The sequence below is a fragment of the Seriola dumerili genome, unplaced genomic scaffold (genome assembly GCF_002260705.1).
Source record: "Seriola dumerili isolate Sdu_G_001 unplaced genomic scaffold, Sdu_1.0 BDQW01000088.1, whole genome shotgun sequence".
Taxonomy (NCBI): Eukaryota; Metazoa; Chordata; class Actinopteri; order Carangiformes; family Carangidae; genus Seriola; species Seriola dumerili.
The window spans coordinates 7,308,481-7,422,535 of record NW_019174343.1 but is presented as its reverse complement, the minus strand read 5'-3'; the positions used below and the strand labels follow the sequence as shown (position 1 = coordinate 7,422,535).

General features: G+C 40.5%; 8 protein-coding genes across 11 annotated transcripts; 7 read left to right on the top strand and 1 right to left on the bottom strand.

Moving 5' to 3' along the window:
* The first annotated feature begins 2,998 nt into the window (after positions 1 to 2,998).
* On the top strand, positions 2,999 to 13,772 carry mbd1 (methyl-CpG binding domain protein 1). The gene is made up of 16 exons (XM_022744793.1): positions 2,999 to 3,216; positions 3,864 to 4,004; positions 5,347 to 5,488; positions 5,569 to 5,855; positions 5,982 to 6,064; positions 6,186 to 6,229; positions 6,596 to 6,736; positions 6,834 to 6,917; positions 7,356 to 7,376; positions 7,460 to 7,552; positions 8,258 to 8,419; positions 8,515 to 8,694; positions 8,816 to 8,893; positions 8,986 to 9,066; positions 12,550 to 12,672; positions 12,773 to 13,772. The coding sequence occupies exons 1-16, from the start codon at positions 3,056 to 3,058 to the stop codon at positions 13,244 to 13,246; spliced, it is 2,295 nt and encodes a 764-aa protein (XP_022600514.1). The 5' UTR covers positions 2,999 to 3,055; the 3' UTR covers positions 13,247 to 13,772.
* Positions 13,773 to 22,912: 9,140 nt separating this feature from the next.
* On the top strand, positions 22,913 to 28,266 carry LOC111221892 (coiled-coil domain-containing protein 120-like). The gene is made up of 9 exons (XM_022745482.1): positions 22,913 to 22,961; positions 23,855 to 23,985; positions 24,767 to 24,868; positions 24,964 to 25,084; positions 25,224 to 25,283; positions 25,576 to 25,729; positions 25,856 to 25,957; positions 26,286 to 27,323; positions 28,166 to 28,266. The coding sequence occupies exons 1-9, from the start codon at positions 22,913 to 22,915 to the stop codon at positions 28,260 to 28,262; spliced, it is 1,854 nt and encodes a 617-aa protein (XP_022601203.1). The 3' UTR covers positions 28,263 to 28,266.
* A 4,791-nt stretch (positions 28,267 to 33,057) lies between these two features.
* Positions 33,058 to 38,947, top strand: LOC111221790 (SRSF protein kinase 2-like). The gene is made up of 13 exons (XM_022745354.1): positions 33,058 to 33,280; positions 33,358 to 33,466; positions 33,566 to 33,653; positions 33,868 to 33,955; positions 34,205 to 34,311; positions 34,463 to 34,628; positions 34,764 to 34,789; positions 36,132 to 36,498; positions 36,628 to 36,725; positions 37,762 to 37,869; positions 38,141 to 38,210; positions 38,293 to 38,385; positions 38,688 to 38,947. Exons 1-13 carry the CDS (start codon positions 33,058 to 33,060, stop codon positions 38,870 to 38,872), a joined length of 1,728 nt encoding a protein of 575 aa, XP_022601075.1. The 3' UTR covers positions 38,873 to 38,947.
* A 1,195-nt stretch (positions 38,948 to 40,142) lies between these two features.
* comt (catechol-O-methyltransferase) lies at positions 40,143 to 43,786 on the top strand. The gene is made up of 6 exons (XM_022745418.1): positions 40,143 to 40,260; positions 41,340 to 41,511; positions 42,740 to 42,857; positions 42,962 to 43,155; positions 43,234 to 43,365; positions 43,446 to 43,786. Coding segments are annotated over exons 1-6 (798 nt in total). The 5' UTR covers positions 40,143 to 40,258; the 3' UTR covers positions 43,626 to 43,786.
* Positions 43,787 to 46,076: 2,290 nt separating this feature from the next.
* On the top strand, positions 46,077 to 58,754 carry LOC111221763 (metabotropic glutamate receptor 6-like). The gene is made up of 10 exons (XM_022745312.1): positions 46,077 to 46,640; positions 50,246 to 50,462; positions 51,776 to 51,911; positions 52,069 to 52,223; positions 52,566 to 52,706; positions 52,804 to 53,004; positions 53,756 to 53,895; positions 55,211 to 55,834; positions 55,912 to 56,223; positions 58,439 to 58,754. The coding sequence occupies exons 1-10, from the start codon at positions 46,104 to 46,106 to the stop codon at positions 58,676 to 58,678; spliced, it is 2,703 nt and encodes a 900-aa protein (XP_022601033.1). The 5' UTR covers positions 46,077 to 46,103; the 3' UTR covers positions 58,679 to 58,754.
* Positions 58,755 to 59,179: 425 nt separating this feature from the next.
* traip (TRAF interacting protein) lies at positions 59,180 to 65,215 on the bottom strand. 2 transcript variants are annotated; one of them, XM_022745325.1, is made up of 16 exons: positions 65,061 to 65,215; positions 64,325 to 64,442; positions 64,184 to 64,241; positions 63,985 to 64,071; positions 63,776 to 63,815; positions 63,564 to 63,691; positions 63,374 to 63,468; positions 62,919 to 63,032; positions 62,690 to 62,777; positions 62,507 to 62,596; positions 62,333 to 62,421; positions 62,072 to 62,227; positions 61,895 to 61,940; positions 61,708 to 61,812; positions 61,570 to 61,620; positions 59,180 to 60,857 (listed from the first exon to the last, which is right to left on the bottom strand). In XM_022745325.1, the coding sequence occupies exons 2-16, from the start codon at positions 64,420 to 64,422 to the stop codon at positions 60,750 to 60,752; spliced, it is 1,353 nt and encodes a 450-aa protein (XP_022601046.1). In that variant the 5' UTR covers positions 64,423 to 64,442; positions 65,061 to 65,215; the 3' UTR covers positions 59,180 to 60,749. The 2 variants fall into 2 exon arrangements, with proteins under 2 accessions (XP_022601046.1, XP_022601045.1); XM_022745324.1 differs by lacking the exon at positions 65,061 to 65,215 and adding an exon at positions 64,686 to 64,812.
* A 454-nt stretch (positions 65,216 to 65,669) lies between these two features.
* On the top strand, positions 65,670 to 71,552 carry mon1a (MON1 homolog A, secretory trafficking associated). Of its 2 annotated transcripts, none has more exons than XM_022745322.1 (6): positions 65,670 to 65,797; positions 66,292 to 66,443; positions 68,484 to 68,867; positions 68,984 to 69,749; positions 69,968 to 70,115; positions 71,137 to 71,552. In XM_022745322.1, exons 2-6 carry the CDS (start codon positions 66,320 to 66,322, stop codon positions 71,275 to 71,277), a joined length of 1,563 nt encoding a protein of 520 aa, XP_022601043.1. In that variant the 5' UTR covers positions 65,670 to 65,797; positions 66,292 to 66,319; the 3' UTR covers positions 71,278 to 71,552. The 2 variants fall into 2 exon arrangements, with proteins under 2 accessions (XP_022601043.1, XP_022601042.1); XM_022745321.1 differs by having other exon boundaries at positions 66,264 to 66,443.
* A 1,694-nt stretch (positions 71,553 to 73,246) lies between these two features.
* On the top strand, positions 73,247 to 91,361 carry mst1r (macrophage stimulating 1 receptor). Of its 2 annotated transcripts, none has more exons than XM_022745018.1 (21): positions 73,247 to 73,435; positions 76,157 to 77,462; positions 80,520 to 80,696; positions 80,778 to 80,900; positions 81,961 to 82,131; positions 82,229 to 82,389; positions 83,593 to 83,728; positions 83,857 to 83,993; positions 84,312 to 84,491; positions 84,846 to 84,945; positions 85,034 to 85,252; positions 85,377 to 85,523; positions 86,540 to 86,693; positions 86,878 to 86,967; positions 87,090 to 87,302; positions 87,422 to 87,502; positions 87,747 to 87,928; positions 88,068 to 88,177; positions 88,304 to 88,469; positions 89,089 to 89,225; positions 90,156 to 91,361. In XM_022745018.1, the coding sequence occupies exons 2-21, from the start codon at positions 76,257 to 76,259 to the stop codon at positions 90,385 to 90,387; spliced, it is 4,122 nt and encodes a 1,373-aa protein (XP_022600739.1). In that variant the 5' UTR covers positions 73,247 to 73,435; positions 76,157 to 76,256; the 3' UTR covers positions 90,388 to 91,361. The 2 variants fall into 2 exon arrangements, with proteins under 2 accessions (XP_022600739.1, XP_022600738.1); XM_022745017.1 differs by having other exon boundaries at positions 87,087 to 87,302.
* The last annotated feature ends 22,694 nt before the right edge of the window (positions 91,362 to 114,055 follow it).

The following is a 114,055-nucleotide window of genomic DNA, read 5'->3' as shown; positions in this document are numbered from 1 at the left end:
AACAACAAAATAGATATTGTTGAAAATAATATCCAAAACAAAAAAGACTGAAATGTTGAAAAAATATAACATGAAAGTAATTTACAAATAGAGAGAGTTCAACCATTAAAATAAATAAAAATAAGGTACTGAGCAAGGAGCCAAAATAAATTATATTAATATGTATGGTTCTTCAATATGAATCCTGACTGGACAGATTTGAAAGAGGAGAAATCAATATTTATAGATTTGGAGCTCAGACAATCATGCAAGAATTCCCAAACATTTTGGATCGTGTGACAAGCATAAAACAGGTGCTGTCAGTGCCATGGACAGCACCTGTCTCCGTGGCTCGGGACCGTTCTGTTGTCACTACATTTACGTGAGGCTGCCGTGGAGAAACTACAATGGTGCGTCGATTTAAATGTTGCTACTGCAAGGAATTGTGGGACGGCATTATATCCTTTACTTTCGTAACGTATGGTCCAATGTTTTCCATGGAGATGAGATGGGAAGCACTAAAACACTTGTCCTCAGAAATTTAGAGAATTCCACCAGCTCTTATCATGGCAGCTACTTAGATACTTCCGGGTCATTTCACATTGCTAGCAACCTTCCTACGCAAAAAAAGACTTAATTAGACCAAAATTAACATTGTGCCAGATTTGAAGAAATTTCCTTTATTCCAGAGATAACGCATTTCAGACCATGGGACAGACGGACAGCGCAAAACATCCGGCAATACCGGCACTTAGGCATAAAAAGCGACACCAAATATGATCTAATTTGTTCATTGGGTTAATAATATTAAATATTTTTATTTATACAATATTACACAAAGACCAGTTAGACTGTTTTAACTACAATTAAAAGAATGCATGAATAAAACAACCTGTTTTTGTAAAATGTTTACAGATTTTCATTCAAACACTGATGTCTTTAAGTGCAAACACTCAATACTGTTTACACAAGGGGACAAACTTTACAGTATTAAAAACTGGGGTTTACAAGCTATGTTTTCTGTGGGGTCACTGAAGACAACACTTTCAAGACAACCTCAGGGTTTTCTCCCAGCATGGGAAAACACCCCAATCCTGGTGGTACGCTGATATATCTTTTCTTTCTAATGAGCGTGAACGCAGCACAGTTAAATGAGAAAGATGAGGATCAGAGAGGGTGAAAATAGGATGAGAGAAGTCACCCCCTTCACCGTCATACTCTGTTAATAAACTGGCCAAGTGTTCTTTATTTTAATTTTTATCTCCAGCCAAAATATTTGAAATGAGGAAACGATGTTATGTTGAACTGCTTGAAATGAGCGAGCAACGAATCAAATTTAAAAATGTGTAATTGTGTAGTTGTATAATGAAAATACCGTATTGCTGGCTGATATAGGCTAGCTATAAGTCAGCTAAAATGGCCTAACTGTTGTTCACGATGATTTGCAGTAATTATCTATAATAGAAGAAAATAAAAAGGTAGTTAAGTATATCTCAGAGTGCTTATTGTTGCACGGTCAGGTTTTCTTAAAATAAATTATCGTGGCTCCCTGAACTTACCTCTGCATTATAATTCTTCACTCACTTATATTAAAAGCAATAATTGTCAATGGGAAGTGTATGTTTAAGGCAATCTGCGTTCTGTGATGCTGCTAGTGGTCCTCTCTTCAGGTGGGTTCAAAGCCTACATCCATTGCCCTGGCGGATTTTTCTCTTTGCTGTCTCGCCTTCTTTTGTCCTTCCACCGTTTCCGTCAATGTTGCTTGGTAGCTAGCTAAGTTAGCTCTACCTCGTAAAGTGAAGTGGTGCATGTTGTGTCTAGAGTACCAAGCATCTGGGGAACATTACCTTTAAGGTGTGTGTGTGTGTGTGTTTGTTGGCCCACCTAACCGCAAACATTTTTAAAGCGATAGCAATACACAGCTCTCAACTTAGAGGAATCATTTTAGCATAGTGGCACTGCAACCATGGAATTGGGACGCTCTAGCTAGCAGTAGCTAACGCTACTCTCGTGTTCACTTTCAGTGCTTCCTCTCCAGCTGCCTTGAGTAAGTGGCTCTGATATTGCAGCACTGGTAGTGTGTGATGAAATGCGTTTTAAGACATAATTTGAATGACTATGAGAGAATCAGAGCACTAACAGTAGTAACAGCACTCACGACAGTTGAGGTTAGCTAGTGTCACTAACATTGCATTTGCCGGCTAACCTTTGCTACATTCTAAAGCTAGCTAATTAACAATTGACAAAAGGTAGGTATATTTTTATGGAAGCTAGCTAGCGTTTACCAGCTGACATAACGCCACACCCAGTCTGTTTAGTTAGTCTGTGTTATAAATACTGAACATTTGTTTTTCAAGTGATTGTCATCGTGTGTAACCAGTAGTTTGTAAAGCTAACGTTACAGTAACACAACATCGGGCTAGGCTAACTGAACTGTCATTCTGCACTGGACATATAGTGTGTTTAAGTGCTGTTCTTAAATAACACCCTTGTTTTCAGGTTCTGTCATGAAAACCTGAATAGCTGTCATCCACCCGTCTGCCCGGTTCATCCGTCAGCCCAAACCTCAAAGGCCAAGCTTCATTGGCAACATCCACGGACGGTCTGACTTTTCACCACTTTAAATGGGATGCAAGATCTGCTGTAGAGGATATCTTATTTGTCTCCAGGAAACCACTGTCGGCCCTTTTTACCCTGAACTGGTGCATCAATGAACGAGGAACCACTTGACAGCCCATTCCCTGGCAAAGAGCCTGTGGAGAAAGATGTGGGACACTGCACGGAGAAGCAGATCTGCAAAGAGGAAAACACCTCTGAGGCAGCACCAACACAGGAGCCCATGGCACCCTCAGACAGTCCTCATACTAAGGAAAACCCCAGCTCAAATCCTGTAGAGGAAACCCTAGGAGGGGCAAAGGAGGAGGAAGATGGGGAAGCAAAAGAGGAAGCAAAAGAGGAAGCAAAGGAGGAAGCAAAGGAAGAAGCAAAGGAGGTAGCGAAGGAAGAAGCAAAGGAAGAAGCGAAGGAGGAGGTGAAGGAGGAGGTGAAGGAGGAGGAAAAAGAGGAGGCGAAGGCTATGGGCGGTGATCCTCCTGTTGACTGGTTCGAGCCCCTTGAGGAGGATGATGATGCCAATAGTGTTGGTAGGAATGATGGAGAAGAAGAAAGCTTGGCAGGAGAAAGTGAAAGGAGTGAGAGTGTGGCAGGCAGCGAGAAGGCCTTCAAAAAGATCTATCAGTAGGTTGAATAATGTTTTCCCTCAATCTGTGGTCATGTAACAGTATTGCTATAATACTGTAATCTGATAATCAGCACCATTATGTTTTGATTAGATATAGTTGATGATGTTTTTATGACCATGTGCAAGCACAAGACCCAGTGGTTATTGCCTTTAACACGTTACGTCTACAGTACACATGTGGTATGATGCAGTATAAGTTCTCTGACTTGAATCAACAGGGAGTGTATTTAATTAAGGGGAATGGTTACAAGTTAAAGTACACTAGGAAGAGGGTTACAGTTGATAGCGTCCTGGTAAAAAATAGAGAACATATATATATATCACATGTGAATACATTGTTTTATTACGTTATCTTTCGTAAAGTAAGTCTATTCAGTGTCTGCCAAAGAAAAGTTATCTGTAACCTGCCATTTTTTTGAGGGCTCTTGCTGTTTGTTTCATTTTCCGTCGAAACAATCAGCTCATCTCAAACCTCTTGGCAACTTTGCCTCCAACTGTTGAAAGCAAATAAACACACAATGCAGTATAGCTTACATATAAGCAACATAACATTTTCTTGGATGGCTTCTTGTGCAGTCTGTTTTTCCCATTTGGTATAAAGATTTCTAACATCTATTATTCCCATGTCCTCTTTTAAATCCAGGCTTAATATTCCCCGCCGTAAGCGATCACATCCTGATGAGGGATGGGAAGAGTGGCCAACACTCGGAGAGGGTTGGAAACGCAAAGAAGTTGTTCGGCGCTCAGGGAGCAGTATTGGCCAGAAGGATGTATATTACCTAAGGTAAATAGTGCCTTATAGTATAAAGAAAAAATCTCACTGTACAGAGAGCATAAAATATTTTATCATAAACAGTGTCCATTTTATTATTTACACCTGTACAGTTTATTACAATCCGACAGAACTGTTCTGCCATAAAGTCAACTTTTATGATGCCAATAACATTCAGTTTTTGATGAGGCTTTAATTCAAATTATATGTTTTAGCACTGAGGTCATAGGGTGTGGTGGTGCTATACTGGACTGTATTATACTGAGAGGTGATTCTAATATTCTGCTCCCCTCATGTATATAAATAGAGAAGATAAACAAACAGAAACACCTCTCAAAATAATGCAGTCCAGTACACCACCACCTTAAACTATGAACGCAGTTGTGAACATTTAATCGAATTTACACATTTCTGACAATGTCAACAAAAAGCAAATATTATGCACTTTGTAAAGGTAGAATCTGTGGCAGAACTGTTGTATTGGATTGTAATAGATTGTACCAAATAATGTAGCCAGTAAGTGTTTATTTACTTGATGCTCAACAATGTTGGTGTTAGTGTTGAGATTAAGCTGATTTTAAGTACTTTCTGACACTGCTTTTACTATTTGCTATTTATACCTTTAGTAAGTCAGTCAGATAACCTTGTGTGTCAGGGCTGGGCAATATGACAAAAACAATCAATAAATTAACTGCTCATATTTATCTCAATTCATAAATGGATAATTTTAATACGTTAGGGATGAACTACTAAATATTTCCAGGCTCAATGATCGATGAAGAATTTGCTGCTCTTTTCCTCTTTTATATGGTGAATCGATGTGGGAACTTGTATTTGCTTGTGTTTTTTACATTTTATAGGCTGTCAATCAATCAATAAAAATCAAAAGATAAAACAACAATAAGGTTGTTGGTTACTCTCTAGGGATATTACAATACCAGATATTTGGTAGTTGGTACGAATACCAGTGAAATTCCACGATTCTTAAGCGCAGCAAAAAACATAAAACAACAGAGGTCGCGTTGTTTCCTGTACCTGCTGTCATTCCGTGTGTTGTTGTTATTGTTTACTGTGCCTGCCCTCTTCTTCCAGTTTGATGTCAGACTAGGACGCTGGTAGGGTTATTATACTGCCCTCATCAGTCTGAGAAGAAACATCTCCAGTACCTACGACATCTACAGTACCTTCAGTACTTACAGTACTCTAGAAAAACAAGTACCGTCACATTTTCAGAATACTGGCATCAACTTGGTACTGAAGTATCAGTTTTCATAACATCCGTACTAGTTGCAGCCCTGATAAATAAGTTTCTCGTCAAGCTCTTTGTAGTTGTAAATGTTTTTCTCCTTCACAGTCCACAAGGTGATCGAGTGAGAAGCAGAGTAGAGCTGGCTTCGGTGCTGGAGGGACTTCTTGACTTGACAACCTTTGAATACAAGTCAGGAAAGTTCTACGATGGCGAAGCACCACCCATAAGAATTCGAAACAGAGCAAAGGTATTGGCCTCTTTTATCACTTAAAACTTTAAAAATGTGTGTGTCTGGCAGTAAGTTTTCCTTACTTTCTCATCCATTAGAGAAAGATCCGGGAGCGTTCTTCCTCAGAGTCCAGCTTTGTAGAAAGAGGAGAGGGCGCCGACACGCCAGACTCTCACCACAGGCTCACCCCCAGCCTGGGCCCCAAAAACGTCAACCCCAACCAGACAGGCTTCTCCTCGCACAGTACAGTGGGAACACCAAACCAAGTCACTCGTGATGAGGATCCGCCAGTGGAAGATAAAATTAAACTTCCCCCTCCCTCATCATCCAAACCGCTCCCGCTCCCCTCCATAAATGGAGAAATTGGGTCAGAGGACAGCACTCTGTGAGTCCATTACTTCAGTTCATATTTCAATTATTTAACCATGTCATTAAAACTAGTGATGTAACTAACTTGACACTTGAGTACCTCCAATTAACCATAGGTTTATTTGATCATATTTCCCTGCAGGGTCTGTGCCAGATGTGGTATTTCCTTCACAGGCACATGGTATGACAAACAAAGGAAGAGGCCCTGTTGTCCTTCCTGTTGGGGTATGTCAGTGCATGCATTATACTATATAATGATTGTAATGCCAAACTAGTGTCAGAAATAAAAGACACACCTTTTACAGTTGTACTCATCGTATGCTGTTTTATTTATTTTGAATTCCAGCAGCCTCAAAGACAAAGGAGCATCCGATGATTCGTTTCAGAAAGGTAAAGCATTGTCTGTGAACTGGATGTTTACATGAACAGCTACATTTTAGCCACTTCAACAAGCCAAAACTTCAGCACATGGCCCACTGGAAAGTAATAATAGAGTAATAAAACCATGGATTCAGAATTCCAACAGTGTGTGAATGTGTTGTGTATAAAAGGACAACGACTGAACATTTTAATCACTTTCGGCTGTGAAACGTTTTTTTCATCCGGTGTGGAGAAAAGGTGCAGGACAAAACGAAAATTCATATTAAGACGACAAGTTTACTGTATGTTTTTTCCAGAATTATGCTGCTGATGGATGTTTTCAAATGAAAATATAAACAAAATCTGCCTTTTTATTCCTGTTCATGTCAACTGTAGTGGATACCTTGTGGGCAGTGTGTGGGATGCCACAACACAATGAATTGTGGCCAATGTGCCAACTGCAAGCATGGCCTGCAGAGCCCTGAGTCCCGGAAACGAATATGCCGCAAGCGCAGATGTGTATGTCCTATTCGCAAGGTAAGCTGCCAGGTACACAATAGTTATTGTTTACTTTGGTGGTTATTATTAATGTTACTTTTACATTCATGCCTTTTGTTTCTGTATGTCACATCAGGGCCCTGGAGGTGGAGGCTTCCTGCCACAGAGGCCTTATAATGACATTCCTGAAACCTATGATGACTCATGCATGAGTTTTCAAGTAAGAAAAGCTTGTGTACTTCATTCAGTTGTGCATGTTTACTGTGTTTGCTGGAGGTTCGGGGTAAATTCCCTGTTTATCATGTCACAACAACCTTTTTTTTCTGTGCCAAATTTAAAGCCAAGTTTCCACTGTTTGGTTAAGTTAACATGTAATTTGGTTATAATGTAACTCTATTTATAGAAGCACAAATCTGTCAAATAATATTTTATTTATTCACAGATTTACAGTCTGGGTCAGACTTGTTTCAGTTATTATTTTTAATTATTTGTTTAATTATTATTATTATTATTAATATTATTATCATTAAATACTCAAAAAAGTTTAAATATACTGTGTTGTGATTCCAGTGTTAACAGTGTAATCATGCACTGCGACTTTGACACTGAAAGATTCATTTAATTCATTTCAATTCTTAACACCTGTTTTATTTTACAGAGTGAAGTTACAGACTCACAGGTAACCTTTTGTAATGTGTAGTGCTCACTATTATTGCTGTAACTTTTCCCTTCACTCTCACTGATAATGTTTTTTGGATGCAGCTCCCGAGTCTCAAAAACAGCGACACAGAGAACTTCTCAGTGAATGTGGACGTGGATGATGAGGATGATATGTCAACTGATGATGACGATGATGTGAGTGTTTTTTTTTAAACCCACCTTCCCACAAACAGGAAGACATGATTATCTTAAGCGATACAGAATAAACCATAGTTTTGCAACAATGGTCCCCTGCGCCTCTTTGAATAGTGACTGGTGAAAGTTGACAATTTTTTCCTTCAAAAGGAACATAACTGTGGCCAGGCTGAATTCATGTCAATTTCTGTGAATCCAACACTTTTCATGGTGGGAACCAGTGATCAGAACATTCACAGACTTGGCTAAATATACAGTTTTAGTTTTGGAAGAATAACCTACATTGACCATTCACAACAGTGGCAAACTGATTTTTCCAAGGCTGGGTCTTTGGGTTTTGACATAGTTAACAGATGAATAGGTTTTAAGAATGGGTGTGTGTGGTGCACTGGCCAAGTTTCCATCCAGTTGTAGTGCAAATTTTACCGAAAATCTGCAAAAGAAAAAAAAAAAAAGAATTGATGTTTCCATCCACTGCTGTCTCATAATATTACGATTATTATGTGAACTCAGGAATTATTTTAGTTTGTCAGTTTCTCCATGGTGATGTGGTTTGTCAAAAGAATATCTTTCATGTCAGCTGTTATCAGCATCAAATTTTCCTTTCTCTTGCTATTTAGTTGACAAAATTATGCAATTATGGCTCATTTGTTTCATAATACTTTTTATATCTGTGCTAAGTTCTCTAATGATTCTTGTTTACAGTGGCATAAGAAGCGGAAGCGTCGCTCCTGCGGAGAATGTAAAGCCTGTCTCTGCAGGAAAGACTGTGGCACGTGTGATTTCTGTATAGACAAACCCAAGTTCGGAGGCAGCAACAAAAAGAGGCAGAAGTGTCGTCTGCGGCAGTGTCAGAGACAGGCAATGGTGAGACCACACCAATTTTTTTATGAATTAGTTGTTTCTTTTAGTAATGATGCAACAACGTTGGATTTAAATGCTTCTGTGCCTGCATTTGACAGAGACACTTACTACCCTCTCAGATGGGACAAGGAGAATATGGGCCAGATGGCCCAGTGCTGCCGGGCAGGCCTCGACCTCACTACACATACAGTCGCAAGTCAGGTTTAAAGAAAAACAAAGCACCGCACGTTGGCTTGGACTTTACCGACAATGAAGATGATGACTGTAACTTACAAGCAGTGAGTGCACAAAGCCTTTGTTGATTAAATCTTGAAGTGAATGTTTTTTAAAGAAATTTGAGTCCTCCTGCAGACAAAACATTTGATAAAAGGTTCATTTTCTCATGTTTTGCTGTTGTAGATGAGTTGGAGCTCAGAGCCAGCCAGTGGTAGCAAACACAATGAAGTGAATGTGAGAACCCACCAATCATCTATGCAGGTTTGAAGATAGATTCTTATCTGCACATTTTTGGCAGCTAAAGCTAATCTCCAAACCAAACAGAATGTCAACTTCATTTTGTCTATCGGCAGTTGAATTATTCAAATTTCGGACAGAGGAATGGACTGCCTGACAGAGTCCCTCACATCGGCAACCATAACAACTGTCAGCTAGTAAGTTTACATTCTTCCTCTTCTCTTGTTTTGGTAATAATGCATCTTTTTCTCTGCATTAGGAAGAAAAAAAATGCGTTATATTTGTAATTGGTAGTAGTGTGTCTTGTGATGTCCCACAGCTCTGATGTAGATATTTGCACTTTCTGGCTGGCTGTAGACCTGACTGATCATGAGCCATCATGGCCGTCTGTTTACACTTCCCCTCACAAATGCTTCTGGCCCGTTGTCCATTTCCGTATATTTCTGTTGTCATGCTGTTCTTTGGCCTGTGGCTCTGGCTCTGCTCAGTGATTCCAGGCCTGGATCCAAACCCTGTTTGACCAGTTTTTTAAAACTGTTTGGTCATGCCATCTGCATCTCTAACTCTTCCATTCAGGGTTGATTAATCTTTTTGTGTCAGGTGTGCTTGTGTAGATTTCTGTTGTCTTGCCTCATGTTGGAGTGGCATGTGATGGCACACAAGTAAAATTTTTAGGACATTTTTGTCTTTATTGGACAGTTTGACAGTGCAGATACAGACAGGAAACATGAAGTGAGAAAGAGAGGGGTATGACATGTGACAATGGCCCATGGGGATGTTGCAGTTATATGGCATGCGTCTTTACCAGTTGGCACCAGGCCACTCACAAAAGTTAATTTGATATCCTTGTAATGGAGGCATATCGCTGCCAAGTTGTTTGCTCTTTCTACTTGTCACCCCTCTCTTCTTGGCCGTCCTTCAGTTTGTTCTTGTGGTCACTTGTTTTGCCTTTCACTTGATCGCATGAAAATATCTGATGCTCCAAGACACATTACCAACACTGGAGCAGTCAGTCACTGTGTTATTTGAGACTCACCAGTATAAACTAATAGTAGGAACTAGGGCAGATGTAATTTGATCATTTTTTGATCAGATCTTTCTTTTTTCCCAGTAAACTCTAATCTAAGAAGAAAAAGATGTTCTGCACTGTCTGATAGTATCATGAACAGATGGGTGACACATTAAAGGAAAAACGTGAATAAATGAGTGGAGAAACGCAAATGCTCCAACACGGATGCACTACATGGTACAATTAAGCAATTTACATGTAGCAGGAATAAAAATGCTGAGCAGCCTCAGTTGACTGTGATTTTGTATGAAGAGGAAAAGATCTAAGTGACTTTGAAAGAGGGTTCATTGTTGGGGCACAGATGGCAGCAGCTTCAGTCAAAAAGATGCTCAGCTGGCTGAACAGTGACTAAAGTGACATCTGCATTTAGATTTATGAGAAGACATCAGTAAACAAGGTCAGAAATTGTGGTCGACAGCACATTTGATCAGCATGACGTTCATGCATTAGTTTGATATGTAAGGAAAAACAGGAGCAGCTCTTCCTCAGGAGACTGAGAACGTCAAGACGTGATCAGACTGTGTCAGCAAGAACAGTCATAGAGAGGGATATTATAGTGTTTCAGTGCATAAACCCCTCATCACAGAGATAAATGCACATGAGAGTTCAGTGGTGTAAAAACCAGAGACAATGGTCTACAGAGATGTGGGGAAAAGTGATATGGTCAGATGAGTCATCTTTCATCGCATTCTTCACAAGTTGGCGAGAGCATGTGTGGTGTACACCAGGAGAACAGTACGGGCCTCAATGGTTGACCACTACAGTGAGGGGATCTGGTGGCTCTGTTATGGTGTTGGGAGGCATTTTGCTGGGATGGTTTGGGTCCACCTGTCCCCTCAGAGCGAAGGGTCAATGCAAATTAATACAATGCTTTTCTGAGTGATCACACTTCATCACTTCATCCTGTGATGAAACATTTCCATCCTGATGGGAGTGGTCTCTTCCAGGATGACAATGCCTCCATCCACAGGGCACGAGGTGTCACTGAATGGTTTGATGAGTATGAAAATGATGTGAATCATATGCTATGGCAGTCACAATCACCGAGTTCAGAGACTTAGAGAATCAATGCTAACGAGAATGAAGCCATTCTGGCGACACGTGGTGGCCCAACATCTTACTCAGACACTTGATTTTGGTTTTTCCTTTCACATATCATATCATATCATGTGTTATAAGAGGTTAAATGGTTCTTGTCGCATGCTCCACTGCTTCTTGCAAATACAAAACTCCAATGTTTGTTATTTAGTATTGTGTGCAAGTAAAGGCTGTGGATTTTAAACAGTAGAAAATATTCTTTGTTTTACTGCAAATACTGATGGTGAAAAAATTCTGCTAGTCTCTAGTATTTGCATCAAATACAATGTTTTGAATGCTCATGAAACAGAAATATAAAGTCACTTGGTTTGGTGATTTTAAACAGCAAAAAAAATAAATCCCATGCTAAATCCTAAAAAATCCAGTCTTGAACCCACTTCAGGCTGATGAGACTCCAACTTACTTTCTGCTCAGCAGCCAGCAAATCAGCTAGCAAATCATCTTGATCTTCTCTGCTCTTCATTTGCCATGTCTGCAACCTATTGTCTATATGAACAAAAATATAAATGCAATATATACTGTGACAAGACCCTGAGACCCATTGTCGTGCCATTCATCTGCCGCCATTGCCTCATGTTGTAGGGTGATGTGCACAATTCCTGGGAGTTTAAAACATTGCAGTTCTTGCATGGCCTACGTAGTCACCAGACATGTCATCCATTGAGCATATTTGGGATTCTCTGGATCTGCGTGTACAACAGCATGTTCCAATTCCTGCCAATATCCAGCAACGTCACGGAGCCATTGAAGAGGAGCTGTCCAAAATCTTACGGGGCCACAATCAACAAAGTGATCAACTCTGTGCAAAGGAGATGTGTTGCACTGCATGAGGCAAATGGTGGTTACAGCATATGTTAACTTGTTTTCTGATCCACAACCCTCCTCCCAAACAAATGCACATCTGTAGCCCAAGCCATGTGAAATTCATAGTTTAGTGCCTAATAAATATCTTTTTTCAAAATAAAACTGCACATTTTAAAGTGGCCTTTTATTATGACCAGCCCAAGGCACACCTGTGCAGTAATCATGCTGTGTAATCAGCATCTTGATATGCCACACCTGTCAGGTGGATGATTAATTATGGCAAAGGAGAAATGCTCACTAACTGTCTTTGCAAAGACAATATGAGAGAAAGAACGAAGCCTTTTGTGTGCTTAGAAAAGGTTTAAGATCTTTAATTTCAACTCATGAAAAATCAAAGTAAAAATAACAGAGTTGTATATATATTTCTGTTAAGTGTACATTATCCACATAAACAATATTTTTTCATGCAAGACATCAAACGAACATCAGCTCACTACAGCTGCACAGGTGTACAGCTTGCATGTATTCCACTCAGTGGAGGTGCGGGTACATCCTAGTGTAAAAGGCTGGGTTGTTATTAGAGATTTATATTTATTCCAAGATTTCATGGAAGGTTCATGATCTATCACAAATCATTTTAAATTCTACATTTGACTGACAGGAGTTGTAGTTAAAGGTTTAGCTCATGATTTCACCCTCATCGATCCAGGAGCAGCTAAGCAGATGGGATGCAGAGAGATTGCACGCAAGCAGAGATGGTCAAAAGCATGTTGAAGAAGAAGAAGAAGAAGAAGAGGAAGAGGAAGAGGAAGAGGAAGAGGAGTTGCCCATGGTAAGAATCCTTCTGAGAGTTTTCTCATCAGTTCTGTGGTTAACAACAGGGAATGTAAAAACATTTTGTGTACTTGTTTTCATACTGTTGTTGTCTACAGATCACACAGATCTTCAGTTTGGCTGATAACCCAGCAGGAAGTGGTGCCGATGTAGAAAACCAGCTAATGAAATTACTACACTCTTTGCGCTCCTCTGTATTGCCAATCCTATGGTATGCCATAATGGTGGAGGGCCCGCAGCTGCAGCTCATCCAGTGTTCGAAGCAGTCCAGCATGACCGACACCATGGTGCTGATCGACCCAGGCTTCTGCTATCAGGTCACCGTCCAAAAGCAGCCGCTGCTCCCCACCCACTCACTTTACGACAACTACCCACAACATTTAACCTCTGTAACTGAGGTGGTCAATCTGCTTTTGGGCCTGGAGAAATACGTCGTGTGCCAGGGTCTGCCCCCCAAAGAGCCATTACTTAACAGAGACCCAATCATACTGGAGCGGGCATCAACATGTGATTTCTTGGTTAAGAAGAATGTGAGCATCTGTATTAACTGCAGAGCACTGCAAGGACTTTAACTCCAGCACAGACAGAAGGAAATCTCTGACCACGTTGGAAACCATAGATTTTCTGGTGCAACTTCGTGCCATTTATTTCTTTTGGTTCCGTTATAGGTTTTTTTCCATCAGTTATTGTTTTAGGAAGTAACATATATGACATTCTGCAGCTTTACCTCTGGACTCTAATAGTAAGATTTGATGAATCGAAGAATCACCAAAGGCATTCCAGGAGCTGTGACATTACAAACCAGGAGTGGTTCTACCGTTGTTGGTTGGTTATGTCAGAGCTTGGGTTGAGTAACGGTATGTAGAGCTGAAATCCATGTGTGAGCCAGGAATATACAGTATATTCCTCACCCCCTTCCATTATAATTAATTGAGTGGTAGTTAAATCCCAAATTTTTTCTTTCAGCCCAAAAATAGACCAGAAATTCGAAGTAATCAACCCACCTTATCTTTTCACCAGCAACACTGGCCATCACAATGTTGTCTTGCTACCCATGTACTGTGAACCATATTTAATTAAATCGAAAAGCAGACTCAAGTTTTTTTTGGACAAAATAAGTTATTTTTGCATCTTGCCCGCATTTTCCATTTTATAGTAAATTATATGATCAATACATGACTTGCACTTGCTTTATCAGTATTCGCTTTACTTTAAGCATTTTGGTGATTTTCTTTTCTGGGCACTTCTGGTACTACCTTAATGTTTAAACCTACATTGTTGATTCTATAAGTATATTCAGACAAAAAGGAGATGCTGAAATATGCCTTGTATACTATACTCTGATTTAATTGGACAGATTACAGTGTGTATATAAACACATCCACCCCCTCCTGTGAACCACCTGTGAAGTTTTTCATCATTTGGTTCCAAAGGTCACACAATATGATTTAACATATTTACAACAAAGATACTGAAAAGTACCAATTGAGAAGGCTACAAGAGCGTTTTCAGTGCACTCAATATCCTGTGAGGCATAAAGGTCAGCCATGATGACCCACATGGCTCCATGGCTGAGACTGTGTTCAGACAACAACTGTTGCTTCAACAGTTGCAGCTTTATGTTAAGAGGCAAAGAGAAAGCCACTGTTAAAAAACACTCAGGACATCTGAGGTGGTGGTCGCCAGAAGACATCTAGAAGACTGAAAGTAAGTCAATGAAGGTTCTGTGGTCTGATGGGCTCCTGAAGCCCAGACATCACTTCTTTCAAACTTTTACTGCTCCCCACATAACCTGACATAACCTTCTTTGCAAAGAATAATAAGTACCTCCACATAGTGCTGACTTGACAGGGGTTAAGCTTTTTTGTAGTTTGTGTTATATACAGTATTTGTAATCATGTAGATTGAATTGATATCAGAGTATTTTTCAGATTTAACTTGTCAAAAGCCTAATTGTGTCCAATCTCACCCTATGTTTTGAAAATAAACAAAAAGAATTTTTTTTTTAAGGCACTGCATTTACAAGAAACATTTCAAAATGAATACATCTGTCTTAGACTAATTCTAAGCAGAAACCTGAGAAAAAGGTCACAGTCGTCATAATATTTCGGCGGTGGAAGCTGCTTTTGCACCTAGCAAGACATATACTGGTTTTGACTGGCAGTTACAACATCTGAAATTTGCTTAAACATATTTTCCAAAATTATATCATTTGTTGTGGACCAAAGTCATTGCGTGTCTCTCCATTTCTGGTCTTGAGTAGTATGATGGTAGCTCATGTTGCATTTCAAGTTTTTTGCAGAATTTTGTTGAAATTGTGTAATAATTCAATTCCCCATTGACTATTAATAATGTGAAAGGTTATGCATTCTTAACATATATCAGATTTATTTTTGTTATCTTGGTTTCCTCAAGTAACTGTGCAGATTTTTAAATGTCTGGGATCTGTTGATAATTCTTTTTAAAACTATTGTTATTTAGTCTTTGAATTAAAACATGTTTAAATAAATGAAACAGATAGTTTATTTCCTTGTCTTTGTCTTTTTGAAGGCAGGGTGCAAATAAACTGTTGTCGCTGACTCCCTTTTCATTATGTTTATCAAATAGGTCTGATGGACTTTCTACATCTGAGACATCCTGAGAAGACCTGTGGTCCATCATGACCTGAGTGAGCAGAAGCTTCTCTGGTGCCCTCAGTGTAGTTGCTTTTCAGCAGCTTGTTGTGTAGCCATAAACATCAGTCATGCATAGATGTTCTAAACAAAAGGGATAGCTCCCTTTCAGTCCAAGAAGGGTTTGTTTTTTTTTGTTTTTTTAATCTTTTATTTATTTGGTAAGAAAATGAAAATTGTTATCATGTTAACTTTCATTTTGTGATTTATTTTCTGTGATTTGGACTGTACAATATTGTTTAATAAGGCTTACAAGCATGTACAAGTAACAGAAAGTTATTTTCAATAGCATGTTTTAATTATTCTCAAATACTACTGTATTTCAACTAATTTAGTATATATATACACACATCTGGATGTACAAGGACAAAGCACTTTAATCCACATTTCTGTACATGTTGCTGTTAGCATGAAAGCTAATTTGAGCTGTTTTGTACTGTTTTTATACATATGTATGATAGTTTTAGCTTTTCCTGCACCTATACTAAATATCTAACTATTTTAAATTGTCTTAAAAGAATAATTGTGAATAATTGTGTAGCTAACTCTCAGGGGAAAGACCGCTTGAGTGTTACACGCATCAATGCATGCTAATATTTTTTTTTTTCTTACTACTCAGCGTCATTGAGCGCGTGCCTATGGAGCGACGGGACAACAATATTTGTATGACTGGATCAAGTATTGCACACTGAAGGCATGTAACATCTGGGAGGGGCAGGACTGCTGTGACAGCGTTGAGTTGGTTGGCTGTCTGGGTAAAACAGAAGGTTTTCATCCGGTGCAGAAGGGAAACCTTTCTTCTCTCAGAGCAGGTCTGCTGAGATGCGCAGGGCTCCGACGCAGCGGAGGTCGCGAGGCTGCTGGTGAATTACAATTGGGATGCGAAGCCACCATGAACCAGAGGCTTTTTTCGTGTATTACGAATTACTGCTCATTTTATTGATTAAGGCTGTATTCTTGGGATGATTTCATCCTGTGGTCCGACGCAGGAATGATTATTTTTTTCGGCTTGGTTGTGCTACACAGGACCGCGGAGACCTCCGAAGGCATCGGTCATGCTCTCTGGTAAGAGGGGATTCTGCTCCAAGATGTCCTTCTAATCCTGAATGGGCGTATTAATGAACAGCCGTGGACACAACCTATATTCTCTGTAAAAATAGCTTGGCCTATATAGGAACTCAGTAAGGTGTTATTTGCTACTGTGTTTATTATTTTTATTGACGCGCATTCACCTAAACGTAAAAACCGAGTTTGTCATGGTGTCAGTCAGTGACACACCTGCGATGTGTTATTGCTTCCGTTAATTAGTCCAGTGTGTTTCATGATCAGCCGGTGCTGCCGTCTGCAACGACTATGCAGATAGAGGATGGCTGCTGTTGCTGCCTCAGAAGCCGGGCTTAATGTGGGAACACATGCTTTATGCTTTCCACTCTGAGTTAAATAACACGGCTGTAAATTTTAATGCAAGGACCGTACAAAATGAAATCCATCATGTGCCCTCCATTTGTGCTTGTGTTGCTTTCCAGCGCCTGTAAACAAGAACACACTGTTTGTGCGGCACGTTCATTAAAAGGCAGGAAATGCCAGGGTTGCAACTGTATCTGCGTGAATTCAACGGGCTACGTTAAAGGAGTAAAAATCTGTGTCATGCTTCTTGGGAATACACAACTTCTCCCTGTTGCTGTAATGTTGTGGAGCAAAATAGGCAGAAGCATGCTGTTACTGCTGCCTGCTGGGCCTTATTGATTTCACTGTTCTCATTTATAAATACTGCTTGTTCTCATGCAGCAGTGCTAAGCCCTATTATTAACAGATTCCTGAACAAGGATGTCTGTCTGGATGTGAAAAAAAACCCCATCCAAATGGGTTGTGTGGGTCAGTCAGTGCCTTCAGGGTGATTCACTGCTAATCCACCTTTTGGTCTATCTGGGAAACACCTCTCTGTTTTCAGAGGAGGATTTTCCTTTTTTGCTGTCCAGCATTTCAGAAAGTGCTGATTGTTCCTATTTTGGGGTTCTTGTATTTACAGGGGCTTTGAATTCATGGACCATTAGGCCATTTGCAAAGAGGTTTGGTTTTGCTGTTTTATTGCAGAGGAAGTCAAGACACCATTCATGCTCGGTTTCATCTTGATCAGGGGGTCTTTGACACATGTTGGTGTTTGTTTTCACTCCTCTCTCTTCACTGTTGTTTTCAAATTGTTATCATGACACTCTACTTTTCTGTAAGGAACTCCCTGTGGTTTTCATACTGCTTTGAATGTTATACTTCAATCAAACACTGAAATTGGACCCTGACCCAGATTGGATCAAATATAATAGTATTCTTCTGCCACTGTGTTATGTCAAGGTGACACTGCTCCTTTTATGATACCCTGAAGGCATGGACTGACATGATTTGAGCATCTGGTTCAGTCGTAGCTGACTGACAAGCGTGTGTTTAGAGGGCAGTGTGAAAAATCACACACCTCTCACCAAACCCTTTCACCTGGACATTTGCACGGATTTAAAATGATAATGCGCTTTTGGCTTCATCTAAAGTGTCTTGGTGTTTAGTGTGTGAGCTCGGGGAATCAAGTCCCAGACCTTATCAAGTGTTGAAAATATACCGGAGCAGTAGTGACATGGACAGGAGAGAGAATTTACTCAAATTTCCCCCAGTTATAAAGAACTTTAAGCGCTTAGAAAAATCAGACCAGACTGTAGTGCATGTATAGTAATGAATGTAACTGCACGGCTGTGGCTGCACATCATAAGCAGCTCTGCAATCCCTTCAAAATCAACAAAGCGGATTACAGCCACAGTGGAACATGAAAACAACTCTGGAATACATACAGAAATCCCTCCAGGTGTTACAGAGCAGAGGGAAAATGTATAGGAATAATCCCTTCGGACATTAGAGCCACATTCCTTTCTTTATTACTCCCCCCACTTCAGCTTAGCAGAATCCAGGTGGATAGCAATCACCAAGATTGCTTTGTTTCACCCGTGGTACTTGTTTCAAACGTGCAAAGGTGAGCGTCAAGGCCAGGGAGGAGAAATGGTGAGCCACATGATTGGTCAGTCCGAGCTAAGCTGTCCTGCTGTGTGCTGATAAGCGTGTTATAAATCACTATTTCATGGATATAGAGAGCACATGAAGACATCATATTAGAGGATGGGGGTCACCTGACCTTCCATAAGCCCTCCACAATTCCTTGGTTGGGGTTGGTCAGGTGGAGGTAGTCCAGTGGTAAATCCTCTTCATGGCGCCTGTAACTGATGCTGACTGATCTCTTTTTCACATGAAACCTGAATTAGATGCCTTGATTTTTTTTTTTTTTTTTTATTTCTTTCAGATGAAAACATCTGGATGTTTACATTTCTATTCCTGATCCTCATCATCACCTCTTACCAATGGGTGTGTAACATCCTTGGAGTTTGAATGGCAGGGAGAATGTGGAGATGAAGGACAGGTTGCTGTTCTCTTACAAATAAACAAAGCAAGGTTCAGAGGAAGTGTTATCATGGCATGTCACTGAAGCCATTGTGAGAGCCCAGTATTAAAGCTACACTGTCTGTCGTACTACTGGCCTAGTTGTGACTCACGTAGGGACCTTCCTGCTTGTCTTAACAGGAGCTGTATAGTTGTAACCCTGCTCTGGTTACCATGTGTAAGTTCACAACAGCAGCAGCTGTGTCAACACTAACAGTCAACATGCGGGCTGCCAGCCTCACCTGTCCAGGGTGAGCTGGAGGTGCTATTTCAGCTGCTCTTTTACGTCTCAGCTGCTCCGTGTTGCCTGTTGAAAGAGAGTAACAAACATATTGTGCATCCATTGCCATTTTCAACGGAAAAGAGGTTGGCGCCGAAGCGTTTCCTGTAACATATTAAGAAACACTGAGCTGTAAGTCATGAATATATCTTTTATATAAATGCTGTTGACAACAGAAGCCTGTTCCTGGGACTCTTGGGCCAGATAAAAGCTGACAGCACGGAGAGTGAATCTCTTTAAGAGCCGGGAGCCATCCTGTTTATCAAGGGATGAGAAAACTGGATATAAAACTGTTGCCTGTAGAAATTTAGCTTTGCAATGAATGTTGCGTTCTAATATGTATGACTTCGAAGCTGAAGAGAGAGCCGTGCACTTCCTTGTGTGGACACGGTAGGATAGGACCTACAGGCTTCAGTGTTTAGCCTGCCGGACTTGAATATTAAACTCCTCTCTGATTTGCATTCGTGTGATGCACGCTGCACAGGGGCAGCTCACTCTCATTGCACAGCTCATGTTTTAATCAGCATGGCTCCCTCAGTGCTATCTATACCACCATCCAGAGCCTGCGCCTCATTCCCCCCTACACATGCTATGTCAACATGTGTTTGATGATTGTGTTGCGTTCATACTTCTCGTATTCATATCTCCTCTGATCCTTCCTTTGATGCCGTTCTTTGTGACTCTCTGTTTTTATCTGGTTTTTCATTGTCCCGCCATCTCTCCCGCAGGCCTCTTTCTGGAATGTGATGCAGTCTTGTGTTGTTGTACCTGTACCTGAGCACACATCTGCACACCAGATGTTTACTAGGTTAGTGTGTGACTTCTTGCTGCAGCTGATTGAGTCTCACTCTTCCTCCTTGTCATTCACTAAAGCGATTTTTGAGTTTGTGGTAATTTGAGAGAGCCTTATTTGGGATATATTTGGTGCCCCACTCTTACTACTGCAGTGTTTTTGTTCTGCTCTTTGCAGAGACCTCTTATCAGATTGAAGCTCATGTTGAGATGTCTCTCTTTTTCTCTTCTTCTGAACTTCTTTCTTTGAGTCATTTTTCTTTCTACAGGTGGTACCATTTCTGTTTCCATGTAGCTCTTATAACTGTTGCTGTTGGCTGTCTACTAAATTCATTTTCTGTTAATTCCAAACAAATAGCAAAAAGCTATTGTTGAACATTTTTCACAGATAGACCTAACAGAGTACAAGTAGCAAATGTAAAAGCTTTCATGACCTGGATTCACTGTAGCTTACACTAGACTAAACCTTTAATGCATCTAATGTCACATTGTAACCTACAATGTGACATTTGCTAAACAGTGGGCAATTATGGGATAATGGCAAATGCTAGAACATAGGATCAAGTGCAGCACACTCTGGCTGTGTCATGGCTACAATTTAGCACACTGTACACACACAAGCACAGATAGTAGTCCAGGTACAGTAGTCAGGACGTGCTAAATGTACTAAACTTACTGTTTTTTTGGAGAGTGGATGTGTGTCGACTCTGGAAATAGGACAGTAGCGTATCCTGACACTGCGTTGCATTTAGATGCCACTGGTGTGTGTTGCCCTGTAGAGAGGTACAGAGAGGAGAGTCATTAAAGTTCATTCAGAGCTAGTAAAGTCAGTGTCATAGTAATATCTACTTGTTAACATTTGCTAACATTAGCACCATTAGCTACAAGGCAGGCTGTGACGGTAAAACCACTGAGTGTATTGAAGTGAACAAAAGTGGGTTTTATGGTTAATGAATTTCAATGTTCATTGGTAAGAGGATGCAATTCAATCATTGCATCGCTTTAAATTACTCTGTTATATCAGTTATACCACTAAAAATGAAGCATAGTTAACCCAGAGGACTGACGTCAAGGGATTGTTATTTTTGTAAAGAGATGTAGGGTATATTTTAGAAACTGAAAAGGATAGCACCAAGTGTCCAAGGAAATGTTTTGGTTGCTGGACAAAGCCATTCTTAAGAGGTGTGGCAGTGTTTTGGCTGCAGCATTCAGCTGCCCGGCGACGGTCCAGATGAATATGTCTCTGTTGTCTCCACTTGACTGCATCTCTCTGTGAGTTTACTACTCCGCTGTTCAACGGAGCACAGAATGACACTGCCTGTACTTTCCCAGGTGCAATTCCTCCTCCATATATTAGATTAAGTTCAAATCTGATCACCATGGACTCATGGTTTTGTGTAACAGGATTCATGTGATGAGCTTTTGTCTGACCAGCGGTCGTAACTCTGCCACTTGTTTGTGTGAAAGGCTCCTACTTGTCTGTCAATGGGAGGTCAAGCACGCTGGGGGTTTTCACACGTACAGGAGCAAACAGCAGTTACTGGTTCAGCTCCAGGACAGGAGCCAACGCAAACTCAGTAGAAGTATTTCAAGTATGCCTTCACACAAAGTGAGCCTCATTCTTTATGTTGTGTGAGTGAGGAAAACAGAACTCTCTGTCTTACTGACTCCAAAAAAGCAAAAAGCTGGTCAGTTGTGAGCAGAGCTTTGAGACAGCTGCTCAGACTAACTGATAGATAAATGTTTCTGTTTGAAAGATGGGATGCTGGCAGAGGCAGTCTTTGGATGGGTAATTTTGATTCAGCCCTTGAGGCCTTCCATCTAGATTTGTGGGTTGAACGGAGTCGTTTTATGATTTACTCGACTGGCAAGGAGACAGCAAGATGCTTGTTTATGGCAGCGATTTGTGAGCAGCGTTGAGTGAGAGGCTTTTGGCAGAAAACGCTGTCGCTATTTTTGGATGTCAAGTCTCTATTGGGTATTAGGGTAGAGGCTTTGTTTGTAATGAACCTCCATTATGTGGGGGAAAAGTGCACATGAAACATTGCTCACTTGGTACAGCTGGGGGAAGGCAGTGTTTCTTGTCTACGGTTGTGAAAAGATAGTGTTAGTGTCAGTTTTCAGCAACAGTTAGATTTTTTTCTTCTCTTCAATCAAATATGTAAAAGCTATAACATAGTGAAAGCCCTATACAAAATAAATTTCGTGTAAAACCCTAAAATGTTTATGACAGCAGCAAAGAGAAAACTCCATTGTATATTGCATTTGTTCCTCGCCTCTGTTATTTATTCCATCGCTTTGCTTCTGGCTGTGTTCCTCATGCTCCCTCTCTTTTTTGTAGTCGTAGCTGTTGAGCTATTGAGACATAAAACACACAGGGCTCAGGTTTCTCCCACTCCGTTTCTCCCCATACATTATTAATGTTACTTATCCTGTCTCACTTTTTGTTCCCTTTCCAAAGTAATTGGTTGCTAATTGCATCTGAGAGCTAATTTTAGACCATTACTCACTTTTAAAATGCCTTACGGTGCAAGTTAAGTTGTGATGAGACTTTTGTTGAACTTTTGATATTTTAAATTTGTAGTATAAAAATGGCAGTGCATATTTTAAATACAGTTTTGTATATGGTCAAATCCGTGTTCATAGTGCTTTTAATTACAGTGGACTCACACTATTTGTTTCTGAGTTAGTATTTTTATTTTTATTTTTTTTTTATCTTTTCAAGGATTCAGCTCTAGATACTTGAGCAGAGGTGCAGTGGCTCCCCCTGATGGTACCTGGCGTAATCTGATCTAGGAGACACCCATGCCCATCTACTGCTGACTTGCAAGAAATGCACCAACTGACTCTCCACCTCAAGACAACATATGGCTGATACTGCAAGGTTAGCGAGAAAGAAACACCTGAAGCCTGAATATAGTTTGCTGATGCATCTCAGCTGCAGGTGAACCCCGTTTCTGTTTCACCAGGTGAGGACGTGGTTGGGAGTGTGAGTTGTAAAGTCCCCAGAATTACATCACATGGAGGTCAAAGGACATCTGATCACATCCATGGGTTTGGGGGCTCCCGGTGAGTCATAACGACTTCTCACAGTGTCGTGACGCACACTTTCATGTCTGGACAAGCCTGAAAAGGTCTGGCAAATATATCAGCTTGTGTTTTTTCTGACAGTTCAACAGAAAGAAAGCAAAAGTGTTTTTCTCCAAGGAAGAGCCAGCTGAAAAAACAGCTGTATGTGTGAAGGGCTTTTGTTCACGTACTGTCACCACAGCTGTCAGATAATCTTATCAGAGCACTGAGTTACTGTGAACACACATCACGTTGTTAGAAACAGATACTTTAAAATGCAACACTGGAAACATTAGCAAAAGATTTAATTCTTAAACTGTTTTTAGACTGTTTTAAACAGTAACGTTTCTTAACTTTCTTGATTCCTTCACATCTAAATTCCAGTGATTTGGCCTAAAATATCCAGTCTCCAGCTGTTAAAGGAGAAGTCTGGCATTTTTCTACAAGTTTCTCATGGTAAACAAACCCCATATTGACAACAATGTGTTAGTCCGTCTCTCAAAACCTTCTGACTTCCCGACCCTGTCAGTGGTTGTTAGTGAAGATGTGAATCTTTAAAGACGGGTCACAAATCCAAAGTTTCATTTTTTATTGATTTTTTTTTTTAAATGCTTAATTATTTTCCAGAACAACTGGGTGCTTCTGTTCTTAGTGAACTTTACTCAAACACAAGTTGTGCGTTTGTTTGTTAGCTTTGGACTGACTCAACATAGTTCAATGTACCACCAACATGCCACCCAGTGCAACGTCATGGCTCATAGATGTGTTTTAATAGGCTTTAGACAACAAATGACATGAGATGTGTTGAAAGAAAAAAAAAATGGAATATTTCCAGCCATATCCTTTGATTCCTCTGTCTCTGTCTGGTGTGTGATATGTTCTGTGATGTGTAGATGTTCAAGGCAGCCAGGACAACAAGCTGCAGGCTGAGAGGATCGCAGCTTTGCAAGAGAGGAAGCAGGCCCTGGAGGCTCTCCTCAACACCAGAGTGGGAGAGCTCAAACAAGTCTGTTTGCAGGAAGCGGTGAGTGGCTCTCACTTCAATTCTGAAACATTCTGTGTTTAAATGATAACTGCATTATTATTATTATTATTATTATTACTGTGTTATTACTGTGACTGTGTTAAATACAGTATATCTTTATATTGTGAAAAAATAAGAAATAAGAAAAATCTCAAATCCTAGATGCAACTGGCAACTTGGTGAGAATCAGTCGTGTGTTTTTTTTCTCATATAAAATGGGCTGCATATTAATATTTGCTCGATTGCTCCGGAAAGCTCGTCCGCACATGTTAATGAAGCGACAGCCGCCTCAGCTTTTCATTAACAGCTGTTTAACACTGTTTTCAGCTGGATGTATGGTGCCTCGCTCTGTCTCTGTATGTTTTATTCTTGGATTCACAAGTTGTCTGCTCTGTTCTTGTAATTTGATATGTAATCATGCACAAGTATTAATATATGAACACGATGTAGACGTGCCTTGTGTGCATTGGTATTTGTACTGTATAAATCTCCCAGCAATTTTCCTGCTCTAGCTCAGGACCCTGGCAGATGAATGAGCTTACAGCTGTGCACAGGATTATCTTGTGTTGATGTCTGCTCTGTTGTCAGTGTATCTATATTTGAATTTCACTTCTCAACTGCAGGTGTTATCCTGTTTCTGTATTTTTGACATATCCATTTCAAGGGTTTTATTGAGTCTTAGGGTAATTTATGAAGTGGTGGCACTTTATGTGACACTTTGGAGCTCATAGGCCAGTGAGAAGGATTTTAGTAACTGGAGGTTAATAAATGTCCTCTACAGGAGCTGACTGGGAAGTTGCCACGTGCTTTCCCCCTGGAGACGGGAGAAAAACCCCCACTTGTGCAGCGCAGGGCTGGCTTGGCGCCCAACACCAAGGCAGAGGTAAGTCAACACCTTGAATATCAATTGTGTTTACGCAGCAGCTGTATTGCTGTGTGTACTTGTGGTCTGACGCGGCCGATTGTCCCTGGCTGCAGGATGAGGCTGCCCAAAGAAAGCAGATGAAAGCCATCTTCACCGGTGCTCTGTACAGACACTCAGAATCGGATCGAAATGTCCCAAATAGCAAGAGGACAGTGCATCGGGGGTGTCACACAGGTATAATGACACAGCACTCACACAACTGAGATAAGTGAATGAAAACAAAGCCACCTTTTGTACATTTGCATTTATGTTTACCAAAGATATCAGATGTCCCGCTGCATTGTCTGTGACCTGGATGTTTGTTGTCTTTCAGAGGACACTGTCATGTCGGAGAGTACAAGCTCCATGTCAGATTCAACTTCCCATGACAATGGTGAGTGAACCGTGTACAAACTGTCTGTCTCTCTCTGCCTCTGGTGGATACTCTACTGTATATCCATATTCATAATGAGCTTAACTGAAACAACAGCCTGTAGGAACAGCTGAATGTATCTGCCAGTGTTTTCACATGCAAAATACATCGCTCACACTTAGTGGGTGGGGCGCTCATTTTCACTTCTGGTGTTAAGACACCAAATAATCACATTTCAGTTGTAAAACCAAAATAGCACCCTTGATTTGTTGTCATTAAAAGATAGTTTCTTTGTTTTTCTTTCTCCCAAAAGAGTCTTCTCCCAGCGTGGCCGCTGACCAGCGCTCTCTGTCGCAGCCCCGTCTCACTGTGGGCAGCCCTGACCACAGGATCAGCAGGAAACTGTCTCCAGTAGAGATTTACTACGAGATGAGGACACGCCGCAACTCTGTCACAAGCTCTGTGAGGTACTTATCTTAAAGTGAGCCGATGCTGCAGACTGTGCAGTCTGCTTGATCTGTCTGGGAGTGTACATATTATTGTGTACACATGCTCATAAATGCATCCATGTCCTCTTGTTGCGCCTCTCACAGCCCAACTCACTCGCTACCAAGAAGTGCGTCTAACGTTGAAGGTAGAAGTGTTCCAGCGACTCCTCTCCTGGCCCGAACTGCTCCAATCAGCGTTCATGTCCGGTAATGCACGGCTGCTTTTGTGTGATGCAGCAGAACTACAGCTCCCTCCCTCTGTGATAGCTGTGTGGTTGGAAAACGCTTAATGACTTAGTTTAACGCAGAAATAGAGTCAGGGTTGTAAAAACGATTAGTGTCATATTTAGCTACCAGCAAGGGCTCAAGCTTATCGTTTGGTCTTTGAGCATAAAAATATGTCCCTTCTTAAAGGATTTTCTGTGAAATGCAGTTACACGGTTTTGATTAAAATTGCCTTCACTCACTCTTTATCCATAGTGCTCAGAGTCCTCTCCTAATGTAAGCTGTTGTTGTGCTCTTGTCTCTGCCTTAGGTCAGATGCATCGGGCGGTAATGGGTTGAAGCAGTGGTCTGGCAGCCTGGATGTCCCGTATATGATTCCATTGGCCCCTGAGGGCTCATCCTCTGACCGCCGAGGCTGCCCGTACAGCTCCCGAGCCAGACGCAGTAACAGCTCTGAGGCCCTGTTGGATAGATCGAGTCTCCCTGATGATCCAGCAACCAGAAACGGGATGCCCCCCAGAGGAGGGCCCTACAAGAGCTCAGAGACGCTGACTGATGGAAAGCTGCGACACATTCACCTGGGCAGCCCTGAGAGACATGTGGACGGCTCTGTGGAACAGGCCAAAATGCGTCTGTCCATGGGCGGCAGAGGAGCTGGGGGAGGCTACAATGAGCTATTAATGGACTATATCTGGGGGAAACAGCAGAGGATGCAAGTGCAGCACCACCTGTACCAGTCCACAGGGAGGATCTGGCAGGACATGACCTCTCCTCGATCCTCCACAGCGGTGGCGCCGCCCCATGCCAACGGCTTTTCTCATTCCCAGGTGCATCTCCCCAGCGCTGCACCTCCTTACAGCCCCATGGTCCTCCGAGGGTCCCAAGCCGAGCTGCGCAGGGTCAAAGTCACCAGAACCAAATCTTGTGGACCCTTTATTCCTTTGCAGCAACATCCCCAGGATGCAATCCTATTATCAGCATACGAGTCTCCCCTTCCTGCCACTGGCACCACCACATCCTCCATCCCCAACCTGCACCCCTACCAGACTGAGCTGTCTGGCCCCTCCTTCAGTCGCAGACCCCCACAGTTCTCTCTTCCGACCCCAGAAGACTCAACCAGAAGCCTGCATAAAGCCCTGGCTCTGGAGGGACTGAGGGACTGGTACCTGAGGAATGCCCTCGGCTATCCACCTGCTGCCTCTAAGGGCCACGAGGCAGGGATCTCTCGCCTTTCACATCCCCACCCGCTGGTGCACCAGGCCCAGTCTGTACAAGGTGAAGCAGCCAACCTCCACAGGCCTCAGATACCCCAGTCAGCCAGCTTCCACGGTCTCCCACTGCATGGAAGGTCAGTACTTATGTTTTTTTTGTTTTTTTTTTTTTGTTTTTTTTTTACATTTATTATTTTAATTATATCTTAGCACTCTGTCTCTTGTACATGGTCTGTCTGTCTATTGGGAATCCTCACAGTGTTGTGAGCTACAGTAGAAGCTCGAGGAATTGAACTCTTTCTCTCATTATTGTTCATTGTTTTGTATTCGACAAATTGCACTGCACACAAGGAAGAAGAAACATACTATGACTTTAAGAGGGACATTTTGATTGTACTACACATACCAACATGCATGTTTGCAAATACAGTCACTGAATCAGTTTGTACTATTGAGATTTGCCTAATCATGTTTCTCCATGGAAGCTGGCAGCAGGTCTTCCAGCAGAGGATGGTGCAATTACCCTGTCACCCTGTCCCCAAACAAACAATCCATCTGTCATCCTGTGATGTTTACAGTTGTGGGTGTTTTATTTTTGTTTCTTTTTTGCATGGTCAGTGCTATCTCATGCCAGCATCCACACTTGGTTGTTTCCTGATCAAAAACACTCTCCTTCAGATACAACTCAGACCTCCATGAATTGCCTACAATGACCCATGAGGGACGAGAGTCATGTTTACACATACAAATGGCAACATGCATTAATGGGCCGCTTAATTATGATAGTATTTTTTCTTTCTTCCTTAATTTCATAGGGATTTTATGAAGTTTGGAGGGCGCCCCTCTCTAAGCTCCCTCATATTCTGACCATGATTCATACTTTTTATTTCATGAAGGTGTACTCTCTGTGGTTTTATGCTTCACTGCATGCCTCTTGTTTGTGGAGTGCTGTATTGATTTGTTTTGCCTCCCCCAACAGGTCGATGGAGTTCTCTCTGTATCAGGAGACTCCTCATCCACAGATGCAAGAGGTGACCCCAAAGGAACCCAGCGCAGACCCAGGCACCCTAGTCTGATGCAGCAGAACACACACATACACACACACACACACACACACACACACTCACACACACACACACACACACACACACTCACACACACACACACACACACACACACTCACACACACACACACACACACACACACAGTCACACTCTTACACAGACAAATTGATACAATGTGACCTCAATTGCAAAGCAAAACACGGCAACCTCAGCAGAAAGAGACTGGAATAAATGACAAACTGTAGCTGTGCAGTGTGAAAAAGCCTTGGCAAGTTCCCCGTGTTATAACTGATTCCACCAGTATGAAATTCAAACCCAGTGCTCTCATGTGGATGTGCACTGGTGTTGACTTACGGAGTATGTAACAACAACATGGTCATGCTGTATATCGATATTTCTGGTCCAACACGAGCAGTGAAGTCCTTCCTAATAACCCCGAAAAAGTCTCCCAAGATATACTTTTTTACAGAATATATACAACTCTAAATCACTATTTTGTATCTTCTGAGATATAAAGAACAGTTATACTAAAGAGGTAATTTATTGCTCATTAATCGCGTGATATACAAAGATGTTATATGAGCTCATGTCATTTGAAAAGTATTAATACATGCTGATGAATGTGTGTTTGTAAACTATATAAAACGCAAAAACAAGCTTCAGTCCTCATCTGCCATTAATTTCACAACCATTTGTATTTTTCATGTTTGATAAATGAAACAGGCCATGAACTGTAGCGTACTGGTGTAGCAGGACGGGAGTGCCTAAATGTTTTAATATCAAAACTAAACCTTGGTTAGAAAACTTTAAAGTGCTTTCTAATAATCTGAAATGCTAGCATTAAACCTCGGTGAGCTTAGTCCAATCAAAAACTGAAATCAGTTCACGATGTCACTAAATTAGGATATTTGGAATGATGTCATATATATTGTGATTTTTCTTGGTTTTGTTTTCTAGATTCAGCTCTGTGCTGGCTGATAAATGTAGCTTTCTCTGTGCTGACCTTGCCAGAATAATTAGACTAGTTTTAGGAAAAACCTGAGGGCTGTTATGAGACCTACTGTATGGCAGTAGCACATGACTGTATGACAATAATTTACACATATCAAATCATTTTTTTTCTGCATTTAGTTGTGGAGGATTTGAGTGTCATACAGAGCACTTTATGAACATCTTAAGCCTTAATTCCCTATGAAATTGTCACCATGACAGATGACAGGCAGTAGGAAGGTTCAGACAGGGTTTACAACCGGGCAAAGTAAAGTGAGTTTTGTCAAAATCTGCTGAAGGTCTATCTGAATGTTAGTCTGTATATAGCGTGGATTGTACTGATGAGTTTCAAGCTGATATTTTACTCCCATACTAACATTGTAATTTTTAAAACTAACCTGATAAAAAAGTATTTAATCACGATAACCTCCCCCAGTCGTTCCACCCCCAAGTGAGCACTATATAATTGGTTGTAGGAAGGGAGGTTGATGGTGTGAAGAGAATAGGGCTGCTGCAGTAATGACTGATGGTGTGAGCAGGTCTCATACCAGAAAATTTGTTTATGAGAATTGATGCTGGCTGATTTTTGTATTTGTAATGATTTCGACTCATTTCATGTGTTTGGTTTTTTGTGTTGTTAAAAAAAAAAAAACAACCTTTTTAAACATTTTTTTAAAAATCAGAATAGTTATGCACCATCATACATTTCTAAGTTGTTGTAACCAGAGTCTTGGTAGCATTATGCATTGTAAACATGAGAAAAATCAGATCGAGAAATAAACTCTTCAATGAAACTAAAAATATTTGTCTTGGTGTAAACAGAACTCAACATATTTTTTAAGTATTTTTTTTTCATTAATGTAATTGACCTTTGGCCATCTTAGGACTCATTTGAATGTAATTCTTTACGTGTGTCATAAGTGCTGTTTTTTACTCTGTTACAAGCTGTAGCACACCATGAAATGTTACCTGGTTTCTTCTGCTGTCTGATGTTCACATCCTCTCAGTATCCAGCTTCATAGAGCTTCTTTCAGCTGGTTAAAACCTGAAATCAAAGACCAAACTGCTGTGCACTGGGGGTCGTAAATGTATTTTTCATATAATGTACTCTGTAAGTTTAAAATAAATAATATAAATTTAGCTCTAAAGCAAATTTATTCAAACTATACTATATTTATGAACCTATAACATTTTGTAGCTATCTACTGTAGCTCTATCTCATCAGTGCAGGAATTGGTAATGTGTGTTAAAACCATTTCATTCAGCAGTGTGACGTGTTTATATTTGATTATTCAGATTTTTTTTAATTTTTTTTTTAGATATTTAAGTGCAGCTGTTTTCTCTTTCACTCCTCTCTTTATAACTAGGCCTATGAAATATAGGCTAAATAGGCCTGCCCTATACTGTATGTATGAGATTGTGCATTCATTCTACTTAATAAAGTGTCATGTTGAAAACAAAACATAGAATGTGTCAGACATATCTGTTTATTGTAAGACAAAAGGCCCTTTTCACAGCAGGCATTTTGACCTGTCAGGACAGGAGAAGCACAGGAGTAAATTTTACTGTTAATGATGGCTCTGTTCCTTTCCTATTAGTCAGCCATGTCAGTGAGCCAGCACACACACAGTTGCAGAGCCCTGAAACTATTTAAACTTAGTGAAGGAGCATTTTTTACATCTCTGTTGTCCTATCCTGTCATATCTCTACTGTCTGTAAGAAATACATAAAAATGCTAAAAAAAAAAAAAAATACGTAAATACGGAGGTAAAAGCATGCTTTGTAATGTTACCAAACTACCAAACAAAATGAGTGCTGTTGTCCATACAGTCCTGTCTAATCAGAAAAACTGAAAACACCTGTGTTGGTGGACCATGGGTGTGAAGGGGCTTCAAGATCATTTTTATGGTTTAGTCCTTACAGTAGTCCATAAATGGAAAACTGGTCTAATTAATAATCTCAGACGCACTTTTAAATAATTTTAAATCTATGAATTTGAAATGTTGCTACACAAGAGTAAGTTAATATTGTCATTCTGTGTATAGTATTTTTTTTTTCAATCTGTAGCATTGCCATAGTAACCTGTAGTGTTTCTGCACTATTACAATACGTTGAGTGAAATTTACAGTAGTTATATTACATGCTATTATGTTTGTACGTATTTTTCTTGGTAAGTGCAGGGTGTGCATTGCTTCTAAATGCAGTAATTGGATTAGGAAAATCAAGGATAAAGTAAATAGATAAATAGATAAGAAAAACACCTCCTCGCCACCTCTGGAAATAGAACTGGTCGCCACATGGTGAAAAATGTTGTCAGAAACATACCGTGCAGAAGCAGCAGCAGCAGCAGCAGCCGCAGCCTGCTATTCCTGGACCTGACTGTCTCACACACACACACGGAGCAGAGGAGCACAGCAGGGGGCTCTAATCCTCGTGCCATGATTTTTTTTGCACGTTACAAATATTAAAACGGGATATATCACTCAAAGGGGTAAGTAGTTGTTGAGTGTTTAGCACGTGCGAATGAGGCTCATTGTATTTTTGTACTCGTGTCATGTCAAGACCAGCAACAGGTACTGAACTTTTTTTTTTGTCCTCCATTAGTCCAAACGAGACTTCCGGCAAAACCCATCAAAATAATAGCACGTATGACTCGGTGTAACTGCGAGAGTAAAACGAGATACAAGTCAATTACATGGAGTATGCAAAATACATTTTTTAAAACAAGAAATATAATTGTTAAAAGACAATGCGGAACAAAGTTTAGCTAGCTGTAGAGCTGTGTCATAAACAGTATACAAACACGCTGTCCAAACAGCTGTCAGTAGTAAATCCAAAGCTACATTGAAGGAGCTATAGAGGGAACAAGGACTTTTTTCCCCTGCAAAGGACTAATCCATGCAATGTTGTCCGTTAAAAGTCAACACATTTGTTCCAAAAATATTGTTTACGTTGTAAAATGTTACTTCACTCAATTTTAAATATCCAGAAAAAATTGGCATCAATCAACTCAAACTGGCAACATGACCATTAGCGTGTAAAACTAAAATAATTCAAACTAATACGCTAACAGCTAAACTGTTAGTGCACAGTGGTTAAAGTGCATATTGTTTGCACTCTGCAAACTCTCAGGTTTTATCTAGCGAACAAATACCTATGTACGGCTGGAATTTTATTTTGAAGTACTTGTCTTTTTTTTATTTAATGTCATATCACTTGATCTCTTGTAGAAATCAGTACATCTTGCCAGTTCCATTATATAAAGTGTACAACCACACAAAAGTAAGCCTACCTTACCACTTATTGAGTACAGACAGAGCTGTCTGGAAAGACTGTAATTTCTAATAGTTTTACTGCCTTAACAAAATAATTGCCAGACATACAGACATAAAGAATATCTAGCCATATATCCCTTGAAATGATGAAATGATGAATTAATTTGAATTGCCAGCCGTTCATGTTTACAACTGTAGTGCCCACACTATGACAGTTTGTGTGGTTTCAGGATGAGTTCAGTTGCAGCTGGGTTAGTGTCAGAAGCTATTTACGTTGACATGCCATTCATCCAGCTAAAAATAAACATACACATTCACTGGCCCCTTTGAAATGTCATTGCAAACAACCCACTGCAATCAGCACAAGCTAGCAGCTAGAGACACACAGCCAGAAAGAACTCTTGTTTCAGACATGTAGGCATGAAGACTTCCTTCCATTTTTAAGTGTCCAAATACATTTTTGTTGCAGCTTTCTCCCTGAGTGCTGCTGTCACCTGGGCCCATCTGAGCTGTGCCCAAACTCAGCAGGCTCCAGTTAAACATGTCGTCATCATATGCTGCTGCTATATCAGCCCTTCTTTCAACCAGCTCTTCTACTTCACCCGTCAAACCCAATCTTGACCCCTCCCCGGGCACAACAGGGAGTCCTAAACCTTCCCTCAAGCCCAACAAACCCCCCCCTGCAGTAAAGATACAGGCTCATTCACCTGAGCCTCTGGGAACCTATGAGGAGCAACAGGAGAATCCTGCAGACTATGGCATAGGTAGGCGGCACCGATGCCAAACACCAACATGCTGTCTGAGATCTTTTCTTTGATGCAGGTGGCACATTTTGTTGCAGGTGGTTATTACCTTGTTGAGATTGGAGAGATTTTTGTTGACCGTTACCAAGTGGTCAAAAAGTTGGGATGGGGTCACTTCTCTACTGTGTGGCTGTGCTGGGATATGGAGTAAGTACAGATTTGGCCTTTTGACTTTTCATAATAACATAATAACATAATATATCATAAACATAGTAGTAGCTAACTACCATAATTGTTTGCATGCAGGAAAAGGCGTTTTGTGGCTCTGAAGGTGGTGAAGAGTGCTCAAACATTCACAGAGACGGCACTGGATGAGATCAAACTTCTGAAATGTGTCAGTGTGACCACACAGCTTTTCTACTTAATAATAATAAGTCATTTTAGCGTATTCTTACAATACACATTATAGTATACAATTGGACACAACCTGCATCTCTGACTGTGGCTTATATTATATTCATTAAATCATGACAAGTGCTAAGTCATGGTGTCATTCGATCACACTGCAAATGTCTTTAGCATCTTTATGTGTGATATCTGATCATCAGGTAAGGGACAGCGACTCCAAAGATCCTAAACGAGAGAGAATCGTGCACCTCATCGATGACTTCAGGACCTCCGGAGCAAATGGAGAGCGTATCCTTTACAGAGAGGAAATTGTTAAACGACATGATGTCCCTATGCTTTACCTTTTGGTGCAGGTATGACTTTTCTATCAAGTTGTTTTTAAATCCTTCTGTTCACAAGTGTGCCTGCATAGAGACAGACAGACCTAACAAAATGGTGGAACTTAAAATATTTGGATCATCTCAGTGGGTTTTTAGATTTCTCCAAATACCTGAGAGGCTCTGATGGTTTGAAACAAGGCCCTTAATTGCTCTCCAGATGTGTGCATGGTTCTCGAGGTGCTTGGCCACCAGCTGCTGCGGTGGATCATCAAATCTAACTACACTGGCCTCCCCCTGCCCTGCGTTAAGAGCATCCTCAGACAGGTACTGTGCAACCTTTTATTCCATCTTCAATCAGCCTCCCTGTCTTTCACCACTGACTGAGCTCTTTTTGTGAACAGATTATCTTCTATTTTTGCTGCTCAATTGACATGAGGTGCAATGACAGTGACTCAATTTTCATTCTTTATCACAGGTTCTGCAGGGTTTAGATTACTTGCACACTAAATGCAAGATTATCCACACAGACATCAAGCCAGAAAACATCCTGCTGAGAGTGGACGAGGTTTATATTCAGAAACTGGCGGCCAACACCAAGCTGTGGCAGCTGCCCCTGTCCTCTGCTATCACCAGCTCCTCAGGTTAGGGATGCTCTGTTAGTAATCAAAAAAATGCTATACTGATCCTCTGTACAATATGTCTAGGTTGAATTTTATTTCTGTATTTTTAACACTATGTGCTTCTTTTCCTTTGATGATGTTTTTACTTTCTGCCAGTAAACGGAGGCTCCAGAGAAAAGCAGGTTCGTAACCTGAAAATATGCTCTTTTCTTTATTATTTAATTCTTTTATTATGACATTAGTATTTCTTTTAAAACCACATTGTGATCTGTGCCTTCCTGCTATGACTTCTCAAGAGTTGGTCCAACTTTTTGGGGAAGCTGACTGGAGTTTTCCATACTCTTGGGGAGTGGGTAAGATTGATGTTGTGTTGGGTTTTTGCACATTAACTTCTTAATTGCATCTTGACTACATCCGAAGCCTGGAACACACCAGAGGACATGTAGGGAAGTGAAAAGGCGGGGCACTAGTCATTTAACAACTACCTCTGGGGGACATCACAGTAGGCGACCAATACCGTCACTTTGCCGTACTTTTTTTTACCCTATCACACTATGACATCAAAGAGACAGCTGAAATCCCTGAAGAATATTGTACATTTCACAGCATAAACTTAATATACTGTATTTACATGAAGCAACTTGTCTGGCTCATTAGAGTCAAGACAAATAACGAGCGGAAACAAGGAGTACTTACATATTTTTATTGGACAGCTCCTGTATTCACTAATAGACAAGTATCTATAAGTATCACTATTGGAGTCCAGAGATATATTGAAATAATGGAATGGCCTCTGACCATATTTGGCATGTTTCCATATTCTCTCATTACTCATGCTTTTGTTGAATTTCCGCTCAAACTTGCTTTCTCTTGCGTCATTATTATGTCAACAACAGGCTCCTGTAGCTCAAGTGGGTGGAACAGGGTGCGTCAGACGGGACACAAGCTCAGATTTTGATGTCCTTCTAACCATGTCCACTATAGTTTCAACATAGCCACTTGTTTGCATCCTACTGCTTTACAACATGTAGAGGAACAGATTCAAAATTCATTGTTAAGATATTAATACATGGAATTCATGCAAAACTCTGTAGGCTTATAGTAACTACAGACCATATGAATAGAAAACACCTGTGTAGGGAAAAAAACAATGACAATTTAGTGAGTGAATCAATGGCTCAAACACGCCATGATTTCATTCTGTAGCTCTATGTAAGATATCTTGTAAAAGAAGCCGATGAACGGTCATAGAGTACATGCTTCTTAAACATATATATGTGTGTTCAGTATATGAATATGATGAATGTGCATGCACTGCTGTCTGCCACAGTGTCTTTTTTTGATACTACCACCGCAGATATATTCAAGCCAAACTCAAAGTAGCTTTATTTTGCATGATTTGCTGCACTTTCAAAACAGGCATGAAGTTGTTGTGATGATTCACTGAACATTTTTTTTGAATTCATTTTTTTCAGTCCATGTTCTCTTTCTGAATTTTTCCTCACAACTGACTGCTTCCTGCAGTCCAGCAAGGTCTCCAGGAGCTCAATTAACCGACTGACGAGGAGAGACAGGAGTCGACGCGGACAGGAGAACACAGCTGACCACAAACAAAGAGACAAACCTCATGTGTCGTTTTCTGATGTCACTCCTCCCTCTAGCACCCATAGCTCCACCGGTCACTCTAAACTCACAGGTCCTAACCTCACGTTAAGGAGGCAGACTCTGCTGTTGGAGGACGGACTGGACTCAGCTCCACACAGTCACAGAGACTCCATCTGCTCATGGCCATACCTCAACACAGATGCTCCTGTCTCTGGCTCTAGATCAGTGTTATTACATCAGACTGCGGACAATGAGCCGCCTCCACCTTCATCATCATCACCCTCTGGTTAGTCTCATAACATTCGTGTTGTTTTTCTTTCCCCCGCTAAACTATGGTGTCTGTGACTATGACGTATGAAGTTTATTCTGCAGTGGAATGATCCTCTTAGGTGTCAAATGTTTCATTGTATTTCAGGTATCAGTGACTCAGATGTAATTTTGGACCTACTGAAACCACAGAATGCTGATAAAATCCTCATCAAGATTGCTGACCTGGGCAATGCCTGCTGGGTGGTGAGTTGGTTAAAATGAAATAGTTTCATCCACCCAGTAATCCCATATCTCCTCCATGGCTTCATAATCCTCCATTATTCATTCATTTTTTAGGTCACAATGTATTATGAACCAGATCTAGTGAAGATTTGATGAAATTTCTTGGAGGCGTTTTGAAAAAAGTGTCAAGCAAAAAAATCTGCTTTTACACCTCAGTTGTCAGATCAATGAAACAAACTGCAAACTGTTTTATAAATGGCCACATGTCTAGTTTATAAAACACTGCCAGCCCATTATTTTTACAGAACACAGTGTGACAGGTGCTTTCTGTGGAGCACAGTATGACAGCCATATTTACCATGCCCTCCAGTGAAAAACACAGCTGCCATATGTTTCCAGTAAGATGAAACTGTGTGGGCAGATTTGAAACGTAGCTTGAGAGAGACGTACACTATTATCTTGTGCATTTCAGTGCAACCCAGTGAAACAGCACTGGGTTGTTGTTGTTATGTTTCTCATTTCAGTCAGGAAAAGAGACAATGGGGTTATTTTAAAAAAAACACCTTTAGCCAAGCTAGCAGCATGGCTCTATGGATGCTAATGTCCACCACTTTGGTCCAGAGACTGAAATATCTGACAACTATTGGATGGATTGCCATGCACTTTGACACACATCAATGTCCCCCTCAGGATGAATTGTAACCACTTTGGTGATCCTCTTGCTTTTCACCTAACCCCACCTTAACATCAAAGTTTCACTTGTCCAGGACTCTGGCTTAAGATCCAACACCTCAGTCTCAGCTGTGCTACTTGTCTTTTGTGCTAATTATGTTTACATGCTAACCTACTAAACAAGCATGCTGACTATGATTAACATTATAGCTTCTTATCATCACCATATTAGAATTGTTACTGTTAGCATGTCAGCATATTAGCATTTAGCTTAATGCACAGCATTTCTTCAAGTACAGTCTCAAATAGCTGTTAGCATGTATTAAGTTGAATAAGTTACAGTTAATTTTTTAAAACATTAAAATCTCATCTCTCCTGTTGTTAGCACAAACACTTCACTGAAGACATCCAGACGTGTCAGTACCGCTCTGTGGAGGTCCTGATCGGTGCTGAGTACGACACACCAGCTGACATCTGGAGCACCGCCTGCATGGTGAGACAAACACCTGCACAGATGTGTTTTTTCTTTAATTGTTCTCCATCTCATATTATGCCTCTGTGCCTGCAGAAGATATAATAATGTTTTCGGGTTGTTCGTCCGACTGTCTGTCCCATTCTCATGAAGAATATATCTCAGGAACGCCTTGAGGAAATTTCTTTCTTCACTTGGATTCAAGGATGAACTGATTAGAATTTTGATGGTCAAAGGTCACTGTGACCTTAGATTTGACATCAGCATCTTTGTTCCTTTGTGTGCTCTTTAGGCTTTTGAGCTTGCCACTGGGGACTATCTGTTCGACCCCCAATCAGGAGCCAGCTTCTCCCGAGAGGAAGGTTTGTTTTGGTCACTGCATCCCTTTTGTCCTTGATTAAACTAAATGTGCTCATAATACAGCATCTTTCTGTGTCTCTTCAGATCACATTGCCCACATCATTGAGCTGCTGGGACCCCTCCCATCTCAGTTTGCCCTCTCAGGGAGAAATTCCAAACAATACTTCAACCGTAAAGGTAAAGTGTACAAAATTGTTCAAAATAACATTATGCGCTTCATACTATGAAATTTCCTGCATCTGATATTTGCACTCAGACACTTTTCCAATACTCAGAATATAGTTGGAACATTTTATATTATATTGTATAAATGTTAAAAAATGATTTTAGAGTTTAGTTTCCTGATTCTTCATATTATGGTGGAGCCGTCACACTTTGTGGTAGATGGTGTTTGAGATAAATTACAAACTTTATATTAACAATTTATTTGCAAAAAGAAGACAAAGGTGTTGTATCAGTCTACTTTTTACCTTGTCCAGGACAACTGCGACACATCTCGAAGCTCGAGCCATGGAGCTTGTTTGAAATCCTACAAGATAAGTACGAGTGGCCGCAGGAGGAAGCCGCCCAGTTCAGCTCTTTCCTCTTGACCATGTTGGAGCTGCTGCCGGAGAAAAGAGCCACGGCTGCCCAGTGTCTGAAACACCCTTGGATTGCCTCCTAGACAGCCTGGCCCTGTATCGTTCAGAGCCCAGTGGAATAGCTCTCTGTTCAGGAGCAGACTCAGACATATTGCATGTGACATAGGACTTGGGTCAGCTGTGGGAGTAGTCTGGTGCTGGCATCATGAGCACAGCTTTCATAAATATTTATTAGCCTGACTAAGAGCCTTTTCACAGTTTGGATGTTCGGTCTTTAAATGGCCATCACATCTAATTCAGGCACAGCAACGACCAAAGAGAAGTTTTGTCTTACTGCAAAAGTGCCTTTTAACATGATGATGGAGTTCTTGAGTGTCATTATGCTGACATAACATTGTTATTATTCAGGAGTTATTATGAGACAGGTATAGTGGCTTCAGAAATGATTCAGGCCCGTCCACTTTTTGCACTTTACTGTGTTGTAGACTTAATTGTAAATGGATAAAATTGCCAATTTTGCCCATCGATCTTCACTCACTAACACAGAGTTCCTTGGACTTGTTCTGTGCCCTTCTAAACTATAACCACTCAATTCAGTTTATCTAGTTGTGAATTGTCAAGTGGACTCCAGTCAAGTTCTAGACCTATCTCAAGAAAAATGAAAGCAAGCAGGAGGTGATGAGAAATGAGAGGTGTCAGTTTTTGGTTTTTAAATTCTTGAAATTTTCTCACTTTCACAATGTGGATTATTGAGTATGAATTGACAGGCAAAATGGCAATCTTATCAATGTAATATTAAATCTACAACACAATGAGTGTGCAAACAGTGAAAGGGTCTGAATACTTTCTGAAGCCTCTGTAAATCAAGATCCCTTTGAAGAAATGTTTATTGAAATACACGGAAAAAGTTGCAGCAAACCAGTCAGAAGCATGAGATGGATTTATTCAAAGAGAACTCAGTGTCCGAAATGTCAACTTGAAAGATTACCTTGATGACTCACCTCAGAAAAACGCACTTTATATGTTGGTTTATGAAGAACAAACTCTGACAGGAACCTCATTTTAGGTGAAAATGTAATCAAAATGGAAATGAGATAGAATTTTGAAATTATTCACTAAAGTATCAGGTTAAACATCCAGACATGATTATCGGTGGTTGCGGCAGCACTGAAAGTTAACCCTAATAAATCATTAAATGCCATCAGGAATTACTCCCTCCTTTTTTACAATCCCTGAGTGAGTGAGCGAGTGTGTGTATGTGTAATGTGTTGACTGTTAAGATCTGGTGTGTTGTGCATTCCTTGCATGCTCACATTCAGCAGGGCTCTGAGAGGGGGTTGGAAGGAAGAAGAGGGAGGAGTTAGTCTCGTGTAAAGGCAAGCATATGTCCGGATGTTAGAAAACTCACAGATTTTCTTCTAGCAACTAGAGGAGTTGAGAAGAGGACAGGGAGCGGTGCCTGCCCGCACATGTAAGTCTTATTTTCTATTAGATTTTAATGAGAGACCTTTTAAGGATGCATGGGATGGTTTTTCTTTTTATGCCTAACAAGTGTTTGTTCCTGTGTTGCTCAAGGGAGGCGGATCAGTCTGAGTATAATTCCTGTTTTGGACTGATGAGTGCGTGCACTCATAGCACTGGGGGAAATTGGGGGAGAACAAAGATTAGATATACTGCCAAACTGGCATTACTGCAATACTCACCAGTCATGCCATTTTCACAGTTTTCTCATAACCTTTTCATGATGTGGGTTGTATGCATGCCATCTAACTTTGTACTACACAATTGTGTCTCTAAACACTGATCAAAGTGTTTATCAAGCCATGCCAAGACATTCTGTATTTTAGTTTCTGAATGTCTTGCTGTATGTCTGGAGTAAGCCAAAGTAAAGGTTAAAGTCCCAGTGTTCTGCCTTTTGTGACACAGCTCTTAACCCCCAACCAGTTGCCATGCAACTCAAACTCCAAATCAAAAGGAATTACCTCAACCACCACTGGTCTTTCACAGTTGCATTATTAGTGCAAGGTAGAGTCGTTTCCAGCCATTCTCTTCACTGCTTTCCCACAGATGGACTCTGGCTGTGCTTTTCTCCTCCTTTTCTCCTCTGTTCCCCCCACTTCATCTGTGCTTGAGAAGTCTAAACAGATTAATTGCATCTGAGAGTGGGAAAGCTGCTCACAAAGCACCGTGCAGTGTGTTTACCAGTGTTTATTGCAGTTGATATTAAATGATATCCTACAGTGATATCATCACTTTAAGACGTGTTTGGATGTGCGGCGGGGACCTGGCAGCAGCAGCAGCAGCAGCAGCAGCAGCTGATAACGAAAACAGGAGCAGTATCAGTATTGTACACTGCATAGTAAACACCCATCTCATTAGCCTGACACAAAGGGAGAGGTAGAGTGAGAGGCGATATGAGAGCTTTCATTTATCTCATGCAAATGTGTTGTTATTGCACTTTGCCTGTGCTTCATTTATCACAGCCTTTCTTCATAACACAGCACCGTATCACCATGCTGAACTGATGTTTGTGCTCTGTCTTGGTTGTAGGATGTGGCTGACTCTTATTTACAGTTGCATCGGTGGAGCAGCTCTTCTGTATGCCTTGTACAGATGGGTGATCCCCGCCGCTGTGCAATATCATGGAGGATTGGCGCTGATTTGGCATGATGTCATTGTGGAGCGGATGCTGGACACACTGACCCAGTCAACTCGTCCTCAGGTGCGCCTTCACTATAAAAAAAACGCACCTCTCACAAGAGCAGCCCAAACACACTAATGAATAATGATTATGTGACAGAAAATAATGCTTCGCAAATAAAAAAGAAGAGGCCACATACACAAAGGTTAAATGTCAACCAAAGTATTTGAAAAATTTAAATTTTGGCCTGATGATGGCACCATATGAAGAGTTGAGGGATTACCATAGTGATTACAACTCACCCTGAGAGTGAGAAGAAGTCAGGGTGTCACCAAAGTTAGAGAGCTTCCTCCTCTGGGGACCATGGATAAGAGAATAAGATTCATGACAATCCGTCCAATAGTTGATGAGATATTTCAGGTTGAACCAAATGTGACTGTGTAAAATAATATGTGACCAAATAAAAATTGTACTTTAACTGAGAAAGAAAATTAAACATTAAATCTGGCCTGTCTGAAATCATGATGTTGCTCCACAGTGAAGACATTGTTAAGCTTTAATAGCATTTTCACACAGTGATGTAAGAATTCCTAAACTGTAACAAGTCAGGTGCAGGTCAGGACTAGATTTAACATGCAACAATAAACCTTTCACATGTGTAACTAACAACATTAATAATAATTTTCTAAGTACCCCACTGTTCTACTATTGTACATGCTGGCTCACTGGGCTACAGTAACTGTTAATCTAATTAGTTACACCTGTGATTTTCCTAACAAACCGGAAGCTTTAACATATTGGTGGGAAAAAAAACAATCTATTCTCATGAACACTCAGGTTAAATCTTGTATCCTATATCTGTGAGTTAACAGCATTAAGGTATGCATGGAGGCAAAGGTCAAACCAGAATTAACGGATGGAAAAGATGAAAAAACCTTTAGATTTTTCTTTCACAATCAAACTAATTTATTGTTTTATAGCTTCAGTGGTGTGACAGACCAAACAAAAATACAAAAAAATAATGTGATGTGGTCAAAAATTGTGGAAAACATGTTTGATGTGACTGTAAATCTTAAAGGGATATTGAGGGAAAGGTTCAAGCATTCTTCTTCTCAGTAAAGACAGAGACTACAGATATGATAGTAATTTATGATGAGAAGATGATCAGACCCTAAAGCCTCCTTCTGTAACTGCCTCATAGGCAACCCAAACGTTATCAAGCAGTAATGATTGAATTATTAACGATAAATGATCGGTGACATTGATTATAATGTTGTAAAACGGCACTGTTTCTTCACCCTCTCCTCAGCGGCTCCTGAATGCAGTACAGAAGAAGGCCACTAGAGGAGACCCTCGCAGCGTGGTCAAAGCCATCGATGACTTCTGCAGACACAAGGAGTGGGCCATGAATGTGGGGGATGAGAAGGGTATTGATTTGTCATTCTTCGTCTATTTCCTTTCATGTGTGAACTCATTACCTTACATGACCCAGCTGTATGTCTTAGTGCCTGCTTGTTCTGTTTTGCCGCAGGCTGCATTCTTGACTCTGTGGTGTCTGAGATAAACCCAGCCACTGTGTTGGAGCTGGGAACCTACTGTGGCTACTCCACGGTGCGGATCGCCCGCCTGCTTCCCCCTCACGCCAAACTCATCACTCTTGAATTTAACCCTGACTTTGCTGCAATTGCCCGTCAGGTCATTGCGTGGGCAGGACTAGAGGAAAAGGTAAAGCCTGATGTCTCTGAAAAACAATGATTTACAGTGTGTGTACATGTCAGAAGATGGTGTCCTTCTTCTTTCAAGGTCCAGTTAGTCGAAGGTGCATCTGGTGACTGGATCCCCAAGATGAAGGAGCAGTTCGGGATTACAACATTTGACCTGGTTTTCCTGGATCACTGGAAGGATCGCTACCTCCCTGACACAAAATTGATGGAGGCAAGTTGTGTTGTGCTTACTTTGTACTGATCAAACTCTTGATTGTTCTGCCCTGACACTCACTTTGCTTTTATAATCAGGAGTGTGGCCTGCTCAGGAAAGGCAGCGTCCTGCTGGCCGACAACGTCATCTGCCCTGGAACTCCTGACTACCTGGAGTACATCCGCAGCAGCCCGCGATACGAGAGCCGGTACTTCAAATCTCACCTGGAGTACACCAAAGTGGAGGATGGCTTGGAGAAGTCTGTCTTCAAAGGGTAGTTTTTAACAAATAGAGTCATGTTTTACCCAGGTACTAATAAACCTCAGACCTCTGTTGTCTTGGGTTCACTGAGCAGACTTAAAATCAGGAGTTAAATCTTTCTAACATGTCATAGAGAGTGTTAACTTGAAATAAAAAGGAAACGTGAGGGGAAAACAAACCATTTGTGTTGTGTGCTTTATTTTTCATAGAGCCAAAAGATGGAAGTTGATGCACTCTTTGAGATGTCTATATACAGTGGTACAGTAGGTGGTGGTAGTGATTCTGTATTTGAGCTCCTAATTGACAGATGATGAGCTGCAAACTGATCCGGGGGGCTTCTTTTCCCAGAGCATCAACTGAAATCAATAATAAATCTAATCCGGCAGCACTCTGTGGTGCACAAACCTATTTTCTGCTCTGATATTCTCCACCATTGTGCCAGCGTTGACAGGTGTGTGTGTGTGTGTGTGTGTGTGTGTGTGTGTGTGTGTGTGAAAGAGTAGAGTGAGTGTGTGTGAGGGTATGAATCAAATCGCTGCTCATCTAATCTCTCAAAGTGACAGAGTTCCATCATACCGGGATGGGGAGGGGAGGAATGGGAGGGGAGGGGAGGGGCTCTGCATTTGGTTCAGCCGTATGAAAAAAAAAAAAAAAAAAAAATATGGGCTAGTCCACCTACTGCTTTCTTCACAGACGCCTGCATGATAATCCCAATCTGTGGCCATTAGTGCACTGAGAGAGCGAGAGAGGCGAGGGTTCAACAGAGAGAAAGGGAGAGAGAGGGAGAGAGAGTTAGAGAGAGAGAGTGAGGGGGGGGGGAGTGCCTGGACAGAGATGCACACACAGGAAAAAGAATGAGAGAGAGAGGGAGAGAGCTTTTAAGGGATTTGGCAGTGATTTGTAGAATCTCACTGCTGTAATGTTGCGCTTTTCCTCCACTTTTCCCCGACTCTGCCATGATACTACACCCTAAAGCCTCAAAAGTCAGTGTTTTCCTTTTGTCTTTATGAATCACAACTACTTCTTTTTCAACCATTGTTTTTAGTGTGTTCTGGTTATTTTTGAGAGTGCACAGCGCCTGTCTGAGATGATAGAGGATTTACTTTTGGTGAAGAGAGGAGAGCCTTGCCTCTAGATACATAATCACATTTTGGACCATGGACGGAGGCCTGTGTGGACGAGCTCATGTGACGGATAAAATCGAGACTGGTCGATGAAGAATGGGCAGGTAAGAAGCGCCTTTACATGTCGAAATTCCTCTCCTTGCAGGTTGTCTGTGATTGTATTTTCAATGAGAAAAATGATCTGCAACAGCTGGGAGTTATGCAGCTTAGAATTTCTGCAGATTCGTATTATCATTTTATAGATTTTAAGAATATTTTCAACAAATTTCCATGGATTAAACTTTACAAGTGCAGTGCAGGAAAATAGAAAGATGTTGCATCATAAATATGAGTTAAAGTATGGATATAGTATTTAAAATTTAAAATAAAAGAAATATTTAAGAAGGCAAACTAATATTATTAGATTTAATTCATTTTAGGCATTCGGATTCAATACTTACAGTTTGAAGTTCCCTCTTAATAAATATGTGCTTGCGTCCAAATTCTGCCTGGAAATGTTAAATATACTTGCACTCTTGATAATGACATTTTTACATTTGGTTGAGCTCAGTTGATTACTGTGGATTTTGTCAATGATCCTCATGCAGATATAATTAACCTGCTCCAGCTTTTGGAGCATGAAATCCTGCAAAGGTTCAGTTGATGTTTTCTGTTTTGCAAAATTTATAGTGTTTTCCATAATTGGCTCTCAGCTCTCTTTGATAAAAGCTTCCAGTATTCACTCTGTGTCATCCTGCAGGCTGCCTAAAATCTTCTCCTCAGCCACAGCTTTTTTAAAGTGTGCATATATGTATAGCTTTATATTTAGTCTTTTCTTATGGTTTCTTGCTTCTGCTTTGATTCACCACAATAGATAGATAGTTTTAAAAAGAAACCCACTGCATCTGTACACTCTGTTACCTATGGGAATTATTCTCAAGTCAATACGACTTCACCAGCTCCACAGACCCATTGGCAGGTCTACTATTACAATATCATGTTATGCATGGAGGCAAAGGTCAAACCAGAATAAACCTTTTAAAGGATGGAAGAGATGCAAAGACTTTTAGATTTTTCTTTCACGATCAAACTAATTTATTGTTTTATACCTTCAGTGGTGTGGCAGACCAAACAAAAATACAAAAATGAAATGTGATGTGGTCAAAAATTGTGGAAAACATGTTTTATCTGACTTTAAAACTTAAACTTAAAGGGATATTGAAGGAAAGGTTCAAGCATTCTTCTTCTCAGTAAAGACAGAGACTACAGATATGATAGTAATTTATGATGAGAAGATGATCAGACCCTAAAGCCTCCTTCTGTAACTGTCCCATAGGTGTCAAAGGTAGAGGGAGTGGCCTGGTGCTGTCAGTACCTCTGCTGGTCATCATCATGACATCAGAGGTCCCATCATCCCATCAGTGCTCCTGGCTCGGTTCACTATCCGGATACAGAACATGGTCTGGGCTGCTGTGGGTGCTTCTGGTGGGTATCAGCCCGGGCTCATGGGCCCAGCAGGGCACCCAGCCCCAGTCCATCAAAATCGAGGGCGACATCACCCTGGGCGGGTTGTTCCCGGTGCACTCTCGAGGACCTGCCGGGGTGCCCTGCGGGGAGATCAAGAGAGAAAAGGGGATCCACCGACTGGAGGCCATGCTGTATGCCTTGGACCAGATCAACAGTGACCCAGACCTGCTGCCTAACATCACTCTGGGGGCCCGGATCCTGGACACCTGCTCCAGAGACACCTACGCCCTGGAGCAGTCGCTCACTTTTGTCCAGGCCCTCATCCAGAAGGACAACTCAGATGTTCGCTGCTCAAATGGAGAGCCTCCCATCATCCCCAAACCAGAGAGGGTGGTCGGGGTGATCGGGGCATCTGGCAGCTCGGTGTCCATCATGGTGGCCAATGTGCTCAGACTGTTCGCGGTGAGCTTTCTTTCATTAACTCTCTTCATTAAACACTGAAAGGGCAAAATATTTGGGACAGTTCCTCTTTTCAGTAAAGTAAGCTGATGAGGTGAAAGCTATTATCCCCTCACTGCTTTCTCTTTTTTAATCTATCCACAAAGGAGGAAAGAGGAACATGTGTAGAGCTGTGGTTCCCAACCTGGGGATCGGGATCACTCAGTGGGCCCTAAGATAATTCTGAGAAGTCCCAAAGATGATAAAAGGGATAGTAACTTAAAAACAAACAAACAAACAAACAAACCAACAAAAAAAAACTAATTACGTTAATGTTTTCTGACTTTTATTTTCTTTGAAATACTGCTTTCACATCGTCAGAGCTCAGAATTTAAAAAGGAAGAATCACTTTTTGGTTAATATCTGAACACGTCCACACTAAGGCCACACAGTAACATCTGATTAGCTGACAAAAAAGACTAGGAATCACTGAGCAAGAGAAAGATCTACAAGCTGACTGTCAACTGAGACTGTGCCAAAGTGGGTGGGGCTATCAATAATATGTCCTTAATATTTTGTATGTTCAGTGTGTCATCACATTTTAGTGGTATCAGAAAGAATGCACACATTTAAAATTGATTTATGGCTCAAAATAGAAAAACTTCTATTTTTTTTCACTGAATTCTGTCTGAAATCTGTTTGTTTCTACTGTTAAATTAGCTCACTACAGATCTAGATACAATGCACAGGTCCACACGTGCCTTATTCATTTTACTGTAAGTCCACTCTTAAATGATGAATGGGGACATTGATCATCATTACATTTTATTATTTATTATCTATTTCTGCAGCATGAACTTGGTTACGTTTAGTTGCAGTTCAGTTATTGATTTTACAAACCATATTTAATAACATCATTTCACTCTTGTTGGATACTTGGATTGATAATATTGGACATAACATTATATTGCTGCTGTACTGACACATTCAACCTGATATGATTTCGAAACAAGTCATTTAAAAAGACTATGAATAGTTTGGATGAGCTCTTGTATTGATGGAAGGCACACTTCACGGGATTGTGAGTCCATTGTCATGAAGGCTAATCCATGTGATGCGTTCGGTGTACAGTTATTTTTTAAACAGATGATTTACCTTTAATAATTGATTACACTGCTTACAGCGATGAAGGGACATCGAGGCTGTGTAAATCCCACATTATGCCATGTTCTCATCGACTTACCGACATAGCCTGCCAGAAATCTAGAAATGTCTAAAAATAAACACCAGCCTGAGTCAAAGTGGCCAAATTTGTTTTAAGTAAATATTTTATTTCTACTTGCCTGGACGTCACTTGTTGCAGCATTCTGTATATGAGGATGTTGAGTTGAGAGCCAAGGAGGGGCAGCTTGTATACAGGGCAGATGTTAACTACAGAATTATAGATCCCAACCTCCACTAAGCCCCTCTCAGCAGCTCAGGACCCTGGGCTGAAAATAGAGCATCAGGGCAGCAGGATGACATTGGTTCTAGGATAACAGCAAGTTGTGGCCGGTGTGGAGTAGATTTAGCTAAATGGTGTGTTTCCTCCTACTGCCCATATGTGCTGCTCTCCGGACTGCGGATGCTTCTAGACCGTCCGTTCACTATACATTGAACATCTGCTCTTAGCCAGAGCAGGAGATGTTTCAGCATCTTTCACTGACACTGTTATTACTTCGCTTTTGCAGTTATTGACCAATACCTCAAGGTTACTTTATTTAGTCAATAGTTTATCTCTAAAGCAATTTATTTGCTTTAGTTTTTATCTTTATTTTTCCACATATGAGCTTGTTCAGTAACAAGACTCATCCAGTTCCTTTTTTCTACAAAGCTTGCAGTGTTGAAATTATTAATTAATCAATTAGTTGATTGACAGATTATTAGTCAAGCTTCTTAAATGTGAGAATTTGCTGCTTTTCTGAAGAAGGCTGTCGGGAATTATAATGGAAATTTTGTAGTATTGTTTTCTCTTTTTTTTTTTTTTTTAATTTTATAGCCTAAGCCATTAATGGATTAATCAAAAAGGTACTCAATAGATTAACTGAGCGTGAAAATAGTCGTTAATAATTGCAGCCTAATGATCCCTTTAATTTTGTATCATCCAATATTTCAATGCACTGTTCATAATTCCAATTAACTGCAACTGCAGACTGTACAGTTGAACCTCATTTTCTCAAACCTTAATCACTTGAGTTTGCAATAATGTAATAAGAATATATTAATCATGAAATAACTGATGTGTTAATTCAGCTTTCCTGAACCTCTTTGAATGCATGAACATTTGATCATATTCTAGTGACTCATTTTTGAGGATCATAAAAAAAATACATGCATCTAAAATCTCTTTATCTTGTGCACTAGCAGAAGTCTATTCAGTGCTTAGTATGTTAGTATGCAAGTTTATATCAGTGCTAATCTACATTCACATTTTCTTGGCTTGACTCCATGAGCGATTCCAATCATTTACTGAATGTGAGAAGATTTCAGCAGGAGTGGACGGCAACAGGATACTTCCTGTGTTACTGATACGGCTCATTGATTTTAGTGAAGTGATTTGGTGCAGATGTTTCTGTGGGATTAATTTGGAGAGGATTACGTGTTGTCTTGTTCATTACAAAATTTGTATGCAAACATTTGAACAACTTTGCTGACACAGACTCCTCTGGACACTGATGGCACATATCTCCCAGTGGACTTGTTGGTTTACATACAGCTGTAGAAGACCTCTGGTGGTTTGGAGAAAGTTCACTCCTGGTTGAAGACGTGCCCTGTAACATGGAGGATGTCCAGTAAATTTGATCTTGATGGGGTTAACACAGAGCAGCAAATTTAAGCTGCATGTGGCAATCAGAATTAAATATATTGTATGGCTTACAGCTGAGAAATGCTAACCTTTTTCTAGTCTCTTGATCTCTGTCTCTCCCTCTGTGCTTAACGTAATTTGACTAAAACCCCTATAATCCTTCCAGATAATCTGTGAAATGGTTCTCTCGCTCCTCTCTCCTTCTCCCTTCACTACCCCTTGTGTCTACCTTTTTCTCCTCGTCCCTTCCAGAGGGCCCAACGTTAAGCCACGCTGGGGGACCGGCATTAGCAGGGTCAGGGTTGAGATTGGCGACATAAACTGTGTCATTAAAGAAGTAGCACACCAGTAAATTAATCTTCTCATCCATTTTTTTCCCAAACAAATGCTTTTACAGCTGTGGTTCCTACCATCTGTATTTCACTGTGGCGTCGGCTATATCCTCAGCACAAACCAGCTCTGGGCAGATCACACTGTGAAGTTGCCTCAATTCTGAGAATTACCGAGGACACGGGCTGTTCAAGAGATGAACTCTCTCTATGATAGTCCAATTTTGGGATTTTAATGCACTACAACTTGTCAGTATTAATGTGGTAGGCCTCCATTAGACACTGCTAAGGTTTTGTCTGTGAGTAAGTGGTGCATCATCCTCTGACATGGTTCACTGCCTCCTCTTGTCATTCCTTTTACCTTTGGATTAACTATTGGCCTAATAATCAGCGCTGTTCATGTTTTCCACTTGACCCGACTCTTTCGTCACCACTGACCCATCCCTGTGTCTCAGATCCCACAGATCAGCTACGCCTCCACTGCCCCGGAGCTGAGCGACAACAGTCGCTACGAGTTCTTCTCCCGTGTGGTGCCTCCTGATTCCTACCAGGCCCAGGCCATGGTGGACATTGTCAAAGCCATGGGCTGGAACTATGTCTCCACGCTGGCCTCCGAGGGCAACTATGGAGAGAGCGGCGTTGATGCCTTCCTCCAGATATCCAGAGAAGCAGGTGTGTGCCTGGCTGTGTGGATGTGAATTCACTGCTCAGACAATGAGGGATTACTCATACCAAACCATGTTGTCCTCGCTCATTAAAAGACAGAAATAGGACGGAAAAATCCTTTAATACACAAGGACTAACAGGGCAAAGAGAAGTCAGCACATCATATGGGTTTAAAAGCTCAAATGATGTGATGTGGGTTCAGTCCTCATACTATCAAAATTTCCTACACACACTGTACATCAATTACTGACAATGCAAGACAGTTCACTACTGTACCAGCATGTTGTTAGTCACTGTGGTGATGTGGTTCGGTCCCCCTCTTTGGTCCAGGCTGAAATATCGCAACAACTATTGGATGTATTACCATGAGGTTCTGTACATTCATGGTCCATATCTCAATGTGTCCATTGAAATGAGCATTTAGCCCAAAGCATCACGAGCTGGGTTTCCATTGTAGTTTTGTGCAACACAAAGGAGATTTTTCTTTGAAAACACAAATTGTGAGTGGTCTGTGTTTCCATTGACTGATGTAATGTGAATAAAGCTGATTTTTTTTCTCTGAACACTGAACATTGGTGACAGCGGCATCTGCCTCTCGGTTGGAACTGGCTCTCTGGGGCATGATACAACAGGCACCAAAACTTGAATGCGAAAAAAATGTTTCCATTTCAATTCTGTAAAATATTGTTTTGTTGAATTGTCTGATAAGCCACCTCATGCGAGTGTGACCATTTTTTTGCGAAAATTGGGAGTTTTTGTGTTTTTAAGTTGTGCAATTTCAAATTTCAGTGCATTAAGCAGGTTAATGGAAATGCACCTACTGTATCATAGTGCAACCTCACAAAGCTGCCAGCGTGGAAGTAGACTCTTAGATTCGTATTAATATTTATTATACCTGGTTCATGGAATTTTTTTGTAATTTTAACATGTTTTGTGGCTTAACTCTGGTGATCTACATCGACACTAACACGACTAAGACTCTACATGCTGGCACAGCGGCACTTTGATCAAAATGCTAACATTTATCTAACATGCTAACATGGTCATAATAACAATGCTGTTGTTAGGAAGATATAATGTCAAACATGTTCATCTTAGTTTAGCATGTTAGCATGTGGAACATGAATATCTAAGTTTATGTAATAGCATCATATTGCTAATCACCCTTTTGGTAATCTATAGCATATATTTTCAGGTTTCAGTTATGATACTGATTATTAGAAGTATTATATACAGCACATAGTTAATTTGTTTTGCAGTAAGGGAAGAAAGCAGGTATATACTGTAATGCCAACATATGTCCAATGTTTCTGACACAGGAGGGCTGTGTATTGCCCAGTCCATAAAGATTCCCAGAGAGCCCAAACCAGGGGAGTTTGAGAAAATCATCAAGAGACTCATGGAAACCTCTAATGCTCGTGGGGTCATCATCTTTGCCAATGAGGACGACATCAAGTGAGTCAAACTCTGCTCCACACCTCCCTGGACAGAGGAAAACAGACAAACTTTTTTATATTTAATTGTCAAGTCTGCTGTTTGACAATCCCACTTGACCACCAGCAGAGGAGTGAAGTAGAAAATGTGTGATTAACTATATTCTGACCTCTTCCAGGCGGGTGTTGCAGACTGCCAAAAAGGCCAACCTGACAGGGCACTTCCTGTTTGTTGGCTCCGACAGCTGGGGTGCCAAAAACTCCCCGATTCAAGACCAGGAGGACGTGGCTGAGGGCGCTGTCACCATCCTCCCAAAAAGAGCCTCTATTGATGGTAGGGCAATTTATAAAATCAGATTAGTCCATCTAACTCAGACCAGCTGGATGCAATAGGAATATCTACAATAGCCTGGGACATGTGACGTTGACAGATGAGTCTAATACCAATGACGGAAATAAAGGAAATGAATGATTGATAAGTCTGATAGTGATATTTCCACTCTGCCACTAAAGATTGAGTAAACTGAGTCATAGCCATATTTCATTGTGCAAAAATGAGATTTTTTTTCAGCACAGTATGTTTATTGATAGTCCACCATATCAGTCAGAGTGCTGTTATTTCAAAGAATGTGACATTTCCATGAAACATGAAACTCTGGTTTGTGAAACAATTCAGGGTTTGACCAATACTTCACTTCGAGATCTCTGGAAAACAACAGGAGAAACATGTGGTTTGCAGAATTCTGGGAGGACGACTTCAAGTGCAAACTAACTCGCCCTGGTATAAAATATGAAGCTGGTAGAAGAAAATGTACAGGTATGATACAGTTTACCATATGGGGAAGACCTCGAAAATTTCAAATATTTTCTGTGTGAGCAGTTTTGCCTTGTGTGACACTTTTGTCATCTGTCAGGGGATGAAAGAATCAGTCGAGACTCTCAGTATGAACAGGAGGGCAAGGTGCAGTTTGTGATTGACGCTGTGTACGCCATGGCCCACGCCTTACACAGCATGCACCTGGACCTCTGTGCTGGCTACATGGGTGTTTGTGAGAAGATGGACCCTGTCGAAGGACGAATGCTCCTACAATACATTCGTTCTGTCAACTTCAATGGTGAGCTTCCAACATTCAATCTGTGATTTTTCTCATGTAATGTGATGATTTAGATCGAACTAGGTGAGAAACCCTCCGCTACAGGAGATCTGTGCTGGCAAAACCTTTGCTTATTCACTGCTGCTCTTCAGAGGGTTTGAAAAGCAGCAAACTTAGAAAAGAAAAACAGTGGAGGGGAGGTTAGCTTGAAGACAGGAGCCTGGAGATGTTTCTGCAAATGTACCTAGCTACAGAACACAACACATTTCTTCAAAGCACGTCCCGTCCCTAGGGCTGCCTCCTTGCTCTTCCCTTTACACAATGCTCTGGCTTTTCATCCTCTCCCTTCATAAAAAAGTAAGTCTGAAAAAAGGAAAAATAGTGTTCTATGAAAGCATCCTATTTACTGTTCTCCTCTTGCTGGATGACCTTGGCTTCTATGGAAGATTTCCTGATTGAGCGCCTGCAGGGACCTGAGGGCGCCTGAGAGGAACATCACGTTAGGGCAACAGAGCAGAGTGCACTGAAAGACTGTACGCGTGGAGGAAAGCCTTCACTAAAGAGCATCCTGCACTCAGTTTTCACATGATTGCACAAGACTGGAGAAAGTAAACACAAGCTGTTTTCAACAGTGTGTGGGTGTTTTCCTTGCCACAAAAGATGGGGTTGCATATCTCCAGCTTAGAGAGCTTGAATTACTTGTCTACTCTGACTCACTGTATTGCTTTATTGATAGTGCCCATGTCATTAAAACTCTGTCTCTATCAAACAGGCAGCGCAGGAACTGGAGTGATGTTCAATGAGAATGGAGATGCTCCTGGTCGGTATGACATCTTCCAGTACCAACTGTCCAATGTCAGCAACCCTGGCTACAAGCTTATCGGCCAATGGACAAACCACCTCCGACTCAATGTAAATACTTGTTTTTGGTCTATTTGAGTGAAACATGAACTTCACTTGGAATTTTGAAAAAAGTGACTTTCTTGCACATAGTTAAATGAGATTGGTACCACTCTCATCTTAGTATAAAGACTGGAAACAGGAGGAAACAGCTTGGCTCTGTCCAAAGGTAAGAAAATCTGCCTTCCAGCACCTTTGAAGCTCAGTAATTCAAGTGATAGTTTGGGTAATCTGATGTGGGGTTGTGTGATGTACTTATCTATTGTCAGTGTGTTACCTTCAGTCGATTCGGATCGGCGCGCTGTCAGTTTAGAGAAGCAGCCGGGAGCACCGGCACAAAAGCTTAGTGATATACTGCTGTGGACATAGCCAACCGCAAAAAACGTGTTTTAGTCACTTTAAAAAAATACCCATAGAAAAAAAAAGCCAATACCAGTTGAAGAAAACAGTTGAGAAAATGTGGTTCAAAGTGGTGAAAATATTTTTTAAAAATTGTTTGCACTTTAACTAATATTGGCTTTTTCAGTGGGGATTTTTCTTAAAAGTGGCTAAAACACGTTTTTTGTGGCTGGCTCCGTCCACATCACTCAGCTTCTGTGCCAGTACTCCCGCCTGCTTCTCCAAACTGGCCACGTGCCAATCAATAATACACTGACTAGACTAGATAACTACCTCTAGATAAGTACCTCATACAACCCCACGTCAATTAACCTGAATCACTTTAACATGTTATATCTTGCGTATTAATGTGTACAAAAACCAAAGTGTAAAAAAGTCATATTTTGAGGATTATGTGCCAGACTATATCTTGGCCAGTCACAGCATCTTCTTGGAATTAGCGAGAGGAAGACTAACATTAACCTTGTTTCCAGCCTTAATGTTAAAACCAGCTAAGATGGCTCTTGCTACATAGTAAGCATATGGACACGATCATAGTATTGATCCTCTTCGCTAACTCTTGGTAAGAAAACAAGAAAGTGTACATTTTTACACCTTGGTTTTTGTATGCATTAAACAAACATAGTATGACATGTTAATCAATGAGTTTTAGAGCTGTTAGCAGGCAGATTTTGTTGCCTTTGGCGAAAGCCAGGTCAGATTGATCTTGAGAGTGGTATCAATATGCTCAGCTAACTCTCGACAAGAAGACAAATGTGTATCTCCCAAAATGTCAATCTATGCCTGTAAATCATTGATTTACTATGTTCCTTCTCACAGATTGTGGTTCATCTAATGGCAGCAGTTTTTACCCTTTTAAAGAGTCTTAGCTTATGCTGTACTTCAAGTAAAATAAGATAATGCTTGTGCGTTTGTATGTCCACCTTAGCCTGAGGAGATGCAGTGGTCAGGTGGTGACCGAAAAATCCCAGAGTCAGTGTGCAGTTTCCCCTGCGAGTCTGGTGAGAGGAAGAAGATGGTGAAGGGAGTTCCCTGCTGCTGGCACTGTGAGCTCTGTGACGGCTACCAGTATCTTCTGGACGAGTTCAGCTGTGACATGTGCCCCTTTGACATGAGGCCCTTAAAGAACCGCACGGGCTGCCGACCCACGCCCATCATCAAGTTAGAGTGGAGCTCTCCATGGGCCATCATCCCCGTCTTCCTGGCCATCCTTGGGATCCTGGCCACCACCGGAGTCATCGCCACCTTCATCCGCTTCAACGACACCCCCATTGTCCGGGCCTCCGGCAGAGAGCTCAGCTACGTGCTGCTGACAGGCATCTTTCTTATCTACCTCATCACCTTCCTCATGATAGCTGAGCCCAGTGTGGCTGTCTGCGCCTTCCGCAGGTTACTGCTGGGGCTCGGTATGTGCATCAGCTATTCTGCCATGCTCACCAAGACCAACCGAATCTACCGCATCTTCGAACAGGGCAAGAAGTCGGTCACGCCCCCAAAATTCATCAGTCCTACCTCTCAGCTGATTATCACCTTTATACTCATCTCAGTGCAGGTAAGTGTGCATATCTGTCCATCACATAGATCGTCACCTAGATCCTTTGTAGCACTGTAACCCTGCTTTCTCCGCAGTTACTCGGGGTGTTCATCTGGTTTGGTGTGATGCCCCCTCACACCATCATCGACTACGAGGAGCAGAAGCCTCCAAACCCAGAGTTTGCTCGTGGAGTCCTCAAGTGTGACATGTCCGACCTGTCCCTCATCTTATGCCTGAGCTACAGTATTGTTCTGATGATCACCTGCACGGTTTATGCCATCAAGAGCAGAGGAGTTCCTGAGACCTTCAATGAGGCGAAGCCCATTGGCTTCACCATGTACACGACCTGCATCATCTGGCTGGCCTTCGTACCCATCTTCTTTGGCACAGCGCAGTCGACTGAGAAGGTGGGGAATTTTACCTTTTCACAGGCTTCACTGGTTCTGCTACTGGGATCGTCTTTCAGAGTCTTTAAAACGACTCTGAGTGACAATCTCAGGTTAACTTACTTGATTGTTCAGACCTGGACCTGAAAGAGCTCAAAATAATGGGAGGTTCAAACACCTACACTTCCATGAAAACTGGGCAAACTCTTTCTGCTGATGAAGGCCATGTGACAATCACGCTGGACCCTGAGTTGACATTGTTTTGTGCTGGGCTGCAACTAACGATTATTATCATTCTTGATTAATCTGCCAATTATTGTCTCAATAATCTTTTTGTTCAGTCTGTAAAATGTTGACCACTGTCTCTCACAATTGCCTTAAGTTCAAGTGACGTCCTCATGTTGCTTATTCTGTCACTGCAGCAGACTCAGATATTCAGTTTACTCTACATTAGAAAAATCAAACAGATTATTTAAATATGAAAAAAATATGCAGATTAATTTTCTGTCAATTACTAAATTGGTTTTATCATGGTATTAACTAATATTAAAACTGGCCACTAAAAAGAGGGATACATAAAAACATATTTATCAACTAATTTAATTTGAAGACGAAAAAAAAAACTTATGGAACAAATGTGTCCAATAATAAATAAATCAAAAATATATTGAATATGTTGAGGCACTTGACAGTGCTGTTTTTAAAAGAGAAATAATGAGTTGAATTCACAAGTAAAATAATTGTTCAGTTTTTGAAACACTGGACATTTTGGTTTATCCTCTGTGTACTGTATGAGTGACTCTGGAGTTGTGTTGTTCAAACCTTACCTTACTCCTTACCTACATTACTGCTATGGGATATAACATGTATGTTAGTAATTAAATTTTGCATTCAATAATGATTTAATGTGATTAAATCCGTGTGTTTGTAGAGGTGTTTGTCACAACATTCATTTTGTTTTAAATGAGATGAATCAAATTATGCAATACAGAATCAGATACACTAATAGTAAGAGAGTAAATGAATCCCTCAGTTTGAGTTTGTTACCTGTCATATCATATTTGCTTCCTGCTGTACTCAGGACATCCTGCCTCCACTGTAGTTGGACTTTAATTTAGCTTGTGGGCTATTTTTTCTGCCATCACAAAGTACGAGACTGTTGGGGCGAATATTTAAGAAATAGAGATACGCTTTGACTAATAGAGAGCCGTATTATGAATCAGCCAGGCTGAAACAATTAAAGCCCGAGGTACTTTCAAAGTCTTTTCACCTCCTCCGAATGGAAAAGAAGTGAATTAAGAAAAGGGAGCGAAGAAAAAGAAAGGAGGTCAGATGAGCCGAGGGACAGTAAGGACCCCTCGTAGACCAATTCAGCCATCCCATTCAATTAATCATCACTTAGAAAAAGAGCTAAATATAGACTCTAACTTTTGTCTGGCTCACGAAAATAGTGGCTTGTATCTTCCCATCCTCCCATCATGTGTAGGACCACGTGTAGGAGGAGGTGATTTACCTGCTCCGCGTCTGTATTTACATATGGGGGAACCATTGACTTGATACCAAGCCAGTTTCTCTGCTCGCCTCGGGCCAAGCACATAAATACAATCCACTTAACTTCTAAGTCACCACAGCTCCTTATAGAAAATGGAGACGTCTCTGAGAGGGACCGATAAAAAGCAAGATGATAAAAGGAATTGTTTTATATGGACACCAGCCTGGGAGATGGCAGGATGTGCTGCTGCTGTGGATAGTGTACAATTTATGACTTATTCATGGCACAAATATATCTTATTTATGGCACGTATGGCTTGACTTATTTATGACCTGTACAGTTTGCTTGAATAATGAGTTCATAATTTATTGTGAGGCAGATCTCAGAAGAAGTCACTTCTCATTATTACTGTTGGATTTGCAATAGTAGGAAGAGCAGTGAAGAGTAGACGTGGTCAAAGCCCATAAATAGATCCTCCTTTCCTGACTACATATACCAGGTCATAAATCATTCATCAGGGGAAAAACACTGCCTCCTGTGCTTTGAGATGAAAACCGTAAAGACTGCGTTGTGACAACCTATGAGATTAAATATAGTGCATTTTATTTAACCTGTGCATGGCGATAAAATCAATTAACTGCACACTGATGGATGGAAATTTGCTGAAATGAATCAATAGTCCAGTAGTAAAAACCACAGCCGTGTGTAAAGCAATTCCTCTGACCTGCCGTGTCTCTGTTGCAGATGTTCATCCAGACCACCACCCTGACAGTGTCCATGAGCCTGAGCGCCACCGTGTCCCTGGGCATGCTCTACATCCCCAAAGTGTACGTCATCATCTTCCACCCGGAGCAGAACGTCCAGAAGAGAAAGCGCAGCTTCAAAGCCGTGGTGCAGGCAGCCACTGTGACCACGCAACTGTCCCAGAAGTCCAGCGACAAGCAGAATGGAGAGTCCAAGATCGAGCCGGACAGATCACAGTGAAACGACACAAAACGCGTCCATGTTTCATCACATCACGTTGACAAGCTCACAATGATCTGGTTGATGATGAGTGAAAAATCTGCGTTTACTCTTGTTGTTGGCTGGATTTGTTTTTCTTCTTCTCCCCCTTCACTATGGATTTGAACACCAGCAAAGACGTTCCTGGTTTCTTTTCACACTTATTTAGATTTCTCAGAACTGCTAAACCTGGAATGAAGCACAGAAATGCTCACCCTTAAAATGAACAACTTTTTAGTACACTTAAACAAGGAGTGGAAGGATGCTGAGCCATCCTGAATGGAATGCAAGTAATTTTTTTTTTGTTTTTTGTAACAACCACCACATATACACCTCAGACTGACGAAGAGGCATTGTTAGTTTTAACTCTCCCTGGGAAATGCTGTTTAGGAAAAAATAAGTTAAGCTTAAATGGCGACCTTTGCCCTACAGGAAGATGTACATGTATGTGGAATCCCTCGGGATCGATGAAACGTTGTTGTTTACTGGCTCCAAAAGCACTGCATGGATTGTGTGTTTTATGTGTACATGAATGTTTTGAAATATTGTTTGTATGGGGTATCGTGACTTTTGCCTCCGATTGCACTGAAGGGAAGTAGCTTTTAAAATGCACCACCACCATGTCCTGTTACTATTTCTGATAAACTCTTCTGGGAATGTAGAATTGATCACTTAACTGTAAGCACTCGCAGCAGAATCATTCAATATCCACTCTCTAATACAACAAAGCTTTTTTATTTAAATTAGTGTTATGAATACAATCATTATGGTACAAACTGATTTTCACTGTGGAAACTGGAAATTCACAGGTAAAAACAGGATACAAGTGATTGTGAACAGGCAATTAATTTTTTTCTGGTACTTATATTTTTCCACAGTGGAAAACAATGTTTGGCATTTCCCCATATTGTTTGTCAAACTATCAAGCAAGTGTGCTTGAAGGCCAGTTTGTATGGCAGCAAGCCAAAAGTCACAGACGAGCCGCTGTTACGTTCATGCATGGGAACCTCGTCAGAAAGTTTCACTGCATCAGTTGTATTTGATCTTGTGCTATGAAAGCTTCTCTATCACAACAAATTCTCATTTCTGCAAACATTATCTGATATTTAGCCTGAGGTAACTCCCAAAATTAACAAGTGCAGTGTACTTTTTGTTACTTGATCACAATGTACAACTCAGGTTTTACTGAAGGTGTTTTGACCAATGTCTTTCTTGAGGATTACCTTCTGTACTGGCGCAGCCTTTTAAAGTACAAATGGATTCAGCGGTCACCACGTGCAGTGCATCTCCCTTCACAGTGCAGGATGGCTGTGAGATTCATGTCCTCATGTGAGAAAAGAGTTTGCACTGCCCTCTGCAGGAGAGCACACCTCAGTGAAATGTTTGTGAATAAAAGCACAGTCAAGAGGGAATTGTTTGTAGACCCCACACAAACCTTAATAAAAGAAAATATTGTTTATTATTTGAGTTGGTTTTACATCTGGCAGGACCATTAAAACTAAAAATATCTACATCTTATCTACATGTTGGTGTTCATGAAGACCGGTTTTAAATATGTGTGAAAAATAACTGACTATTTTTCCAAGAATAGAAAATAAATGCGTCTGTGACAATGAAGGACATAATACAGAGCAGTGTCATTTGAAGGGTCTGCAAATAAGTCGATAAGACACCCACATAAAAACTATAAGAAAATACTCCAAAGCAAATGCTGGGTGAGACACAGTCTCCACATACAAATTCACAACACACACACACACACACACACACACACACACACACACACAAACAAACAAACAAACACACACAATGTTAAAATGTGCAGCAGGTTTGAGGATGTCACCAAAGCTCCAACTGCCAAGCTCAGCATCAGCTGTCAGGTGTTTGGTCAGTTACTGCTTCTAAATGAAGTTATATCAAAAAGTCCTGTTTGGTGCCGAGTGGCAGAACCGCTGCCAGGCTGGTTCTCTGTGCCGCAGTAGCACCAACATGTCACGTCACATGCAGCATCCTGACCTCTGACTCCTCTTCCGGGGGCAGGAGAGGTTGAACTTCACTCGAGGAAGCTGTCCAGAGTGAGGCGAGTTGCAATCTTGGGTGGAGGTCTGGTTACCTTCTTCCTTTTTGCTTTCATCAGTGGGCGAATCTCCGATAAAGGAGACTGGAGTGCTTGGTTATGGAATGATGCAGTCAAGTTTACACTGATGTTATTTTCACTTCTGTCCTTCACTGTTTCCATTACTATCCTCTGGGACCTAAAAATGTCTAAAACTAATATCCAAATGCATTTTTGTTTAAAGCTACATTATTTTTGTGACAAGTTTTGTGAAGTTCACAAAGTTAAAAATATTGACATATCAATTTATAGAGTTGTTATGGGACAGAGCAACATAAACATTCATTTTAAACTATGTTTCTTGCTACCTGACAAACGTACTCTAAATCCACTATTCATTTATCTTTAAACCCCATTTTGACCTTCACCAACTCCAGAGAGAATATTTAACTTTAGCTGCTAAATTTACCACCAGGTTCACCAGCTATTTGCTACCTGTGGCTGTTCTTCTAAAGCTTCTAAAAATGAGATAAGATAAGAGCACAGTTGAGAGCCAAAAACCAAAACAATACAGTAAAAGATGCTCATTCTTAGTGCAGCTTTAAATTGTGCTGAATGATAGGTTCGAACGTCCTCAGGCTTATGTACAATGCTGTTTCAGTCCACCATAAAGACACTTTTTAATATTCTACTAAAAGTATGTCCTAACTTAGTACAGATGGGTATTAAACACTACCCCATTAAAAAACTATTATCAAAGATAAAAGTACTTCAAATAAAGAAACATAAATATTCCACATCGCAGACAAAAGGATACAGGTTGGAAGAATTTAGTCCGTCCTCCTAATCCATCATAACCAGTTCTCACCTGAAACGAGTAACATTTTCTTTCATCACACCACTGAAGGACAACTGGTATAATAAAACCTGCAGCAGATGCTTGTGCAGTACATACAGCTCCAGGCTTCCTCTGAGGGTCCAACATGCTACCAAAAGTCTTCTTTCTGAAGAGAAGGGAGTTCCTCATAAATGGATCCATGGATCCATCCTCATCTTGAGCCTGAGGTATAAAAAAATATATATATTTAATGATACACACACCAGATTTAGAAATTGACCATTAGTGACTTTCAAAACCCTACCTTGGATAAAGATGAACTCTTCACATTGTGTTTGGACATGGACATTCTGAAAAATAAAGCATTTTACATACAAATGTACTATACAACCCCACAATATAAAAGACACACTATGTTATTAACAAGTGCCTCACATGTCACCAACCTAAGCTTCTCACACACGAATGACATAAAACTTACGCCGGAGGGTCAACACGCATCTTCTTGGATGGGACCTGGGTCGGTCTCTTGGCCACATCATCCGGTGTAGTGATGTCATAGGTCATATTTAGGTCAATGTCCTGGCTATCTGCAGGCTGGTGGAGGCGAGGCTGCTTCAGCTCCAATGGGGCTGGGCTGACAAGTGAGAAGATAAACGTCATCAGTAAATCGCACGGCTTATGTTTTCATGAAAATCTATTGCGTGAGGAGATTTCAGTCCAATGGCTCGGTGAAACACACCTTTCGAACACGAGCCGACTGAGGGTTTCGTTTGTCCGTGTCGGCGTGCTCAGAGTCTTCTGAAGGAACTCCACTTTCTTCTTCAGACTCTGTTGAAAGATGTGCATGTAGGCATTATAACAAATGATTTCTATTATCATAAAATATGAAGGAAATTCGGTGGAACGTGCTTACAGAGATTTCTTTGTCAGCATTGGCCAGATCATTCTGCAGAGACTTCATGTCCTCTTTGGTCTGATTCACCTCCACTGAGGCTTTTTGTAACTGCAAATGACACACACACGACACACAAAAACTTTAGAAATCTAGAGTTTTCTTATTTATTACTCATTCCACTGGATGCAGATTAGTCACTACCTTGTTGTTTGAGGAGAGCACTTCTCTCTTCAGCTTCTCACACATGTCATTCGTAGACTTCAGGCTACCTTTTAGATTATCATACTCTCTGAAAGAAGGAGGGGAGAAGATGAATGTAGAGTCATTGATGACAGGGAAACTGCATTCATTAGGACTGAAGCTCGAAATGATGGAGTGAGAAAATGAGCTGTCGTTTCGTCACGCCATCAACAGAAATTGGGCTCCTTACTTTTTGAGAGAAATGCAGTAAATGGAGAGCTGCTCCACTGCCGCCTGACTGACACCCATATCTGTGATCATGGACTCCACCTCTGCTCTCTGACCCTGTAACAACACGTCCAGGCTGGGGACAAACCAGCAGTGTCAGTACACAGTATGAGTATGACTTTCTCTTACAATGAAAGAAGACACAGTACTATGCAGATCTTGCTAGCTGAGAGAAATTACAAATTCTGTCCTTGCTTGTGTATCCAAATTACTAATAGCGATTTTTTTTCCAAACCACTCCCCACTCCAAATTCAACTTAAATTAAGCTCGTAGGCATATCCAAAAATACTATCATACTTTACAATAGAGGTATTTAAGACCATCTAAAACATTTTTGACACTTGCAGCATAGTCAATGTTGTGATTATTAAAATGTGGCCCTAGAGACCTAAATATATTTATGTGACTGCAGATACCTTTCAAAAGTTTTCATTTTGATCCTGAGTCTCCGGGCCTCCTCCTTGGCAGCATGAACATCATTCTGTTGTGTCTCCAAGTATGTCATCTGTTTCTGTGAGGATCAAAGACTTTAAAAATAAATAATTACAAAGACAGTATGAGTCTTTATAGACAATGGGTTTATGCAATGAAGGACAGTCAGCATACCCTGAGAGCAGAGCAGAGCATCTCCTTTTCCATAATCTCTTTCCGCACGCTGTCCAGGTCTCTCTTTTGCTTGTCGACAGTCTCCCTCAAACTGTCCACCACTTTCTGTTTGTCCCGCCAGTCTCGCTCTACAAATTGAGCAGGTGGATATTTAACTAATGCTGCCTAATTTCAACAATCAAGCACCATCATAGTTCAACATAGTTTCTTACCTTTGGAGCTTAAAAGCACCTTCATTCGATCAAGCTCATTCTAGGGAAGTGAGAAACACAGCCAGAGAAAAAACACTATGACACCAAGTCCAGATGATGTAATGGCAAGAAGGACTATCTTTGTCTTGGGCACTTTTTCTTAAACAATTTTGCACTAAAAAGCTGAAAACAGACAGTGATATATTGTGTAGCTGTTGTAAGTTTGGTACCTGCAAGCTTTCCGGGTCCGCTGTGGCCTCCTCCTCCTCTCCACCAATGTCAAAGTACAGCTTGCAGATAATGTGTCTGGTGCTGACCTACACACAGAGCACAACAGTACTTAGGTCCATGTCTTTCCACTACATGACAAGTAGGTTCAGTCTGGGCTAGAGGAAGTTTGGTGATGTTTGGAAAAGTAAGTTACTGTACCTGTTTCCTACACTGTGGACAGGTTTTTGTGGGGGCCGTCTGAAACCACTGGAGAAGACTGAGAGCAGAGAAGGGGAATGATTATAAAACGTGTCAGAAATATGAGTGTTTATGAAGTCTTGACTTTCTATATTAGGTTACCATTCATAGTGGAAAGTGTGTCCGCAGTGGATGGCAGCAACATCTTTCGAGTGATCGAAGAAATCGGAGCAAATTGTACAGTATGCACGGATAGGCATCTTGATGTCCCAAGGATCACCTGTAACGAATACAGAAACTCGTATTAAATAAACTACCTACTTACCGCATAAACACTGTTCTACGCTATCTAACCATACATGTGTTTGTAACGTTACATAAACGTGCTTGGCTACAGCGGTAAAACGGTAAATAACACGTTAGTGGCCCGTAACATTCAGCTATGCTGGTTAGCTAAATGTAATGCTAACATTAGCCTTATCACCAGTTGCCATACCTGGACCTCTACTCTGGTCATACTTACCAAACGAAGACGTTAAGTTACTGCGCAGTCCTTTGTCATAAAGTGAAACATCCCTGATATCTGTAATATTTCATTTTGACCTAGTTAATGTGATATTCTGGGAAATAACCTCGCTAGCTAACATAAACTCGCTAACTTGTTTCCCGGCTGTATGTTCAAACACAAGCCCCGCCCCTGACGCTGCGTTCAAGTGCAGCCACGATACCGCTTGACAGGTTTGTAATTATAAACACTTCCTTGTATTTAAAAATTACACTTTAAGGGATTTTGATGGTACATGTTTTTCAAAAGGGAAACAAAGACTTTTAATTAAAACTAATCACTGTGGACCAGAGTTATCTATCCTCTTAACCTCTTTTATTAAGTGTGCCCTACCTTCAGCCTTGTTAAGATGCTCTCCCTTTGCTGCTCCCTTAAGGTGTCCTCACTCTGCCCACTTCTGGGTGCACTGCTTAAAGGTGTCATCCTTTAAACACTCTAAAGCTGTTTTCTGGAAGAGAACTTCATATCCCAGTTCCTACTTCCGCAGCCGAACAGGGCATAATGCTGCGTTCACTACGATGGTAAACTCAGAAAACTTCTGAGTGGGAACGTCCGAGTTCGGAAACCTGGCGTTCACATGACCAACTCGGTCAACAATAGATGCCCGCAATAACAATAACCAATCATGTTAATATCATGAAGCTCGAGTAGACTAGTGGGCTAATATCAATTATTACAACGGCCTTTGCAAAAACTTAACTTCGATAATTTGTTAAGAATGTAGATATATCACATACTATAGTAAATGACTTGTTAAGTGTAATTAATTAGCATTTGTAACTGTCGCACCAGTCAGTTGTAGTTCTTATCACCTCAAGTCAGATAAATTGGGGACCTGAATTTCTGAACGAGCATCCGAGAAAAAAATCAATCCTGTTCTTGAGTTCAAATACCGGTATTTTTTTTCCTAGTCGGAGCCTGTATTTTCCAACTTCCCGACGTGTCTTGAATGCAGCATTATGTTGACTAGCAAGAAGAAGTACTCCTGTCTTGTCTCTGCTAGTTAGCTAGCTGCAGTAACTGTGACAATCGAGTTGTGGAGCACAATGAGACAACTCCAGAAATGAAAGGTAATCATCTTGAAATAATTTAAGGAGAGCTCTGTGTCAGGATAAAGGCGGTTAATGCAGACATAACTAGCTTCAGATGCTGTTGATTGTCTGCTAAAGTTAGCAATGAAAGTAGCCTTTGAAGTTCTGCATAGATGTCAGACGTGTCTCTGAGACTGGGGGGTGTGGAAAAAGAAAAGAGATACGATTTTATTTTTTAAAAATGGAGGAGATAGGCATGGAAAAGAAATGTAACACTCTCAGGAGGCTCTTATTTTGTTTTCTGATTTAGTTTCACAACAGCCACTGCATGTAGCAACAAGACTGAGACGGCATTAGCCCTGAAGCTTGTCTGAAAATAAAAGGGGTTAAAGTTAGACCATAAAATCTGAATAATGGTGGTCATGCCACAGTAATAGTACATCACAACCAGCGTGATCTTTAATCATAGCGTCAGTCATGAAGCTGTTAACCTTTGGCCCCATAGCTCTCTGTCTGTATGTCTGTCCTCTCAGGTGTGTGTCCCTGCCCTCAGTAGCAGTGATGGACGGAGAAGCCCAAAGGGCGGCTGTGTCATGGGAGAATGGCACTCTGGCTCCTGTGGACCGCCTTCGCTCCGAAAGGGCAGACAGCCCCACACCAGGTCTGGTGGAAGGAACTGAACCAGGTGAGGCTGGTCCACACTCAGCACTATCTGCAGATAGTCAGTGTAACTTTCCAAAGCACAAATGTACTAAAATTGTGTTGTATGTGAGCTCTCACTTCCAGGCAGATTCCCCCTATAGTTCTGGTACCAAGTAAATCCCAGTAATTAACAGCTAACAATGGGATTTTTACCAGCATTTGTTCCTTCTCATATTTCAAAGACTGTAGGTGTGTGTGGACATTCACGGCTTTAGATAAGTGGGTGAATGAATTAATGTAATTTAATTTAAGTGTCATTCTATTTTGTGGCCCATCCCTCATGGGACTAAATTTAAAAAAAACATCAAACATGCTTACAGTACACAGGGATAACGTTTACAGTACACGAGTCAAACGTTGTCCATGTGAACTGATCATGCATCAGTCCATGGATAAGAGCCACTGTCACGAATCCGTGTCATTGATACAGAACTGAACTTTCGGTTACTTCCTCATTTTGGATCTGATGGCACTACACAGCAAAATGTAGGTTCTAAGATTGCAGCTTGGATCAACCATTTAAAAAAAAAAAATAGAAACAAAAAATCTTTGCAGTGGCCAATGCCTGAAATAATATAGATTTTCAATGGATTCATAATTGTACCATGACAAGAGCATGCTTAAAGCACCAGAGTAACACTATTCTGTAACTTCCCTCATAGGTGAAAAGTGTTCCACAAGTAGACATCCTGTGGTCCAGTAGTTGCTAGGCAACACATGGGTACAATAACCAGAATGACTTGTTTTTATTTTGTGAAGAAACTGTTTTTGAATTAAGAAGTTCTCCATTTTGTGTGTGTGTGTGTGTGTGAGAGAGTGAGAGAGCGCGTGAGAGATGGTATGAATACACACATCCTGTCTGTCTAAAGAGGTGTTCACAATAATTTAATCACAATAATGTGCCTTCTGTATTCTCCATGTCACTCAAACAGCCATTTTGTTGTTGCTGTCAAACTTGGATTTTATGAATTGACAGGGAACACTCATTTAATAGACTAGACTGTAATAATAGTATTTTCTAAGTTTATGTGATTAAAAACTTAACACATTAGGAATATCTTGCCACACCAAACAGCATAGGAAGGAAACGCTGCCATATTCTCTCACATGAACTGTAATAATACAGACATCTGCTGCACGCCTGCAGCAGCTTATATCTGTCTCATCCAGCTTTAACAAATCCAACTCTGACTGGAGAAATGATGTAACTTTGTCCGGATTTGCTCTTTCCAGTCCAGAGATAAACAGGATGTTTTTGCAGTGTTATCTGACTGACTCATTACCACACTTGTGCTATTCTTCTTCTACTTTCTCTCTTTTAAATTAAATAAGCTATGACCAGAGGTTGTTAATTTGTGACTGCTCTGAATGGAATGAATAGAATAGAATTACCAGACCAAATCAAACATTTTTTTGGTTTTAAAGTATAAAATCATATCTTGCACGACGAGACTTGGCATAATACAAGAATCCAAATCATCTTCCATCTTTTTCAGCCAGCTTTTTTGGCTGACAGTCGCTCAGTTCCAGACTGTGTCACCCACTGCATGGAAGACAGTCCTGGATGGTTCCCACTGAAAAGCTCAGGGAAGTGTATGAGTGGTGATCTCAGTGGAGGCGGGGTGATTTACCAGATGTGCATTTGCCAAACCAACCAGATTGTGTTCACACAAGTCTTTTCTCTTGTGAAAGGAAAAATATTGTTTACAAAGTTTACATTTGTGTTGCTTGTTGAAGTTTGTTGTTGATGAGTGTGAAGAAGACATCGCACTTAAAAACAGACTCGTTTTCATGCACTATTTTTTACTTTTACGAGCTTCCCTGAGCTTTTGTTTGACACTGTCTCCCGTGCAGTGGATGAGACAGTCCTGAGTGTTGCTATGCCAACAGATTCAAAACCAAAAAAAACAAACAACAAAAAAAACTGCCTCCAACAGGTTGTTATTGTTTTATGAACTTACTTATTCATTCCTTACACATCCATGCATCATACTGACAAACCATCTGACCATCATTAATGCAGGTGCCGGTCAGAAGAGTGCCATGTTCGTCCATGCGCAGTCTTTTGAGGATCTGACTGCAGAGACTGAAGAAGTGGCTCAGAGGGACGCTGAACTGGACAAGTCAGAAGGAGAGTGTACAGACGAGCTCAAGGTTCTGGTGGGCGAGAAAACCATAGAGGAGCAACGCAACAGCATTTCATCGGAGACCAGGTCTAAGGAGGAGGATGTGTCCAGCGAGGCGTGGAGGAGCCACAGAAAACATGTGTTTGTGCTGAGCGAGGCTGGAAAGCCCATCTACACCCGCTATGGCACAGAGGAGGCTCTGTCCAGCACCATGGGGGTGATGATGGCCCTCGTGTCCTTCGTAGAGGCCGAGAAGAACATCATCCGCTCCATCCATGCAGGTCAGAATATACTTTGAATCTGACATTGGTTTCCTAAGTAAAAATATATGGGTCAAAAGTGCATTTAATGAAATCTGTTGAATCCATGTAACCTCTGTGAACATGTTTTGCATCAGATGGCTGTAAAGTGGTTTTCCTCACTAAGAGCCCTCTGGTCCTGGTGGGCGTGTCTCGGACCTGTCAGTCAGACAAGGAGCTGCTGCGGGAGCTGCAGTACATCTACTATCAGATCGTCAGCTTGCTCACGCTCACTCAGCTCAACCACATCTTCCAACACAAGCAGAACTACGACCTGCGCCGCCTTCTGGCCGGCTCCGAGTATCTCACCGACAACCTGCTGCATCGGCTGGACCGAGACCCAGGCCTGCTCCTCAGCGCTGTCACCTGCCTGCCTCTGGCCAGCTCCTCCAGGGATGTGGTCTCATCAAGCCTGCAGGCCGCTAAAGCCAAAAACCTGGTGTTCTCCATCCTGCTGGCGGGGGACCGGCTTGTTACCCTGGTGAGAAAAAAGGACCAGTTCCTGCACCACATAGACTTGCACCTAGTCTTCAACCTCGTCGGCTCCTCTTCGTCCTTCCGAGAGGGTGAAGGCTGGACGCCGATCTGCCTGCCAAAGTTTAACACTGCGGGATTTTTCCACGCTCACATTTCTTACCTGGAGCCTGCGTCCGAGCTCTGCCTCATCCTGGTCTCAACAGACAGAGAGGACTTTTTTAACATGTCCGACTGCAAGCAACGGTTCCTGGAGAGGCTGAGTAAGCGCAGTGCCTACCAGGCTCTGAAAGAGGCGCTTAAATGTCCCAGTTACTCTGTGGCGCAGGTCGGCATCCCAGAGCTCAGGCACTTCCTGTACAAATCAAAGAGCTCGGGGTTGTACACCAGGTGAGTGGGATGTCTGCTGAAAGATTTTAACAGTTACACTAGTGTTGGAATTTATTTAATAGTCTTTTTACATCAAGAAATAAACCAACAGTGGCAATAAGAATGACCACACAAACACACGTTGACATTATTTTCTTTAACTTCTGGCCTCTGTTTGAGTCTTTATCAGTGCAAATCTTCAGGTGTTGAACAAGATGCTCTTCTTTCTCTCCCTCCAGTCCAGAGTTTCCTGCGGTGTACCAGTCTGACGAGGAGCAGGAGAGGCTGATGGGTTTGTACCAGGACCTTCACAGCTGCTTGCACCATCCAACCAGACCTCTCCGTTCCTTCTACCGCTGTGGTGAAACTGAAAACCTGCTGGCGTGGGTAAGCGTTATGAGATGTGATGCTTTTGTAGTCTTTTAAAGTGTTTTACAATTTCTCATTTTTCATAATAGAATCTCAGTTTTTTCAAAACTCGTTAACACAAACTGCCATGTACCTAATTTTCTTTCAAATCTCGCATGGCACATGACACGAGATCAGGAAGTACGATGTTTATCAGAGCATCTCACCATCTTCATCACTGAATTTTTAATCATTGATACACGTTGAAATAAAATGGCCATAATCAATAAAAGCTGTCAAAACGAAATCACTTCTCATCCAAACTGTGTACAGTCGTCAGGTTGTTAATATTATGCAAACAGCAGTAGGATATATATTTTATTATAATTATGATATATATTTTATGCAGAAATCAGCAATTGAAATGATGTAGAATAAGAATTATGTTTTTTTTATAATGAAATCCTTCAATCATGTGAACAGATGAAAGTGATTGTGACTGTACTTTACTGTATAAAGTTTCTTTTTATTCAAGACTTCAGACATTAGATATTTCAACCTCTTGTTTGTTTATTAATCTAAAATCTTGTAAAGCAATCCTGTTATGCAGGAGAGCGTAAAATATGAAACCACACCCACCTCAGTATTGTGCAGCATTTTGACTATAATCAAGAGGAAGGAAACTGCATTTCCCCCTTTTTTTCATCCCTTGTTCTTCAGCAGTGATGGTGAAAGGATTTCCATTCATGTTGCAATATTACACACGAGGTTAATGTTGTTATAGTAAGGAGAAATATTTACAAAACATGCTGCATTGATTCAGTGAATGTCGGTTAACACTTAGTGTTAAGCATTGAAACTTAAGAGGTGGCCGTTTTCTGAGGACAAAACGTGTGACATTGAGTGATTTGCATGTAAAGATAACATTTTGTGTTTTAAAGGTAAGCTTGAAGCAGTTTGGCACTTTTGCACATTGAAACTGAGCCAAAGCAAAATACTGCAGTATGACTTTGAAGTGCCTCATGATGCCACTCGTCTCGCTCTCCCTTCTCTCCTGCAGGTGACAAGCGGCTTCGAGCTCTACCTCTGCTTCAGTCCACTGGCGACCAAGGCCTTGGCGGTCTCTGCTGTCAACAAACTGCTGAAGTGGATCAGGAAGGAGGAGGATCGTCTCTTCATCCTGAGTCCTCTCACATACTGAGCCCTCGCTGCTGGCTGACCGGCCTCCTGGAACAAAAAGAGTTATCCCTGAACTGAACGCCGCCTGGCCCGGTGCTGTACCAGCTTCTGTGGATGAAGCAGTCGTCAGTTCAGTGTCCACATACTGTATGATTGTCAAAGCTATGCATTTCTTGCTAATGGGTTCCTCTGATCTAATTCACAGATTTGTGATGAAGTAGATTGTGCAATGACGTTAAATTAAAGCTGTATTTTAGCTGGCTAGATTTAAAAAAAAAAAAAAAAAAAAATGATTTGGATAACAGCAACAGATGGAAGCAGCATCAGCACCAATACACAAACATAACACAAACACTTGGTGTCTGTTTGCTGCTGAGGTTGTTTCATAAATAATTGTTTTACTGTATTTACCTATTATGCCTCTCAGATTAAGAAAAATGCTGTCTTTTTTTTTATGCTATCAACTCTTTAAAAAACTCTTAACAATCAAGAATAAAATTTTAATTTAAAACTGGAAACTTGCAGAACAATGTATTATTATAAGACTTATGTCAAAACATGGCTAACACTCCTGTTGTGTTTTCACTTTACATGATGACCAAGAACTGCACAAACCATCGTCATTTTACCTCTATGCACTTTCTTTATGCAAACGGCACTCTAAGAAATGTGATCATGAGTCTATATAACATGTTTACTGCTGTCAATTTTTGTGTCAACATGTATTGTTCATGTCAGTATCATGGAAGTCTATTCATGTACTAGTGTCTATTAGCATTTTCCTTAGATATTCCATTTACCATAATATGCAAACTAATACCAAGGAAAGTGTTGTATCATTTGTTTTTTATACCTGTGTATAGTCGTAAAGGTTCATTATGTCTCATGGGCTTTGCTTAAGGAATCTAATGTTGCCACATCTGCCTCCACGAATCATGCCTTAACTAATGATCATTGTGCAACTCAAAAATGATTATATATAAATAAATGATTAGTAATAAAAAAGACTCTGTATCATGCTTGATTCTAACATTAGTCAGAGTCAGTATTTATTATTGACTTTTATCCCCTACAGAAATGTAATATATGACATAAATCCCTATATCAAAAGTGATGGTGCCATATATGTCACCTATAAGGGGTTATATATTATTATCACATATACATCCTCTGGATTTATTAAGATATAAGTTTAGAATATATATGAAATACCCATAGTAAAATATTGTTGCAATTATAATAATGGTATATGTGTATATATATATATATATATATATATAAAATATATTTATGATGACTTATGGTATAACATGTTGTGACCATATATATATACTGTATATAATATCAACATATACTGACAGGGTGGAGATATATTTACATAATATATATCTATAAGCATAATACATAAAAATACATATTTGTGTGGGCTAAACATATGTCAATATAAAGAAATTGTTCCAAGTTCTAATAGTTTCATATATAATTTTTACATACAGTACATGTTTTTTTTTATTTTATATGTACATAGATGTCATATATGGAAATTCAATAAACGGGATTGCTGTCTGATTTAAAATATTTTGGTTGTAACTGTAAAATCTATTTAAAGGTTGTTTCTTTTCAGTGTAATTCATGAGTAGCCTACCATCATATTTGTGGAGACACCAGTAGCTTCACATGCGGGTCTGTTGCCTAAACAATTCGTTCACTGTACACTCGCATGATAAAAATAGTGCAAACACTACCTGGAACACTACCTATTGTACAGAAGGTAAGTTTCAATTGTCTGCCAAAAATGAAAACAACGCGCAATGTAGACATTAATCAGCTGTAAATTCACATAGTTCCTGCAACAGTTTTTGGCAACGCGCGTCACCATGAAAGGTGCGTAAACAAACACAATGTGGGTTAATTGGTTTTACCGCTGTCTCCGTCAGCCTGAAGCGGTGAGGGGAGGAGCGAGCTGTGGCACCGCCGAGGCAGAGGACACCGGTTTACACTGGGAGCTGAAGTTAGATCCGAAACCGACACAGTTCAGGCTTTAACTTGAAGCAGAAATTAACCTAATCGTGTCACCTGGAATCTCTCCGAGGACAGATCAGCCATCCCTGCTCTGCTCTGGAGTCAGATACGGAGCAGAGGTGGCAGTGGTTTCTTCCCCGAGGAGCACAGCTGTACAGGTAAGACCTTCATAACATTCACAGCTGCATGTGCCACGGATATGTTTCAAAAGATTACAGCTGAACTAGACTCCTTGCAGTGCTGAACCTTTCAGGAGCTCAACACAAAATCACACAATGCTACTGTATCGGGAAATTAAAATGTCATAAAGTGCAGTTAATTAAGTTTAATGTGTTGTTATGTACTATTGATAGAATTTAAATCAATCTCAGTGTTTTTAGTAAGAGGTTTAATTATAATATATGGTGATGAAACTGTGGTTAACTATGAGTGGTATATGTTTGATGATTTGTGAGAAAGGTGTGTTAATATAAGGACTTAATCTAACCATTCAAGTTTTGTGCAGTTGGTGGAGTCAGATAACATCTTACATGTGGACTGGAACCAGTGTGTGCTGGCACCGTTCCCCTGAAGTTAAAGCAGACTGCCAGAATATGTAACAGGAGCATAAATCTATATATATGATTTAAAGAAATGTACGGCCACACAACACAAATGATTTAGGTCTTGAACGATGTTCAACCACTTGGATTAATCTCAGAAGAATAAAGTCAGATATCACAATTAAGGTGTTTCATAATAAAGCACATTTAGACCTAATATCACTGCACATTGGAGGGTTCTAGTGGTTCTGTAGTGGTTTGGGATGCATTTCCTGCCACTGAATCAATGCATGTGTCCCTGGGGTCCAATATGTTTTCCTTATTGACTGTTTGCACAGCATCCTGCATATTTAAATCCCTCTGGATAACTGTGCACTAATTAATGAAAGAGGGGCTCTCTCTCTTTCGCTAATTAACTGCTGTCAAAGTGCCTGTGAGCAAGCACTGATCCAATAAAGCAGCCAGTCCAAAGTGTGCATCCCTCTCACAAAATGAGAAAGGTGAATTCTTATTGATGCCAAGATAAAATACACAAGCCAGAAAAGAGAAGATAATATGGATATGAGTGTAAATGCAACACACTGATTGTGAATTCTGTAGGATATTATGTTGCCAAACGTCTGGTTTGATATTTGTCCTGATAACAGAACCGAGGAGGCAGGTGTTCTAGTATCACTGCACCTTCAAGTCATCTCTGAGGGAATACACTAAGTAAAAACCTGGACGCTGACCAGCCTGTAAATAGCACAATAGCACAATGAATGGAAACTCAATTTCAGCCATTTGGTTTATTAACCATGAACATGAACAAAGTCAATCAGTGCCATTACTATGTGTACCCATGTCCTTTAGCCTTAACCTCAGCTTCACGTGGAGCCGCAAATGTTAAAATGTAACACAACATCTATGAATTATTGATGTAAAGACACCAGACTCTTGACTTCAAACGTTTCCATATGACAGAGCGATGATAAGTTCTGTTTTCTTGAAAGACTTTTGGTCAGAAAGAAACTTTCCCTGCTGTTGAATCAAATAAGCAGAGCCACATCACAGTTGATGAAATTCAGATGAGAATTTTCTTCTTCACCTGAGACTTAAAAAGGTTCACGTCGTCTTATGACCATCAGTCCGTGCACATCTTTCCCCCTGAAAGGCACGTAGTGGTTGTGACAGGAATGCAAAGTAGAGAGGCCAGGGGTTCCTGAATATAGCCTAACTGGGATGTGTCCAGTTAATGATCCACCAAACACACGTCTGTTCTGGGTGAGGACAAGGCTCCGAGTTTGAAACGTGGTTCCATGTTGTTCAGAGATTGATCAGGATGAGCTGTGGAAAAATTTTTATTTTTATTTGATTAATTTGTGTTGAACCACAGCCATTAACTTTGTTTGTTATTATTAGTTCTCTTGCACAAAAGAAGATGACTCAATATTTAGAGGAAAGAAGATGGGATGGGAGATTAACCAGAACAAACATTACCAGACAGATATGAATGACTTGAGCAGGAAGTTGCAATAAGAATAGTTTTATCCACTGTCTACTGTGTTGAGCGCCACGAGCATAGAACCCTATTTGATTATGTAAACACTTCCTCTCTGTGTTTGTAGTGAGTCAGAGGAAGCTTTTATCTTTACAACCACTTACTTTTATCATCATGTGACGCAACCAAGATGATGTCTGTCACTTCAGATCTATTAGGATTCAAAACGGAACGTGACTAAGCAGACTGATATTTTTAATTTTCTTAGGTAGCATCATTTCCATAAAACAATATGCTTTCTGTTAAGAGCCACTGTCGAGAATTTTTCGAGGCATTTAAAAAAAGTCCCTCAACTCTAGCCTTTTCCAGAGTTTTCAGCTGCATCTCACAGTCATGGCTGGATTAACGTCACAAGGGGCCCTGGGGAAAAATCTGCTGTTGGGCCCCTACTGGCCCCCGCTGTACATGACAGTTTCGAAATCAACCAGTACTGTCTAGTGATGAAATTATAATTTTTTTTCATTATTAATTATTATTTTTTTAAGCAACTATGCCAATAATTCACCGGTGCCAGCTTCTTGAATGGACATTTTTGCTTGTTTCCTATGTTTTTCTATGATAATAAACTCAACATTTTGGATTTTTGACTCTTAGTCAGATAAAAAAGACCATTTAAATATGCTTGATCTTCTGGGAATAATGATGGGCTTTTTTATTGAAATTTTATACACTGAAAATCAATCAGTTATTAAATAATTTGACAAAATTGCTTTCAAGTTTCAAAGTGAACTTTGGAATGATGATAATTTCTTAATGACTGAATAACTTACTATATTCTGTCATTTCCCTTCATTCAGGTATCATTGGCTGTTGTTAAAGATGGTTTGGTCCTGACATCAAACCTGGAGGTAACCCCACGTTGTCTGTGTTGTTGCCCCCCCTTGCAACCTTGTGGAGATGGTCCACTGGACCACACAGTGGGGGACATGTGTCTGGTTCCAGACTCTGCTGGCCTTTGCTTTGGCCAACTGTCCCTCACTGGCCCCGAGTCCTGTCAACTACTCTGTGGTTTACACCATGCCCTTCTTCCAGGCCCAGGGCCCCATCCAGAACATTGTGAACAACTCGTACTACCAGGAAGTGTATGTAGCCTCTCAGAATGTGATTGAAGCTGTGAACAGAAGCCTGGAGAAGGTGTGGGAGCTCCGCACTGGGCCGGTGGGAAGCCCAGAGTGTCAGATATGTAATTTGTGTGACGTTGACAAGGATCCTAACTTCCTGGAGGACACAAACAACCAGATCTTATTGTTGGATACTCTCTTTATGTATTTATATTCATGTGGAAGTTCTCAGTATGGTGTATGCTATTTCCACCAACTGAACGCAAATGGAGAGCCGCCTTCTCTCTCCAAGTGTTTGTTCAGAAAGGACTCCAACTCTGCTGCCTACTGTCCCGACTGCGTGGCCAGCCCTCTGGGAACCAAAGTCACCATGGTTGAAGAGGGTCAAACTGTCTACTTCTTTGTTGCCACCACTGTAAATGATAGTGTAACCCAGCGTTACGGCAGGAAGTCGTTATCAGTTCGACGACCGCTGGCCACTGAAGATGGTTTCTATAGTGATGTACGTGGCCTAACCGTCCTTCCCGGCCTGCGGAGGACGTATCATATTGAATATGTCTACAGCTTTTTCACTCAGGAGTTTGTGTACTTCCTCTCAGTTCAGAGAGAGAGCCCCGATCAGGAATCATCTCCATTTCAGACTCGTCTAGGCCGTCTCCCGCGGAATGAATGGGAGATGAAGAGGTATCGTGAAGTGATCCTAGAGTGTCGGTTTGAACCAAAACGCCGGAGGAGGAATGTAGCCAGTGAACCCTATAAAGATGTGGTGTACAACGTGGTCCAGGCAGCTCATTTTGGCAAGGCAGGCAGGGAGCTGGCAGAGGAGTTAGGGGCAGAGGAGGAGGATGACATCCTCTACGGGGTTTTTGCAGTTACAGATGACAGTGGGGTCACAGAGCATGACTCTGCCCTGTGCGCCTTCCCAATGGACAACGTGAACAAAGCAATCGTTGATGGGGTGGATGACTGCTGTGAGTCTGGACCAGAACAGCTCTCCAGAGGACTCTGCCATTTCCAGCCCTGTGAGAGCTGTCCACATGAGGTGAGCTGATCAGTCCACTAGCACACAGCAATCACAGGTGATCAACATGGTCTCAGCTCTACTTTTATTTACTTTAGTATAAAGAGTCCCAGTTTTCTTTGAGATACTGTTGAAAGAGAGGTGAGAAACAAAAGTAAATCCAGTTGTTTGACTGACTTCATGAAAAACTGGTGAGAGTGAAAGTATGCCGCTGTCAGACTGACTCACTTAAATAGAAAGCATCAAAGGTATTTTCCTGGCACCCAATCATGTGCATAAATATTTGCTGACTCGGCATGAAGGTATTTCGATCGGGCCTGTTAAAATGTTACCGTGTGAAAGCGCGTCCGAGCGTGTTTTCTTAACGTGCATAAACATGGAGGAGATAATAAACACAGACCGCTGAGACCTTGTTGTGGCCGATGAAATTAATTGATACCATCAACTGCTTATGAACAGAGAAAGAAGTACAAATGAGTAAGAAGTACTTACAGTTCTTCCCTGGATGAATGGCCTAGGTAAAGATAATAATAATTTCAAATAGTATACTTTAGTCATGTGTTTTCTTGTGATTATTATGGAGAAATATCAGTTTATGAAATCATGTAAACCCCTAAATGAGGCAAAGCGTTGCTCACAGCACTGGCAGGGTCAGAATGACAGTGTAGTGGACAGAGCCAAACATGACTAATGAAATGAAACACAGAAAAAAAGTAAAAGGATCTGTATTTAGCACAGAGTTAACTCCAGCTGCATGTGGTTATTGTGTGACTCACTGTTTTCCAAGATAAATCTGTCTGTGGATTGTTGTGTAAGATAAAAAAGTCACAGGGAAACCACTGTCATCAGAGATATGAATTAAACTTGCCCTTGAGAGTTTATTGGTACCTTACAACCTACGTCCTGCATGAAAACCTCTCCTGTGGCTTTTTGGGAGATATTGGTTTCTTGCTAAGACATAGACGAGAGGATGGATCCCACTCTCACGGCTGTGAAAATAATATGAAGCTGGGGCCATGAGAAGATTAGCTTAGCTTAGCATGAAGACTGGAAACAAGTAAAACAGCCTGGCTCTGCCCAACCAACAACCAATGAAGATGGATTAACAAATGAAGATATAATATGTTTATCAGCGACCTTTAGAAGTGTTGGTAGATGGATTTTGTACCTTTGGACAGAGCAAGCTGTTTCCCCGTTTCCCATCTTTTTTTGTAAGGCTAAGCTAGCTTCTTGCTGGCTCTAGCCTCATATTTAGCATGCAGAGAAGAGAGTGGTAAAGCAAATAATTTCCCCAAATGTCAAACTATTGAAGTGAAGTAAAGTTCAAAGCTCATTTGCATCTTAGCTTGCAGGGGAATGCACCTATAATCACTTGCACCTGCATCTAGTGCCCACTAATTGTAAAATATGAGAAAACAGGGATTGAAATTGTGTTTTGGATGGAAAAATAGATATGGAGAAGTCAGCTTACACACTCATTATTCAGAAAAATTGGACAGCGGCCAGTTGGATGAATTTCTCAGGTCAGACAGGGAGAAGTTTTCCTCATGTTTACTCAGCATGCTTTTCATGCCATATTATGCATTCAGTTGGTTTCTTGGGTTAATTCTGCTTTTTATTTTTATTTCCATATCCCATATATAATTCTCATAACATTCTTTTTTTATGTCAGTCACTGTTCGCTGTGAATGTTTGGCAGTGGGGAGTCTGTGGTAAGAGTTTGCACGTCATGTGGAAAGTATGATGCTCAAAATTCCCAGAATTGCAAAGCATGAAGTTGTTGAATGTTGAAGTTACAGCTATGATTTGATTGATTGGACTTTGTTTGCTTGAACCTTCAGAAAATAGAGTAAGAAAATATATGTTGTGATTAAGACATGATACTATGTGGTCAGGTTAGGGCAAGAAAAAGCTAGTTTTGATTTGTTACACTTACAGCTGATGATGTTTGGGACTAGCTGAAATAAACATAGCAGTTACATCCAAAAGATGTTCTTTCCTCTATTTACCTTCAGAGGAATTCTTTCTACTTGGACTAGTGAACTCTGCTTCTAAGGCTGCTGCTGTTTTGTTGCCTTTGGCTGCTGGTCTGAGAGTTGAGTAACCCGTCAGTGGACCTGTCCAACAATCTGAAATCCTGGTTCTTCCATTTCTCAGCAGATCCAAACACCTCTGCTGCCAACAACATCATCTCTGCCTCAAAAACACTATGCTTCTTAGTCTGTAATCAAATTATTCATTTGGATTGGATTTAAAAGAAAACAAGTATAAAGTGTTGTGTCTGTGAGTTTGTATCTTGGCCTTAAAGATACAAGCCAGTCTTTGCATGAAGACTCCCTTAAATCAAACAGGGACCCACCCTGCTCTGCGCCTATGGCTGCAAGGCAATCCTCCTGTCAGTAGTGCAGCACATAATCACCTATCATAGCCTCTGAAATTATGAAACAATCTCATTATGATAACAAATTTACTTTGTGCTTCTGTGTGCCACATACTTTGTTTCTCATGGGTACCATGGTGACCAGTGCAGCTCATAACATGTCCTCAAAAGAAAACAGCTGGATGTGTCTTCCCACAGCTGTAAATATTACTGTCTGACGCGGGTGTGGCTCAGGTTTCAGAATATTATTTTTAAATTGCCAGCTGCCCATCCAACCATGAATAAACATGATTTCACAAAACACCTACTCTCTGGAGCTTCCAACCATTTCACATGACCTTCAGCTGTAGATGGAGTTTTGTCCTGAAAGTGGATCTGCTAACAAGTGAACCTAGTACTTGTTAATTCTAGCAATTATATGTTGTCTGTGTTAATCATAGAAGCTGGGGATGCAATTTGACAAAACCCTTACGAGCTACAGATCCATCATCATGACATCTGAACAAACTTTATCTGCTGATGAAGACAGTGTAATGTAGTTGAAAGCTTCAGAAAAAGCTAGAAAATGGATTTTAGTTGGGATTGTTTTGTCTATGTTTGCACACTAGTTTAAACACTGTTCAGGGTTTTTTCTACTTAAATTTTCTTCCTCATTATTTCATTTCCTTGTCCTCTGCCGCCTGTGGCCGTGGTACTAGAGTATGGAGAACAACGCCACATGCAGAGACCATCCTACCATGGTGTCAAAGCCCTACTACAGAGTGGACCTCTTCAACAGGCAGATGACAAACGTCCTGCTCACCTCTCTGCTGGTCACAACCATAGAGAACAAGACTGTTGCCCATATTGGCACTTCAACCGGACGGCTGCTACAGGTAAGATTCAAAATCTGTTGTTTCTGGTATTAGTTTTCATTTTACCATTGTAATAATCTCCTCTTGTGTCTGTGTTGGCAGCTTGTGTTGACAAGATCCAGTCCTATTATTTTTGCCAATTACTCTCTGGAGGAGAACCAGAGAGTCTCATCCATTGCTGCTGTTTACTCATCAGAGTATCTTCTTTTCGTGGTTGGAGACAAGGTACAGCAGCAATCCCATGTCTCTAAATGTGTGTAATAGGTCAGAGACGTGCAGGTCGGGTTACATCACAATGACAAATGAGCTGGGAGTGTGGCTGATTGTCCCTCCATGACCCTGTGATGATCTGGAGACCTGTCCAGGGTGTTTCCTGTGACTTAGAGAATGAATAATCAAATGGTACTCCTGTGGGATGTCAGGCTTATTACCTTGTGTGATAGCAATTGGGACACAACAGGAAAATGAAGCTCCTCTGAAAGCTCCAAGGCCCCAATTTTATAATCTTTTCAGGATTCTGGTTCCCTTCCAGAAAAGGAAATACCTTTTCTTTAAACTATTAAAAAATATATAGATAAAAAAGTGGTTAATAGAAAAAGAAGTTTGAAAGATGCCTGGTGTTTTGTTTGCAATGTGTATGCATTGAAGAGATAAGATAGTTCAAGTTCCATTCAAATTAAATAGTTTTATTATTCATCTGTCATTAATCAGCAACATTAGACTTCATTTCAGCACAAGGATCTCTCCATGTGACTTGTTGAACAGCCTGATGCTGAATGAGGCTCAGTATCAGTTTACATGTTTCCATCTGCATGGAAAGAATCAATTATTTAGTAGGAAATGTAAGTTAACTGAAGTTATTTCTCTTCTTGCATCTAAATGTATGAAGGAAAAGAAAATAACTAGCAGTAAAAAGTAGAAGTTTTAACCAAAGGGAAAAAAACAAACCCACTCAAACTTCAGTTTTGATTTATTGGGTCACAGGCCATTATTTTCAAATCCCTTTGTACTATTTACATTATCACCTTACAGTTGTTTTAAATTCTGCATTTGGAGGTTTTTCAATGTGATATTTGTTATGTCATCATCTGTATGATTATCAGCAATGGCAAATGTCACAGGGATGGGAAGGCAAGGAATAAATTGCAATATATAAATATATTATATCATATATAGCATGTCATATATATTAATAGCCACATTAATATGAAATAGGGTGGGGCAGCAGGGGATCTTTCTCTGTAGAGGGCATATGTGACTTTAAAAATGGTAATCTGTGTTTCAGATGATTCAGGTGCCACAGAGAGGGCCGGGCTGTCAACACTTCCTGACTTGTGCCATGTGTCTGACAGCCCCTAAGTTCATGGGCTGTGGGTGGTGCTCTGGAGTGTGCTCCTGGGAGAGCGAGTGTCACAATCGCTGGAGGAACGAATCCTGCCCACCTGGGATCACTGGGGTTTGTTCTATAATCCAGGACACAATCATCCCTTTGTGCAACTAATAGAAACATTTCATTTCAAGGTGGTACTATATACTCTGCTTTATTGACGCAGTTCTTTCCACGGACTGCTCCTCCTGATGGTCAAACAGAACTAACGGTGTGTGGATGGGAGTTCCAGTCGCCCTTAAGACCTGCCATCTCCTCCAGAACCCACCAGGTCCGACTGGGACAGACCGCCTGCACTGTTCTTCCAGTCAAAAGCAACAACACACAGTGAGTGACCATGCAGGGCTGTGGTTACAAGTACAGTCTGTTCATACTAAAGTCATTTTGTGGGAAATCCACCCTGAGGATTGTCTTGTGATGTGTGTGTGTATGTGTTTTGTTTGAGGAGGAATTAGTATCTTAAGCTCTTTTACAATATCTGACTGTTGAACATTAGTTCATATAATAATGAATCTAGACTTTAATGGACTGACCCAAACTTGGTGTTTGGCCTGTGCTAATTTAGTATTACAGACAGTGTCAAAATATCTCAATGCTGACGCCATGTAGTTTAGATTTTCCAGGGTATGTATTTTCCTGTTAATTTCTTGGAAATTCTACTAATAATTTCCTAAAGAATTGTTGGTATTTAGCTGTAAATTATTAGGATATTTCCAAGAAAGTGTTATAGTCTGTGAAATTTTATAGCATGGAGTGTAAGTTGAATCAAAAGCTAAGGAATTTTCAATGCAGCTGAAAACTACAGATAAGCATGCAATTCAACCAATATGCTGAATAAATGTGAATTAAATGAATATTTACATATCAATATATGAATCTATGTAAGTGTGGCAGTTCAAAGTCATGAAGATTGAAAATTAAAGATTAAGATTAAAGATTAAAGATAAAGGAAACTTTATAAACAATTTTTTCACTTACCAACTACGTCATTTCAGTTTTTTTTCACAAATACGTGAATATAACACCTAGGTAATTAATAACTGGAACACTTTCTCTATTTATAATTAGTACAAATTGATATGAATTGTGCAGTCCTGCCTTGGATGTATCATTTACAGCTGAACACCAGCTAACTTTTTGAGAAAATATTTATTTATTACCATTTTTCATTTTTACCTGCTTAGTTCAGCATGTTAGCACGCCAATTAGCAACAAACACAAAGTGCAGCTGAAGTAGTTTCTTGGACATTTGTTTTTGGACAAAGTCAAATTATGTGTCTAACATGGCAGAAAGTGCGAATACGTTTAAGAACAGGTTTTTCTTGAATGAATTTGCCAACAAACTAATTCTATAATGACAACCTCACTTGAAAGCTGTATTTTAGCAGCAAAAGTGCTACTTTTGTCTCCTGATGCTGTTTAAAGGCCAAGCATTTTAATGCACCAAGAAATTAAATTGTCTCTGGTGTGTCAGTAACTATATTTGCCACAGACATGCTAACACAAGTGTTTTCTTGTGCTGGTCTTCAGCCTGGTGTGTAAGATTCGCTCTGGGGCCACTGAGCTGTCCAAACCAGTCAACATTACAGTGGAAGTGCATGAGGGCAAGGTGGAGGGACGCTACTCCATTGACGGGAAGGCAGAAATACCAGGGTTCACGTTTGTGGTAATCGCAGCTATTATCATGCTCATCACAAACTAAGAATATTGTTCATTTCATCCATTGAGTATTAAACCACTTTCTCCTAAACCTTTTGTTTTATCGAAAATACTGATGATAAACTGTTGCTCCAGATTCCCAACATCACAGAAATCCAGCCCAACTATGGGCCTCGTGTTGGGGGCACACTCATCACAGTGACTGGACCTCACTTGGATGCTGGGAAGACCAGGAGAGTCACTCTCAACGACATGCCCTGTCCTATAAAGAGGTCTGGAAATACATTTCCTCATAGTAGTATTATCTCTCCTACTCTCTGGAGATTATGAAGATGAGTTGCGGCTCAGAACATTTTATTGCCATGACCTAATAAGCAAACATGTTCCAACTAGTGTGTAGGATAATTACGGTTTGTGAAACTACTGGCAAGAGGTCTTTGCATTCGAACACTGGCTCAGACCTGAACTATTTCCTACAGTAGATGTTATGTTATTGAACATACAAAAGATATTTAAAAGCATGAAGCTTTTTGATCTACCACCGTTTATCTGTAACAACGTGTAATTCACATACCTCTTTGTCTCTGCAGAGTCACAAAGCCAATAGGGAACGTGTCATCCATCATCTGTCTGTCCCAGGCCATCTCAGAGGTGAGGGATGTTCCTCTGAGTGTTTTCATCGACAAGTCTCCTGTCCTCACCACAAAGGTGTTTTACTACAAAGAAAAGCCATCGATTACAGCTGTCCTGCCTGACTGTAGCTTTGACAGGTACAGTAGGCCAGTGAGCACAAACACCTTCTGTGTATGAACTCTGTTGTCCTCTGTTTTATTCCACAGTGACCCAAGAACAGTTAAATCAAGAGTAACTGGACTTTCTTGAATAACCATGACCTGGATGATTGAGAATGCGTCATTTCTGATAAACCAAGTTTATTTTTGATCTGGAATTTAACATATTTTATCCTGACAAAGGAAATCTAATTGGATAAATACTGTCTTTACATTACATAATCTAATTTTTTCTAATATTTTTCATGTGACATTCTCAGTTGTAGTAAGAAATTACAGTATTTCCTTCCTTGATGCAAATGTAACCATCTCTGACATCTGTCTCCACTGTAGGGGGTCAAAGATTGTAATTGAAGGGGAGAACCTGGATTCTGTTTATCGCACCATCATCCACTTTAAACCCAATGAGAACCACCTGAAACCTGTGACAACGGTACAATGTTCATTGTAATGTGCAGTAGAAACATTATTATTTTTTAAATAAGTGTACAGTTTTAGAATTACCTGACTGACTGTTACAGGAGTGCATAGGCAAGTCCATGCCCACAAGGATGGAGTGTATCACTCCTGAGTTCCCCAAGGATGAGACAGAGGAGGGAGAGCTTTCTTTTGACATGGATGGAGCGATGGGACTTTGGAACAAAGAGTTCTCCTACCACCCCTACGGCGAGCCCATACCTTTTGAAACAGAGGGACACGTGCTGAGTTTGTACCCTGGGTTTGATGAAGTGTCACTACATGTAAGGGAGTGTATCTGCATTCGAATTTAAAGACAAAATAAACATGAATTTGTAATGATTATTATATATTCTTTCAATCACTGACTGCATGCCTTATATCTTGATTTGACCTCTCTGTCCACAGCACCAAAAGCTGAACCTGGTGAGCTCCTGCATGACCATCAAAATGACAGTGGCAGGCGTTGATTGTGATGCTAAAGTCCTGGATAATGAGATCACCTGCAGGATCCCTAAAAACATGACCATCCCCAGTGAGGGACTTCCAGTGAAGGTTAGTCAGGCTGGTGGTGTAGATGATGATTAACTGACGGATTTACCTGGATGCAACATCCAACATGGGGCCCCGGTCATACATGTTGTATGGGACCCCTGCTTGGCCTATGATCACTCACTTCCCATGCCTGTACATCACGCAACTAGGATGTTCAAATCATAGTAAAAATTTACTCAATATATTACTGCTACAGATCAAAGTGGTATATAGCAAAATTATCAGATAGATGTTAAAGCAGGGGTTTTCAACCATTGGCCCGTGGCCTCCTGGTGGTCCATAAAGGCGTTGCTGGTGGTCCCTGATTCAATAATGTAGATTGCATGTGGGAATCACTATTTATTGTATTTTTGTGTTATGTATTAATTATTGTTTGTGAAAAATTAAATTCATGAAAATATATAAAAGTTAAAAAAAAACAAGCGGGGGTGACTTTCTGGATTAAAACAGTGCCCATCCAGTCTATCCCTGGTAGCCTGTGCTCTGCTAATGTTGGAATGCGTCCCTAATGTCACATGTGTATGCATAATGTGGAGATTTGCACACAAAACTATTAATTTACTGACAAGCATCTGAAAAGAGTTACTCCATGATTTTGCCAATGAAAAATCATTTTTGCAAATTCTGGTGAAAAGTAACAGTTAGTGTCTAAGAGGTCTGTTTAACAGGTAAGAAAAAAAACCTAATCTCAACCACTTTCCTCACACTCCACAACAGTAATCCTCAGGTTGCTACTTAGTCAGAGTGGTGGTCCCTGGGCCACAATCAGTTGACAAACCCTTTTGTAAAGCAAAGGATTAATTTAAATAGCTCCTTGAGGCTGAGGCATCTTAAAATGTCTTGGCAGTTAGCCACATGCTTTCACACACAGATGTCACAGCTTCAAAGCCATGGATGTGTGACAGAAAACAGCTTGAAGCGTTTATGCTTTTCCAGTGGGGCAGTTATGAGAAAAAGTCTCATAATAAAACAACAATGATGGTATTCACTGTTTTATAATGGGTTCTGTTCTCCAGATCTCCATCAACGGGCAGGTCCACAATGTTGGCACAGTGGTGAGAGTGAGCAACCACTACATGGTGGGGATTGTTCTGGGGATCCTTGCGGCTCTGGTGGCTGGAGCCGTGCTGGCCTTTGTCGTTATGAAACACTTGCGGAAGAAGAAGAAAGGTGGGATCTTCACTGTTATGTGGACATTGATCAGACCTGTTTGTACAACTGCTTCCGAGTGTGGGTGGTAATTTGGGATGAATTACATAAGTCTTTCAACTAGAACATCCCGGGTGTTGGATGTACATGTGTTCTTCTTCTAGGGTTGATGATTAAAAAAAACGTGTTGTGAAATGTTTTTCAGCCTCCATGGTGGAGACCCGTTTGGCCCACAGTGCCAACCGCTCTAGAACAAATAATGTGGAGCTGTCGCCTACTGGGGACTACAGGAGAGGTGGCGGTCTAGCTAAGCACTTACCATTCTACACTGCAATATTGTAGAGCTGATTTGCTCCTGTCACACATTCCTGTGTAATGATCATTGATAAACCTCTTTCTCTGAACTTTTACCAGTAGTATCCATGAGTCCTCCCACCCCCCTGGTGGGTCCGGTGGTGTTCCCCAGGCTGGCCTATGCTGCAGGCAGCATAGATCCTACCCTCACTCCCCTGATGCCTCCAGAAAAAATCTCCATCTCAAGTTTTAGGCCAGAGCTGCTGGAGGAGGTGAAGGATGTTCTTATTCCTGCAGAGATGCTTATTGTGCAGCACCATCGGATCATAGGGAAGGGTAAGACCCCACTGACTTTGTCTGAAACAAAGAACTTTGTAGCCTTGTGAAAGCTATATCATATTTTGGTTGAGCAGCAGCAATCCTCTGTCATTCATTCTTTGTTGTTTTTCCTGCAGGTCATTTTGGCACTGTCTATCATGGCTACTTCACAGACCACAACAACAGAGAAATCCACTGTGCTGTCAAGTCTTTGAATAGTGAGTAATAACTGCTTCTTGAGAGCCGATTTATACGCCCTAGGAAAGCACCAGAAAGGCTCTTCTGCTGTGGAATAAATTTGCCTCAGGATCTAAGATGTCCTCTGAGTACTTTTTAAAGCAGCTTTTTAAAATTGTGCTTTCAGTGTCTTTCTTCCTTTATATTTGAGTCCATAATGCTTGTGTGTGTGTGTGTGTGTGTGTGTGTGTGTGTGTGTGTGTGTGTGTGTGTGTGTGTCATCAGGAATAACAGACGTCGAGGAGGTGGAGCAGTTTCTGAAGGAAGGTATCATAATGAAGGGTTTCCACCACAGCAATGTGCTGTCTCTGCTCGGGATCCTCCTGCCGGAGGAAGGGCTCCCTCTAGTGGTGCTGCCGTACATGAAACACGGGGACCTGCGGCACTTCATACGCTGCGAGAAGAGGGTGTGACAGCGACATTAAAACAGTGGAAATTAATCATATGATTTATGTGCAGCCGTCTGTTTACTACCTAGCAAGCTATGTAACAAATGCAACTGTTTTAATTCAGTGTTTTTGTCATGTATTTGTGGGATTTGTCTAGAATCCCACTGTAAAGGATCTGATTGGCTTCGGGCTGCAGGTTGCCAAGGGGATGGAGTATTTGGCTCAGAAGAAGTTTGTGCACAGAGATCTTGCAGCACGCAACTGCATGTGAGTCACTGAGATATGCAGAGAATTAATTCACTGTCATTAGGCCTGAATTGCTCTAGTGTTGGGAGATGTTTCATTGTACAAAGTTTGCTGAGGTTGATCTCCACTTACTTTTTCTGTCCTTAGGCTGGACGAGTCGTATACAGTGAAGGTGGCAGACTTTGGCATGGCCAGAGATGTTTTTGATAAGGAGTATTACAGTGTTCAGGACCACAGAAAGGCTAAGCTGCCTGTCAAGTGGATGGCCATCGAGAGTCTGCAGACACAGAAATTCACCTCCAAGTCGGATGTGGTGAGCAAATGAAGACTGACCAGTCAGGATCTCTGCAGTGGTTGTACTAAAGAACATACAGAATGTACAGTATTTCTGGGGATGGGAATCAATGTTAAATGCACTGTGGGAATATTAGCATGATCTGGAGAGAGAGTATTTATGTGCCAGTTTCCCAAAATATCAACAGGGTTTGAAGTGTTACAGTACATGCTGCCTTTTAATGTCATTTTATTACCACTTTAATATAGAACATTATGTAAAATAAAATTGAACAGCAGATATATTTAATGACAAGAGGCTGCAAATAAAGATGGTCACACGCCAAAAAGTGTGGGCAACAAAGCTCCATTTGTGTACCTCATGCATTTTGCACTAAATCTTCCAGATTGCTGAACAGCACAATATAGAAAACATCATTGTTTCACGAATTTGCTCCAGTTCCACCATCCTAACTGCACGGTTTCAACTCAACATTAGCCAGCCTAATTAGGAACCCTACTGTGTATGTTCAAGGCTGTACTGTTTCTCTTGCTCATTTTGCACAGTGATATTATTCAGGGAGGGGTTATAGAACAGGATTTTAGCCTGCACCTGAACGCTAGTACTTGATGAGTAATTTCCGCCTCTCTTGATGCAGTGGTCCTTTGGTGTACTGATGTGGGAGATGCTGACCAGAGGAGGGAGCCCCTACCCAGAGGTGGACCCTTATGACATAACACATTACTTACTCAAGGGCAGGAGGCTTCCTCAGCCACAGTACTGCCCTGACCCTTTGTAAGTAGCAGGAATATTGGTCGCCTTGTTTATTCAGTCTAAAGAACAGCTGTAATTATAATTTGATAGTGTTTTTTAGTTTAGAAACAGCCACTGTACAACTGCACAGAATACACTACAATACTACAATAACACCAACACAGATTTATAAGATAGAAGAGAAATGGTACCAGCACAAAGTTCAACAAGATGTTCAAATGGTCACTCAGTAGCGTGAAAACCGTAAATTGTCCACTACTTGGTATTTCAACATAGTTAATCAATGTTGTTTGGGAGTTAATGTATATGACTGCCACACACACTTCTTTCACACACACTGGTGTGACTTTACAAAGAAAAACTGACACATTTTTGCTGTTTTAATGATAAATCCCTTTTGCTCACCAAATTAAAGAGTGATGGAGAATAAATCAACCATTCATACACCTTATCCACTGAGGTCTTGTCACACTTCCCATCCAACATGGGTTAAGGGCTCATGGAGGAATGTCACACAGGGAAGAACAACAGTGTAAGACATTAAATGAATAGTTTGTCATTTTTCATTTTCTTGCTGAGAATTAGATGACAGAGTCAGTAGCCAGTTAACTTAGCCCATCATCAAAACTGTAAATGGGGAAACTGTTAACGTGGCAAAGGTCACAAAATCTGGCCAGCACATCTAAAACTCACTAATTATAACTTGTTTGTTTAAAAAAAAGGTTCAAAAAGGTGTAAAAATGATAATTCACCACTTTACAGGGGTTATTTGTAATTAGGAAACAGTAGCCTTCAGACAGATCAAAAATACCCCAACTTGCAAGCTCCTGCTTACCATGGCTTAAAGGGGGAAAAAAGTGAGTCAGGAATTTCAGGAAATTTTGCACATATAATGTTGCATGAAAAGTTAGTCGGCCATTCTCTTTTACTCACACTGTCTATGTTTTTCAGGTATAGCATTATGCTCCAGTGCTGGGACCCTGACCCAGAGCTGAGGCCCAGCTTCGCTACATTAGTGTCGGCTGTCTCCACCATCTTGTCAGGTCTAGAGGGAGAACACTACATCAGTCTGAATGTCACCTATGTCAACCTGGACCAGCCGCGGCCCTATCCAGCCCTCACAGAGTCTGCTGATGAATATGACTCCACAGATATTGAAGACTCAGGCTCATTCTCTTCCTGATTCACTCCTCCTCCTCACTCAACTCTGAACTGGTATTGGTGCCAACAGTAACAGCACAAAAAAACTTCTGCAAGGTCACCACAGTGTCTTTTACCCCAAAGCATGTGAAACAGAGATACTGCCTACTGTATATGTGCCTGAAAGTGGTGGTAAGATGCTTTCACCTCAATTAGCACATTCACGCTCGTCACTGTCAGCAATTAACTTAAAACAGCATTTGACCATCAAAACTAAAATGATTTAATAGACGTCGAGTTTTTGTGTTATTTTTCACTGGTCACAGATCATCATACATCTAATCAATTTTGTAGTACTAGCTTGTTAGCTAGCCAAACAACACAACACTTGCTACACACTGGACGCTAATTAGCATTATACTAAATCAGTTAAATTGGCCTGTAGGTTAGCTAGCAAATTGCAAGTTTGTTCAGATTAACCAAAGTACAGGTTTTCAAACACTTAAAGCACAGTCAACGCACTGACTAGGGCTAAACAGGCAACCGAATCTTGCTCATTGCTGAACTAACCTGTTCCTACACTACAATGATATATTTTTCAGATGTTGTTTTTTTTTCTCACCCAGCTGGTATTGATGTAGACATTATAAATGTAGAATGTTTGTGTCTAACAGTGTTGGTTACAGTATTGAGGAGAGGAGCCACAAGAAGCAGAGCTATGATGAAGTAAAACCTATGAAATTCAGTGGTACATTAGCTTTGTTTTACCACCTACAACACAGTGTACTGTTACAGTTGCATAACTCATGTGTATATATGTTTAGATATAACATTCCCACACTTGCTTAATTCTTTTGCAGTGCAGTGATTGTTCTGTATATATTGGATCGTACTTCTGTAAGGCAAAATGTTGAACTCAAGGTTTTGAAACAAATCTGACATCACCCTGTTGCTTGTATTTCTGACACAATGTCTTTGAGATAGTGTGATAAATTAAAGTATTTATTTGTTTATAGATTTGCTCTCGTGCTATGGACTTAATATAGAGGAAATATGTGAAGTTGTGCAAATTCTGCCATGAGCAGTTGATTTATGTCACACAGTTTTTTTTTAACTGAACTCACTCGTCTTTGTTGGGGTTCTCCACTAGAGGTCAGTGTTTGTTAAAAGTTCTCTGCATTGCCACTGATAATGCTGCTGAAGATGTTCCCAACAACATGGATACAGCGTTCTATATATGTGATGTTTTCAGCATGTTTGCAATAGCATAGCAACATGAATGACCCAGGTTGTTGGCCAAACCTCTGCAAACCAACCAATAAGCCCTCTATGATAAGATTGTTAAAAACATTAAAAACAGACAAGAACACCACAACAGACCAAGCAGGCATGTTTCCCTCTTTTCTTCTTTCATCGGTTCTGCCTTCCATTTGGCAGGAGCAAATAACTGCATTTTCAATTAAATGAGCTGGAGACACAGCCAACATAGACAAACAATCTGTCAGTCTCACAAAGAAACCAAACAAACATCTCACCAACATACAGTAGCAACTCCCTGTGCTGTAAACAGACGTCACACACAAGCAGCATACTTCCCCCCACAACAAAACCGGAGTCAAATAAAACCAGAGGGAAATAAACATCATAAAGTCAATTTTTTTTCATGCTGCTAAGAACAAAAGTCAATTCCTGTGTGGTGGGGCCTTTGATATATAGACAGAGAGAGTGAAAATGTGTGTGTGTCTGTGTGTGTGTGTGTGTGTGTGTGAAGCAACATTTTGCAGGGCAGAGCCTATAGGGTGAAGTATCAAGACAGCGATGATCCCCTCTTTCTCTGTCTCCTTTTCTCACTGTGTCTCTTGTTCCCTGTTGTATTATGTGGGCTATAAAAAGTGCAGAACCTGTGAAGACTGCTGCTGTCAGCTGTGTGACCATCTCACGCCTGGAGAGCTCAGGAAAGCCAGGCTCACCATTAGGTCCCATACTGCAGGCCTTTTGATGTGCACCTCACAGACACTGACATTCAGTTTCGCCTTCCCTTCTTCTTTATATTCTTTATACGGACTTCAAAACAAATAGGGAGACTATGAAATAAGACAGTCGATGCTGGTTGATCATGATGCAGAGAGTGTGTGCCGTTTATGCCTGTATACTGTATGTGTTATATGGCAGCCTCATCAGAGAGAACATGAATAACCAGTGCCTGAGTGCTCTGTCAAGTTTGGAGAGAGGGAAAGCAATCTGTGAGATTGGCCATCTGAACAAGACGTTTTGAAAGTGGAAGGCTAATTATTTCCATTGCTATGTGATGATGGCACACCCTCACAAATAAGTGCTAGAGCTGAACTGGGAGCTCTTGGATTCTGTCCCAGTAGGATCTGGCATAAAAGGCATCCTGTGAGAAACCCTATGGAACCACTGAAGCAGGGCTGCCTTCATGTGTACAGCTGTAAATAGCCAAAATGACTAAAGTAGTCCTTTGGACACACTGAGCATTTGCATTCAAATAAGCTAATTTTATGATAGCGATTTTACCCTCATGAACCCTAGAAACCCAGTCTGATTACAGTCATTTTTCATATTCATCCTCTATCCATCTATCCTCTGTACAAAAGTGTCACTGTGACATTACAGGTGAGTTGGTGACACAATGCTATATTTGGACATATTCTGAAGTAAGAAGATTCTGGTCTGTAAATAAACTAAAAATGAACCAGAGGAAGTAAAAATTTGTTGCATTTCAAGCCCCAAACAGCAGTGGTGAATTTATGAGAGCTATAGAGGAATCATTCAACATTATTAAATTGCTCATTCTTTGGACCTTAATGTTTTTGTAGAGGCTTTTAGCAGCAGACGTGGAGAAGAAAATATTTTTGTATTAGGTTCAACTGTAGTTGGTGCATCCAGCCCTCCCTGCCCTTAGTGCTATATTTCATTTTATTTCTTCCTGTGTGCTGAGAGGATTTCCTGTGGCAATACACTACACACCAAAAATTACACTAGCTATTAAATGAGGTTAAAATATGCATCACTAACTGAGCAGGGCTGCTCAGGCCAAATTTATAGTTGAGAGCAGTATTTGCACATTTAGTTTTTGTATAGTGCCTCATTATAACATAATGATTATAAACTTTCTTTAACGTTTTAACGCTGTTGTATCTAATGACCAGAGGCAGTGGCAGGGAGATTACAGAAAGAAACAGTCAGCTGAGTATGGAGACCATTTAGAGGCTTGTAAACTAGCAGCAGAATGTTTTAATCAATTCTAAGACAGACAGAAAGCCAAAGCAAAGATAATAAAACAGGTGTGATGTGTTTTACTTTTACTTTGGCTAATCGATTATTGCAGTTGTCCAGACAGGGGAATGTATAAGTTTATTTCTTTGCACCAGAAAAAAATGCAGTCTTACTGACATAATCAATATGCTTATTAGTGTCATTTAAATCATGGTCTATGATGACACCCAAGCCTTTTGCATGGGTGGCTTTGTCAGGGTTTTAAGTCCACAGACTTCGACCTCTTATAGAGTAACCACCAATCACTATAATTTTGGTTTACTCCACTTTTAAAGGGATAAGACAGGTTATTTGATGTGGGGTTGTGCATGTTTATATAGTCAGTGTATTACCTGCAGTAGATTTGGATTGGTGCACTCCCATTTTGGAGAAACAGGCAGGAACACTGGAACAGAAACTGATCAATGTACTGCTGTGGCCAGGGTAAAAAGCCAATATTAGTTGATGAGTACACTTTATTTTGAATATTTTCACCACTTTATGTTGTCATCATAGCCCTTTCCTTTGGAACTACATATTCTCAATTGTTGAACTAACTAATAATACTACACACACACTGTATTACGCCGCAGATCAGCTATTTGATCCAAATCTACTGCAGGTAATACATTGACTATACAAACCCACATTGAATAAATATAATAATATATAATAATAATATAATAAACTATTAATTTAATTTAAGCAATTTTGAAATAGTTGTTGCATATCCAAACTTTAATTTTTTTTAAATTTTTTATATTTTTTAAATATATATACAATTTATAGAGTTGGGGTTGTGAGGGGTGTGATTTTCTCTTGTCCACCTAATGAATGACTGACTCAGGGTGAAAGGTCAGTGTGAGGCCCTTAGTTGCTGGGCCACAGCTACTGCATTAAATCTGCCTTGAGACGCTCAGGCAGCTCCTCCAGACACAGCTTTGGTTTTCTGCTGATGCTGCTGGTGCCAGGGTTGATAACAGAAGACCTTGGATGGTCAGTAACAAGTGGCTGAGTGTTCTGAGAATCAGCACCTGGTCGTGTATAATCATGTTTCCTTGGTTATGGTTAATGGATCAATAGTCCATTCACACATCCCTCCTCGCCTCTCCTTTTAGATATTTGACCGATTATGGAGGGTAAGCTATCTATAGTAATCTTTCTGAGTGTATTAAGACTAACCACAGAGGTTCCTGCTCCAGATTTGAGGTGACATCATGCACAGGAGACTGTATTGATGATTCCTACTTTCTTCTTGGCCAAGCTTCAAAAAACATTCTCAGCATAAGACATCTTTGGCTCCAGCGCTCTTTCTTCATTGAAATACCTCGACCACCGATGATGAGAATTTCTCTCTATCAGGGGTCATTGGGCTTCCACAAAGGTATGAAAATATACATTGTCCTGGCTGAATGGAGGCATGAATAAGGCCAAGTATGGAGTTGTGTGGACCACCAGACTGAATGCAGTGGGTAAACAAGCTATGCTTTAAGGGGAACTCAGGATTTGCATGTGCGTTTTGATCTTGATCGGAATCTTAAGGAAAACAAATATACTCTCTTCTCTGTACCTGAAAGGTCTTTGCTGTTAGAAACTGACCTTTACCGCTGACCACTGTGCGGGAGACTTGCAGTAGTTGTGTTGCCTGTAACCTGACAGTGTAGATATGAGACGTCCATCAGCAGCCTCAGCCTCCGGGAATTCATGTCTGGCTCTACTGAAAGCTGCAGCAGATGAGAAGAATGCAAACTGTTGTTAGGCCGATGTCAGCTCTGTATCAGGAGGAAAAACTTGACTCCCTTGAGAGATCTGGCCTGCATCTTTAATACATGCCATTAATAATTTACACTTTTTTTTTTTTTTTTTTCCAGAAAGAGAAAAATCAAACTTTTTCCTCCCCAGCCCATGTTGACAGTAGAGAGGAGATGCGCTCTGTTAAGCTGATATTGGTCCAGTACTTGGGCTTGAAATATAGTGATGTTAAAAGCTATTGATTTTACAGCATCATGCCTGACTTATTTTACCCAGGAGGTAGAGTATGAGGTCAAGGCATACTGTTGATTTTTTTGTTTTTTTTTTTATCTGGGGGACAAGTGTAAAGGGTGTGAAAACCCTTTCTATCTCAAAGTAATTACAAACAAGCATTGTCATCTGCGGCCAAAAAGTGTTAGATAAGAAAAATGTAAACACAAGCAAATTCTGCCTGATCCAAATTTCAAGTAAATTATCTCCTCCTTGCGGTCATCAATTTATTGTAAGTACATTACACTTTGGGAAAAATGTGCCAGGCTCCTTCAGCAGTTTTCAGCTCACCTTCTCTTTTTCATTACAAATCGAAATAATTAAAAAAAAGATTGGCTCACTCCCTACTTCTCAACTCTAAGGTACTTGGTGTGGGACTTACAGCTATGCCCTCGTTGAAAATGAAGGAGGGATTAATGATTTCCTGTCGCCGTTAATCTTTAAAAAGCTGTGGCAGGCTTCTCAGTTGTCCCAAGATTGTAGTAAATTGTAAACAGGAGAGCAAAGGAGAAAGTCCTTTGTGTATTAAATCAGTCTGAGCTGTGTGTTCAAGTGGTCAGGGGTCCTCCTAGAATATAGAAATAACGAATAGATCCACACTGACTGGAGAACCACACTGGTTGCCTTATAGTTTCATGCAAAGCAGTCTGACAACATGCTGGCAGACTTTGGCAGGTAAATATGTCTGATGGTATGTGGACAGATTTTGTCACTACTGGATGGACTGGCACAAAATGTATGTATCCTGATGACTTCGGTGATCTACCATGAGGTTGACATTTGTAGTTTGGAGTTCATGACTCTGAAGCCCAAAGGCATCAGTAGACATTTTGTATCTTCCTTGATGAGGCTCTGCAGTCCTGTACATATTTACTTCTTTCAAAGATTTTTTGTCTCTATGTCATTTAAAAACAGATATTCTTTGATCATAAAAACACTTTAATACAGCAGTTTGCATTGACACAATTCTGGTTATTGAGGGTTTACGTTATGATTTTGCTGCCTGTGGAATAGCTACACACAAAACAAGCTCAACAACAGCTGTTGTATTAACCAACATCGTTAAAATTGCATCTGAAGATGATCCAACAACACGGAAGGAAACCTTTCGAGGCTGTGCAAGCTATTTAACTTGTAGTCTTTTACTCAGCTAATTTATTATTTTATTAATTGTATTTCAAATACTAGATTGACGAATGCTCTGTGTTCACAAGAGTATGCTATAATTCAGCAAAGACAAAACTAGTGACCCTGCATCTGCTGGAGAATAAGACAGGATAAATAAAGATTGTAAATATTACCCTGGACATGGAGGGTATTGACATGTAGTTTGACTTGCATTCGGTGACCTAATATGCTGTTCTGTGCAGAACAGCATGCTGGGGGTAGAATCGTTTCAAGGAGATTTTTCTGAGCCGGTCTGATCACCTACTTCACAAAGATGACATGATGAGGTGGGTACAGCCTGACTCACACAACCTGCAGAGCTGGATTCTAGTTTTATAGGCTACAGTTCAAAACCAAGCTGTGATAACAGATCTTACTTATTTGAATAACTCATTGCCCCAAACAAAACATTTATTGAATCTGATCTTGATTAGAATCTCCTCCTCTCCATTGGGCGTTTCATGTAATATTCAAAAAGGCATTACAGCTGTCCTTGGAAGAAGTAATTACCATGAGGAATATTGAAAAAGGAACAGTTGCAATTCGTACGTCTATATACTGATACAGGAACACATCGTCCCCATATTTGAACCCTGTTGGGAGGAATTGGAGCAGGATGTTTGCAGCAGTCAACATGTCGCATAAAAACCTGTAGCAGCTATGAGATCATCATGTCTGAAAGGACTGAAAATCAATGGGTAGGTTTCTAGCACCTTGCTGAATCCATGTTTTCAATAATTCAGGCTTTTCTGAAGGCAAAGTAGCTTCTACTTACACTAGTACAGCCAAGGTGAAGGTAATAAAGTAGAGTTCATTTCAGAGTGAGAGCACTGAACTATGATCACAAATGAACTGCTGGGTAAGTATTAGCATATGTCTTTGTCCTGGGCCAGAATAAGAAATATTTCTGAGGGTAAATCTAAGTTAACATCAGTTATGCAGTGCCATCCTGTATACCTGTGAAGGCTGAAGGAGTGGAACACAAGAGACTGCTGAAAAAACAACTTCTACAGCAAATCTTCCCTGAGCAAATAAATATTGAGAAAAGTTTTCACATAACACATCACGGGCTTCGCGGAATGTATTGAATTAATGGTACCTTGCCCAAAGCAGAGGACATTTAGAGAGTTCTGCTATCAACAATACTTGGGCCACCTCGACGTCTTTTCATCTCATTTGGTCGTCTTATCCTGGAGGCTGCACAGTAAAAGGAAGGATTCTGCTTATTATTATTACTGTTAAGAAAGAGAATACCAAAATAGAGCTCAGGTTATCAATAACAGTCAGTTTATCATTCTAGGTAAAGTGGTCCTTAAAAATGAATTGGAGAGGAAAGGAAAGGAATTGATCAACTTAGAGAACATTTAAACCTCTAATTCTCCACAGTCTCTGCCTGCCAGTGTTTACCTCATTACATCCATCCTCAAGGTCAAGGAAAGTTCAACCTCTCCCTACATGCTAAAACTTATTCTTTTCATTAGTAGATAGACCACTGAATCATTATGCCCTTCAGTTGCGAGTGCACATATAAAGTGATACAGTGCTGTCTTGAAAATACATCATCATCATTATTCATCTCATGACATCTCAGCTTCCTTTTTTCTCTAAAGACACCCAGCTTGTAGCATCTATACCAAAGTATAAGAGCTGAGTATCAAGCCAAACAGCATCCAGAAATATTGTCTGTGTTAAACAGTTAGCCATTCAACATCTCACCAGTTTTTTAATAACCTAAAGGGCTAAGATGTGCTTTGTTTGGGCATCAATACAGGAATGAGTCATAGAGAATAGCCTCCAGTGGGACAATGGTCTGGTACCAGCAGCTGGAGGCAGAGCTCAATTATAGCAGGCTTTGTGCAAGTTCCTATTCCTTGAGCCTCGTATTGTATTTCTTCAGTAAATAGCAAAATTAATGATAAACCCATCTTTTTTGGACATCCGTGTCACTAATTTGTGCCTAGGGGTGTCCAGGGTGATAACACTGGAACACAATAGAAGGCGAGAGAGAACACATTTTACTGATGCCTACAACTGTCACACTTGGTAATGGAAGTTCTCAGCTATTGTGCGTCTTTACTTGCTTTGATGGAATTTTCTTTTCACTCTGTATCCTTCATCTTATAGGAAACTGGTGATGTGATAGAGAGCCCAATTTTCTCAAGTAATCACATTATCATAGCAGTTAATCAGTGACAGCAGGGTGCATGTGCAAAGCTATTAGGCTGCTTTAGGATTATTGGATAGGATTCAGGCTCTTGGTAATGCCTTATTTAAAGTGTTAGTGTGGCTCAGGAATTAGGATATGTTATCTGCGGAACATAAATGCATAGCAAAATACACTGAAGAAAATGGTAAAATAAATCAAAATGTAGCCAGGGAAAATTGATTGAATGGAGGTGGATGCAGTGGTGAAAAGTAACTGAGCACATTTTGTCAACAAACCTACTTTTCCACTGTGCTAGAGGGAAATGTTTTTTTTTCTTCACTACATTTATTTGACATCTATCTACATTGTTATAGATATAACTCCGCACCAGTGGAAATATTCAAAGGGGCTATTTGTAAGTTTTTGCCACTGATCGTGGTTTCTTGCCTGAAGCAGGTGGTGGTGATTGTCATTGGACAAGAGCTTAGGCCATTCTTGCGTTTACGAGACAAAATTCAGAAATTCAGCATCAGACAACCAAAACAATGAGCTGAAACAAGCTAAAATGCTCAGTAGAGCTGAGGGGAACGACAGAGTTGAGTGATAATTCTCGTCTCTTTTCCATTACACAGTCATTTGATCCATTGTATCCTTAAAATGATCAATTATAGCTGCTGTAAGTACACAGTACAGTCAATTTTTTGTACTTTTACATATCAATACATACAATACATACATACACAATACATTTTGAGTGCACTGCTCTTTTTGTAAGGGATTAATTTTACACTGTACTAATACTACTTAATAGAGCTAAATATTTTCCCCCTCTGGATGTCTACTGTGGAGCAGTCATGTGGTTTTATTCATTTTGAGGACAGTACTTCAAATATTGAATATCTCTGGAAGTGCGTATAATGCTCTTGTGAGTCAGGATTGCAGTGCATTTTGTGATATTTCTCTGTAATCGGAAGGACTTTGTATGAAAATGTGATCTGCATACACAAACAGCCAGAACCTGCTGTATTCTCCTGCATGGAAACTAAACTGTCTTCTCCTCAAACCTCACACATGGAAACTTTTGATAATGAGGAGCTAGTTCCTATTTATGCTGCCATGTAGGTGTACAGGTATTCAATATTTTAGAGATCACATCTTCCATTTATCATCAGGTACAGTATGTGTCTTTTTTCTGCTGAGCTGACTAAGACGACAAGCACAGGACGCAAGCTTCGTAAAGAAAGCATCAATCATGCAAATCTTCTCCTGGGACCAGCCTGTCTCTTAGCACACTCTGCTCACTACCCATAATCAATAACCCACCAATGAGCGCCATATCCAGACAGCAATTTTTCCTTTTTTTTTTTATAAGAATATGTTATGGCAGCATCATGCTGACATTCTCTCTCGCTTCAGCATCCATTTTTAATCATGGTATCTGGCCTCGCTGCTGCTTGTCAAGTGCCTCAGCCTCCTGTCAGAGTGTGGGCTTGCAGAGAGGGATAAGAGCTCTTACTGCTGCTATGTGGAAATAGATGTGCTGGTACAACTGCCTACCTTTCCTGGACCATCTGTGGAGTGGCAGTGCTGGGTAACTATTACATAAGGCATTCACAACAGGTCCTCTCTTTCCCACATTATGCTAACAAGTCCCTCAAATAATTTGAATTTCTGTCTCGAAATGTCTTTTAATGCGTTTTGTTATTCTGTGTCCAGCTCTTCTACTCTTTTACTTTGTGGTTCATGTCTTGGCTGTGGTAGTTTTTGCATACAGTTGGCTCGTGTTTTACATTTAATTACTCTCTCTGTCATACAGCAGAGCTTTTGTAATAAAGTGTTTTTGCATTATTTTTCTGCAATTCCTGTAAAATAAATATGAAAAGTCACAGCAACTCTACACTTCAATTAAATTTCTAATGCTAGTATTAAGACACAATCCACAGATTTGTATTTTTTGTGGTCTATGATGCAGTGAAGACAGATAAAGTTCTGTGTGGACTGAGAGTGCCATATACTGGAATGTAAAGGGATGCTGTATTAGATAACAATAACAATATCAGATTTTTTAGCAATTTGGGGGCAACGTGCTATGAAAAGCAACACTGACATAATATCACCTTTTGAGTTGATAGAGTTAACATGTTAGCAATCACTGTGACTTTTAGCTCTGTTTTTGGCCAACTCCTGAGGCAAACATCTGTTGCTTTAGATGTTAAGTGCTCTTCCATGTTCACCAGCTGGTTGCTAACTGAAAACTGCTTCATGTTTTGGCCAAAATGACACTGATTAAAACGTTGAGAATAAACCAATACAGTAAAGTTGCGAGCTGGAAAACTAAAAACAATGGACTGAAAGATGCTATAACGCTTAATTAGCATGAGGGGAACAACAGAGTCAGGTGACAATTCTCTGTGGGTTCATCTCTATGAGTGACCACTGTCAAAAATGATGTGATCCGTCATTAATATAATGATATTAATGATTGCAGTTTTAAATATTCTGTCTTATTTACTTTTGATCAAAAATACTTATGAACTAAACACATGAAACTGATATAGATATTCTCATGTTACTCTCACTAAGACGGCAAACAATTAAGTTTCCAAAAGAGAATTCTGCAGTGTTGTGATGTTTATTAGTTTCACACTTTAAAGCTAATACTGTACACCTCACTCCTACATGGCCGTCATCAGCTACCACTGAAACCATCCTGAAGTAGAACAAAGGGAGTCGTTGCAGCCCAGTCATTAGTTGAATGTGTGTGTGTGTGTGTGTGTGTGTGTGTTCCTGCATTCATAAAGGTTTACACTTAGCGTGATCTCTCCAGCCCACAATGTCTGTTGCCAACTGTTAAACATGGCAATGGATCTGTAATGATATGGGGAGCTATCGAGTGACTCATTACGTCTGATAAATACTGTGCATACTTGTTTATCAGCCAAGGAATATGTGGCCATTTTACACACACACAGTAGCACCATAGGGTGCAAACACTGTTCCCTCATGACGGTCCCATCTTTCGGATGATAACACTCCCATTCAAACTGCAAAAGTGGTTTCCGGGAACACTACAGTGAGGATGTTCTTCTCGATGAAAGGTCCAGTATCCACTAGACACAGTTGAGGATGTTGTGTGACAGCTGCACCAGGGAGACTGAAGCATGCCTGAAGGCAAATAGTGTCCCTACTCATTATCTACTCCTCATTACATATTTCATATAGGCCAAAGTTCAAATTATCACTAGTTAAGCTGGTTAATATCTCAATTCTTAATCATTTCTTTAAGCTGCTACATTTGGAAAATTTACCCCTATTTATCATTGTCCAGTCAATTTTCACATTACAGTAGAAACTGTACAGTAGAAAAATGAGAACATCACAGTATAAATTGATTACATAGGTCTGAATACAAATTTCATATCCAGGGTAATAAGACTGAAGGAAAAAAGATAATTTTATGGATGCCCATACATTATGGAGACGACTGTAGGGATAGCTGAGAAAATGAAATCTCCCTGTAATAAATAGCACCATATAAATCAACAGATACTTAGACATATTAAGGCTCATTTCAAATGCTTTAGTCTTGAGCTGGCTCACTCTGACACTTTTCCAACGAGTCCGCTGGGAGAGAAGATAGTCACAAAACAGAGGGTGTAATTAAAAAAATGTCTTTCAAGCATAGGTGCCAGCCAATGCAGCAGGAACAAGAGACAGCAGTGGGAGTCATGGAAACAGCTGATGGATGGAGACAGACAGCATGAACGGTAGGATAAAGACAATGACCTGTCAAAGTGCCCTGGTGTGTTTGTGCTGCTTCTGCCTCCCTGGGTATATAGTGTTCTCGAACTGGACAACAGCAACAATTATGTGAGACCAGCAGCCAAACACTGACCTCATCTTTTACAAATTCATTTTTGCACTCATTCGATCTGGCACAGTGAAGCCAGAGGCATCATCAAGCTTAAAAACAGAGGACCATATACATATTGTAGATACTCTTTCTGCTCCTTGGAAGCAACAGTGTCTGCCCACGTCTGTGTGAGAAAAGCCATTTGTAATCCATCTATACACAAGATTAGCTATATGAGGCTTCCACCCCTTAAAAAATTAGCACTCATCTCCAAAACTAATGAAAACCTGAAGCTCCTCAATCCCTGCAATGGAAATTTGCATAATAATTACAACGTAGCAAAGACAGTGGGGGAGGACAGCAAAACAAACCCCTACCAGCTGAATAAGTATTATTCAGCGTACAGTAAAAATAGCTCTGGCCAGCCTCCACATTTTGTCTTCACTACTTGATTACTATAGCTGTCCACAAGTGTCTGCAGGGATGTTCATGTAACTATGGAGTTTACTCCAGTGATTTCATATTGCACTTAATCAGAGTTGTAGGACTCAAGAGACAAATTGAAAAGAATTGTAGCAATCAGTGCAGCAGAGGCCCTGACATCTGAACATGTGTCAAATACTGGATCCTACACTTCCCATTATGCATATTAATAATTTAAATGCTGTATTCACACAATGTTGACAGAATGGGGGGAACAGGAAAAAACCCTTTTAAAGGAGCTATTTGTCAGTTTTGTTATCGCTACATAGCCAACTTTCACATTAACACCTGTTTACTTGCCTGTCTAGAAGACATGTTGGGAGTTCAGCATCAAACTTAATTTACTTACTACTACCTACTTACTCATCAGCACCAATGTTAATTCTTGTCTCTATTATGTTTTTTTTTTCTGCTGAAGTTAGCATGCTAACCAGCTGGCTCCCGGCCCGTCTCATCACTTTCCGATAGTGACTCACTGTAGCATCCAATCTGCTCTGAAGATGTAGTTTAATAATGTTGTAGTCATGACCAATGGACATTGTACTGCAAAAGTGAATATTTTGGTGGAAACACATATTTCCAACTTGCCAAATACACAAATGAACATGTTTCCTCATTACGTTAGAAGAAAAAGTAATCTGGTAGCAATTACATTTCCTTAAAAACATATTTGCTGTTGAGACAGCGTTGACATAACTGGCCAAATGTAGATAACATGATGTCAGGTCCCCATATTCCAGGCCAAGCTACAATAAAACTTGACAACAGAAAAAAAAGAGCTGCCCTAAACATCAACAGTAAATGTCAGATGTTGTCTGCTCCACAGAATCAGAAAGCGATGGCTTCTTTCAAGGCTTACCATTGCTGGTGTGGACACATCACTGTTGTAGAGGCAGAGATTACTGTTCAGCCAGCAGACACTTATAGGACCAGAATATGACAGTCTCATATCTGTTCTCCAGTGGTTGTTAAAGGGCACATCAAGTAAAAAAAGAATCAGAGTGTAGATATTCTGTATGTCGTTCTTGGTATTAACTTGAAGCTACAGATGACACCAGATGGTTTCACATTAATTGGTGATGAACATCACCTATTTAACTGCACAGCAGGACAGACAGACACTCCAGCTGCATTTTCCTTTGGGAGCTGTGTTGGCAGCGTTGAGTCTGCTGTCTCTGTTGGACTTAATGTTCCAGCTCCACAGACACCTTGTTTCACACAGTCTCACCTCTTATCTCCCACTGAAAAACCGTCCTGTCAGTCATCAACATGATGAGTAGCTGGGCACTCAGCAACAACAGCTACTTAAAATCTAGGTTTCAGCTGATTTCTCTTTTGTTTTCAGATTTAAGCATGCATGACAAGTGTTATTTAGTAGGTTTACCCCTGGTTAATTGTATGGTCATTATGGACAATTTATCTAAATGCGTGTGTTTGATCCATGACTCATCTTCATTCAGAGAGAAAAGTATATATAGCTGTGGCTTTTTAAAAAGAAGCACAACTGGTAAGATTTTTACTTCCTCAACAACAAAGTGACTATAACGTACTGGAGGATTGCAAGCTTTAATTTGATAGTGGGCGAGTAAATTTCCCTCCATCAGTGTAGCTATTCCAAATGATTAAATTAAGAGTGGCAGGAAAGAAAAAACACCCTAGTGAAAATTAGCCTGCAGTGCTAGGGTTAGCAGATGTTTTAAATCTATTATGTCATTTTATTTTATTCAAAGTTACACCATCCTTGTTTTTATGGTAACAATGAATCAAATTACGACATGTGCAGTATGTGAAAGGGGTCCAGACAAACCCACTAAGAATCATCACCTGACTCACTATGAAGTATTTTAGCATCTTTCAGCTCAAGGTTTTGACTTTAGAGTTTAATGTTTTGATCAATGACTGCATATAAAGATGGAAGTCATGACAGCTCCTAAAAAGTGAAGCCAAAACATCTCGATCGCCTCCTGGCGGCTGGCTGCAGTTTAGGTCAGCAGATGGGACATGGTTCAAAAAACTAAACAAATCTAATAAATTTTTCCCAAAGATGGTTTCTGTCATCTTAGCTAGTCTTTCACACTGGTAAGTTCCTGACAAGTTTGGTTTTATTTCGTTATTTGATGCAATAAAAAGAGGGTGTGAGATCACTCCACTGGCCAATCAGTACTGCACAGACTCTGGCTCCAAATTATGTCAACAGTGCAAGATGGCAGCGCCCATATAAACAGTCAGTGGATTTTGATTCAGTGTCAGTACACAACATCAACCACATTTCCAGCAGCAGGCAGCTGTTTTCAGCAAAAAAAGCACTAATAAACCGACTGTACACTACCTGCATGGCATCAATCAACAGACAGACAATCAGACACAGTAAGTAAGTAACTAGCTGGTGAACATCGTTGAGCATCTAGCAGCTAAAGAGCCAGATATTTCCTTCAGGAGTTGGTGAAGACCATAACAGAGCTAAAATCATTGATGCTGATGCAGCTTGTTCAGCTGCCCCAGGTGCCAGTAACAAACAAAAAAAAAAACAAACAAACAAAATAAAAAATGAAATAATAATGCTGCTTTAAACAATGATTGGCTCACCTTTTGTTAATAGATTATCCTTCGTTTCTCAAAAGAATTCCTTAGGATACCTGAAAATACTACAGTTTAAATTACATAATGAGATTCTGACACTAGAGCTTTAGCAATATCAACAGGAACTTCAACACAGGTCATGCTTTCTGAAAAGCTACAGCATGTGAAAATGATAAAACAGTGTGATAATATTCCCTGCTGCTGCTGCAGCTCCTTTTTCATTAACTATACTTTACTGTTTCTGTCTTGCCAGCACAAATATCACATGGAAAGGAATAATGAAGAGATGTACATTTAGTTGCTAGTTTAAAGCTAGCTAGAAAGCTACCTAGCTAAAAACCAATGCAGTCTAATACAACAGTCCTGCAATAACTCCTAGAACTAGATTTCCAAGTCTGCATCTGCCAGTTTTGCTCCTTCACCAAAACAATTTGTAAATCTGGCCTCTGATACCCTTCATACAGAACACTACGATTTTGTGTTCCTCTCCCTGTTCACTCTCTGGCATCAGCCCCAAAAAATAAACAAGGAAACAAAAAGTGTAACAATAATACCATGCAGTTCTCTACCTCCAGTTTGCATCACCCTTGCAAAAACATAATGAAACTACCACAAGATTGTCTGTCCCCACCAACTTGATTCATTTTGCCTTCTTGGAGCTGTCACAGAGGTGCTTTAGTGTCACTACACTTCAAATTGCTTGGTGGGAAGGAGAGGCATGTAATATAGCTTCACTTTCACAGAGGCTTATCAGCTCTGGGGTATTGCAGCAGAAGTACATGAGATCACAAACATGTAATTCATGAGGTAAGTGTTCCAAAAAAGAGATTTTGGAGTAGAAGAAAGACACCGCAGTTTTATTTTAGCTGCGGATTGGAGTCGTAAAATCTTGTGATTGTTATCGTCTGTGTGTCATAAGATTAGCTCTGCCAGACATGAATTGATCTGAAGTGCGTTTGTCCATGTGCTGTAGTCGCCAGCTGCTAGTTCTTCTTCCAGATAGGAGAGCTGGGGCCTCGGGATTCTGCTTCCGGCAACTGAAAATCAAAGAGCTGGGAGAAACATGCATTTTTCAAGGGAGGAAAAACTGTTCTGAGAAGGATTGCCTTCAAAAGGTATCACGCTGTAGATGTTGAATATAAACACTGAATATTTATTCTCTGTATCTTTCTCTGCATCTAAATATGGGCTTTCTTTATTAACAATTTGGTTGGTGTTAAGGCTGCACTACATTATATTTTTATATAACTGAAACAGTATGGTCAAATAACTGTGTGCAATGTGAGAGTGTTCGTTCATAGAGATGAAACCACAGAGAGTTATCACTTGTCTCTGCAGTTCCTATCAGCACTGTGGGGTGTTTTTAGTGTCTTTGAACTCATTGTTCTGGTTTTACTTTATTTACTATTTTCATTCAGTGTGACCTTACTCATCAACTTTGTTTCCAGGTGTAGCGTGCAGTAAAAAAAAGCTCTAATAAATCCACTGTATGCTACCTGTTCAGCACCAACTGGCAAACAGACACAGTTAGCACCTAGTGCTATTTCATAGGTACGAGCCATATTTTCTCAGAAATTAGTGCGGATAAATGAATTCTAATGTTGCTTTGTGTTTGCTTTACTTTACAAGATGATGTCAGTGCTGCTTGTGCCATTGTTACAGTCAAGGTTTTGGAAGGTTTGGCACAATAATGACTTTTTAGGCTTAAGGAATCATTGTGGTTTGGGTTAAAATGATTACTTTTGTTATGGTTAGGGGACCTTTGTTGTCATAGTTACAATAATAAATGCGTTTAAGGTTAGAGACCAATCGTGATAATGATTAAAAGAAACCAATGTTGACTGTCAGTTAGAAAAAAGAAGCAAAAGCAAAACAAGAAAACAAGCAAAAACAAGCAAGCAGCGGTCTCCCATGTCAAAGACTAACATCTTGTTCACCCATCCGTCCTCCACAGCCCTCGCCTACCAGAACTATTATAATGCATGCTGTAAGAATGTTCCCTCTGATGGACCAGAGTCATAATTCCTTTGGCCAGTAGGGGGACTTTGTCACCTGAGCACATGCCATTTTAGGGCATCTGCTGAAACAACGGATTCTGTCTTGCTGCATTAATAAAACTGCAGTTTGTAATCTATTGTTGTAATGGATGTCAACAACCATTTAACTGTGGAAATGGGACACTTCTGTCAAGTCCTTAAACCAAAACCCAACAGTAAGTATAAAACACTGAAGTACCAAAGACACGGCCAGACTGAAAAAGTAATCAATCTCTTAGTTAAGCCATACCACGCATGTGTTACCTCGAAGACACACTTCTTATCTATTAATTATTGTAACAGAAACACTTGAAGTTTGATTTGCATAATTAGTTTCTCAGTAATAAAGCAGATTCTAAACTGGGGAAGCTGAACTTCATTAATTAATTGGAAATATTATTCCTGTAAATTATGCTTCTTGGTAAGAAGGGTCTGTGTTTGAAAACTATGTGGTGCAGTGTACATGTTTAATAACATAACATTTTAAACTGTTTTATGTTGCACACTGTATTATCCTCGTCAGAATTATTGGCACCCCTGAATTCCAAAAACATAGTTTAGAATATCTTGAGAAATAAATGAAAATGACCCAAATTTGTATAATCACAATATTTTAATAGGATGACCAAGGATTCTGAATAAAAGAAAATAAAACAAAACTTACAAAATAGTAAAATAATTCAAACTGCAAAATGTACCCACTATCACTGGCTCACTTCACTAACATTTGGTTGTTCAATGACAGCCTCTAAATATTTGTTGCAGCTATCTAGAAGCTTCTTACACTTTTCTGCTGGTGGTTTCTGCCACTCTTCCATTGCTGTGCATTCAAGCTCTTTGAAGATTGCAGGAGTCCTTTTTGCAGTGGCAGATTTCAGCGCTCTCTAAAGATTTTCAGTGGGATTTAGGTCAGGACTCATTGCTGGCCAGTTTAAAACAGTTCATCTTTTCCTTTTCAACAATTCTTTTGTGCTCCTGAATGTCAGCTCTGGGTCGTTGTCCTGCTGAAAGACCCAAGACCTTCGCCTCAAAACTAGTTTTCTAACACTGGGTAACACTTTTCTCTCTAAAACGCCTTGGTAATCCTTTGATATCATCATTCCTTGGATACATTCAATACTTCCAGTAGCAGAGGCAGCAAACAGCCCCACAACATGAGAGAAACTCCATCATGTTTTACTGTTGTGTGTTCTTTCCCTTATGGCTTCATTTAATTGACATTGCACATAAACAAACGGATGCACTGCATCCCAAAAGAGCTCTACTTTGGTTTCATGTCATACAACATTATCCCAGAAAGACTGTTGCTATGAAAGTTTTTGCAAACATTATTTTCATAATTTTGTGTTTTCGTTCAGTAGTGGTGTCCTCGTTGGCCTTCGCCCATGGAGCCTACCTGGTTCAGTGTCTTGCGTGTTGTCTTTCCACAAACCACGCCAACCTTCACAGACTCCTTTCATTGAGTTTCGTCTTAGCGCTACATACTGGAAGCATTTTAACAGTTTTATAACTGTGAAATGTTGATTACATTATGATCTTTCAAGATCTCATTTCAAGATCTTTGCTGATTGCGTTGTAGTCTTTGAAATTATGATTTTGATAATAGCATTTCTGATGCTTTCTCACCATTGTGAAAAAGAAACAGCATATAATTATCAGCTTTTAATGAATTACAACATTATTCTTTGGTTAATTCAGCTCATATAAAGACTGGAATTTAAGCACAGGTGAGATTGTTTTTTATTTTGTTTAAGGGAAGTAATATTAAGGAATGAAAAGTGTGCCAATTTCACTATATGAAAGCATTTTTTGTTGTTTATTGTTCAATAACTTTGGACATACTAAATATTCTGATTATAGAAAATAGAATGGAAACCTATACAGTACATAGGAGAGATTTTACATAACAATAAATTAAACAAAAACTTTAATATATTCAGTGTGGATTTGGTGCTGATGTGTCATTCTGAATGACATTTTAGTTCTGCATAACAGTGTGGTTACAGCTCCTCTAGCATGCCATTGCACAATATTAAAGTGTGCCCTATATTCTTCAATGATTAATGTATATACCATGGATGCTTAGTGCAGACTAATGCTAGAAATATCTGGTTCATTAACCTGAAATGAAAATGAGACTTAATTTCCCGATGCTGCTAGCAGATGAGTTCCACCATGAAATGGCATTTCTATAGGAAAGTGATAAATTCAATCAAAAAGGTCTGTGCAGACAACCCATGAGAATCAATCCTGAGGTTTGTCATCTAAGAACTGCAGGCTGATAGCAGACCAGATCATGCGGGAGGAGTGAGCTGCTTGTCTCCTGTCATCACAGGACAGATTTGTAGACGAGAGCTCCTGAATAGCTTTGGACATTTGGGCATCTCAGTACCCAGAAGGCTTTGCTACCTGGAAACTGCCAGCAAATGTGAAATGTCATCTCAACGTATTCTTTATGACCTCTTCATTGATTTCAGACGTGATTGGTTCCTATCTGCCTTTTCTAATCTTTGATGATCTCCAGTCTTTTTAGAATGACACAGTGGGAGCAATGATATTACTTTTTCTTTTATTCTCTTTTATTTTTGCAAATTATGGAAATATGGAAAATCGAGTTTAGAGGATATCCAATCTTGTGTTCTATTTAAAAGTCTCCCACATTCAGTCCAACAGTGATCATATAGTTAATAATATAAAAGATTGAAAGACATGCAGGCCAAGGCCAATAAAACTCTATTTCCAGACCCCATCTGTTATTTTCTCTGCAGTTTCCCAGCTATCTGAAGTCTATCTATCTGACTTTCAGGCTTTTTTCTCTACTGACTGTGTAGAATAAATGAAATATATATAAAAACTTTCATGTGGCCTGAGATGCTCACTGCTTGGGTGAGTCATATGTGCCAAGTTCAAAAAGCCTTCACAAAGTGCAGACACTGCAGTATAAATACTGTCTTTTACTGTAATTGGTAACAGCTCAGGTGATAATTTGTCTGTTTAGAGACTCAGTGTTGGTGCAACCAACAAGACAGGAAAGTAAGGAGCCCACGTAAACAGCCTGTAGTGGGACTAATGAATGAATTACAGAAAAACCCATAATGAGCAGCTGGCGTGATATTGATAAAGAAAATAGAAAAAAAAAAAAAATCTCACTGAAAGAACAAATCCAAATTAACATTCATGAAATTCATGCTGTTTTTCCAGTAATCTCTTTTTTCACATTTTTTCACATCACACAAAATGCAATAATGTGACCAACAAATATTTAATTTTCAGCAGCAGCAGAAGTAGCAGCAGCAGGTTCAGCACCATGGACAGATCCATGTGTCTTTTATCCAAGTCTGTATGTGAAGGTAATACACAAAGCAGCAGAACAGAGGTCTGCTTTGTCTCATTTGTATGTTTTAACTCAACCTGCTCACTATGCGTTCACAAAATGTTGTTGTTCTCCTCATGAGCCAATTAAAGCACTGCCTTTATCCCAGCCAGTAATCTCAATCCTCCACCAGCTGCCATGTTTATTCACATAGAAAGCTGCTCATAGACTCCCTGATATGTTTTCTGTTTGAGCAGACAGTTAAGTTTTTTTTCATATTCATATATATGCCAACTTAAAATGGGACATTATAGATGATGTTGTGTTGAGTTATATTCACCAGGACACTCAGCAGAAAGTGCAGAGACAGATACAGCTACTGTGGGAACAGAATGATACAGAAACAGGGTCACAGACAGCAAATATAATGCAGATTTATATTCTTATAGACTCAGCAGCAACACAGAAGATTATCTTTTGAGATTTTCTCTCAGAATTTATGTTCAAACAATGACCATTAATCTCAATATCTCCAAATCTACATAAAATATTATTTTTGCCCCACTGAACTCTCAAATGTGCATTCATCTTTGTAATGAGGGTTTATACACTGCAGCTCTGCTGTAATATCTCTCTTTGTGCAACTGTCGACAGTCTGTTATTGCTGAGACAGTCTGATCACTTTCTGCATTGACATTCTCAGTCACCTGAGGAAGAGTTGCTCTTCTGCTTTTCTTTACATTTTGCACTGATGCACACAAGTATGGATTATCCACCGGGCCTATTAGGCCAGTGCCCAGGGGCCTCTGACCTCTAGGGGACCTCCAAACCCCCCACCAACTGTGGGCTCATCCTGGCTTAGCATTCTTTTATTTAGTTATCAAATCAAATAAACTAATTGAGTATGTGTGCGCTGAAATATGAAGCAATGAACGCAGAGTTACTTGCAAATGAAATAAAATATAATTATTGGTGTGCTGGCTGTATCTGTATCATGATGATGATGAGTCAGGTCTCTTAAAACATCGTGGAAAACAAATGTTGGGTCAGTAGAGTGGCAAAGAGAAAGGCAAAAGAAGATATTAAGAGAAAGTGAAATTCAGAAAAACAGACCATCTATCTGGACTTTTTTCAAAAGTCAAGCTTGTTAGCAATAGTGGTACGGCAGAAGCCACTAACGTTAGGTCAGCGAAGCATCAGCATGAAACTGGCAACTGCCCCACCCTGATCTTCACTTGAGCTTGACACCGATGTGGATGGCAGGGACCTGGTGGCAGGTAGGTTACCAGTTTATCAGCCCCACAATTTATCTATTACTTTTTTATCAGTTTCAGCCATAAGTTACTTCTAGCAAACTACTTCAACCATTCAGACCTGGCACCAGGATGAAGTGCTGTTAAAGATTGATAGGGGGCATTTTTTTCCCTACAGTTCCTTGATTTAACTTCATGGATAAATAATAACATAATGATCACATAGTGTCTTTGGTAGATTAACCTTTGCCTGTCTGGCACCCAACCTTATTCTCTTTAGGAGAGGCAGCTTCTACGCTACAGTAGAAAGCATTGGTTGTTCTTGGAAAACATTTGGCTATTGTGTCACTGTGTCTCTGTGCCAGGATGTGTGGTAAAATCCTCTACGATAAAGGTTACATATATTATTAGAGAGAGAGCAGTATATTAAACCATCACTCTGTGTGTGTGTGTGTGTGTGTGTGTGATGGAAGAATCTGAATCATAGAACTATATTGGTGGAGGTGGGGCAGTATGCGGCTGTGTATGCCATTCATCTGCACATTGTTGGGCTAATGTGTTGATATTGCTGCTGCTGGCCCAATAAAGTATTCTTGCAGTCATGTTGTAAAGCCTGTATGATTGAATATATCTCTGATATATATATATATATATATATATATATATATGAATGTTGATATTGCCATCTGTGCCCCAACAATGAACCCTCTTTGAAAGTCACTTTGATCTTTTCCTCTTGATACAAAATCAGCATCAACTGGGCCTGCTCAGCCTTTTTATACCTGCTACACCTGTGTGGAAGCATCTTCATTCATTACTCCACCCATTTGTTCAGGTTTTTCACCTTTTCCAAGGGGCTTCCAATGTGCTTCTGTCCAGCTCAAACTTGACTGTGCAAACAAGACAGAAAGACATCTTGAACTGTACATACTGGCCTGGGCATGGCACTTCTGTAGCACCCCAACATGATTGCATTAGGTGACAGCTTTATGACAGAGTAATTTTACATGCTGTTACTGTCATAAAACCAATTTAGTCATGTCTCCGGGGGCAGAGGCTTAGACTGTAAATTATTTCACTTCCACAGACTGGAAGCTTCTGATTACTGAGATACAGCTGGGGATTGTTAAATGCATTGAAGTGTGACAGCCTATATCTGTCAGAAACCAATCCATTTCAATTTAATACCGTTCTTTGTTGATATGTCATTTTCATAGAGATATTATTTCCTTATTTCCTTATTTCCTTGATTTATGGACTTTTATTGGTGTGTTCTGTAGACCTAGCACCTCAAGAGGATACCTGCCAATACTCCCGTTTTTCCCAAGAGACTCCTGTATTTCAAGGTCAATCTCCCAGCGCCACCCTGTTTCGTTCTTCCTCTCGGGAAACTCCTGTAATTTGCATGGTCCTAAACCTTTATTATAAGTGCTCATCATGCACTGATCCATACGTTTTGTTTGTTTGTTTGACGTTATCCAAGTTGCCAGATTGTGTATGAAACACAACCTGGACACATTATCTACACACGTACATACAATTTCAACCTATCTGTTACCACAACCTGGCAACCCACACACAC

Excerpts from the sequence above, each read along its gene's own strand:
- mbd1 (XM_022744793.1), top strand. The coding sequence starts at position 3,056 with ATGGGCGGTGATCCTCCTGTTGACTGGTTCGAGCCCCTTGAGGAGGAT. Across the intron at positions 6,065-6,185 it reads CTGTTGTCCTTCCTGTTGGG|CAGCCTCAAAGACAAAGGAG; the intron begins GTATGTCAGTGC and ends TTTGAATTCCAG. Across the intron at positions 8,420-8,514 it reads AGTGTCAGAGACAGGCAATG|AGACACTTACTACCCTCTCA; the intron begins GTGAGACCACAC and ends TGCATTTGACAG.
- LOC111221892 (XM_022745482.1), top strand. The coding sequence starts at position 22,913 with ATGGAGGTCAAAGGACATCTGATCACATCCATGGGTTTGGGGGCTCCC. Across the intron at positions 22,962-23,854 it reads CATGGGTTTGGGGGCTCCCG|ATGTTCAAGGCAGCCAGGAC; the intron begins GTGAGTCATAAC and ends TGTGATGTGTAG. Across the intron at positions 25,730-25,855 it reads TCTGTCACAAGCTCTGTGAG|CCCAACTCACTCGCTACCAA; the intron begins GTACTTATCTTA and ends CGCCTCTCACAG.
- LOC111221790 (XM_022745354.1), top strand. The coding sequence starts at position 33,058 with ATGTCGTCATCATATGCTGCTGCTATATCAGCCCTTCTTTCAACCAGC. Across the intron at positions 33,467-33,565 it reads TGGCTGTGCTGGGATATGGA|GAAAAGGCGTTTTGTGGCTC; the intron begins GTAAGTACAGAT and ends GTTTGCATGCAG. Across the intron at positions 38,211-38,292 it reads CAGCTTCTCCCGAGAGGAAG|ATCACATTGCCCACATCATT; the intron begins GTTTGTTTTGGT and ends GTGTCTCTTCAG.
- comt (XM_022745418.1), top strand. Across the intron at positions 41,512-42,739 it reads CCCAGTCAACTCGTCCTCAG|CGGCTCCTGAATGCAGTACA; the intron begins GTGCGCCTTCAC and ends CCCTCTCCTCAG. Across the intron at positions 43,156-43,233 it reads GGGCAGGACTAGAGGAAAAG|GTCCAGTTAGTCGAAGGTGC; the intron begins GTAAAGCCTGAT and ends TCTTCTTTCAAG.
- LOC111221763 (XM_022745312.1), top strand. The coding sequence starts at position 46,104 with ATGACATCAGAGGTCCCATCATCCCATCAGTGCTCCTGGCTCGGTTCA. Across the intron at positions 46,641-50,245 it reads ATGTGCTCAGACTGTTCGCG|ATCCCACAGATCAGCTACGC; the intron begins GTGAGCTTTCTT and ends CCTGTGTCTCAG. Across the intron at positions 51,912-52,068 it reads GCCAATGAGGACGACATCAA|GCGGGTGTTGCAGACTGCCA; the intron begins GTGAGTCAAACT and ends GACCTCTTCCAG.
- traip (XM_022745325.1), bottom strand. The coding sequence starts at position 64,422 with ATGCCTATCCGTGCATACTGTACAATTTGCTCCGATTTCTTCGATCAC. Across the intron at positions 63,692-63,775 it reads GGTGCTTTTAAGCTCCAAAG|AGCGAGACTGGCGGGACAAA; the intron begins GTAAGAAACTAT and ends CTCAATTTGTAG. Across the intron at positions 62,597-62,689 it reads TGCTCTCCTCAAACAACAAG|TTACAAAAAGCCTCAGTGGA; the intron begins GTAGTGACTAAT and ends TGTCATTTGCAG.
- mon1a (XM_022745321.1), top strand. Across the intron at positions 68,868-68,983 it reads CATCCGCTCCATCCATGCAG|ATGGCTGTAAAGTGGTTTTC; the intron begins GTCAGAATATAC and ends GTTTTGCATCAG. Across the intron at positions 69,750-69,967 it reads AGCTCGGGGTTGTACACCAG|TCCAGAGTTTCCTGCGGTGT; the intron begins GTGAGTGGGATG and ends CTCTCCCTCCAG.
- mst1r (XM_022745017.1), top strand. The coding sequence starts at position 76,257 with ATGGTCCACTGGACCACACAGTGGGGGACATGTGTCTGGTTCCAGACT. Across the intron at positions 77,463-80,519 it reads GTGAGAGCTGTCCACATGAG|AGTATGGAGAACAACGCCAC; the intron begins GTGAGCTGATCA and ends CCGTGGTACTAG. Across the intron at positions 85,253-85,376 it reads TTGATGAAGTGTCACTACAT|CACCAAAAGCTGAACCTGGT; the intron begins GTAAGGGAGTGT and ends CTCTGTCCACAG.